The sequence below is a fragment of the Amblyomma americanum genome, chromosome 5, assembly GCF_052857255.1.
Source record: "Amblyomma americanum isolate KBUSLIRL-KWMA chromosome 5, ASM5285725v1, whole genome shotgun sequence".
In the NCBI taxonomy this organism is placed as follows: Eukaryota; Metazoa; Arthropoda; class Arachnida; order Ixodida; family Ixodidae; genus Amblyomma; species Amblyomma americanum.
The window spans coordinates 138351491-138468680 of record NC_135501.1 but is presented as its reverse complement, the minus strand read 5'-3'; the positions used below and the strand labels follow the sequence as shown (position 1 = coordinate 138468680).

General features: G+C 46.2%; 6 protein-coding genes and 1 pseudogene across 6 annotated transcripts; 4 read left to right on the top strand and 3 right to left on the bottom strand.

The window, feature by feature from the left end:
* Positions 1–6048: 6048 nt before the first annotated feature.
* Positions 6049–14106, bottom strand: LOC144132776 (glutathione reductase, mitochondrial-like). Its single transcript, XM_077665425.1, has 4 exons — positions 13467–14106; positions 10976–11382; positions 8752–9000; positions 6049–8159 (listed from the first exon to the last, which is right to left on the bottom strand). The coding sequence occupies exons 1-4, from the start codon at positions 13933–13935 to the stop codon at positions 7914–7916; spliced, it is 1371 nt and encodes a 456-aa protein (XP_077521551.1). The 5' UTR covers positions 13936–14106; the 3' UTR covers positions 6049–7913.
* Positions 14107–14169: 63 nt separating this feature from the next.
* On the top strand, positions 14170–30741 carry Trmt6 (tRNA methyltransferase 6 non-catalytic subunit). The gene is made up of 9 exons (XM_077665426.1): positions 14170–14337; positions 14627–14778; positions 14948–15057; positions 15570–15745; positions 18506–18676; positions 19797–20064; positions 22135–22220; positions 23097–23286; positions 28123–30741. The coding sequence occupies exons 1-9, from the start codon at positions 14258–14260 to the stop codon at positions 28210–28212; spliced, it is 1323 nt and encodes a 440-aa protein (XP_077521552.1). The 5' UTR covers positions 14170–14257; the 3' UTR covers positions 28213–30741.
* Positions 30742–31701: 960 nt separating this feature from the next.
* Positions 31702–35961, bottom strand: LOC144132778 (diablo IAP-binding mitochondrial protein-like). Its single transcript, XM_077665427.1, has 6 exons — positions 35764–35961; positions 35539–35653; positions 34664–34798; positions 33864–33995; positions 32414–32679; positions 31702–31802 (listed from the first exon to the last, which is right to left on the bottom strand). Exons 1-5 carry the CDS (start codon positions 35808–35810, stop codon positions 32428–32430), a joined length of 681 nt encoding a protein of 226 aa, XP_077521553.1. The 5' UTR covers positions 35811–35961; the 3' UTR covers positions 31702–31802; positions 32414–32427.
* A 475-nt stretch (positions 35962–36436) lies between these two features.
* Positions 36437–65388, top strand: Glyp (glycogen phosphorylase). The gene is made up of 13 exons (XM_077665424.1): positions 36437–36577; positions 37345–37616; positions 43518–43619; positions 50498–50680; positions 52604–52735; positions 53566–53677; positions 54979–55061; positions 56450–56686; positions 58047–58781; positions 59178–59399; positions 60158–60285; positions 61162–61296; positions 62848–65388. The coding sequence occupies exons 1-13, from the start codon at positions 36538–36540 to the stop codon at positions 63086–63088; spliced, it is 2622 nt and encodes an 873-aa protein (XP_077521550.1). The 5' UTR covers positions 36437–36537; the 3' UTR covers positions 63089–65388.
* A 7880-nt stretch (positions 65389–73268) lies between these two features.
* mRpS5 (mitochondrial ribosomal protein S5) lies at positions 73269–85793 on the bottom strand. Its single transcript, XM_077665421.1, has 12 exons — positions 85714–85793; positions 85394–85492; positions 83379–83504; positions 82072–82299; positions 80893–80927; positions 80186–80276; positions 76834–76880; positions 76370–76427; positions 76188–76250; positions 75964–76106; positions 74850–75029; positions 73269–73509 (listed from the first exon to the last, which is right to left on the bottom strand). Exons 1-12 carry the CDS (start codon positions 85763–85765, stop codon positions 73318–73320), a joined length of 1314 nt encoding a protein of 437 aa, XP_077521547.1. The 5' UTR covers positions 85766–85793; the 3' UTR covers positions 73269–73317.
* A 217-nt stretch (positions 85794–86010) lies between these two features.
* l(3)neo43 (cytochrome c oxidase assembly protein COX16 homolog l(3)neo43) lies at positions 86011–95533 on the top strand. Its single transcript, XM_077665420.1, has 4 exons — positions 86011–86216; positions 93784–93855; positions 94301–94378; positions 95344–95533. Exons 1-4 carry the CDS (start codon positions 86139–86141, stop codon positions 95473–95475), a joined length of 360 nt encoding a protein of 119 aa, XP_077521546.1. The 5' UTR covers positions 86011–86138; the 3' UTR covers positions 95476–95533.
* Positions 88712–93176, top strand: LOC144133660 (uncharacterized; annotated as a pseudogene).
* Positions 95534–117190: the final 21657 nt, after the last annotated feature.

The following is a 117190-nucleotide window of genomic DNA, read 5'->3' as shown; positions in this document are numbered from 1 at the left end:
TCTACTAGTTGGATATCAGTGCTATGAAACCTGACTTTATCATTTCTATCACTATAACAGTTAGCGATTTTCTTTCAAGTCACCTTGCGGTCAAGTGCTTCTTTGCATAGAAACAAAGATTTTTCATTTGGTAATATCCTAGTTCCCTTCAATTCTTTTAGATATGCACATGAGTAGGTTTGTAACTAAGCCATTATCACGCAGTGTAAAAGACAAGTTTTCTTTTTCAGATAACTATAAAACAGGCCTCCGGAGAGGCATTGTGTAAAGGGGGTCAAATCAAGAAGTTTGTGCAAAATAGGTTAGAAATAAAAACAATGTGCAATTTCGCGGTGCTTATGCGCCTGTGCAGCAGGCCGTTCTGGAGGACAAAAAATTCGCTACACTAGCAAAAAACTATGCATCATGGAACAAAAACGGGAAATGCACAAAGAGTTATACAAAAGCAAAAGAAAACATATCGGGCATACATGAGGAAAGCTGCGCATCAACAGAACCAAAGAGGCAATAGTCTCAAGCAGCTGAAAATGAAGTTATATGAATTGTGAGTACATATAAATGACGTGCTAAGCGTTATCAACGAAGTGCTTGAGTAGATGTGCGCGAAAGATGTCATGATTACCCTGCAGGGCGATGCAGTCCGGAAGATCGTTCCAGAGACGGATGGCACGCGGAAGTGACGAGAAGTTGAAAGCATGTGCGTTGCCATAAATGCAGGCATAGCTGTAGTTATTATGTAATCTGTGATAAGTAGGAGGGACGTTGTAGATGCAGAGTACAGGGTTATGGGATCGAATCGTGGCCGCAGAGGCCACATTTGAGCGATGGTGAAATGCAGCAGGTCTGCGAATTGTCAGTTTGCTTGTGCGAATGCGAGAAAATTACCTGTTTTCTCAATAAATTTTAATCTATTGAGAAAGCTGTGATAATTAACAGGAGTTGTGCCTTCCTTTGGCATCCTTTTTTTTTCATTTTATATTGAAGCACAGTAACATATTGAGCTGTAGCTTCAAGAAGTGAAGGTATAGGCGACTTTTTTTGTTTTTTTTTCTTTCAGCTTGCTCATGTGCCAAAGCTCCAAGTGTTCTGAGCATTGCTCCTAAAATGAAAATGATGTTATAGTGGCTTCATGTGCAATCTGAAACTTACTCTAGATCTTTGGTGTGGATAGTTTTCCTGGTTTTTTGTTCCTGACTGTGCTTATTGCATGTTGCAAATTTTTACTTCCATGCATCTTTCTGGGACAGGGTTTGCAAACTGTAGCGCAATCTTCGTGGCATATTTACACGAGAGTTTTCCTTACTAGTGCCTGTAGTTCTTGCCGCGTTTTTTTTTTTTTATTGCAGAAAGAGCCTATGGTCAGATACAGCTCGAGAACAAAGTAGCAAATGACTCTTGAAGGAAGCACTCCAGCCTGCGGCGTCGACCTATCATCATGACATCTTGGTCGTTTGCCTTGCACCATCAGCCATGGCAGTCGCAAGGTGGTTGACCGCGATGTCATGACAAAAAGGCTGATGCGTTTGTTGGAGGCTCTCCTTCGATGGCAATTGGCTCCTTCCTTCTCGACTCTTCAGTTGTATCAAGCTGCACATTAAAACTTAATTCGGATTTCTTGGGGCCGGTGAAAATGTCTAAATTAACCAAATGCCAAATTGTTGGGGTGACTGAAAAAAAACATAGCAAAGTGTCCCACATCAACATATATTTATTTGTTGAAAAAACATCTGCAATTGTTGATTGCATTGTGCAAGATATTTGCATAGCAATAGCTATATTTTGTGGTTTCACAAAGTAGCGCTCTGTGTGCGCATTTTCTGATGAACCAATACGTATGTCCGTGAGACACTCAGGACGTCAACCCCCTGCATATATATGTACGGCCTGTAAAAAACAGGCACATAACGTGAAACGATTACAGGCTTGGTGATAACACTGAAGAATGCTGAAAGCATATTCCGCAGTGTGCACTCAACAGGAGCGCAGAAGTAAATTACTGAGCACAGCACTCAATCCCGCTGTGCCTTCTCAAGTGGTGACCATAAAGACGACCAAGGTACCTTTACAATTTGGTCGGGCACCAATGTTACTCGTGCCTGAGCGGTGAGGCTTTTGAATAGCGCTTTCACTGTAACCCCATCTCCAGCACCCAGCCCACATACGAATTTTGCCGCCTGTTCGAAGTAACTGAAGATCCATCACAGTGTTTCACACCATGGAATAGTAGGTACATACGTTTGACGGGATAAGACTAGGTTTCCAAATTTAGGAGGACTTAACTGTAGTGCATGGAATTATTGTACTTCATTCACTTTTACAGCAAAACTGTGTCCCATTTTGCAATCCAGTTTACAGACCCTGTGAGCTTTAGTGTTGGAAGTGAGTGCTGATCAGCTATGTTGTGTCGTTCTTGATCATTAAGCAGACTGGTAATTCTTGTTTCCCAATTACACCCCACTTTCTCGAGGGGCACTGAAGCTGTTGCTTGTAAGAATGCCTTGAAAATAAATACCTTATTCAATTGAATGTAACTCATTTCTTTATGATGAAATTCAAAGATCATTCCTCTCAGAACTGAACTAATCTTATTGGGTACTTGAATCATCTATTCCTGTTGCATGCCGGCAAAGGTGACTTTTGCATTACATTAATAGTTGTGCAACATTCTGGTAAATCAGACAGAGAAATATTGGAAAGAAAGCCGGCATGTAAATCGTAAAACGTAGCCCCAGAAGGCGTTTCACTCATTGTTTGCACAGTACGTGCTGAAAGCTTTTGCTGTGTTAGAGCCCCACGCACCTGCGCAAAAATGATGATCTATGCCATGCCTGTTTGAGTTTGCCATGCTAATCCATAATGCAGCAACTCTGAAGAAAGTTGCAGCTGAATGCCTCCTGTGTGAACGGGCACCTTGGCTGTAAGAGCTGGAATTATCCAGGACAAAAATTCCAGTTGTGACACGAAGGCTGATGCCATATGCAAGGGTAGGTTAGGTGATAGTTCACAGCACTGACCCAGTGATTCTTGGCCAGCAGCCTGCTTTGTCACGGTGTATGACTGAGGAAGTCTACAAAGTGCTATTTTTTTTTTTTTTTGCACATAACTTGCATTTCATTGCTTTTGGCAAGAACATGCAGAGCACCCCCTCCCCTAAGAGCAAAGAATTAGACTCCAGAAAGATCTTTTCTTGTATTCAGAGCTCGTCTCGTCTTATGAGCTGAAAATCTAAAACAAAAACTTATTTACTGTGTATGTTTGCAGCTCATTGTATTCAGCGACAATGAGCAAGTATGGCATTTTGTCCAAACTTTTATTGGGCCCTCAATTCAGTAAAGAAACCGAGTTTTGGTTCCATTGTACAGAGGCAGATCATCAGGCTTTTTCATGTTTTTTTTTATTCAAACAAACACTGTGGCCTGTATTCACTACAGCACTCCTCTAGTCCACTGGGCAAATACAAAAGGACACATTGGTTTGTTTCAAATCTCATATTTACTGCACCTGTATGTTGGCTGATCATGGTCATGGTGACGACTGTTTGTCAACTAAAACATTTCTAATTAAAGAGAGTGGTTCAAGTGTAGGTGATTTTTTTTTAGAAAGCAGATAAATACCTGAACAGGACAAACGAAGTACACTTCAGACTATCTTTGTAAAGAATGGTGTAATGGTTTATGTTCAAACATGGTACGTCTTTGTTTGGACAAAACCGGAGCTGCGCTCCTGTATGTTTTGCTGTGACATTGGTTGACCACAGCTCCACTGTAATGAAAACAGGATGTGCTTATGTATGCATGTTTGTTCAAATGTGGTTTCACATTTCTAGGATTGAAATATTACCTATGCTCTTGGATGTCACATTTTTCTTTTTAAAATATGCTTTAGTGATGCAGAATTGCCAGTGGCCTCTGCACAACATTCAGCTGCTTCAAGTCATTAATTAAAACTGTGTGCTGAAATCAGTGTGTTAAAGGGACAGTGTGGAAGAATTTTTCTGGCAAAATTCAGTTCTGTGGCTCGCTTTGGCTGTGTTTAAGTTTGTTCAGCAATGAAAGATGCACTTATTGCCAGTAAATTAGGAGTTAAAAATGGAATTCTTTTTTTTTTTTTTTGGCACTCAACTCTGACTTGCAGCATTGACACGAGCATTACAGACTCTTTGACTGCTGACAGAAGTGGATGGCAGTGCGGTGTACCTTGGAGGTCTGCACACAAAAAAAGCACTTGATGCCACATCAGAGTTTAATAGTGAGAACAGTCTGCAGTAGCTATATCCATTTCATTTCTTAATCTTTTCTAGCTTTAATAAATGCCATCTTCTGTTAAAGTGATCGGGCAATATCAGTACGCAGTAATCAATCTATATAGGCCAACTTAAATTTGTCCTCGGTGTCCAACACTGAGCCTGGTGTGCCTAACAGTTAACAACTGAGCAGTTGTTCCCACCAAATATCTGCAGTTCTATGAGCGTCCAAGGTGTACACCATTTTGTAGCCACAATCAATAGATCATACTTTGTATGCAGGCAAAGTCCCGAGCAGATGTGCCTTCAGTGTGTATTAATGCAACAGGAGTGTTGAGATGGTACAGTAGCGTTCAATTGTAGTAGAATATTTTCACGGGCTAGTTAGTTCATTTCAATAAAAGGTAGGACTGCACGAATATAGAACAAGGACAGGAAATGTCTAAACGAGAATAACACCATGGACGCAGACTTCCAACTGTTCGACTGCCGTGGGTGCCTTACGGGAATGTTCCCAACAGTTTTAATCGCTTGAGTTCTCTTGCCACGTTTCTTGTCAAGCCTATGTTTTATGTCCAGATTTGTATTAAGTGTCAAAAATCTTGCTTCTGACACCCAAAGAATATCTGCTTTTGGGCATATTTTGTGACGATGTCATAAAGATTATTACAAAGCATTCAAGTAGGCATCCAGTGCTGCCTCAATGCCTTTGATTCCTCATTTGATCACACAGGATGCTGCAATGTCTACTTTGTGCTTCATATTCCCAATACTTGTGTAAAAATTGACCACAGAGAAGACTACATTGCATTCGCGTGTAGTGCTCAACATTTGTTTGCCTGAACATTTTGAACTTGCATTATATTCTTTTTTTCCCTTTTTATGAAAGCTGAAAAATCCCTTCACCTATTTGTAGTCGCGTTGTATTGGTGCAAATGTAATGTTCATACTCTCAGACAAGCACAAATACTAACGTTTGCATGCTTTGGCACAGTATATTTAATAGCTTGGTTTCGTTGCTTTACAAAACAATCAAATTGCTTGTATGCAGATTGCCCGTCCACTGATTTCTTTCATAATATTTGTATGGTTTGATTGCGGTTGACAGGCACAGACAGGTGGCAAAGTGCAAGGCAGGTGAGACTGTTTTCCATCGAAAGCTGGTGCACCCCGAGATGGTCACTGATACAAAAGTCCGTATGGGCAACACGCATCTTCTGTAGTAGGATAAAAACTTTAAAAAAAAAAAACCAGCAGTTAACACTGGGCCATGATCTGCGGCATACTGTATTACTCCGCAAGCCATGTCACAAAAGTAAACGAAATCAGCTGTTTAATGTCAGACTTTATTAAACAAGCCAGGTGTCAAAATTCTGGACCTTATAGCTTTTTTTTCGTCATTAGCTTCTTGTTTAGGTGTCAAGAGAACTTTTAACAACGAACTACGTTTTTGCCATCGAGGAATTCTGTGTGTCAATCCTAAATGTGGGCGGACCTTCACTGCTGACTTAAGTTGTATCCGACTATGGCAAGTCTGCACATGCCAGTGATATGGTGCGCATGTTTCATGCCAAATTTGCTTCAAACAAGCAATATACAATATGTTCAATGTAAGTAAGCCACTCATCTGGAGAATCAGCATTCGGAAAGATTAAAGTTCTCTGCAGGAAATTGCAGTAATTTTTTAATACAAGCAGATGTGGCAATAATTTTAGAGCTTTCCAGAGATCATAGGATAGATATGAATTGTGAATATGAATCTCGCCCAAAATTGTGTACCTACCATAATGACTGGAATGTAAATGTTTATCAAAAATAAAAGTCGCCCCTCGTGCTGTGATCGAACATCACATGAACACAAAAGGCACACTATGTATAATGTTTGACGTGTTGTGCAGGTCTGCCCCCAACTCTGACAAACGAAAAAGAAAAAGTACGCAAAGGATGCTGCATTGAATGATCTGGTCACATTTCATTCGGGTAAATACCGTAATATATTTAAAGCCCTTCGTTTTCGGATAAAACCCGACTTTGCCCGATTTTTTCACCCGGAACACATTTCTTCGAGATAGGTGAAACCCAATTTCTCCCCGAAAATGCCCCCTCCCCACCCCCGCCCCCTTCCGAGTACCCAGAAGGGCAAGGGGATGAGGGGCTTATCAAGATATGTGTATATATGAAAGGGCGTAGAGAATGTATGTTGTCCTGAACAAAAAGCTGAAGACGGCGCACGAAAATTGGAAGATGTTGTGTGCTTATTCCGGGGGAATGATCATGCAACTGGTGATCTTAAACCTCTCAACGTGTTATTCATGACGTGGCCTAATTTAAGGATATGTTCGAAAACTAACTTTTAGAAGCAAGACGCCAAAACATCGGTATCGACTAGGCATTTATTCTGCATCATGTGTCAAGCGCTGTCCACGTTAACAGCGCTCTTGTCTGCTTAAAATAGCCCCTGCGATGTTTAATGACTGTTTTCGCAGTGTACAAGGCAGCCAGGTCATGCATGTATGCAAAGTGTTGCTCAAGATGTTGACAGCTTATGCAAAGAAATAATTGTAATTGATAAAAAAAAATCTGATTTGGTGAAGTATTTTTTCTGTGCAAACTCTCATTTCTATGTTGTTTGTGAAGTACTGAACAAAAAATGCTGTCTTTCGTGTCCAGCACAAAAACGAGCACTTATAGTCAGTTATCTTTAGCTGCAAAAAAAAAGTACCCGAAAAAAACTCAAATTATATAGTAATTTTTGCTGAATAACCTAATTTGTAGCCAAACTCTCTAACTAAAAAAATTTAGAATATTGCCAGATTTTTATCCCCCTGAATTCTTGCAAAAAATAAAACCTAAAAATGAAGGGCGCTTTACATATTATATATTCAGACCAATGGCATATTCCAATCATTGATCTGAAGCTAGTTTTCCTGTTCCACGAAACCGAACAGTGTGTTTCAACAGGCGATTAGAATTCAGCTCCCGAGTTCCGATTGCACTGTGGCGGACATCTTGCTCCTTTGCGGATTCAGAGACCTACTTCAGATCAACTGGAATACGCTATAACAAACATGTAACATTACTTGAATCATTTTGGTCAATTACCCATATTCAGCTGGTTTTTGATATAAATTAGGCATTTGCTATAATATGCTTACATTCAGTTATACATATGTTCAGACTTGAGTGAACTTGTGTGTCAGTGAATGAAAGCAAAAAATGTCTCTCAAAAAAAGTTAAAACTTTTTAGGGTTCACTTTTCAGCAGATCCAGTGAGCCTGGTATTATTGTGACAAGCAGTGACATGTAATGTATGTCAGGTAAAAACCTATTGCCTTTCACCTAACTTTGTTCGGTTACCTAGTTGCAAAGCTTTCATTCATGACATGTATTGCATTCATTTTCTACAATTCACACAGAGCATCTTTGCTCTAACCAAATTTCTGCTTATAGAGTTTGGCAATCTTTTATCTGCCTGCATCAGTGGTGCCTGAAGGATATCAACAACATGAAATGGGGAAAGTAAGTACATACATGCACTCTCAGCAGCGGCCAGAGAATTTTTTTTTCTTTTCTTTTACAGAAGCAACAAGTGTCGCGGTCGAGGGACAAGTGTCGAGGGATTTCCCTCGTGCTGCAATTACTCGGACAACTATGAAAACAGACTCCAATATCACCGCATGGTCACTAGCTCTTCGGCTGACGTCGGATGAATGGCTACGCAGTCATCAAACTGTGCCTTGGTCGCTCCCATCTTGATGGCAACACCAAATCCCTGCAGGATCTCGTCACACCCGTCACCGATCATGTGCAGCCCGACCACTTTTTCCTCAGGCCCGGCACACACCAACATCATGACGCACTTTGACTTCCGTGTAGTCATACTGTAGTACATTGGCGTGAACGTGCTTCTATAGGTCTGCAAAGGCCAGCAGAAAAACAAAGGGAAATTACTGCTGTGACACGTTCATGCAATCATCATTACAAAAATTCTACCTACTGACATAAAACAGCAACACTTTTGCAAGCAGTGCTGGTTAAGACAGAGCCTCACAAAATTACTTGGAGGGAACAGGGGTTCCACTCTTTGTGTACATTTTCTGATGAGGGCTTCATCTATCGTGAAAATCCTCATAAGGGTTTACTTTGTATTTTTTTTACTAGTGTTTGGCCAAAAACATGGATTCAGTTGCGGAACCACAGCTGCCCTGTAACATCCTAAACAATATTACCTAAAGCACAAAATATAATGTTCCCACAGGCACACAGGTTCCAAGATATTTGTAGAGGTCTTTGTGTTTCTGAACGACACTTTATTAAGTCTGAAGGTTCACCTCAAGAAAAAGTTTTATTTCAGCAGCTGAATGCATGTCTTCAGCCAATTATCAGCCATGTCAAGTATGAAGTTTACACTTCCCAGCATTTCTACGGTAAATGAACAATCACAGCACTAGTTTTCTCCCTAGGTAACTTATGGAATTGCTTGGTTGACGGTGCACGCAGTATGTTACCTTGACATTTGGCGCGCCGTACTTGGCTTCAGCTTCTGCTAGGGTCATCCCGATGGTTCCAATGGGTGGGTGGCTGAAGATGACAGTTGGGATGTTTTCATACACGAGTTTGCAATTTGCCTTCTTGTTGAAGAGCCGTTCGGCGAGGCAACGTCCAGCCGCAATGGCAACTGGCGTTAGCAGCCACTTTCCGCAGACATCGCCCAGTGCGTAGACGCCCGGGCAGGTCGTGTTCTGATACTCGTCCACCTGAACATTGAAAAATCCATAGGTTGCTGTCCCACATTTGTGATGAAAGATGCATCCACTACAACGGAACCTGTGAGCAGAACTTCTTGGCAGAGAAGGCAGCCTTGTTACAGGTTTTTAGAGAGCTTCCCGTAGCTGCGCTGAAAGGGACCGTTAGATAAAGGAAGCGATTCCTTTTCACATATTCGCATGCTTGTTTTCGAGTGTGCTAAATCTGGTACAAGGCATACTAAATATCACATTCTCTGCTCTTTCACAGTCACATGTCGTGAAGCAAAAAAAAAATGGTGTGGGCACACGGACTGAAAACAATAAAACGCAACGATGTTGATGCTCACCACAACCTGAAAACAAAAAAACTCTTGATATACATGTAAATTTGTTTTTGTTAAGACTTTTAACGGTGCTCTCTTTCCATTACTCATTAAGTCCTGCATTTAAAGTATACTCTGGATCAACAGATGAGTGATGACACATGCTCATAGTTACAGCGATGGAACTGGAATAAAAAATGAACAACGTGAAAAAAGGCAGCCCTAAAAAAATAAACCTTGCGCTCATTTTCCTTTCTACCTTGTTAGCACAATGTAGGCACAGGACCAAGTAATCCTACCTATCTCAGCCAGTCACTGCATTGTCAAGCTGTACTTTAACATTTTCTTCGACAATGCACCTAGGATGGTCGACAACATCAAAAAATAGTAGGCCACTCGAGCCTGAAGGCCTTTCATTAATACAATTTTATTTCCCTATCTGGCATATATAACTCACCATTTTGCAAAACTGACAATGTGAGTATAATAACCCACCAGTCGAACAGGTAGCTGTGTTCTGCAGTGCCCTTCACGTCTCACTCTGGCCACAATCTAGAGCTCATTCAGTACACAGCATCCATTAATGACAAAGGAATTGGTATTGGGATTCGCAACATGAACAGTGCAATAAAAAACATTTCAATATTTAACAGTAGGAGCTGGTTCATCCCACTTTAAATAAAAAAAGTCCTACCAGCAGCAGTGCATTGCGTTCAGTTTTAATTTCGTTGGCATTAAAAGGGGTACGTGACGTCGTGAGACCATGCGACATGGCCGCGTGCTGTCTGACCAATGGAGTGCGTGATGTCATGAGGCCACGCAACATGGCCCAGTTGGCAGGTGCGCTGGTCACATGACAAGGCTGAGCACGGTGGCGGGCTCAGCATCAGTTGGCAGGTGCACTTGGTTGTGAGGAGACATGTCTAGACAGCTTCGTGTATCAGGTTGGAATGGTGCCAGAATTAATGCCGTGTTTCTCTATCGCAGTGGAAAATCCCCACAAGCGGAGAGGGTGACCACGGAAGTATGTCGCAGAGGATAGAGTATCAGCGGCTACACAGGCTGTGTATGCGGAGAGCAGCAATGATGGCAGAGAAGCAGGCCAAGTGGACATTTAGAATTTAATGCTATTGCATTCTCTATGCGTAATGTAATTAAATGTCTTTTAAATCGTTGGTTTCACATTGCACTGCATTCAACTGTCCATGTTGCGTCCCTGTATTCTTGGCATTGTCTCGGACTACTCCGTATGTGATCCCTCCTTATAAACAGAGGCACTGCCATTGAATGTTTGTGTACGCATTACAGTGAGTCTAGGCTCCTTTATTTGACACACTGGTACACAAATTGGGCACCAACAGTAGTAAGATACAACTTGAAGAGGAGCAGTTGGCAACAACAGCTCTGCAAACCAACACTTTAATGTTTCACTCTATTAAATAAGTCAGAGGCATCAGAATTCGTGTTTATAATAGCTTGTTTTGGCCGAAAGCTATAACAACCGACAATTTTCGCATAGCGGAGGAAGCAGTCATAAATGTAGGTGGAACATAATTGGATGCTTGAGTAAAGAAATTCCCGTGGCACAAGAAACTTTACAAGACATAAAATGAAGGCTTAGCCAGCTCCATTAGGAGATTGATGGGTCACAGTGGGCTTACCTGAATGTGACCAGTCTTGTCGAGCTCAACGTTTGTTGCGCCCAGGCCGATGTCGACGTGTGGCTTCCGTCCCACGGCCCACAGGATGCAGTCGACGTCCTTGATCTTGACACCCGTTGTTGTCACAACCTCGTACCAGTGGGCCACCTTGGTGATGGTGGCCACCGTGCAGTTCTTCTCAAAGTTGACTCCTTCGGAAGCCATGTGCTCCATCAGCGTGGAGCCCAGCAGTGGCTCAAAAACACGCAGGATACGGTCTGTGCGCGTAAGTAGGGTCACCTCTGTGCCTAGAGCATGGAACACACCGGCCAGCTCGACGGCTATGTAGCCCGAGCCAACAACAACACACTTCTTGGGCAGTGCTTCCAGCTGGAAGAAGCCATCGCTTGTGATGCCAAATTCTGCACCTGTGAAGGAACATACAGATGCAGAACAATCTGTATGCAGCATTTTGATGCCTTCAATCAGAACGTGCTGCAGCTCATACATGACAAGGAAGTTTATGGTAAAACATTAATGATCATTACACCATGATTTTACATCAGTGCAATATAAAATCACATTACTGCAGAAGGTGATCACAGTGTTGTTTTCTCCATGGAAATTTTTTAACAGAGGTTAGGCGGCCAATGAGAGAGAGAGCAGAGCGACACACTTAATTGAAATCTCTGCTATTATATTACCCACCATGGTGCCTGAGCAGCTACGGTATTCAGGTGCTAAGCACGAGTTCATGGCTTCACTGCCAGCCATATATTTCAGCAAAGACAATGTGAAAGAAAGCTCTTGTGTATCGAGATTTAAGATTATAGAACTGCACGAGGTATATTGAGACATGCACAGAAAGCCCAAGAAGTATGCAACAAAGTCACAGCTGTTTGCTAAAGCTTTAGAAATGCAATAAGGGTGGCAAACTGCATTTGAGTTTCAATATGTCTTTCCACAATGAAGTCCAGGTACAAACCTGTCATTAAGAGAAATATCAGCCACAAAAATATCAAATATTTTTGCTAATCTTGTTTACAGCTGCAAGTTTTGCCTTTGACAACATAGCTGCGCCACAGTGCTAGAAGAAAAATTCTAGCACCATGCTCTGCGCTTTCACAAGCTTTCTTTTGCCGCATAAAGCAAATTTTATGGATTGTGGTTTATGGGGGTTTAACACCCCAATGCGACTCAGGCTATGAGGGTCACAGGCTGTAGTGAAGGCCTCCAGAAATTTTGACCACCTGGGGTTCTTTAATGTGCACTGACATCGCACAGCACATCGGCCTCTAGCATCTCGCCTTCATTGAAATTGGACTGCCGTGGCCGGTATCGAATCCGTGTCTTTCAGGTCAGCAGCCGAGCGCCATAACCACTGAGCCACCGTGGTAGCGCACATGCAGCAAAGTGCGATGGCAAGAAGCAAACGAAGCTGATGTCAAGTGACTACATAAAGGTGACAGCTAAATGAATGTTGCTTGACCAGCTGCACTTCTTTCTTGCACATTCTTATGTCAGATCTCCCTCCCTACCACATTCTCTCTCCCAATACAGTAAATTGCGGTTGTTGTTTGCAAATAATGAAGTCATGACGTTGCAAATTACCACAATGCATTGATTTATGGCCCGATTTCAAATGGTTTATTGGCCCATTCCCCGTAGCTGTTGGATTCATGGCTGCTGGACCAGCAGCTGCCCTGGTAGCGCAAACGTTTAATAAGATAAACCATCCGTGTAATGTCCTTCGTTTTCTAATCTTTCTGAAAAATTACAAAAAAGTTTTAAAAAGTTGCTTAATGATAAGCACACTCCAAAAATTAAGGAAAACAGAAGCAACCTGCACTCAAATGTGTCGCCCTGCACGACCATGGCTTTAAACGTAGCAAGCGACAACAAAAGTAACAATTCACAGCGCTGCAATACACTCAACCTTTATAAACATATATATATACTCACGTTCAAACTGTTACTATGAGCTCATGCTTATATACTCCCTCATTAAAGGCATCACACAGGTGTTAAAAAAGACTATTTTTGCAATATATAGCTGAAAAAAATCCAAGAAATTTAGCTAAAAATTTATTTAATTGAAAAACACCATTATAATATAAACAACAGAAAAAGCTTTCAATTCGACAACAGAAAGTCCTTAGTAGAAGCCAGTAGATCCCACTTCAGAACCAGAAGCTGCCAGTAGGGACCAGAAGAGACAAACACAAAACCAGTGGATGCCCTTCTGGGACCACATACACCAAAGAAAACCACAAGGCTTCCTTCTGGGACCAGTATACCCCAGCAAAAAACCGGCTGGTGCCCTACAGGGACCACTTCAACCAGCAGCAAACCAGAAGGCTTCCCTCTGGGACCAGATGAAACCATTAGAAACCAGATTCCTATTAACAAATTTTCACTTGGGTACCCCTACAAAACTCGCTTAGCAGCTGACGTTAAAACCCATGTCAGACCACGAGACCCCCCACTTAAGTTTCTCTTTTTCCCCATTCACCTGGAACTTTGGGGATGGTAGGGTAGCCACCGGTGGCGATCAACACATGCTGGCCGCTGTAGGCGTCTTCGCCTACGTGCACTGTCTTGGGACCGACAAACTTGGCGTGCCCAGTTACGATCTCAACGTTGCTCTTGGTCAGGTTTGCCCGGTAGATATCGTTCAGGCGCTTGATATAGGCATCCCGCTTGGCCTTGAACGTGGCCCAGTTGACGCGGGGAATGGGGCCAGGCAGGGTGAAACCGTAGTCCTGCAGGTCCCTCATCATTTCGGAGTGGCTGGCGCAGTAAAAGCACAGCTTCTTCGGAACACAACCGACGTTCACGCAGGTTCCGCCGAGCGGACCATGCTCGATCAACGCTACCTTGGCGCCGTACTCGGCGGCCCGGCGAGCGCTGGCGATGCCGCCCGATCCGCCGCCGATGACCAGGTAGTCGAACTGGCGCACCTTTCTCAGCATAGAAGACATTATTCGTTCCTCGCGTTACAAGCGGCGTCTTTCGGAAGGCGGCTTAGGAAGTGTCGAAGCTACTGGCCGTTGCTGGTACAGGTTTTAGTAGCTGCCGAGTTGAAACATGCGGTGGCAGTGAAGTTGACGCCGCAGCCGCTGCAGCTGCCGCAGCCAACCGCCGCCAGACCGAAACTGAACTTGTCTTGACTCGCCTTGGAATCGGCCATCGGGAAATCCAATACGATCCAGTCGTAGGCCGCTGCCGCGTTGTGTTTGTAACCTCGTGGAGGCGCGCTGTTGCTACGTTTGAGAAGTCGTGGAGTGCTACCGTACAGCCAGAATGAATACCATAAAAGGAGGTAGCTACGTTGTAGTCAGAGGATCAAGCAACGTTCGGCTGGTCCAAGTGGATAGCAAGAAGTGAGTTTCTAATGTTTGGCCATTCTTTGCACGTGAGAAGTTCTGTGCGACAGCTGCAGTGCCGGCAAGGAGGCAACGCAGTGATTGCTCGGGCTTGAATAACTTATTCAGCACTTTTTTATTATTTTAATACACATTACGCTTCGTCTGACGATGAGGATTCTTGCTAGTAACCCCGTGATATCTTGAATATTTAGAAACCACAATTACTCGCATGAAGTTTGCTGGTTTTACTTTGTATCGTGCCTAGTTTCGGTTTTGTGTAACCGTTTCATTCGTGTTATTTCAGGCCTGTGTTCTTCGGCAAAAGGAAATTTGGCATTCAGACTGCGATTGGCGAGGCCTTCGGGTCGGTTTTTGAGATTGACAACCGTGATCTTCGCAAGATATCTGCTGAGGAGTACAGGAAGAGGTGCTCGGAGTGCGAGCTTCCTGGTGATGGTAATGACACATATGGCATTCTGAAGTATTGCTTGATTTGCCCGTCCGTCATGAAAATTGATGAATCTAACATTGATTCAACGTTGGAGCAGCCTACCTTCTATAGATTGGCAGCCGCACTGTGTGCTGAACGGATATTTAATGCAAAAATACATATGCTCTCTTGCAGAGGCACAAACCAGTGGTCAAGACAACAGAAACCTTGTTGATGACGGCAAGTCTCAGAAATTGACCAGAGAAGAGATCGAAACGTTTAAAGCTGATGGGACGTCCGGTGAAGTTAGTTTTATATTGTTTTATGAATACCCTGAAAGTGCTGTAGGAGCCGCATAAATGGCCGTGCACATCATGAAAAAAACGTATAACATTCACAAATGTCTTTCATAAACAGGCATAAGTCTTGCCTCGTACATGGACCCTCTTGTGTCACCTCAGTAGCTGTTTGTTTTCCATTGCTGCCATCTGCTCTATGCTGCAGCAAGCATATATAGTTTGAGTCCCTGTGAAGAAAGACTTTATCTAGACACACGTTGAATAATCAGTGTTTGTTAATGTAGAGAGGCTAGAAATATTTATTAGGGGGTGTTACGCATAGAACTGCCCAATAGCAGCTTGGCAACAGCTTGTGAAAATAACGCATCTTCCACATGTGGCCAATGCACCCTCTGACTAGTTCACTAAAAGTGAGTGCATGTGTAATACTTTTTGTGAACCAAACAAGTGGATTACTAATACTGTGCATTACTGTGTGGACCTGCAAATTTTTTGCTGCGATTTCCGCCCCCTGCCAGAGCATCATCAAGACACTGGTGGAGAACAGCACAACATTCAAGGAGAAGACAGAGTACGCCCAGCGCAAGTACCTCAAGAAGAAACAGCAGAAGTACCTGCAGCATGTCACCCTCGAGCGGCCCACAACACGACTCCTGGTTGAGATGTACTATTTGCAGAACCCACTTAAGATTGGGTGAGCTCAGTGGTATTTCTGCCCACAGCACTTTGGTCATACCAGTCGAGAAGCTTTTCACAGGGCCCATATATGAATATCTGGTGGCCTGATTGGGCCAAAACTTGGAGGTTAGCAGATGCTTGTGACGCCCATGGGTAGTTGCACAAACTGTGTTCTAGCTGCCATGTTGGCTCAGTCGTTATGGCGCTCGGCTGCTGACCCGAATGACGCGGGTTCGATGCCGGCTGCGGCGGTCGCATTTCGATGGAGGCGAAATGCTAGAGGCCTGTGTACTGTGCGATGTCAATGATGTCAAGAACCTCGAGTGGTCGAAATTATCCGGAGCTCACCATTACGGCGTCCTTCATAGCCCGAGTCGCTTTGGAACGTTAAACCTCATAAACAAACGAACTATGTTCAAGTTGGAAGCTCTGAGGTGGTTGATAACCACGTTGGTGCCTGGCATCAAAATAAGTGCAACTGGTGCAGTAACAAAATGCATAGAGATAACAGTCCGAGAAATAATTTAAAAATACATTTCAACGTTTCTGAAGCTAATAATGACAGATGGTGCCTGTTTTTATGTTCTGTTCCTGGCTGGCATTGCCACCTGCAAACCTCCGCAAAGTGTCCATGTGGACCAGCCATGTTTTAAAATGGGGTCATGCAGTTGGTATGATCAAGGAGCTCCGATTTCTACCCACAGAGTTTAATGCATGGCTTTCTTGTTGGTTACTGTGAATAAGGGTGCTTTGCTTTGATGGTTCAGGGCAGCAATCTCAAACACTGGACTCATAAGTTGTTGTTGTTCAGCTTGTTGGTTCCAAAGATTTCAGCCTTTATAATGGGTGTGCAATGCCTGTGATCTCTTTCACTTCTCTGCCATCTGCGTGGCATCTCTTTATTGCTGTTTGGTGTTTGACGTCGTCCTTACTGTGGTTGCTTGCCATGTCTTTTTTGCGCCAATATCTATATGTAATTTCTGTACAAGTCGAGCAGTAATAATCTGGATTCTTTTGCGCTATGCCAAATTATGTTTCACTGCATGTAAGGTGACAGAAGAATTGAAGTGGTTACAAGAGGCATGAAGAGTTGATTGCCAAATTATGTTTCACTGCATGTAAGGTGACAGAAAAATTGAAATGGTTACATGGGGCATGAAGAGTTGATTGCCCGTTCCCTCCTTTTTTTTTTCTCCTGTCCTTTTTTTTGGATGCTGTCCTGCGGAATACAAAAGCTTGCCAGTGCAACCTGCAGCATGAATTGAGTTTGGGACCCTTGGTTTAGGTAAATGATGCTGACCATTCTTTCTACATTATAGACGTTGTCGCTAGTAAAGACTAACCAGGCAGGGCTCCTCCTCTGCTTTTCAGTGCTCTTTGCACACTATTCTGTCTGCTGGTACTATTTATTCCTTTACACATTATTTAAAGTGAACATGCAAGTCTTTTTCTTCTGTGCATTTTCCTTTTGCCATGTGCTGACGAGGTGAACAGTATCGCGTGGTGGTGATGACTAGCAGACCAAAAGGTAGATTAAGACTTGAGCAGCAGACTTTTATGCGAGTGCGTTAGTACCCCCGTGTCGGAAAAAATTGCCCGGCATTGCCATCGGCGGCATTGACCATTTGAAGCCTCGCAGCCAGAGTTGCCAGTCTTCCGCAACCTAGGTGGGCCACCTAGGTCACGTTACATTGTAGCGTGATCACAACCTGCCCATCGGATTGTGAGCAAACTGACCACTGTGCCAGGTGGCTGTTAAATTAATGATTGGTTGTGAGAGGTTGTTCGGGAAGTACAACTTGGGCTGCACAAACCTCACTGGTGGCATCATCGCAGTGCAGTGGCGCATCGCTTACCCGCTGCAGCACTGCGCCAGGAGTGGTACGAGGACTGCTTGGGGTCTATGAATGTAAAGTACAGAATGACCAATTCTGCATATATGGGCATTGACGCTATCGCGTCGCACCCTTACGGCGGAACTTAAGTGTACCCACTAGTGAAGGTGGCATGTTGCATTGCACTGTCAGTGGGACCTTGTCTCACATGGGGTACAGAACATAGTGCCAAAGAGGAGGGGTGGATGAACACCCGCCTACTTTAACCTGCTGTGAGCAACATTCATGGGGAGGGTTTAGGTGGTCATACGTTGAACCAGCTTTCATAGCCTGGAAGATGAAAGTGGCGAAAAAGAAAAAAACTAAAGCATTGATGAAGGTTTGGTTGCGAAGGCTGGCTGCATAGTGTTGTGCTTTCTACTTGTTCTATTTTTTTTATCACTTTGTATTTGCAGAGCTGAGGAGCGTGAGAGTGCATAACAGTGTGGTACAGTGCATTTCTCATACAAGGATATTACAGCTGTTGGGCACATGCTGGCAGCTGTACACAGAATATTTGAGCATGTCATGTTTCCTGATTGTCACATCTAAAACTTTGTGGAAAAGCCAGTTTCCCAGTGGTGCCTTGTCGTGTTAAATTAGGCAGTCACATACCCTGTGTAATTTTTTACTACTCTTTTATACCCGGATGCACAGGCTGCATTGCAATAAACTGGTTTGGATCAGCACAAGAGTCCAACCCGGTTGATCTGATCACACACCATAATTCGTCCTACTTTCACATGACCAAGGCTGCCAAAAGGGACCCTTGCTTAAGATACTCATGCAACTGAATGTTTGTATGCTGTGATGACTGCATTTGTATCTGAGGTATACGTTGTGTTGCTGTGTGCCAACTTAGCAGGCATGATGTCCTATTGGTACTTCGTATCTGCATGCAGGAACATGCGTGTAGACTCTCTCGCTCAAATGCTGACCTACTGCAACGTGCGGTCAGGTGGCCGCTACATAGTGTTCGACTCGTGGGTGGGCCTCCTGACTGCTGCCGTACTGGAGAGGCTAGGCCAGCACGGTAACGTGGTGCAGGTCTACGCTGGACAGGGGCCAGACAGGTATGTGTCCTCCATGACTGTGGCTTTTCACCGGATGCTTTAGTGACATTTCTTTGTTGCCATTGCAAAGGATGGAGCCATTTAGTTCCACGATCTCCTTTCATGGCCGTTACTTACGTGCTGTGTTACAACAGGCGACTAGCTGGCTATAACACGTCTCTTCCTGGGCTTTATTTTTGGCTGACGGGACTCTTGTGCTTAGTAAATATGTTACCTTCCTTACCTGCTAACTGTAGAGCCATTGCCTGTTAGTTCACACAGCTATACAGACACTCGCAAGCATTGTGCTACGCCTCTAGGACCTGTTTATTTGTATGTGTGTGTACTCACAAAACCATTTAACAAGGGCAGTTCTTGAAGCATACTACTACAGTGAAATCTCGATACAACGAACTTCGCGGGACCACCAAAAATCGTTATATTGAAATATTGTAATAATGAAATACTCTGAAATCAAAGCTAGCACAGTAAAAGCTCATTAATTAAACTCCGAGAGACCGGAAAAAGTGTTCAAATTATCTGAAAGAACTGTCCAGAACTGCTTGCATCACGGTAAATTTATTCGTTGAAATACTAGGCAATGGTTACCTGATTTTGAGATCGAACAGAGCATTCATGTTTCCATCAATGCTTTATTGAATGAGGCATACTGTCGGGAGCATTGAAACAGAACTGCTCCGAATTCGTGAGAGCCTCCCACATCCATCATGGTGCAACGTGGTGGAGCTCTACCATTACTGCGTCACACCCATCATAAAGTGGCACCATCGCGTGTGTGAGGGCTTCACCGCGCAGGCAGCAAACGGCATCAAAACCGTGCTAAGGAAATTGAAGTTCACGGCCACTGAGCCGGCATTGTGTAAAGCACACAGACATTTATGTGCTGTATTTACTCGCATAATGAGTGCAGTTCCTCTTCAATAAAATTTAGGGGCCGCATTCATGCCACGGTGTTTATAAAATTCATGCATTAACGACAAAAAAACTGTGTGGGTTCATGATGGCAGTAAATTATTAGTAGCCCCGAATTGGTGAGTGATATCATGCGTTGATTTGTACTGAGCTGCACTTCATAGATTTTGCTCATGTCTGAAAATTTGCCTTGGTTCCTGCTCTCCAGCTCGTACAGGCAGGCTGTACACGCGCTCAACCTGGAGGAGGACTTCATCCGGTCGACTTTGCTGGAGCTGCCTTACACCAGAGCCACCTCACTGCTCAGCGACCCTGGGAGCCTGACCTCGGAACAGGAACCACAGTGTGAAAATCGAGCCTCTGAGGTTGAGATGGCAGATGCATCAGAGGGGCATTCAGTTTCAGACAATGGCGACGCAGTCACAGTAGAGCACTCGGGTTCAGGCGATGCTCCAACTGTGGCAAAGGATTCGAAGGTTAGTGAAGGTCTGCTTTTGTGCAGCCACTGGGTTGTCTGTATACATATATTATAACATACACGAGTGTGTGCGTGAATGAATGAAAGAAATATAGGCCCTTCTCAAAGACACGTTTATTGTCACTGTTTCGACCGCACCCAGTCCTGAAGAATGCACCGCTGTCAAAACATCGGCAGTAAATGTATCCTTGAGAAGTGCTTACTTCATTCAACCTTTTCTCTGTGGAAGCCAATGGAACCTAGTTTCGTACCCACCCCCCCCCCCCCACCCCCCCCCCCCCCCCCTTCCTGATTGATTATATATATATATATATATATATAGCAGACAAGGGAAGGAAAATGAGGGGCTCGTTTGACAAACATATGAAGGAAGCCAGCAGTCCAGTACTGCAAATTTAAAAAAATATAGAAACATTCCCCCCTGTGCACCTTGGTTTAGGTGACTGTTGGCTTCCATATATATATATATATGAAATTATGGTAGTTTTCAGTGTTGGCATTGCGATGTTATCTGTGTAATACAGCTTGGTGACTGTAGGGACAGAGAATGCAGTGCGTTAATGCATGAGCATAGGGCTGTCGTCCTGTATACTGTGGTGGCTGGTGCTCGCCTGGCTAGACTGTAATGATTTCCTGCTTGAAGCAGGAGCAATGTGTTACCTTGTAGTATTTTGAAATTGACATTGTTGCTGGTTTGAGTTTTGAATCAGTTCAGCATCATCTGGCCAGCTTCTTGTTGCCATGGTTTGCTTCATTTGTAGTGTGACTGCCTTGACCTGGTTGTGACCACTTGCTTGACCCCTAAGCCATGTTAGCAACAACTTTTCCTTACTTTTATTTTCCCCCAGTTGCAAAACATTTGACAGAGCTGGGCTTTGGAGGATGTCATTTGCAACTGCTGCCTCGTTGCATACTACAGACGAACCTTGTTATAACGAAACAGTTTTTATCAAAATAATGGATATAGTAAAACCTCGTTGATACATTTTTTTAACCGCAGAAAAAACGTATTATCCGGGAAAATGTACGATCCAAACCGCCTGATTTTGAGAAATGTAACTGTTGAATCAGGTAAAAAGACATTTAGTGACAATTTCACTTTATAAAAATGTCGATTGGCACTTCTTGGCATAAGAGCTGAACAGATCGTATTCCAGTGCTCGCTGAATTCAGTCCGTGTTCACGCTGTCTTTATCGCAGAAGGAAATTCGTGACACATCCGGCCTGTCGACGGCAGTGACGAAAGTAACCAAAATCTCTTCCTTGTCATTTTCAGATGCTTCGCCCCTTTGCACCCAAGTGCTGTGGGAAAGCCACCGCGGCGGCTGATTGTCGAAGTGTTTCTGCTTTTTAAGCTGCATTTCCCAGAACCAGCCTGTTCGTATACAAGTGCATCGCTGTAGTTCGTAGAAGCTTCGCCTTCTTTCCCTTGTGCACCGTGATGAAACCTCAGCGTTTCTCGTCTTCATACCGCGTCCCCGCAGAAACAGCCATCACGAATGCTAGCGTGCCATTTTTATTTTTTGTTCTTGGTGGTTGCGGTGGTAGTGGTCCACCATGACGGCTGACTGCCGCAAAAAATACGTGTTGCGTGCCCTCTCGTTCGGCCCACTTGTATGTTTGCACATGTGCAGTTTGTCAATAAACGCATTATACGACCGCAATTTGTCGAAATTTTAAGCATAGTAGCCGAGAATTCTTGTTTTCCGGGAACGTATTAACCGGGAAAAATGTAGTGCAACTCTATGGGACATTTTTAATGTCCGCGATTTTGAGCGTATGAACCGGGAATGGTATCAATGAGGTTTTACTGTAATGAAGGAGTGACGATTCTCCTTGGAAGCTCGATCAACGCAGGCTATAATGAAGTAATCGCTGGGCCCCTTCAACTTCATTATTAATAACGAGGTTCAACAGTAACATCTTGCACTGAGTGTGCTTTTTCCACTTAACACACATCAGTATGCCATTTGTGCTGCAGCTTGAGTAGTAGTTTGCAAACTCTCCCGCAGGAGCTCTATCTGAAGAAGCCTGATATTAAACTGTTCGTCTGCCACATTCGTTCTAGGATGCGGAACGCGCTGCGAGGAAACAGAGGAGGCTGCAGGAGCAGCAGAGAGCATTAGATCTGCTCAAGACCAAGTCGTTGGATGGGTGAGAGTCTGTTTTTGTGCCCACGCTTGTCACTGCTAGCAGCAAGGTCTTCATTTGCTCACGGGCAGCAGTTTTCAACTCGACTTTACGGAATTAAGCAACATAGAGGAGGTGAAGTTACTGCTTAAGTATTGTGTCGGTCTCATCAGTACATAATTCATTGTAGCCTTCCTTTTCGTTTTGTCACCAGTTAAGCCTGCCTTTTGGGCGTTGCATGTGATATCTATCACATGCGAAATGTGACACCACAAAAATCATGTGCCGTGACGTCAGAGTGCCATATATTAATACAGTAATACGTCATTAATTTGATGCTCATTATCTTGGAAATACATGATGATGATGATGCATTTTTATGACAAAGGTATTTTTCTTTACACAAGGTACTTTCAACATAGTACCTATTTCCCGAGTATTTCATTCACTAAACACCAGTGCGTCGTTACTCAACTTTCTTCGAAGTGTTGCTTCCCGTAGCTTTGCTGTAGCAACTTCTCGAAATTCTTGCTGCATTTCTGTAACCGTTTCTGGTCGAACTTGGAAGTCCCAAGACGTTTGGTGCACGTTCCTTCCGCTTTCCCGCTGCCATTGTATGACCTCAAGTTTCTTTGCCACTATGTAACGATTGCATTGCCGACTTGACAACGCCAAAACAAGACAAATGGTGCGTAATGAACGGGCCTGCGAATGGCTTAAAAAGCAGGATTGGGTTCGACTGGATTCTTCAACTGGATGGGGCAGGCCAGCGGGGCTTTTCTGGAGCAGCGCGGAAATGTGAAATTAACAGTGAAGTTTGGAGGGGAGGCCTTGCATGGGTGAGGGCGCTTATTCAGAATTTTCTTGATACGGAATACTGTGCCACTTGCACATTTGCAGGCTCCTGGTTGCGAGCAAGCACCACCCAACAGCCATAGTCCTCTCGCTGCTCGAGTTCTTAGCGCCCTCCAGGCCGTTTGCCGTCTTCTGCACCTACCAGGAGCCACTGGTTGACTGCTACACTCAGCTGAAGAACGCCAACAGTGCTGTCTTCCTCAGGCTGTCTGAGAGCTGGCTCCGCTGTCACCAGGTGAGCGTGCTGGAGTGTTCCATTGTAATATTTTCTTTGTGACAACCTCACTGTGAACATTGCAAGCCTTCTTGAGCTTTTCCTAGAGCTTTTTTGCCATCCTGCAGTATGGCATGGCAAAACTGTGTCGAGTGTTCTTTGACTATGGCAGTTGATTTCTAGCATAATTAATCCTTGCACCCTTCTTGTATGCAGTGAAACCTCGTTGATATGTTTTCGGATAACGCAATTTCCAGGCTAAAACGTTCCAGGTTTCGAAAAATTGTGGCCATATAATCACTCCTGACCTTGATTTGCCCGTCATAAAGAATGCTGCCTTTGCACACACAGTTGTCACAGTATCAGCAAACAGCGCATGTCTACCTGTTCTCAACTTCAGTACGCACGTCCAGACGCTTCCTCAAGGCATGTGCCTCGCCACACTGTCCCCGACCGACGAGTACGTGATCTCCGCAGTCACAAACTGTGTATCGCTTTTTTCGGACGGTCATTTCACAGCTATTTCGAGACCTGACCATGATGCCAGTATGATCGCTTCCGATCTCTCCACAGACCAAGCACAGGCACTTTCCCATTTACTGGCATCCTTTCAGGACATATTTGATTTCAATGACCGCCCTTTGGCACGTACGACTATTGTGCAGCATCGTATCAACACCGGTGACGCTGCTCCTCTGCACCACCGGCCTTACAGGGTGTCCAGTTCCGAATGCCAAGTGATACAAAAGGAAGTCGAAAAGATGCTCGCTAAAGACATCAACGAACCGTCCTCCAGTCCTTGGGCCTCTCCCGTCATCCTTGTTAAAAAGAAAGACGGCAGTTGGCGTTTCTGCGTTGGTTACCGCCACCTGAACAGCATGACAAGAAGAGACGTGTATCCACTCCCAAGGATCGATGACGCTCTCGACTGCCTCCACGGATCTCAATACTTTTCTTCCATTGATTTTCATTCCGGTTATTGGCAAATCGCTGTTGATGAGCAGGACCGTGAGAAAAAAACTTTTGTCACACCTGACGGTTTATACCACTTCAAAGTCATGCCGTTAGGACTTTGTAATGCACCAGCTACCCTCGAAAGGATGATGGACTCGCTCCTTCGCCGTTTTAAGTGGACTACGTGTGTGTGCTACCCCGACGATGCTGTTGTCTTCTCGCCCACTTTTGCCTCGCACCTTGAACGTCTCAGCAATATCCTGACTGTATTTCGTACGGCTGGGCTACAGCTCAACTCGTCCAAATGCCAATTCGGCCGCCGGCAACTCACCATTCTTGAACATCTCGTCGACGCCTCCGATGTACGTCCTGATCCCGCTAAAATTAAAGCGGTGCAACACTTTACTCATCCACAGTCCCAGAAGGACGTGCGCAGTTTTCCTGGGTTGTGTTCCTACTTTCACCGTTTTATTCATGATTTTTCCCTTATCGCTCGTCCCCTCACTGACCTACTGAAGACAGACACCGAGTTTACCTGGGGCCCTGATCAACACAATGCGTTTTCTATGCTTGTCCGCCTGCTGAGTCATCACCGATTCTGGCACATTTTGATTCCGCGGCCCCTACTGCACTCCGCTCAGGCGCCTGCGGCTACGGGATCAGAGCAGTGCTCGCACAACGCTCCCGCGGTCCAGACCGCGTCATTGCGTATGCTAGCCACCTGCTTTCACCTGCCGAGTGAATTTACTCGATTACCGAACGGGAGTGCCTCGCCCTGCTTTGGTCTGTAGCTAAATTCCGGCCATACTTGTTCAGGCGTGCTTTTTCTGTTGTCACGGACCACCATGCCTTTTGCTGGCTGTCCTCGCTGAAAGACCCTTTCGGCCGTCTTGGCCGCTGGGCGCTACGCCTTCAGGAGTATTCGTACACTGTTGTGTACAAGTCTGGACGTCTTCATCAAGACGCTGACTGCATGTCTCAGTACCCTGTCGAGCCACTTGATCTCAGTGACACTGACGATATCCCTTCCCTGTTTGGCATTTCTGATCTACACAACATCGCCGAGGAGCAGCGCAAGGACCCATATTTGCAAACCATCATCGAGGGCCTCAGCTCTGGAAGCTCGAAGCGCTCCTTGCAGATCTTCGATACCAAAAATGGCATCCTCTATCGCCACAACTTCCGTTCTGACGGGCCCTCCCACCTTTAGTCATTCCCCAGCAGCTCCGCTCTTCTATAATCGCAGAACTCCACGACCTGCCTGCAGCTGGACACCTTGTTGTGGCAAGAACCTACGACCGGATACGGCGCCGCTTCTTTTGGCCTGGCTTATACCGTACAGTCCAGCGTCACCACTTGCGACCTCAGTCAACGCAGGAAGAAGCCTTCGGCACCACCTCCTTGGTCTTCTCCACCCTTTAGACGTGCCCATGGAGCCGTTCCACCGTGTAGGGCTCAACCTCGGAACCCGGAAATAGGTGGGTCGCAGTAGCCACCGACTATGCCACTCAGTACGCTATCACCCGTGCATTGCCTACGAGCTGCACGACCGATGTCGCCGACTTCCTTTTGCACAATCTTATTCTGCAACATGGTGCCCCTTGTCAACTACTCACGGACCGCAGACGCTATTTCATGTCTAGAGTTGTTGACGACATCCTGCGCTCATGTTCAACCAAGCACAAGATTGCCACAGCATACCACCCGCAGGCAAACGGGCTAACCAAGCGTTTGAACCTGACATTAACAGACATGTTGTCTATGTACGTCTCCCCCCGACCACAAAGACTGAGATCTTGCCTTGCCCCATGTGACGTTCGCTTACAACACCTCCCGGCATGACACAACTGGTTACTCTCCGTTCTATCTCTTATATGGGAGACACGCCGTCCTGCCTTTGGACACACTTGTCCCATCTGCTGACCGTCCCGTCACCGCCTACGCCCATGACACCATTGTTCAAGCTGCAGACGCTCGCCAAATCGCCCGTAGTCGACTCCAACCGTCCCAGCAAGCACAGAAGTTTCTGTACGACAATCGCCATCGCCACGTCACCTACGAACTGGGGTCGCTCATTCTTCTGTGGTCTCCTTCCCGCCACGTCGGTCTCTCTGAGAAACTTTTGTCCCCCCACCATGGCCCTTATCGTGTGGTGCGTCAGGTCACCGACGCCACGTATGAAGTTGCTCCTCATACGCCTGCATCCTCATCAAGTAGACCACCCACCGATATTGTTCACGTCATGCGCCTCAAGCCCTACCACGTCGCTTCTCGACCACCGGCCTAGTGCCGAGACGGTGCTCGTGCCGCCGGAAGTCATGTTACAATGAAGTGGCTGTGAAAGACGAAGTGGCCTCTCACGTGAAAGGACGAATGAAGAAGAGGAGGTTAATGTAGCTCCCTGTTTGTGTTGGTGCTCCCTGCTAGGAACTCCTTATTATAACCCCCAACACTTGTAAATAAATGTAAATAGTATTTCCCTGTAACAATACGTTTAGCGACCAACTGCACTTGTGCATCTTTCTTCCTTTCTTCTTTCACTCCCTCCTTTATCCTATCCCTTAAGGCATGGTTGAGGTGTCCAGCTAGATGCGAGACCATTACTATGCCACTTTCTTTCCTCAAAAACCACCAACCACTATATACGAGTGGGCCGAATCTGGAACACTTGGCATAGATCTGGAATGCAGCAGCACTCACTTGCCATGGTGGCTTCTCTGTAATGCCTTGGTGCAAAGGGGCGAAGCATTAAAAAACAAAAAGTGCATTTGCTTATGAGCGGGCCGTTCATGCAAGAACTTGGCATGACGAAGAGAAACGCAGCGGCTTCTTTTGAGTGCATATGGCAAGGGGGCAAAGCATCTAACAACTGCAAGGATGCGGTTATGTACGAGCGGGCCGGGTCTAGTGAACGCAGTACAAGAACTGTGTGACAGACCTCCACTGCGACAGCTGCCGCGCAGTGCATTGTTGTAAGGGGGCAGAGCATTTGTAGAGAGGGAAGAGGCTCCGCTGATTTTGTTATTGTCATAAAGGGACCGCATGTGTTGTGAAATTTATGCCATGCTTTAAGAGGAGCACAAATGCAGACCGAATTCTGCGAGCACTGTTCAGACCTTTTGCCAAGGAATGCTAATTTAGATTTTGTGAAGTGAAAATGTCAATAAACCAATAAATTTTGTCATATTTTTCAAAGCTGGGTAGTTTGTGTCATATGTTTTCCCAGATAAGTTTTTTTTTTCCATTGCTTAGAAACCATGTTAACGAGGTTTTACTGTATTAGACTTGTATTGAGCTACTCTGCTGCATGACCTGTGCTAAATTAAATATTTCAGACAGTCTAGTCTTGTGTGACGAGAAACTTTCAGTTTCTCAGTCTGTTCCTGTCATAGCCAGTGGTACGGATTATGGGACTCATGTTACTCTTCCCGAGCAACCTCTCACGACCAATCATTAATTTCACTGCCACCTGCCTCCCATTGGCTGCAGCTTGCATGATGCTCCTCTGAACTAATCCGAGCTCACCCGAGTTACTCGGGTGAGCTCGGGTTAGTTCAGAGCAAAAGACAAGATTCTTGCTCGGTGTTGGTGTATCTGGTGTAGGGCTTTCACACTAATAAAGTGCTTGCTGCGCTAAAGGCCACATGCGTTGACACGTGGGAGGCTTTACGATGTCTCAATCTCTCCCTGTGATTCAGATATGTAGGACTTCACTTGCCTGCAGAGGCACATGATGATGTCAGGCCGTGCTGTACCTGTCCACTACTTACAGCTATTATGAAGATAAGATAGTTGTCTACAACAGTTATGCACTGTTTCATATTTTTAAAAAACCCCAGCAGTTTTGTCGGCACATCTTCATTACTCCCACAGAAGTAACTGGTCCTTGCAAACTTGCTGCAGGTACTACCAGACCGGACCCGCCCGTCCATCAACATGAGTGGCGGTGGCGGTTACGTGCTCACAGGAATCAAGGTTGCAGATGTGGCGTGACAATGGTGAATGGCCCCTGCATGCCGTGCCAGAACTAACTTTTAATCTCTTAGGCACCAACTCGGTGCTACAAAGACTTCTCCGTGCGGGACAGTGGCCGAGTCTGATGCTGAGTGCAGCTGTGTCAGCAAGTGTCACTTGGACTAAGAGACATCCACTTCAAGAATGTCATCTTTATACATGTACAAGTTAAGCTTAAAATGCTTTACATGTTACCTGGAGCATGTCATGGAGGTAAAGGCTCTGACAAGCCTGAAGAGCCACATGCGATAAGAGTTAATGGTTGTCTCCTGTTGACTTCAAGGAGGCAGGTGTGTTGTCTCTCGTTTCAAATTCTCATTGAGTACAAATGCACCATCATCTGTTGATCTATGCTGTTAAAGTGAAACATAATCCTCATTCACAGTATGTACTGACACATCTTTACATGTCCACTTGTAAGTGGCACCATCTGTGTACTTCTCGAAACAATCATGAACATTGTAAATAGCTAATGGTATGGAATCACAGCTCAGTCGAAGCATGGCAAAAGAAAGCAGGTCCTGCTGCACATGCAGCATCAGTGTCAGATGAAATATGAACAAGGCAACTGAAATGTGAGCACAAAAACATAAAATATTAGCTGGCTAAATAGGAAATGCAGGTGGAATTCGTGAAGAGTTTCTAAAGGAGGTCTTTGCACTTTTCGAAGTGAGAGTCAAACACTTGAAAAGAGTAGGCAGTATTTGGGATGCTTGTGGCATCAAAAATAAAAAATTCTTCGATGTAACAACCTCCATGTTCACTTGGTTACTGCCAGTAATCAACAGAGTAACATATTTACTTGCGTAATTTGCGCACTTTTTTTTCTTAAAAGTAAGGCTTCAAAAAGGGGGTCCACAAATTATGCACAGGTTTTACAAACACATCATAAAAAATTCTACAAAGGCCATAGCACAATGCATATGGTATACTGCCCCGTATAAGTCGACTCCACAACTTACGTCCCTCACTGGCCAAAAAAACGAAGCAGACACATACCCCCCAAACCCACGTTATGTAGTTCCCTGCATGATGGCATGATGGCTTGTGCGCAGCTCGAAGCAATAAATGCAGAGCGATACAATAGCTAAGCCAGCATGTTAGAGGCACATGGAGATAAAAGGCAATAAAATGGCGCCCTCCTCGCATATGCAGCCTGGCTGAGTGGCAGCAAACAGAACAGCCAATGGTTCAGTAGGTTCGGATTCTGGCGCGACGTACACTCCAGAGTTTACCGCAAGTTTGCTTCCACAGCTGTTCGTACAGGAAAGCAACCACCGGCGCGAGTGAGCCACATAAACGGTGCGCAGTTGACTTTTCTTTACTGGAACCAATTTACCACTCACTTGCCCTTCGCAGTCACATGTGGCGACGTGGCTGCGCCAATCTTCCCAAGCTTGCCCTGTGCACACACGTGTGTATGCTGGTGTGCTTGCGCAGAAGGGAGTGCAAAACGTGTGAGTAAAAGATTTTTTTTTAATCTGGGTAAGGCGGCGGCTGCATTTTTATGGAGGCAAAACGCTAAGGCACCCCTGTGCTGTGAGATGTCAGTGCACATTAAAGATCCCCAGGTGGTCAAAATTATTCCGGAGACCTCCACTGCGGCACCTCTTTCTTCCTTCACTCCCTCCTTTATCCCTTCCATTACGGCGCAGCTCAGGTGCCCAACGATATATGAGACAGATACTGCCCCATTTCCTTTTCCCAAAAACCAATTATTATTAATTATTATTATTATTAAATCTGGGTATAAAGCGGGTGGTGCACAAATTGCGCTTAGTAAATATGGCATTGCTGTAATGCTTCTCTGATGATGTCTAGTGTGCCATCTGCCATCACTATTGTGTACAGCTGAGCCAACAACATGCCACATTAGTGCCTTTTAACTTTTGCACCATTTTTTGAAGCGAAAAGCTTCACTACGCCAAAGCAGCTGTCGTCGCGTAGGCCGGAGAACGACCTTCAGCCCGACCATGTTTATGACCATATGTGGTAGTTATGTTGTCGAACCCTTGACCCCTGACCTTTAGCTGATCTTTGACATTGGGTGACCTTTGGGTTGGCCTTTGACATTAAGAACATCCGATGGGGCAATGTGAAGCCACGCGATGACATCCGATAGGGGTGTCGTAACACCATGTGATACCACGTCATAGTTACATGGTCGTGTGAGTATATATAGAACGGCTGTCGCGAGCGTGTAGCGGAGCTGCCATGGACAAGCCTCAGATGCTTAACAAGCGTCCTTGCTTTTCGCTGAATTCCAGGGTTAGCCAAGTTAAGCCACTGCCAATTTTTTGCTTTGCACTTTAATAGTCGTACGTTACAATAAATAAATTCCCAAGCTACAGAGTACCACGTTTTATTATGCTTCAAGTGTTCTTGTTCGTCATAAACAAGATAAAACCCATGGATAAAGAACATTTATCACAAAATTATCACTCATAGTGCAAAAGAGTGTATGGTGAGCCATTTGGGGTACTTCGATTTTTGATGAAAATTTGAGGAGTGGTTTATTTATTTATTCATTTATACACATACCTCACAGGCTCCAACTGGAGTATTGCGTGAGGGGGGTAAGACAAACAACATATAGCGAAAACAGGAGCAAAAAAACATAGCTAACAACAAATCAAAGAATCAAAAGAAACAGAAAATTGAATCGAAAGACGCCGAACAACATCAAGCAAACGAAGAAGAACAACAACACTCTGGACGATCAGAAACGTGCATGGCTCATCGAATTCCTGCAAAGAACTGCAAACGCATGTATATTTATAAACTGCTTGCAAGGATAGAGAATGACAGCCAAGTCGCATGGTGGAAATGAAACGTGTGCGCATCACTACGGAATCAATTTTTTTAATGTTTCTGTAAATGTGTCTAGATTATTAATTTCAACAATGTGGCTTGGAAGATCGTTCCAAGCTGCTATTGCCAGAGGCAATGCAGATTTGTTAAATGCATTTGTGTGGCCAAAAACACGTGTTGAGTAAAGGGTGATGCCCTGAGCCCTTTGACAGTTGCTGTCATGTCCCAAATGTATGTTGGCGATTGCATGTCTGAGTGCTTTGCTGAAAATCGGTGGTTACAGGGAAGTTCATTTTTAATCTTGGCTACGACATGTTTTTCGGAAAAAAGTCCGATTATGAAAGTGTTAAAGGGACACTAAAACTTTTTTTTTTTCTCAGATTTAGTGTGACAAAATTTTTTTTTTGCCTGCCCGTATAATGAAACCTTATTTGTGTGACAGTGGGCGTTGTACACAAGACCCATTTTTCGCAAACTGAAAGTCAGTTTCTGAAAATTGAGTCCTTTACAGTGCACATTTTTCTCATTTCTCTTTTCCCAGGTACCCCGGTAATTCTTTTTGTCTCAACACATGTATGCCTTGTCTAGCTTCAGGAATGGTTTTGGATAAAATGACAGCTTTATCAAATTAGTGCGTGAGAAAATAGTTGATTTAGAAATGCACAGAAATAATTTTATTCAATAAAGTCTCAGGTTTGAGGACATGTACACCTCTTTGAACATGTTCCACTGAGGTCTGTAGACTGTCCTTGTATCCCCTGCAACAGTAGGAAAGCCGTTCAAGTGAGAGTTGAGAAAGTTGTCGCTTTTTCAAAGCTAGCTCATATCCAGAACCGGATTAAAGATGAAACTCGAATTGTCCCCCACTTTCATCCTTTTGTTCCATTTGCGCCAAGTTTAACCCTTTCAGACACTGCTCATGATTAAGTTTTTTTCTGCCTAAATAGTCTAAAAGAAACCCAATTAGTTCCCTTTGTAACAGTAAGCGTTTGAATAAGCGTCGCAGTGCCAAATTATAACGCGCATTGAACAAGTAAAGGAAAGGAGCACTCCACGAAGTGTGAAAGTCACTTACTCTAGTTGTAGCAGCAAATAACGCTAGAAATCAAGAATGATGCGATGAAAAACAATCCCCGTGACTAAGTCAAAGCATGGGATGCCAGGCTGACTGTTTTGAGAAATACTATTTACTGCACTCACTACCTACCATTGAACCAACCCAGTTATGAAAATAAACAAAGCAATCACTGCTAGGCATAGCACACTCGAAAAAGCTGTGAATTTGTTACGTGTACAAACGTGTTCACAGCAGTTGCGTGCATAGCATCTGGGAGGGCCAACAGGCATTCCAGATACATGTTCTGCTCACCTGAAGTAAGACACCTATGCCTCCTTGCGTTCACCTTCTTCTGGAGCCTCCAACTTGTCGGCCGAAGATAGGACTGCATCTCTGTGTGCTCTGTTGACAGCGTCTTCGAGGGTCGCGGTCTTCTGGGCGGCAGACTTTAATTGCCGTTCGGCTGAGAGCAGCCGCTCGTTGGCCGAGATCCCGGCGTACTCGGCACCGTTCACAAAGGCGGCCTGTGCCACGGCGTCAACAAGGCTGGTGATGCTTTGCATGCGGGACTCGAGAGACTGAAACGGGATAAGGAGTCATGCAATAGTAGTTTCTTTTTTTTTTAAACCATCTGGAATGGGATTAGATTGTGCCATAAATGTATTGTAATCACTTGCATTAAAAATGCACTTTTTTTTTTAAATATTCAAACACATGGAAGTGCATTCATTACATGATGCAAGACATCAAAATCAAATAGACCCCGGAATAGACTCAAATAAACTCCGCAGATTCCGAAACAAAATAGAGAGCAGGAATTTGTGACTATGAGAGACATTAAGCAACACACAAACTTCGAGATTAATGCCATTGTAACTTAGGGTTTGGACACAAGTGGCAGAGTTTATATCATGTAAGCAAGAACTCTTTAGTCAGCTTTTACGCTGTCCAAAATGGCAGTAAAAGGCTGAAGACAGCGGTTCTACGGACTTGGATAAAACGGATCAGTGCTCTCCGGTTCTATCAGTTGACCGCAGCACAAGTGCACGGTTTCTGCAGCAATGTGCAGTGTGGGAAAAAAATTAAAATGTTTCCTTTAAGTGAAATCTTATGCTGGGACAATATGGTAACATGTGAATTATTATGCGTGACAGCATGGAACCATGGACTGACACACAGCCCCAACACACATCAAAGCCACGTGACAGTTTTTGTTACTGACAGAATGGGATTCTTGTTAACTGCTAATGCGCCATGCAAAAACTTTGCAGGCGGCAAGTTTGCATACCCAGATGTCAGAACCTGCCTTATAGCGACACATTCATTTCGCTGCAAACACATTCACAAAAGTAGAAGCAAAACTACAAGCGGACACTTATCAGCGTGTAGTTCTTTTGCTTATACTTGAGTGTGCAGGTGTGTTCACTTGAACCTAGTTAGATTGTTAATAGCTTCCCTCTTTCCTTAATGCCCTTTATCTCAGCATTTCTTGCATTTTTTTCCCCTCTTGCTTACCTCCCTACACTGTCCCTTTTTTTATCCCCCGCTAGCTACCGCTTACGTGCCCAATGAACATGCGGCAGTTTCTGTCACTGACACCACTCTATTGTTTTTCCTTTTAGTTATTTGATCTTTTTCATATAACACTATTTTGTCACCATCATCTACTAATTATACAATTATGTATATTACGATCCGTGTAAAGCTCAAATACAGTCCTGCAGAAAAATGCATTCGCAGAGGAATTTATCACGAAACTCACGAGGACATCGGCCTTGAGCCTGTTGGTCTCGTCTCGAATGGCGATCATTTCCATCCAAAAAGCATCATCCCCAGAGCAGAGGCCCACCTCCGTCTCGAACCGATTAATCAGGCTGCTCAATTTGTGCAAGCTCTGAAGGGTGGAAAAGAAACAGTGGGAAATGGTGTTTAAGTGGACACCACGTCCAGTGTGCCTACCACTGAAATGCTTTCTTACTGACACCACCACTGCAGCTCAAGGTGGTACTACGAGGCACATGGTAGAAAGGCACGTGCACACACACACTATTCAGACTGTGCAATAGAGGTGCAGCATTTGCATCACTGCAACTGCATCGGGATCATCACTGGCCTACACATGTCCCCTGCATACCCTAAACTACCATACCAACCTTCGACCATCTTGCAGGGATTGCTGCATATGACTAAGTTTTTCAACATCATTGTAGAAAACATTACTAGTCGGGCAAGAATTCTAACTAGATGTTGGCTTGTCGACTTCTATTCCACCTCAATTTGCATGTGCGTCCACAAACATTGTCACAGCTTGTACCGGCATGCACAACCATCACCCATGGCAACCAAACGGAGAATAGCAGGATACTTCCCTGGCCTAATTTGGTGAGACTTTCTTCACTGAAGCCCTGGCTATACACGAAATTATGCTATGGAAAGTTGAGATGTAACTGGAAAGCATTCACTGAAAGGCTAATAGTTTGTGAAAACACGAAACACTGCTCAAATTTAATTCATAAATTTGACGGGTGAAAAAACTCCCAAATGAAGAAGCGATTCTTGTACCTTGCAGTACTCCTCATGGGCGTCCAAGATGGCCACTGTCAACTGAATCAGTACTCTGCTGGCTGCCTCAACAGCAATAACGCTTGCCTGCTTGATGAGGAACTCGTGCGAGAGTGATTCAGGATCAATTGTTGGCTGTAAGACAAAAAGCGTCTGTTGAAGTTCCTTAACATGTTCATGATTAAACTGCGTGAAAAAACGGGGACAGAGACAACGAGAAGCACCAACTAGCCCATTAGAAAACCCTCCTTAATATGCTCTGCGAAGAAAATCCCAACACTTTGCATATTTAAATATGGTGTTCAGATGTAGTGCCTGGAACCTTTGTGCTCAGGTAAATAGTTCAATGCACATCAGTTTATGTATCAGGTTCATCAGTTAAATGTGTATTTTGCTACATACACTATACGCATACACTGTACCACTGTCACAAACAAGTTTTCACACAGTTAATTTTTAATAAACTATTAATTTCCTTGGATGGCAAACCATGTATCTGCACAGAAATGCTGAAATGTTGATACTATGCTGACTGCGACTAGTTTTGGTTCTGGCAAATGATGTCACGTGTGCTGTGACGAAGTCTGTGTCTGTGCAGAAAGCAAAACCAGAGAACGGTTTGTGTTTGAACAAGAAACCAAACAACAGAATTTATTCAGCGTTGTCGCAAGCTTTAGTAATTTCAATGACAGGCCATCAGGGATAATGCCCCATTGTGTTGTTTCGAGCGTGCATATGCGCGAAAAGCAAGTGCTGTATGCAGAGCAGACGACACGCACGCCACGCGACGTCACTTGGGGGGTGTACAGTACGTGCGCAGCGGCGTAAGAGGTTAGCTCGCGAACTTCGTTGGCATTAGCGTTTGGAAACAGTACCGTGTCACTGTCATCATCCAGGCATCTCGCTCTAACTGGAAGGCCCCACGCTGCCGTAGTTGCGAAGGCGGCTTTTCCACCGATCCTCGCGAACTCGGGATACCGCCTAGTAACCCTGCACATTCACGTGCAACATATGTTGTAAACGCACACGCATCAGCAGCCGACAGCTTCTAAGAAAAAAGTAAAACAGACCGTATGAGGCGCATTTCTTTCGTTGCTTACCTGGCAATGTTCCGAACGTGTCTGAATCGCCACAAGAGCCTCAGCATTTCGGATTGTGCCGCGGTTTGTCTCCCGATTTAGACCAGAAATTCGCCAAACGCGAACGGATTAAATGTTGACTGATGGCTGCATACTTCTTAAGCTGAGCTGTGGCCGAAAGCGCAGCTAATGAAAGGTTGCGCGATATACACACAACGCATAGAGCAGGCGTGGAGCATGTGGCCGGTGTGTTTACACGGACAACCGGAAGTTTGCCTAGAACCGGAAGCTCCCCTCGACAGCTCATGCTGCAGACGACAAAATCACAAAATGACGTCGTATGCAGGCGACGCGCATGCATGGCAAGTACGGGCAGGTGCGGACGAGAATGGTCCTCGCGTCCTCTAAATAGTGTTCCTTACCGATTTGAGTTTCGCGCACGATTATTTCACAGTGCAAATGACGAAACGCTCAGTGACGTGATAAGCTACCCGCACTGTGCGAGTTTTGCGTAAGGCTGCTGTGGTCTTCCCACCGCGCATTAGAAAAGGAAAAAGGTCGCTGATCGTCATGAGCTAGTCGCCTCGCGCAGTTTCGTTTTTTTTTTCGCTCCGAAGCCCGCCGCTGCCCGTCTACCGGCGTTCGAGGCGCAGGGCCAGTCCGTTGGACGTGAGCGCTGTCACTGCGGAACCCGAAGTGAAAAGCGAGCGACATTGACCCTTCTCGGCGCCCGGTGCCTGGACGAGCGGAGGGCAAGGAGCTGCGACATCAGCTCGAACAACTTGGACCGTTTCGATGTCTGCGCCGAGCGCGGCCATGGCTGCGCCGAGACGAGGTGATTTGGACCTTAGTGTACTTAGTGCTCCGCAGTTTCAGCTGCATGCCTTTTAGCAGCTCCGAGGTTACAAGATGTGTGCTGGCGAGGTGGGATTTTCCAGGTCAGCCTAAGTATACCACAGTGTGGCAGATGTGTGTAATTTCCCCTCGTCTCTTCCACGCAATTCTTCGGTGCAGCTGAAATCAATTTAGAAGTGCACGACTCAATTGGACAGTTTCGCTTTCGGAATTGCTGCTTGGTGCTTTCTCATTATTGCTAGCACGGGTGCATGACTATGATGAAAGAGATGGAGACCGACCGGAAAGAATGTGAATGTTTTGTCGTCCCGTGCTTCCGCTTATTCGCCGTGCGTGCACTGTCGCAACTGCTTACTTGTCGGGGAGCGAAGGCAGCGACGAAGTACAAAAAAAAAGCTAGATTCAGTTTCGGTTTCGAAGCCGCTACAGCTCCTAGCCGAGCCGCAGCCGTAGCACGCTTCGAAAGGAAACAAACAAAAAGCGAATGACGACGGGAATGCAATCCAAACATAAGCGACAAGCAGCAGCTCGCCGCCACCGCTAGAAAACGCCGCTCCGTCGTCTGCGGCTGCGCGACCTTCGGGCTCGGCGAGGGGTCGCGAAAAAAGAGCTCTGCCGTCGTACTCGGCTGTCTCCTCCTTTTAGCCGCGCTCAGAAATCAGCTGATCGCCGCGCACGCAGCCTCACAGCACCCCAGCGCTGCGGCCAGTCCCTCCGTCCGCCGAACACCACTTTCTCTCGCCGCAGTGAGCAAGGAAAAGCCGGGAGCTCCAATGTCGGGTGCGCCGACGAGCGACCATGAGCGGCGCAAGCAGATCAGTGTGCGGGGCATCGCTCAGGTCGAGAACGTTGCCAACGTGAAGAAGGCCTTCAATCGGCACGTCCACTACACGCTGGTCAAGGACCGCAATGTGGCCACGCCGAGGGACTACTACTTCGCGCTAGCCCACACCGTCAAGGATCACCTGGTCGGCCGATGGATCCGCACGCAGCAACACTACTACGACAAGGACCCAAAGGTATACATAAACACACGCATTCGACCCGTAATTTCGCCGGCGCTTATTGTTCCTTCCGGATATATGTTGCGTGATCTGCGTTGTTTGCCCGCAACCGTACGACATTTTCCGCTTCGGCCTCGTAATACCTGCTGCTATGTGTGTAGCATGCGCGCAGTTGCGTTGTGCAGGATTCGAGCACGACACGAGTTGCTCTCCGGTCGGGAGTGTGCAGTGGGATGCAGGCGCGCTCACTGGAGAGGAGTGGCCGGCCGAGGAGCGGGTTTCGTTCCGTCGGTATTCGGGTCGTTTGCTTTGCGTGCAGCGCGGCACCCCGTTCTTTTTCTCGAAGTGCACAGTGGTCGATATTGTGTATATATTCACGGACATATCGGTCCGCACGTGCGGTCGTTTGCGCGTGTACGGGTTCTTCCGCTGAACCGCGCGCGCTCCAGCCGCACTGCGCAACAAATTAGCGTCGCAGCGCTGTCCCCGATGCAGAAAAACCGCGTCGTCTGCGTTTGATTGACGTATTGAGCAGACGACTGTATACGTCTGTCAGCAAGTCCCTGATGGGTGTCATTTTTATTTTATTTTCTTTTTTTGCGGTGTGGTCGAAGCGGATAGCGGTGCATTTAGAGACTTGTCGGAGCTGCGCTCGGCCACCGAGCAACAGCTGTAGCGTGCGCAGGATATAGAATTGCACTGCGCCGCGGGAGATCTATAGATATTTGACGCTCGGTTTCCCGTCTGCTCGAAGGAAATCCGCGACCGCTCCGTAGTTGCGGGCCGGCAGTACGGCTAGGCTGTCCAATGGCGTCTCCTGCTGCAGTGCCGTGAGAATGCCATGCGGTCGATGCTGCAGCTTGTATAGCGGCTCCTTGTTTTCCGATGCCCGGCCGGCAGCATTGCGGTGTGGGGAACGCCCCCGTGTTTGAGGAGGCTCTGTTCGTATTAGCGCGCGAGGGGGGGAGGTTTGACGTGTTTGGAAGATAAGCACGCCCGGTTTTACTGATATACGTGCGGTCCGTCGCGTGCGGCCTACTTTCCCTTGGCGTATCTGTGGGCGGCGCGGTTTTCGATTTTGACAGCTGCGAGGTGTGACCGGGGGAAACCCTTTGAGCGCCGGTGCTACGCGACGAAACGGCTTTCTTTTCGAGTCTTGGCGCGAGACATCGCGTCTGATGCAGGCGCGAAGTGTGCAGCGTTTTGACCTCTATCTGACCTACCCGCTTCTGGCGCGGGCGCGACGCGGCGGCATCCGATTGTTTTTGGGGCGCTGGAGGTTGCGTGACGGCCTGGCGTTGTAAACGCCCTGGAGCAAGCACGCTATCCGACGCATTGGACGCGGAAGTTGGCAAAAGCTGTTTTGCTCGTTCGGCTCGATGCGCGCCTGCGGTATTGTATAGTCTGCGCGCGAATTCGTAGTTCGCAATGAACACTGGAACTCCCTTGGACGGCCTGGAGACATTTGGACGTCCCGTGGACGTCCATTAAACTTTTGAAATTTTCATGGTTGTGATTTTTGTTTTTCTTTTCGTCTGCGTTAGAAATTGTTTAATAAAACATCCCCGGCGCTCGGCCGGCGTGGTAACGGTAGATCGATTTGAACGGGATGCTCAAGGTCGGCTTTCCCGTGGTCTACCTGTGCTTTGTAGGGAAGTATAGTACTAGCATTTCTAACCTGATTCTCACTTGCATTTCTCTCTTGAAACTGTAGAATCCAGCGGCTGGCGTAGGTGAATTTGATCGGGAAAGAGATTCTTGTTCGCGGGAGCCGAACGACGTATTTACTTTCGCTAGCAAAGTCGCGTTTTTTTGTTCATTGTTTTTTTGGCCTCAGTCGCATATTAGTGCATCTACATTTTCACGTTTCCTTTTTTTTTTTCGTGCAATATATAGTTGGCACATGCATGACAGTTGCCATGTTTGGCTGGCAGAAGATTCCACAGCGTGTTCTGTACCCCAAATCAAAAATTAAGCCGATTTTACAGTATACTGATACCAAAGAGTAATAACTCAAAACTAAATAACACAGTCCAGTGCACTAGCTGACACGGGAGAGTTAGAATAACATTAATGAATTGAAAACTTCGTTTTGTGCGTTCTGTGAAAATTAGAAGGTTCTCAAACCATTTTGGTGTTTTTTGTTTATTGTTCTGCTATGAACTTATACTGAAGTTTCATGCTTGGGAACACACCATTTTTTGTGGCTTATTCTAAACTTGAAAATGAAACAGATTATGGACATACGACTTACTCATTTGCAACACACTAAGTCAATGTCACCGCGAGACATGTAAACTCCATGAATGATGAGTATGGCGCAATATAGTCAATGGCTTTTGTAATCCTTGTGTGCACAACGCAACCCTTACATTTTCCGACTCCATCCTGCTGTTTGTCGAAGCCTTGGCCAAGCGACAGGCAGAACTAGGTCTCTCCGATACGCTCGTTGTACACCCATGCTCCCTATCTGTTTGCTTTTGCCTTATCGGTCTTGAGGTGCCTGCTGTCACGAAGCCAACTTCCTGCCTCCAAGGCATTCTTCTCGCGGCTCACTTTTTATCTGGCTAGGTTTGTGTTTACCGCGCCTCTGCATCGAGCCACTTTGAGCCGCACGGCGACGATGGAAGCTTCTTCGAGCTTTCTATAGTGCTGGCACCCTGCCCACTTACTGCAATTGCCACTGCCGCAGCTTTTCAGCCCTATACTGGATTGCTTAGACGTGATCTAAATCTCTCCTTGACTGCCGTGCTGTCTGGCACATTCAGGCAAGGCACTGCTGGTGACAGACTCAGCTCCTCGTGGCTAGACCGGGGATTGTGATGTCTATTTGGGTCGGGTTTGGCACGAACGAGGGATTTTTCTCGAGGTTGGCGCTGATGAAGAGGCTGGGCTGAGGGCAGGCCGTGAGACGGGGGTTGAAAAAAGAAACACGCTAGCCTGAATGGGCTTTTGTTGGAAGCGGAGGGTGCGAACAGCCAAGGCCGGCCGTCGCGAGTTGGGCACTCTAGTAAGACTGTGGGTCCTGTTGCTGGAGGGAGGCAAGATTGCTGCGGGGAACGTTGCCTAATCGTTGTGACCAGCTACCTCCCGTCTGGCTCAGGAGTGGCTGTTAAATAACGAGCAAGGTGTTTGAACCTTTAAGCGAACTAACCTTGACTCTCTTGAGGCACTTGGCAGGGCAGAAAGGACGGCCCAGGTGAAGAAGCAGAAATACATGGGTCTGGCACTTTCAAAGGAGTTTAGTTTCTCTGTCAGCCACTTTTTGGACACATTCTGTCAGCCATGTCAATGCAGAGGAGAAGCTAGTGTTCTTTTTTTTTTTTCCACCTGGATTAATTATTTAGCATTGCCACACTTCATAATCATAGACAAGCAAGCCCAAATAAAATTTTAGCTGGATTGTCTCTTTGCAAAAACCACCAGTTACAAAAGTGCTGGACTTCCTGGATGGGCGTGCACCTCTTCCCAAGATAGGATGGTGAGCTAATCTGATGGAGCAAACCACAACAGTTATGATGGTTCCATTGTAAGTATAGTGTGAGAGGCTGTACCCATTGCAGTGATAAAATTTAATGCTCGAAGGTGCAAGGCACTTTCCAAGGGGTACGTTATTCATTTGCAGTGCATGCATTCATAATTTACTTGTAAGGTTACGATCAGCACTTCGTTTTGGTTTTGCCTGATTTTCCAGTCCCCTGAAAATGTCTTGTGCACACATTGAAGCAAAAATTTTTGCAGTTAGAGTATTAGGCAATAAAAATTTCCTAATTGGCACCCTTTCATAATGGGCGTAATTGGAAAGGTGCTGGCTTATTTTGGTTTAATTCTTCTTTCCATGCAGTGAAGGACACAGTGTTGCAAAACTTCCACATATTGAAGTAAACTGTAGTGCAATTAGCAGCAGGGCTTGAATAGCAGCCTTGAGTCAGGTGTAGTTAGAAAGGTGCCTATGTATTATCTTCTTTCGTTTGTCTTGAAACACTAAAGATGGGATAGAGTTTGTTTCTACGTAGCGACACCCTGTCACCGACAGCGAGCCCAAGAGAAACCCCCCGCAAAGGCCGTGAAAGTAATATGACGAATGGCTTCACGCTGTTTCTCTAACTTTAGCATTTTGAAAGTGCCTTCTCGGCAGCAGTTGTAAACAAAAACTCTTAGCCATTTGTGGGTTTGACATAGGTGTCGGTTACACCAAGGGAACGCTGCCAAGAAACAGACAGTTGAGTTACGAGTCCATTGACATAAGTGCCTGACTCCACTTCCTGGTGGGGAAGCGAAGAAGATTCCTGCTGGTGTGTTCTTAAAATCCACTCCGACCCTTTTTTAGTCTCTTCAGGTGCCAGTGAAACATTCTGGACTAAAAGGAAAGTCACTATAGCTAGGATACAGCTTAAAAAGAAACGGGAGTTGGCAGCGACAGCCTCGGGACCTGTGGGGGGCTGTTTTACTCCATGAGCAAAACACTGGAGTAAACGAAACCAGCAGTTTAATGTTTTACTCTGTTAACCAAGTCCGAGGTGCCAAATTCTTGTACATATAATTATATCTTGTGATTGTGATTAAGAAGAAAAACAATAGCAATGGACTGTTTGATGGAATGGCATTCGTGGATATAGGTGGAACTTTCCTGTGGACTTGAGTTATATCTGGCAATTTTTGTTTTTGCATATGCACTTAAAACCGATAATCATGCATGCTTTTTAGGATAAACGAGTAAACACTTCCCACTAGCTATATTTTTGCATTTGACTGTTCTGTCACTGGAACCTGACTGCAGGGAAGTGTACAGTTGAGCCCGTATATACATACCGAACCTGGATATATCGAATTAATGCCCTTGAAAATCTGATACAAAAGTATAATGCTGTTTTTCATGTTTATCAAACTCTTGTTCAGTGGAATATTCGATATATCGAACGGCGCACCGCATCCTTGCAAATGGCGCTTCTTCAAACGGTGCTCTTCGATCCCTTTTTGCTAATGGAGGTGGGTTGGCTGTGCGGCCATTGGGCACCCGTTGGCAGGCTGGCTCTGTGAAAACGCGTGATGTGATGAATGTGGCGTCTACTTGAGGCAGGCCTCCAATCTCTTGTGTGCATAATTTCAGCACCACGTTGCTGTTATGTGATAAAAGGGGGAGACGGTGGCATGCAAAAGTTTTGAAGGATTGACTGCTCTTCCTTTGCACCAGCCTAGTGTTTCTCCCATGTTGGAGAGGGGCACCTTAGTAACACCTGTGCACTGAGGTTGTATTGCAGTTCATAGGATGGATGCCAGAAGGTCAAAATTAGCGCACCCTGACGTGGCTGATGGTGGGTTTTTTTGGCTTTAGGGACTAGCATGACATGTGGACACAATGCAGGACAGGTGGTGAGGCAGCTCCCAGTTCAATGTCTGAGGCAGTACCTGCCAGATCTGTCTTGTGTTGACCATCAGTAATCAGCTGCATACATGATGATTTCACATTTAAAGCTGAGGTGGTCGGTGTGAAAGCATGCTGATGGGTCATACTTGGGCAGAATCCAAGAGTACAGGCAAGGAGCAAAATGGCAGGGCAAGCATTCACTGGCGTTCACTGCACAGGTGGTAAAGCACCAAAGTGGCATTCATTTCTTGTTCTGACTTATTTCTGACTGGCATTTTTTTTTCTGTCCTTTGTGTTCATGTACTCAGAAGGGCACCACACACAAATAAAATTCAGTGTGTGTGTAGTTGTGTAGTTTTTTCTTGTGTGTGCATGCATTTTCTGTATAGTATGTAAGGGTCGATGGCATCTGCGAGGAACAGACAGAAATATAGGCGGAAAGCACACAATTACTTTAAAGATGAGTTTAACAGCAGTGAGAATAGTGAGCACTGTTTTTGCTGCGGACGTTAGGTTAACGAACTTTGACCTTGTTCTACCTTTTTCAGCGGGTGTACTACCTCTCCCTGGAGTACTACATGGGCCGCTCTCTCACCAACACCATGGTGAACTTGGGCATTCAGAATGCCTGTGATGAAGCCCTCTACCAGGTACGTGAAGGCTGTGGTGCCTAAGAAACCTCTTTCTGGACTTTGCGTCCCACTCTGCTTTACTTTGTTTTCGTAATAGTTTATTTTAACGAAAATAGTTTTTTGTTTGTTTCACAGTACAAAATGTACTAGGGCAAGTTCTTACGTAACAAAACGCCAACGTATATGATGCGGCTGGACAGAGTATGGACGCTTCTGTGTAATTGACAGGGTGCTGAACCTAAGTATCTTTACCCACATATTCTGATTTAAAAGAAATGAATATCATGCTCCAGTCCGTAGTTGGTCCCTGCAGGAGGGGCAGGGGTAAGTAAAACGAGAATCAGTGACAGCAAGTGAAATCCATTTATAATGTATAAGAAAGCATCAAAGCAAAAAAAAAATGCTGGTGCATTTCAAAAGCTTGAAAAAGATAAAAGAAAAACAAAAGCTAGAGTTAAGGTACAGAGGTAAAATGGAGATAGAACATATTATTTCAAGAGCCTCACTGAAATTAGAAACCAGGATGACTTCAGCAAGTGAATCAGTCGCCAGTGCCATGTGGAAATTACTCTTAAATGCTTGAGTGAGAGGCTGTAGTACCTGGACGAGACTTGCATGCAATATTTTTCTTTATTTTTGTTTCCCCTCCTGCATGTGCCCGGCTGCTGTTTATGCACTTCACCACCTCCAAGGTTGGCCCTCTGCAGGCCTCAGTGATAAGGGGCATGAGTCCCAGAGGAGAGGCTCTCCAATAATGAACTGATAGCGGAGCCAGCCTGACCTTGACGCGCTGCTGGTAAAAACAGCCTCCTTTGGCATGCCCCAGAGTCGAGCCGCGCTTCCTTTAGGGTCGATAACATTCAGGGACTTGAAGATAAGCTGCTAGGAGGGAAGGAAAGGAGGTGTCCTGTGCAGTAGTCAGTTTACAAAGCAGGACCAAGATTGATGACCCCTCCTCCTTTCTTCCTCATGCGTAGAGCCAGCAGTTAACGTAATCTCGGGGCTGCGGGTTTGGCAGGGCAGTCAGGAGCACACACCTAATTTTGGTGGCATGTTTTCTTCTGTACAGTGATACGAAAGACACTACTATGCATGAATCACCGCGTGGTATATATGCCTATAACAGCTAAATAACTTATAATCGCTCGTTTCTGTCGTGCTGTTTCGGTTTCAACAGCCGAATGATGACTGTGATGTTAACGTGCGCTTATGGTCACATGAGGCATGAAGAAACTGCAATATAATCGCTGCTTGTACATTCGTTGTCGCTCCATCTCTTGAGGCAAACTGGCTTTAGCATTGTAGCGAATTAAAATGACTAAGCAGCAGTTTTTTCACGTCACGATCTATAACCACACTTTGGCGTCGCAGTCATTGTTCGGCTGTTGAAACCGAAATCGAAACAGCACGAGAAAGAAATTCAATTATAAATTATTTAGCAGTCATAGGAGGATACCAGATGCTAATCCATCTATAATAATGCCTTGCGCATCATTACAAAGAAGGAAAAGCGAGCCCAAAAGTTGGATGTCTATACTCTTATAAGGAGGAAAGAGTGTCTTGGTCCGTAAATTTTTTTTAAACAAGTCACAATTATGAAATCTTCATGGAATATGTATTTTTGTGTGCTGATGCCAAATGTGCCATTTAATTTTGTGTAAAAGTCCTTGCGTGCTTATGCAGTGTGTTATGTAATGTTTTTAGTTGTGAGCTGTCTTGGAATTTTTCTGTAGGGAACTTGCTAAAATATATTCCAGTGGTTTTTCCTCATGTCAACGAGTGCAAAAAGGGTAAAATTAACATCATGTCTATCATAGAACTTGAGCTGTAGTTGCCACTTCAGAAACAGGAAAAAAAAGAAACTTCCTTTCCGATTTCCGAAATGTGGAAGTCAAAACTTTATAACTCAACTTCTGTGGCAGGCAGGATAATAACTTCACTCTTATTGCATTTCTTATGAAGAAAATCCAGGGGCATGCATTTTAGCAAGTTCCTTGCAGCAAAATTTTTTTCTGCAGAAATCTCGTGGCAAAAACATTACGTAACATATTGCTCAGTGCTCAAGGACTGGTCTTCTACGACATATTCAGAATCTGCACGCAGAAATACTGCATATTTCGTGAAGATTTTGTGATTGTGCTTTCATCAATAAATTTTTTGGTTAAGTACCCTCATCTCCGGCCCTTAAAACAAGCAGAAAATGCGACGCTGGGGGTGCATTCCAGGTCATTGTTGCTTTTTTTCTCATGGGAGCTTTTGAAGCTTGTTTTATCACCTTTTATGAGAGAAGAGATGTTGACCCCAGTTATCAGCCGCTGAAGGAGCTGTAATTGCGTATTTCTTTTTTTTTTGCCTGCAATGTGCTGACTTTTTCGAGTGTAATCTGGCAGTTGTGGTGTCAATGTCTCTGCAAGGAGTGCAGTTTTGGAGTAGCCAAACCTAAAGCTGCTAATTCTTAATCCCTGCATATAAGTAATTCGGCTGATCTCTTATCAGCTTCAGTTTTACCTGCTCCCATTATGTGCATTCACTTAGCCTTGTGCCAGCAGAGTGTAATTTTTTGCAGTAAACAGTATTCAATGACTCAGATAACTTGCTTGTTTTGATTGCAAGTTGTCCTGTGCTTTTTCTTTTCCCCACGAAGTTAATTTTGGTTTTCGCTCAATGGGTCGTATTTAGCAAACTAAAAGGAAACTCCGGGTTTTTTTTGTTGTTTTGAATTTGTGGTCATTTCTCTTTCTATCTGCAGTCTCTTGTCACAGCAATCGTTTTGCAAAGTACAGAGTGGGACCATTTGAAAACAGCGAAAACAGCTTACTGAAATTGAAACTAAGTTCACGGTCAGGGACGATACCTTACGTGACACAGCAATGACATCGCAAACATTACTTGGAAAACACTCGGTACTCACAATGAACTGAAATAGCAACTGAAAACGATGAGTCTTTTCATAAAATGCTGGAATTTACTACAAGCCTCAAATCTTTGTTAGTGATACGGGGAATGGATATTAACGTCTGGGGGTGTTTGTGACTTTTGAAATGCAGTGTTGCCCATAGAAACCGTCTGAACTGAGGCCACGGAAATGGTGAACTTTAAAATCAATTTGCACCAGAATGAAGTGTCGCATGACATGCAAATTTGCTAAAAGTAATCAGCAATGAGAGCAGAATTTGCGCTATAAGTTTCACGAGAATATGATGACCTCGAAAAACCGCCAGAGCTGTCCTTTAGGGTGCAGTACATAAATTTGCACTGGTATGGCAAGTTATAGTGCGGCTGGCATAGCTGGTTGAGAAGCAGATGCCACAACATTGATGTGACATGTGATCTGGAAATCGTACTACTGCAACATTGCAGCAGCCTTTGGCAGGCACATTTAAAAAACAAAACTGCACCACTTAAGCTCACACTGAGAAAATAACTCGTCAGGACAACAACCAATGGATGGGGTTTTTGTTACTTACCCTACCTTACTGATAGGAGATAACACAATAGTGGGCTTATCACTAGTTGTTAGGTTTCTAAGAGGAGGAAGTGTTATAAACAAACTAACATCTACTAGTCGTCCATCAACACAGCAGCCTGTTTTAGAATCGTGCTTGGTACATGATAGCCTTAGTTGCTTATGTGCCATAAAACCCAGAACACACTCTCTTTTGGTTCATTTTGTTTTTTCACTCACACTTATTCTAGATTTTGCAGTGCCATAAAGAAACTGTGTTTGAGGGAACTTGCTGAGACCAGAGCCATGCAGCATACATTAAGTGAACTTTTTGCAGTGTTGATCAGTGCAACACAGGCGCATAAACAATTGGAGAAAAATCTCCGAAACAAGTTAGTTTCTTGAATCAGCTGGAAAGCGCCATGCTTAGAAAAGTACTGCCAATTCTTTTGCCTTCCCTTGGCAAAGAAGTGAAAGCAGTGTACCTGTGCTAACTTTGTCATGCAAGTGGCCTTCATCTGATAGCAAACAAAAAATAAAAATATGGCCAAAACTGTCGGCATACAGTTCATGGGAAGGGAGATATCATTCCTATAAAATGCTCGTGTTAGTGGTGGGGAGCTGCGCAGGTGTTTTTTTGCATACAGAAGTTATTTGTCCCATTCGAGCAACCCCTGAATAAAGTTGCAATCCTTGACCACCTGTCATGCAGCCTGATGCGTCATCTTTGTTGCATGTGCAGTTCGTCAAGTGCCACGGGTTCTTATTCCAATTGCGCAGTCCGCAGACCTAACTAGAGTCACACCTGGATATTTCGAATTGTTGGCTCTGTTGGACACACTTATTATTCCCTTGAAAATCTTCGTTTAAAGGAAAGTCGTGCAGCATATTGAACCTAATTTTGCCATACATTTCATATACTGAAATGGGCGCCACTCTTTTGTAAGTGGTGCATCTTCTAATGACACTGTTCGATATTTTTGTGCTTGAAGATTGGTTGGCTGGTCAAATGTTGAGGGGAATCCCCCAAGGACCAGGATGAATTTTTCTTGAACTACGAAGTTTCTGAGAAAGCTGTCTAGCTTTCCTTTGTAGCCGTATGGCTGCGCTTAGGTGGATACCAATGAGTAATTCCTCCCTTATTACAGATTGGTTGGCTGTGTGGCCTTGGGCAGCTGCTGACAGTACTAGTGCGGTGACGAGGTGTACGTGAGGAGTGCTTAAGGGTGGCTTTTGATCTGCTGTGGCAATTTTCCACGCCACATCGCTGTCATGCAGTGCAGCCAACCTAACTCTTTGCTGCCAAAAACATTGTGGAAACCAACTGTACCTTAACTTCAGTGACTGGTTATTCTATTCGTAGTGTACTGGCAACAGGATTAGACATCTTATGATAAGCAGTGGCTAGTTTCAAACAACAGTCTGCTGCGACTTTGATGCGAAGCAGGTTAGGTGTAGCAATGCCTAGCGAATGGTGCACTGACAACACACTCGCAGGTGGCACGTCAGGGCAAGAAGGGCATCACCAGCATGGGTGCGATGTATTCTTACTTTCAGGTTACAGGTTAGCTTATCTTATTTTTATATATATAAAATTATAGATATATCAAACGTTCCAGTAATTCGCATTCCCCTTTGGGTTTGATATATCCGGGTTCGACTGTACAGTCTGTTTATGTGTCCGTCATTAACACTGCACCCCAACCCTATGCACGCACACCCTAGACCACGTGCCATATGCACCTGCATTTCATTCTCATTCTCCTCATCTCCTCACCCACAATGCTGTTGAGGCGTCCTGTAAGAGCAAGACTATTCATTTACCTGTCCTGAAAACACACAGTTACAGTATGGGGCCCTCGCACCTAAGACATTAGCCAACCTTGAACGTGTTCAGGGCGGAGCAGGCGGATTAATTTTTCTTTAACAGTGACAGCTAGATTTTCCTTGTTTAATAATGCAGCAAGATCATATTCAAGCACCATAGGCATGCAGGAATTTTAATCGCCTCATGTTTCTTGTCACCTATACCTTTCACGGACGACCAAATAAGCTTTGCATTCATGCTTATAGCCAGCTTACACACGAACATACCACACACATGATTTTTCTCTACCACCAGTACTTGCTAAAACAATATTAGCACAGCTTTTTCCTGAGAATGGTAGGAAAGTGTAACCCTCTTCCCCAGACCATTTTTTTTGTCCCCAGGCTTTGTAATTGAATTGTATTGTTTCATTTTCCATTCTTACTCATTTTTTTTTCCAGAAATGTGAATGCAATGCTGTTTTGGTTGCATATTTTGTATTCTGGCTAAAGCCCTTCCTGCTTGGACCACTAGGGCCTGCAGGATGCCCAAACACTTGACATATATCGACAGAAATAGTCAGCACATGCGTAATTAGTGTTTTTTTTTAAGGCATAAGCCATTTTTGGCTCATGAGTGGCATAGACTGGAGTTGTAGACTGACTGGAGTTGTAGACTGACTGGAGTTGTAGACTGACTGGAGTTGTAGACTGACTGGAGTTGTAGACTGACTGGAGTTGTAGACTGACTGGAGTTGTAGACTGACTGGAGCTGTAGACTGACTGGAGCTGTAGACTGACTGGAGCTGTAGACTGACTGGAGCTGTAGACTGACTGGAGCTGTAGACTGACTGGAGCTGTAGACTGACTGGAGCTGTAGACTGACTGGAGCTGTAGACTGACTGGAGCTGTAGACTGACTGGAGCTGTAGACTGACTGGAGCTGTAGACTGACTGGAGCTGTAGACTGACTGGAGCTGTAGACTGACTGGAGCTGTAGACTGACTGGAGCTGTAGACTGACTGGAGCTGTAGACTGACTGGAGCTGTAGACTGACTGGCGCTGTAGACTGACTGGAGCTGTAGACTGACTGGCGCTGTAGACTGACTGGAGCTGTAGACTGACTGGAGCTGTAGACTGACTGGAGCTGTAGACTGACTGGAGCTGTAGACTGACTGGAGCTGTAGACTGACTGGAGCTGTAGACTGACTGGAGCTGTAGACTGACTGGAGCTGTAGACTGACTGGAGCTGTAGACTGACTGAAGCTGTCTGCGCGAACTGTCAGTCATAAGTTGTATGGCAAATAAAATAAAAATGCAAAAGTTCATTAAGCAACAGTTCTTAAACAGCGTATATGTAATGAAATGAAAAGCAAAAATAAAATTAATAGTAATAAACACAAATAAAAGAAACAAAATAAAAAATGTGTGTGTGTGAGAGAACAAACAACAAAAGGAAACAAAATGGTAGAAAAAAATGAAAAATTGAGTTAGGAAAGGGAAAGGCTTTTGCATTTCTGCTCATAAGCAGACTAGTGCAATCCTGTAATTTTTTTTCTGCTGGTTGCATGGATTGAAAAATGCAAAAGTGAGTGTCAAATCTATTTAAAATGCATAGTGATCGGTATAGTGATTGGCTGTTGCAGATGGGCCTGGACATTGAAGAGCTGGAAGAGATAGAGGAGGATGCTGGTCTGGGCAATGGTGGCCTGGGTCGGCTGGCTGCCTGTTTCCTAGACTCCATGGCCACCCTGGGCCTGGCAGCCTACGGCTACGGCATCCGCTACGAGTATGGCATCTTCACACAAAAGATCACCAATGGCGAGCAGGTGAGGGTCTCTGCATCTGGTTGATGAGAGCTGCCTGAAGCATAATAATGCCTTGCTTATGCTTAAAAGTCTCGCTTCTCCAGTGTTAGGAGCAACACACAGGGTTCGATTAGACCTGGTCCAGCTTTTGCTGGGTAAGTTGATTCCAGGATTTTATCTCTATTCAAACAGCTGAAAACTTTGGCAGTGGTTTTGCAGTGCATAGAGAAACAAATATAGTGTTCGAAAAAAAAAAAATAGCTTTATTTTCAGCTGCAGAATGAGTTTCCCCTGAGGTGTTCTTTGCCACGTAGTCTCTGTAGATGCAATATTAGCTTTTCTTCTGTACTAATTGAAACAAGGTGTTTGTGGGTGTACAATGACCTGGTGCCATGCTAGCAAACACTTGTCACTCACCTTTGTTGCTAACCTGTGACAGGTGTTCAGGTAACCTCATTAAGTGCATCTTTTTTTTAACAAAAGGAAGTGAGAGCAACCTTGTGTTTTTTTTATGTTATGAAGTAGCCTTACATCAGATGGGAACAGAACAACCGAAACTGTTGCAGTATGCAGGAAAAGTCTCTCAGCTGTTGCTTCTCAGCAGTGCTGACCATTAGAAGGTTAAGGGCTGAAAGTTTAGCCGCTTAAAACTGCTATATTAGAGATATAATCGAATCCTTAGTTCTTGCAACTTCACACTGCTCTTGCAATAAAATCTGGAGATTGCATAGAGTCTCGGTGGCTCAATTAGCTCATTTTCTGTACCTAGCTCAATCATTATATTAAAAAAATGTCCAAACAACATAAGGTGAAGCCAGCCACTCAAGCTTGTGGTCAGTTGTGCTATTGCAATTGCTAATGGAAAGAAGCCAGGTCTAAAATCCAATGCTGCCGAGTCCATTTTTGCTTAGTTTTTTAATATTAAATGCAATGTTAGAGACATGCTTTGAATATGTATTTCCTATGTCTTGGTATCCCATAGCACATGTGGCAGCATACATATACATATAGTTTGATGTGAATTCAGCCTCTTGCTGTTGACAGTTTAAACATTTGAAGCTTAGCTTGTACTGTACTGCTTTTAGTGTGAGTGGAAATGTGCATATTGTCTCTCAGATTTCCTGTATTGCACAGTTTAGCCCTTAAGTTTCCGACGCCTGTGTTTATTATCTCTGGAGAAATGACCTTTACAAGGCTTACATTCGCAAAGCATGAAAGAAAAAACTCTCAAAGGTTGTCCTCCTAGTGTCTTTTTGCAAGGAAGTTTTTTGGAGAGAATATAGCAACGATGAATGCACATTGTGTTGATGCAGATCATTAGGATTCACAGTTTGTCTTTCACCATTTTTTGCTTGCCTAGTGAAAGGCTTAGAAATAAAAAAAAAAGATGGTCACATCATATGGAATAGTGTCCTCTTAATAAAACATTAAAATTTTCAATCTACTCTATAGTTAAGGCACTAAAAATTTTGTATAATGAGGCTGTACACTTCTGCCAGTTTATTTATGACACTGTAAAGAAAGTTATTGAAATGAGATGAGAAGGCACAACACATCCAGTTGTGCTGTCTTACAAAAGCATAATGTTGACAGTGCATGCCTGTCCTTTTTGCAGATAAGATGCTTATTAATCTTTGAAGTGGGCTTTGTATTAGCTATTCTGCTTAATTTTTTTTTTTTTGCACAATACACTAAGAGTAGCTGGTGTAGTACGTAAAATGTCTTATTGGCATTATTATATTACTAGGCCTGTGGATCTAGATTAGGATAGACTAGGTTTGTGAACAACAAAGTTGTCTGTTGGGCTAGTTGTGTCATCCTTTGCCTTTACCTGTGCTTTCAGAATTCAATGCCTTGTGAACAAGATCTATGAACTGAATGTAAGTTACATTTTCGCTGGTAGCCTTGTGTGCAAGCTTGTGTGTGGTGTTGTGCACCTCGCAGACTGAAGTGCCGGATGACTGGCTTCGCTTTGGCAACCCATGGGAAAAGGCTCGCCCCGAGTACATGATTCCCATCAACTTCTACGGCCGCGTCGAGAAGACCGACAAGGGCTTCAAGTGGGTCGACACTCAGGTAATGTTCGCTCTTTTTTTTTTTACAGCGAGAGCTGTTAAGTGTGACATCACTCAATTTCGCGGCGTAGCTGCTAGTCTACTTTGACCACAGATAGGAGAAATGTGCGAGGGAAACTCATGTGGGGAGAGGGCTAGATGCATACGAGTGAGTAGATTATGACACTTTCTTATTAGCTGCTTATTAGCTTAACAAGGGCCTCAGTTCTGGCAGTGTTGATGCCATAGGAAGCACAAGAGGGCTCTTGCACAGCTGCCTCCCTCAACCTTTAATCCTGCTCTAAGTGACACATGCGGTAGAACAGAACGTTCCTACGTCTACCACTAAGGTTGATCGTGGCATTGCTGAACACTGTCAAGATTAGATTACGTTCAACATAAATGCCCTCGGAAGTATAAGACTGACAGCTGCCGCTGTAGCTCAGTTGGTAGAGCACCACACGTGACATGCAGAGTCTTGGTTTTGGATTTCGGATCCCATCGGCAGCATGTGGTTGTTCTTTCTTATGTACTTTCTAATCAATTTTCCTTCAGGTAAAAGATGGTTACACTAGAATAATCTTAAAAATCAATACCATAAATTTAAAAAAAATTCTATGCTTTCCTTGGTTTCAGTGACTGTTGGCAAGTTTCATATCTGTTCTGTCATTAGGCAGGCTTAATGATCTGGAAAGAGGGATTCTGAACAACGCTTGGAGTTGTGATATTAAGATCAGTCATTTCTTACTTTTCTTTAGGCAGACGTTTACTAGATGCCAATCAATTTGAGTGCATTTGGCATTTCGCAATTAGGCTATTGGAAGCAGTGTGATCACGCGGATCAATTTTCAGGTGGTGTTTGCCATGCCATACGACAACCCGATTCCAGGGTTCCGCAACAACGTAGTCAACACGATGCGACTATGGTCGTGCAAGTCTCCCATCAACTTCAATCTCCGCTTCTGTGAGTGTCGTCTTCAGCTTGTAGTCGTGACGTTTGATTGTGGTCACATCCACTAAAAATGTTTGCTTTTCAATGCAATCTGAGCAGAACACATTTTATCCTTCCGTAGTTAAGCATGGTCACCAGTTATAGCTACTGTTTTTTTTTTTTTTTGTGGCAGTTGAAGGATGACCACAGTGTAATACCGATGTTTTCTAGGTTTCCCTCATTTATGTCTTCATTGATATTACTTAACCATGCTTGTGACTACTTTTAACCTTCTTCTGTTTCACGATTACTTCTGTGCTCTTTTAGTTTAATAAAGCTTAGTCTTTACCTGCTGTTTTGTTTTACAAGAGGCAGGCTGCTGAAACAGATAGCACATGCTGCATGTTCTGTACACATTTTGTGCAGCACATGCCACATGTTCTGCACACATTTTGTGCAAAGCAAAGCGGCTTGTATTGAACGAGTGACATGCGAGTGTTGTGTTGCTGTTGGGAGCAAGCCTGTGTACTTACGAAATATGCCAACTAGGCTGTGTTTCAAATTGTGATCTGGAGCACGTTTCCTTGCTCTGTGAACTTAAATTCTGGTTACAATGGGTAATTTAGATTCTTTTGCTGAGTTCCAGTTGATCTGGAGCAACTCACTTTGTGGTGGATTGCCTGATCTGGAGCAACTCACTTTGTGGTGGATTGCCTTGCCCCACATAGCATGTCTTTTGTCCCGATTTTTCTATTTGGATTTTCTGACACCATGGCAGATATTTTTGTCCCTTCATAGCTGCAGAGCGTGTGGGGTTTGAAATAAGGGATAAATGCATTTTACCCACTTAACCATGCCTGACCTTCCAAACCACCGACCTCACCCTGTGATTGTGCATGCTAGAGCAGGGGTGAAACTCTAGGACACTCAAGGGTAGGGGCGAAACTCTAGGATGGACGGGACGAGCCCATGGAAAATTTTTCCGCGAGGCCTTGCCCCGCTGGCAGATAGTGAAGTGCCCCACTGAAACATCCACACACGACGAGTTCCAGAGGCCAAAGAGCGAAACATCTGCTTCCTCACACTTGCAGCTATTGCGCCGTTTCTGGCGTTAGTGTCACCATGACACAGGCGCCCTCCCTTGTTAGCTAAGGCAGCTAGCAAGGGCTCATTGTGGGGAAACAAACCAAGGGGACATAGTAAGGCGAGTCCCCACAAGCGATGCCCTGGAATGCCGATTGGTATGCACCGTTAGTGTATCTTAGACTGCCCCCTGGTGTTGCTGCTTGCTCTGCATTGGTGACATGTCTGTGGCTGTGCTATATTCTCTGCAGTCAACAACGGAGACTACATTCAGGCCGTTCTTGACCGAAACTTGGCAGAGAACATCTCCCGGGTGCTCTACCCCAACGACAATGTAAGACTTGCCTGTGATCTTGGACAGTGTTAGTTGTGGCCATTCCTCGGCCCTGGGCTGAGTATATCTTGTTTCAGCAGCACGATATTCATATTCTGGTGCTATTCTTAGGCCGCCTTTGTGGCGGTCGTAAAACAGAGCAAGGATGTGGTGACTGCAAGCACCGATTTATTCTTTAAATTTTCTGCTGTCACTTGGGGTACAGGAGAGGTTCATTGCTAGGGTGTGTGCTTCATGAGGTTGAGTTTGCGCCAGCATTTCTGTGAAGCAGTGAATGCACGAACATGATGGGTGTGCAATGCATCAATCACTTATTCTAACCAGTATCCGTAGTAGCTGCCCACTGGTTGGTATTGACGGCAGCATGCTGGTATTAACACAGAATGCTCTATGCAAAATTGCGTAGAGCATGCTGTGTCCATCAGACTCTCACAATTTATCTTGCAAAAATTCCTTTGCTTCCTTTACTCAGTGCACATGAAGAGAAATAACTTTTAAAGCTTGTTTCGTTTTATTTCAACTTGCCGTCTGTGTTTATTGGCAGGCCCTCTGCTGTGGCTGAACAGTTCGAGACTGCATTACAGTTCTAATATTTCTTTTAATATTCTCCAGAGTTCTAAAAAACTGCCCCATCACATTATATCCATGCAAATAAGGCAAAATAGTCATTTTCCAATCATAACTGTCATTATTACTGTTTTCCGTAGCTGCAATGACAACAAAAAAGAGGATGCGCTTGCTAACACTTGAGTTTCATGAAAAATGCTGAAATCCGTGATTTTTCACGGAATCATGGGTTAACAGGGGGCCTTAGTTATAGTGCATTTACATCGGCTGTCAAGGTGGTGGTACAAACAGCAAACAGCAAAGGTTTTTTTCCCTGTGTATCGATCATTTTCCACACGACACTGCTGTAATGCAGGGAAGCCATCCTAGCTGGCATTCAACTTAACACACCTGCATACTGGCGATTCTTGCCAGCCTAACTGAAGTTTGGTGCTTGTTTTCTCGCGGATTCTGGAATTTCCACTAGTACCTTTTAAATGGTGCTAAAACTTTGGAAAGGGTCTCTCTCTACTTGCTAGTCAGGCTCGGCTTAGTTCTCCAAACTAAACTACAATTCTCTTGCATGCGTTTATGACGAAATGTTACATTACGAATTTCACATCTAGTGCTTGTAGTCCTTCCACCTTTTTCACCTGTGTTGTGATGGGAGCCACAGCACCCATTACAAAATGGCATCGGCATTGCTGGAATGCTTATTGTTCTGGTTTCTTGGTCTCTGCTTGCATATCTGCTGCCACTATGATTGCTGTCATCCATCCAGTGCCTCAGTTCGTCCGGGACTCCTAGTTTTCGCATCATGTGGCCTGTGGTTATCTGTCCAGGTGTTTGAAGGCAAGGAGCTCCGGCTGAAGCAGGAGTACTTCATGGTGGCTGCGACACTCCAGGACATCCTGCGTCGCTACAAGGCATCCAAGTTTGGCAAGACAACGGCTGTCCGCACGCAGATGGACCAGATCCCAGAGAAGGTGGCCATCCAGCTTAACGACACGCACCCTGCGCTCGCCATCCCCGAGCTCATCCGCATCCTCGTCGACATCGAGGGCGTTGATTTCGACAAGGTGCGATCCTCCTCCGTTATTAACGTCAGAGCGTTAAGGAGCTCATGTCGCAAAAAATCCGGCGTCGGCGTTGACCATGAGCGAAAAATCCACGAAAGATCCCTTGAGAAGCAACCTAGGATGCAGGTAGGCCAGCTAGGTGACATGGCTTTGATGTATATCACAACCTGCCCACCAGATTGTGAGCAAACTGCCCACCGTGGTAGATGGCAATTCAGTTGATTGATTGGTCGCTCGGGGAGAGCAACTTGGGTTGCACAAGGCCCACCGGTGGGCCATGGCAGCACCTGCCGTCCCAAGGCAGTGGCATATTGCTTAATCGCTGCACCACTGTGCACCACTCTCATGCAGGAGGTGCGGGGTTCGATCCCCAGTGCCGCCAGGTACCCACCGGTGATACAATGGGTACAAGCTTTCCCCTGGTCTGGTGCTCAGCTTATTTAGGGTGAAATGCTTGGGAAGTGGGTCTTTGACCCCACCTTGTGTAGACGAAAATGCCTTGTGCTATGGCGCTCTTTGGCCATAGATGCTCTTGCGCCATAAAAATCCATAATCATCATCACCACTGTGCACCAGGAGTGGTGTGAGGACTCCCAGGGCTATATGAATGCGGAGAATGACCAATTCTTCATATGTGTGGGAATTAGCCCATTACACTATTGCAACACACTTAAAGTGGAGCTTAAGTGTCGCTTCCAATTATTTGGGTGGGAGTCATAAGCACCAAATGGCATCGGTCAGTCATTCGTGTGTGCTAATGCTCCCCATTCATAGGCTGCTTGTTTGAGCTTGACCTGCACTTTTTGAGCAGCGAGTTTTGTCCAGTGCCGAATTTCGTGATTCTGCTTGCCTGGAACTACCAACAGAAACATACAGCTCCACTTTGTGAGGAACTATGGTGCCCTAGTTCCTATGATGAAGAGATGAACTTTGTAGTGTTTGTAAAATTTCAGATTTGTTTTGCGCACTGCGGTAACTTGGTGGGTGTGGTGCTTTGCTGCCGAGTGCAAGGCCCACGTATTACATATGTGTGTCGAACATGCTTGAAAAGCTGAACTTAAAAGGTATACATTGTTTCAAAGAAAGTACACGTGCTTCATTGCTGTTTCACTCTCCATTTTCTTGTGGCAAGTATCATTGGTGTATTCAATGCACATGTTTGTGTATTTTTGTTTAGTGCTAAGACTGCAATGCTCCGGCCCGCCTTTTGTCGCTGAGTTAAATCAAATGCAACGGTCTATCTAGGACAATTGTTCTCATGCTTCTTTCCACGAAATAAGATCAGCTCAACATTTAGCATTTTGTGATGCTTTCTTTGTCCTGACCATGTCTGAACAGGTATTTTGTCCTTTTCTGTCAGGCTGTGGAGCTGACTACTCGGACGTGCGCCTACACCAACCACACGGTGCTGCCTGAAGCCCTGGAGCGTTGGCCATGTGCCATGCTGCAGAACTTGCTTCCGCGCCACCTGCAGATCATCTACGATGTTAACGCCCGCTTCCTGGGCGAGGTGGCCAAGAAGTTCCCCGGAGACAACGACCGTCTCAGGCGCATGTCCATGGTCGAAGAGGAGGGCGAGAAGCGCATCAACATGGCCCACCTGGCCATTGTGTGCTCACACAAGATCAACGGCGTGGCCCGCATCCACTCGGAAATCCTCAAGAAGGACCTGTTCCGGGACTTCTACGAGATGTACCCCGAGCGCTTCCTCAACAAGACCAACGGCATCACACCTCGTCGTTGGCTGCTGCTTTGCAACCCAAGCCTGGCTGACCTGATCGCCGACAAGATTGGCGAGGACTGGATCGTCCACCTGGACCAGCTGACCAAGCTGAAGCCGCTGGTGAATGACAAGGCGTTCCTGCGCGACCTGCAGAAGGTCAAGCAGGAGAACAAGATGCGCCTGTGCGAGTACCTGAACAAGCTGACGGGCCTCAAGCTGAACCCAGCCTCCATGTTCGACATGCAAGTGAAGCGCATTCACGAGTACAAGCGGCAGCTGCTCAACTGCCTGCACATAATCACCCTCTACAACCGCATCAAGGCAGACCCCAGCGCCCCATTTGTGCCACGAACCATCATGGTTGGTGGCAAGGTGAGCATCAACTGGATTGTGATGGCTCATTGGGGCGTGTCAGTTTTTTTCCAGCAAAATGCTGCATTTACATGCATATGAGTGCATCTGCAAAAGTGGCACTAAAATGCATGTGTTATTCAGTTCAATTTATTTTGCACATAGTACCCAATGCGAGTCCATAAGGTGTGATGCCTACGAATATTTTCATGCATCTCGGCTTTCGATCTCAAATAAATGCAGAAATAATTCTTCAGGGGCTCTAAAGAAATAATCTGGAGTTGAGTTTATTCTCTTTTTAATAGGCACATAACTGATATCCACTTTCTTGTCGGGAATACAGGATGTACATAATCCTCTTTGTGTTCCCTGAAGGAACCTGTACTAATCCTGGCACATCCAACGCTTGAATTGCAGGCAGCACCTGGCTACCACATAGCGAAGCAAATCATCAAGCTGATTATTGCGGTGGGCAACGTAGTGAACCATGACCCTGTCGTGGGCGACAAGCTCAAGGTACTCTACCTGGAGAACTACCGTGTCAGCCTGGCCGAGAAGATCATCCCAGCTGCCGACCTCAGCGAGCAGATCTCCACGGCTGGCACAGAGGCCTCAGGCACTGGAAACATGAAATTCATGGTCTGTGTTATTCGTTCTTTAATTTCAGTCCTATGCAGCATCAGTTGTTCTAGGCAGGTATCCTAACGCCCCCCCCCCCCCCCCCCCCCCCTATCTCAAGATTACATGGTCACCATCCGCATGAATTGTCCTCACATAGCACGGTTATGAATCGTTGTCGCTAGTTGCATAACCCATCATGGGACCCATTGCTCATGGGTAGCTTCAGCTGTCATGTGACCCGTTGGTCACATGTGACTGATGACAGTGGGTCATACGGCCTTTAATCCGTATCCCATTACGATACAGCTGATGCTGAAACTCGTGTCGCATTACGTGAATGCCCCTTCAACTTTTTTTCCAGAAAGTTCTTCGTGTACACTTTCTAGTTAAACTGTGTTGGAGTGTGATGCACTTTGATGTGTGGTAATGTACGATACAACACTTCGAAGCAGATATTTTGGAAACTACTGTTCAAAGCAATGGCTCATGCATTGAGTTTTTCTGCAGCTCCAAGAAGGCCTTGCTAAGGCAGTATGGCTGCTCAATGCCACAATATTTTTGTCGTTTTTTTTTTCTTCCTTCTGTGTGTAGTCAGTTTGATGTTAATCTGGTGCTGCTGATCCATGTGCGAGTGCCAACTAGCGCAGTTAAAGTAGCTGAATGATAGTAGCATTTTGATAGCTTGAGCGCAAGATTATTTTGAGCACTTGTGCTTTTTTAAAGAAGTTCCAGCTGCTGCACCAGTGACGCGAGGTGCTTTTATTTTTGTATCGCAGCTGAACGGTGCACTGACCATTGGCACACTGGACGGTGCCAATGTCGAGATGCGAGAAGAGATGGGGCCTGAGAATATCTTCATCTTTGGCATGAACGAAGAGGAGGTTGAAGATCTCAAGAAGAAAGGGTGAGCTCAGCGTCTCTTGCCATTGGGGAACCTGTGCTGTCTGCAGCGCTTTCACAGGAGTTCTCGGACACACTGTCTGAACAGCTCCTGTTCTAGTCATTGCAGATTTCATTCTGCATTTTCATTGTCCTTAGCGCGAAAGACACTTCACAGCACATCCGGTACCTCGACCACAATGGTACAGGCAACCGGAATATCTTCCTCACGGTTTTGGATGCTTTGCCTTCTGACACCAATGCATTTCGAGGAAGGCGTCGCAGCATTCTTGCTTTTCATGCTGTGTACCCCAGATCTGGCATGCTCATGTGTATGCACATTGTTTTAGTTCCCAGATGCTTCTCCCCTTTGCTCTTAAGCACTGCAAAGAAGCTGCTGTGTTTCTCCTCTTTGTGTCTCGTTTTTGTGGGAACGGTCCACCCGTATGTTTGCACACATTTTCTGGGTGCTTTGCCATTTTACTCCTAGGAATTGCAGGAAAGCCATGATAGTGCTTTGCCATTTTGCTCCTAGGCATTGCAGGAAAGCTATGATTGTGGGTGACTGTCGCTTCGTTTCGGCTGTTCATGTCACGTGCATCCAAATTTGGCTCACTGGCATGTGCGGTTGGTCACTACACGTATTATGCGACCATAATTTGTAGAAATATTCAAAGAAATAGTTGGAAAATTTTTTTACCTGGGAACTTACTAACCGGAGGAGAAAAATAATGCAACCCTACGGGACATTTTTATTGTGCACAGTTTAAGTGTATGAACCAGCAACGTGTGAACGAAGTTTTACAGTGCATAAGGGAATTCATCCCTAAAGGGTCATGTCAGGCACAACCCCTATTGTCTCTCATAATGCTCAGTGTCATTACGAACTCTTTCTCTGCAGCTACAATGCCTGGGACTACTATAACCGGCTGCCTGAGGCAAAGAAGGCCATTGACCAGATCAACAGTGGATTCTTCAGCCCGTCCAACCCCAACCTCTTCCATGACCTCACCAATGTGCTGCTCAACCACGACAGGTAGGCCTTTGACCTGTCTCCACTTGAGTGTCACTTCTGTGAGTCACTTTAAGGGCAGTCAGGGCAGCAGTTACTGGGATCACAGAAGAGATAGGGCAATATTAGCTTCTTTATTTGAAATGCATTAATTCCTGTTAGCCTGTTTTTTTTTTTAAGTTAAATTGCGTACCATGTAAGTGTCTGCACACCACTGCTCATGCCCTTTGGGATGCATGCGTGTGTTTTTCATTCATCTGTGACTGCGCAGGTGCAAGTGGTATGAGAGGGAGACCTTGGTTCGCAATCCTAACGAATTTCTTTTGCGGTGATGGCTATTAACAGAGTGTTTCCTGGTTCTGTGGAGTCATTGGTTTCGGCGCAGTATGAAGGGGAAAAGAGGGAAAAGGGGGAATAGTGCTGTGCCGTTGGTTGTGTCATGGTTTTGTGGTGCCTTTTATGCACAGTGGTGCAGACTAGTGCTTGCACTGATGTATCGCTGCGCGTTGAGGGCACCACTGTGTGGCGTGGAAAACAGCGGCAAACACCTTGAAATGCAGCTCAAGATAACGCCCTGAAATGGCTTTATGGTGTGCTTTCTTGTGCGCCTCTGCAGTGTGTAGCAGCAGTTATGCTAAATCTGCCAGTGGGGATATGGCACACCAGTCGTGTTGCAGGAGAGGGCCATTGATTTAGCAGAGGCACAGCGTGGGGCTGTGATTGCTACAAGTATGCGGCAGGCCAGAGCCACAACATGTGAAGAGTCTAATAGAAGACAAACTCGCTGTGAGGCAAGATGCTCAAGGCTCTCCCAGCACATTTCTCACTCCATCTAGCACTACTCGCTCAGTGGTTATGATGCTCAGCTACTGATATGAAGGACTTTCACATTTGCATGATGAGAGAGTTTTAAATTACTGTTCGTACGCATAGATGTCCATAATAAAGCAAATCACATTTAGTCTTGGATCATGTTAAGATGCACTTGCACTACTTAGGTGGAAAATACTGTTGTGATAGGAAAGCAGTGTGGTGAGTGCTACCACAATTCGAAAATGCAAAGCGTGTGGCACTTTGCATCATGGCCAGTTGGCTGAAGCCATTGTGTAAAGTGATTTCAGAAGCCAAACACAAGCTCTCAGGTCATTTGCACTCCTTTCGAATGAGGTGACGCCACGGTATCCTGGCACTTCAGAGCGCATAGGGTAGTAAACTGGTCTTATAGTGCACACTTGGCGGTCATGCCCTCTGTTGACAGATATTATAACAAAGGGCCTTCTGATCTTTTCTCCGATTTGCTGAATAGCTTGGAGAGTTGCAAGTCGTAAAAATGACGTGACACCTGCCACGTTTCACGGTGTGTTAATGGGGAGGAACTCAGGGGTTCCATTTCCAATGTGCTGAGCAATGCAACCATGTTGCCTTGTGTGCCTTGTGAGGCAGTCACTTTCTCACGCAGTAAAAGCACTGACAGTGTGCCCAAAAGGTGATGTATCAGTCTGGCATAACTTATTTTCGTTAGTGACCCTTTGACATATGTGTACGCACTCAGTGGCTGCCCTCCGTCACATGCAGGTTCTTGCTGCTGGCCGACTTTGAGTCGTACATCAAATGCCAGGAGCGGGTGTCAGCTATGTACACCAATCAGGAAGAGTGGACCAAGATGGCACTGCTCAACATTGCCTCCTCGGGCAAGTTCTCGAGTGACCGCACCATCTGCGAGTATGCACGTGAGATCTGGGGCGTCGAGCCGACCTGGGAGAAGCTGCCAGCACCCCACGAGGTCAAGGGCGATGAGACCGGCGCGGATAAGTAAGGCCAGCGAGCGACCGAAATGGCAAAGCTGTGTGTGTGCATGTCGGCACCCACCACTGCCCGCCAACCGCAAGCGTCGAGCTGCCTGCTGCCGCTTCTACCGCCGATGACTGCTACCGTCGGACTGGTCCGCCTCCCCTTTTTGTGTCTGCAGGTTGCGACTGCGCTGTGTAGAAGTGAGAGGAAAAGAAAAAAAGAATTGAAAGCCAGTCATTTGAAGGAGTCGCTCCTGTCAACTCTTTATTGCAGCATCCCAGATTTAGCCCGGTGTTGCATATTGTGGAGGTACCATTCAGGTAAAAGTACCATTTGTGATGTGAATTTCTGAAGCCCCCTGTGAGAGCTCTCAGTTGAGGCTCATAATTGTAATCAACGGTAAATTTTTGTGGTAAATTCGACATTCAGAAGTGCCATGTGGTCTGCGGGCATTTCTTAAACTCAAATCATGATTGCAATGAGAGACTTGTGGAACTGCCGATAGGAAATTTTTCAAAAATTAATTTTTAAAATTTTATCCGTTTCACTCAGATATTTTTGAGAGATTCAATAGTTGTCATGGCTGATAATGCCTTGAAATTGGTATTGTCTGAAAGCAAAGGTGTAGTGCTGCATATTATGCATTTCTTTTTGATTGGCTTAACTTGGCTAAGTGTACTGTAAAATTGGTTTAAAGCAGGACGGTCCGGGCAACAATGTTAGCAAAACACTCTTGGAAACAATGAGCTTTGCCATACGCTAAACAATGAGAACCGTTTAGCATCCACTGTCAGCGGCAAGGTAATCGATCCATGTGAAAGTGGTGTGCAGAACATTATGCAAAGGTGTTCCCAACGGCCAATAGAAATGCCTATAGAAACGGTCTGCAAAAGGTGTGATAAACATAACTGGTTCTTGAAAAGAGCCTGTGCATTTTACTAGCAAATGCAGTGAGGAAATGTTCTTGTGCATGAGCATTCTGGTATAGTGCAGTGTATGTGTGCACATTGCCATGTGTTAACACCCCTGGTTGTTGCTGTGGAAACAGGTCTACCAGGTGCCGCGTAAGTTTCTTTTTAAACAGAACAAGTCTGTAAAGATATCTTGCACAAATATGTTGCAGAAAAAGAAAGCTTTATTTCAGTGGCAAGTTTGTAATAACTTGCGTTGTTTGAGCCACTATTGTTTATATTTGTATATTCCACTGATCAAATTGTGCACCTGTTGAAAGACTCATGTGAGCACTTGTTGAAAGTGTGCTGTTTATGAGATTCGAATTTTAAAGGAGGGGAAACGGGCCTACAGTGCTCTATAGATTGCCTGGTGACTTTACTGTTCTCTTGGGGGTTTTATGACAGGTAATGGGAGGGGACAAGTCTGAGGTTTAGCCTCAGTGGTACATCGGGACTCTAAGAAGCCCGATGCATTATCAAAGGCTCCACTGTAGTCTTCGTAACAAAAAAGTCTTTAGGAGCCCCAACCTGTGGCAAGTGTTTTCGATTAGCGGGCGGAGGTGTCTGATTGCCGCTCGCACAGCGTTGCTGAAAATGACGCCCCGCATCATTAGCTATGCTCTGCCAGTTAAGCATCCTTGATCTTCGATGAAGGAAGCGTAACCATCCTTGATGTGAGCTAGGAGGGGTCTCATCTGTCGTGCCGCTGCATACTGCAAACTGCCCATGTGATCCCAGTCGTGCTTACCTCAGTCTCTTTAGAAAACCTTTCTTCCATTTTTTTTTCTTTCCTGTCCAATTCCTGGAAGCTTGACACCTCACTCATTTTTTTTTTCTTTAATGTAATTTTTCTATTTTGCTTCTGCTTTCTGCTGGTATTATTTAACTCCTGTTATGTCCAGAGACAAGTTTTTGTTTCAATTTTATTGTGCTGCTTACGTGTGGAATGTTCTTGTATTTTTTTGTTGCACATTTCCTGTATCCATTATGTAGGTAGCAATAAATTTTTCTCGAGGTCTTTCACCGTAGCCTATAATAGCGCCAGGGAAGATGATGAGCAGTAAAAGCCATGTTTTTGAATGTCGAGCGTGCGACCGCAGTCCCCAGACAGTTCCTCCTCATTCCCCCATGGCTCGGAACGGGTGCTTCTCTTTCCACCAGAGCAGCCATGGTCACAGAAAAGTGTTGGTGGAAAAGACTGGAAAAAAAAAAGAGAAAAGTTGTTGGTGTTGTTTGGTGCAAGTGTTGCAAGCCTTCTGTTTTTTTCTGTAAGAGCACGTCTTGTAGCCGCTGCAGCGCATTGCAGTCATGTTGAATGTGGCGGTTGCACGAGTGTATTATAATGATTAAAGATATGTTTAAAAACCTTGAATTGTGGCTTTGGCGAATTCTTTTCACACACTACACACCGTACAATAGCAAAGTGTTTCCAAATCCAGGAAGAAGCTGGTGCATTGAGTGTGGCTTGCAGATAAGTATCTTGTACCTTGAGCTATTGACATCACTTGGTGTGCAGTCTGGATGTAGAACAGATTTTTTCCAATTGATTGGAAGGGCTGTATAGCTACACGCATGCATGACTAGCCAAGCAATAACTTATGTACAGCAACCATTTGCATCAAGCAGTGGTAACCTCTGTGGAATGAAAGTGCAGAACAAACCTGTTTAAAAGAGTGCACAGCATGTCTACCATATTTACACGATTGAAGATCGACCTACTTTGGTAAATTTGAAAATCAGAAGGGGGGGTCCACTTACAATCATAAGCATGGCACCATAAAGCCGAAAAAAACGAGGTATCTGGGATGCTACAGCATGGTTGCATTTTTGCTGCTCAGGTCCTTCATATTGCTCTTGATGCTGGTCTTCAGCAGCTGCTCTGTCGGTGCGCCCAGAACCTGCACCCCTTCCCCGCGCAGGGCAGCCAACAGCTGCTGCCGATAAGCCTCGAACCTACACCCCCATCGCCATCGCCGATTGCAGCTGATGATAAGCGGCAGCGATAAGCTTTCATTTTTTTTTTTACTCTCAGCTGCACACTCGGTGCTCAAGGGAGTGCCGATACTTGGATAATCGCTGCTCCAATCGCGGCGGCACCGCCACTCGGAACGGCAGTGGTGCCGGGGAGTGTCGTTAGCTGACGGAAGAGCCGACGTTGCTCGTGTCTAGTTTCATCTTTGGCTCTGACGACTGCACGCAGGCTACGTTTTATTAGTCGTGAAGTGATCGCTTCACTACGCCATGTAAAGCCGATTTCGCAGTGTCTGGCACAGCCCTCTACTGCGCATGCTTAGCTGTGACGTCACGCACGGTGTATGCTCGGCCGCATACAAACAGGATGTGCGAAGCGCTCCCTAGTCAGATGTGCGATGAGTCGAGGCGGAATGTCAAACGCACGTACTCAGTACAGTACAGGCTACGCAAAGCCACGTTGACGGACCCCGAAGTTGTAGCGCGGGTCAGCAGCGAGGCTCTACTCAAACGAGGGGTTGAACAAACTAAAGTGAACCCGTTTAACCACCCGTGGATCGCTATCGCGTGTACTAGGTTTAACCGAATGTAAACCACCTGCGATTTTTTAATGTACGTAGTGCTTCGTCAATTTCAATCATCACTTGTGCTCCGGGCCCGGTAATTAAGCTTCCGGCGCTCGCTACATTCAAGATGACTGTCATTCTTTGCGCCGAAGAAACGAACTGCGCGCGGGGACGCAAGTTTATATGCATTGGAATGGGTGATACAAATGTAGCGGCTGCATGCAGCGAGTCAAAATTTTCGAAAAGCTGTTCCACGAGATGTCATGGTGCGCGGCTGTTTGCGAAGTGCAGGATTTCGCTGTACGACGACGACAGTGCTGTGGGACAGCGGCATGCAAGGATCACGATGGCAGCGCTAGTGAGTACGATGGCGCCACTTAAAGACGCGCCAGAATCGCACGTGAACGCGAGTCTTGCAGCACGCGCACACCAAGACGCCACGGCCGACTGGTTCCAGCTCCAGGGAGGGAGAGCACAAGCAGTACTGATCTGAAATGTACACCGGCGTCGACGGCAAAGCGACAATTAACTTTCCTCTGCGATACGTACGATCGAGTACAGTGGCTAAATTTTCGTTTTGAAACGTGCCCACGGGCATATGACCACGCGCAGCTGCCGATCAGCTGACAGTAAGCGGCTTGATAATGGTATCGCGTTCTTCTATCTATTAAAGGGGAAGCTTATGCGACCTCCAAGTTTTTTTTTTTTCCTGACGCGGTATGGGGGTCGACTTACAATCGCGTTCATAGGGTATGTTGCTCTTGTCCACGCTTTGAAAGCTACAGTGTGTAGCAGGGCAGATCTGTGAGCATTTCTCCAGCTTTAGGCTGGGGCAAAATGTTAAATGTCATATGGTCCTTAGACACATAGAAAATAAGCTTCAGCCATTCTCAAGTCAGCTTGGTAGAGTGGCATGTTTCTCAATGTTGCCAGTTTATCTCAAAAGTGCATTTTTGGAAAACCGATTGTGATGAAGAGTCAAGCTGAAGCCATGAGCTGGTTGCTGAAATATGAAGGTATGTCACATCAGACTTTTCAACCGATTAATTGTCAAGCACTTTTGCCCAGTGCTTGAGTGGGGCCAAGGCGACTGTCACAAAATTCGGTGCATTTTAGAAAAAAAAAACGGCGCTGCGCCTAATTAAGCAATCGCGTCCGCGCGCGGTAAATTAAAACAAAAAGAGCGGGGAAGGACCCCCGGAGAGTGCGTAGCTGCGCACTGCTGCAACTCGCCTCGCCTGCGCGGCGCCGAGGGAGGCATGGCGACGCGCGGCGTCGATTTTTCAAGAATGTGGGAGAAGTTTCTGCTCGTTGTCGACGCGGAAAGGGGGTAACCTTGTCCGCACCACGGTGTAAGAATACCATACTGAGGTGTTGACACTCTTCCCCCGCCGCGCGCGAGAGCGCCGCCCGCTCGCGGCCACAATATGTTCGGGTGGGGGGCCTTGGAAACCGGTCCGACCGGTCACCAACTTAGAGGGCGCTGCGAAATGGGGTCCCACGCTAGGCGGCTCGGTCCGGCGTGGCCCGGCAGTGCGCACGTGTTTTTGCCTCGTTTTGGAGTATGCGGCTGCTTGCTGTGCTGTTTTAAACAAGTTCCTTTATTTTAGACCAAGACCTTGTGTTTGGCTATCGTCGGCAGAGTAGCCCACAGCTGGTGAGTGCTGCGCTGAGTGCTGCGCAATGGGACGAAAGTGCTTCGTGCCGAACTGCAATTCGGGCTACCGGACTTGTGCGGAGCGTGTGACATTGTTCAAAGCTCCGTCCGACAATGTTCGTTTGGATAAGTGGAGACTGTCTACTGGGACACAATTGATGGTGTTCTTGACACCTACACCATTACTTTTCCATGTGATGAGCACAAGGAAGAAACAGTGGCTCAGTTGCTGCACTGCTATGTTAGCATGCGGATGAGGCAGCACTGCAGGCACGTTAACATGAGCATGAAAAAGGAGACTCAAGAAAAAAAGAAACTGGCAAAGCTTTGTTCCTCTTAGCCGCAATTTTCATCATATGTTCCTCTATGCCAAAGTTTTTGCGACTTTTTCTGCTTACGTTAGAAGGAAAACTGCTGTTACCGCGCAGTGACACTGTGTATATCTTGAATATTTCACCCAGTTACTGCATTTTTTGTTTGCACTGTGCATATGGTGTGCAATAAAGTTCTGAAATTTTTCAATTCGTTTTTTTATTGGGGGAGTACATGACAGTGTGACCTTCTGAGATGGTGATTTCCTTATATTTTTTCATCTCGTGAGTTTCGAAAGCGTACCTGGCTGAACGTTGACCCCTGCATACTTGAGTCCTTCAAGAGCCATTTAGCCTCCAGTGGAAAGGAGCTTATTGAAAATTACGTCTGTTCTATGATAATATGCATCGGAATAAAAATGCCGTTTTCTCAAGCTTTCGTGTTGGGTTATGGTCCATGATCCGACGCGCCCTTGCATCCCGTCTGGTACATTTCCGGCGTGAGAAAGTTTTTACCTAATACGCAGCCTCTTCACTACTTCAGTCGTAAATAGCCGCGCTATACTAGTGCGCTGCATCTTGAAAATTAGCGCACTCAGCGAAACAACGTTTGAACGATCTTCATACAGAGTGAAAAAGCAACGATAAGCGTGAAGCAAAAACTTTCTGGTGCCATAATAATCTGCCCTTGTGAACGGAAAAGGGCACGATCACCCCCACTTATATTTATTATGCTTAGATCTATGATTAGATCGAATGATTTATGAATTGAACGAGAAAGCGAAACGTGAATGAGCCATCGCGCAAGATAATCGAGTGCTGCTCGACCGAGTTCATATCATTAACTGCTTTGCACGAAATAATTTCACGCAAACAAAATTTTAAGACTGGCACACTACTAATTTTAATTCCAAGCTACGAACTTCTTTAGCGTTCTCAATTCAATTCACGCCCACAAAGCGAAAGTCGAGCTTTGGCAGCGGAATCTCAAGGCGCCAGCACCGCTCAACTGGGCCCACTGACATCGGCGCCATCTGTCGGCTTGCAGCCGAACTGCAAGGCGCGCTCCGCCGCGGCCGAGCATAATCGGGACGCTCCAGCGGGCGCAGTGTCAACACCTGAGTATTCTTGCACCGTGGTCCGCACTAAAGTGATATATCCTCTCCCCTTCGCTCCTGCGCCAATGACTCAGCGTGGCGAGAATTACTTAGATTTTTCTGGACGGTGATTTCCGCGCTCGACCAATGGGGTCGCGCGCCCGGCGCGAGAAGGAGCTTGTGCAGTTAATACTGCGTGTATGTGCGCGCCTGCCTTGGCGCGAAGAACAAACAGACGCGGGCTGCGCCTATAAATGAGAGGCTTCAACCGCTGTCGGTTAGCCCGAGCCGCCATTTAAGCTTTCGAGAAGCGCGCCCGCTCGACTCCCGGGAGAACACCACTCGCCCAGCTCGGACCAGCGAGGCAACGTGCGCCAACCTGCGGGATCGACGGCCCCGTCGAGCTGCTGGTCGTCGGACTGCCGCAGTGCCCGGTGACCAAATCGTGTTTTGGTTCTGTTAAATCGTAATCTCTCTCGATTGTTACTTTGCATGAGTTGCATATTTGTAAATCACTTCGTATCTGCCCGTACGATGTGATAGTGAAATCCTTTGTATCGTCTCTTCGCTGTATAAACTTTGTTTTGTTTTGTGAACCTTTGGCTCCGACCCATTCTCTGGCTTGCGACCGGCGAAAGCTGGGCACCAAACGACCAACCCCCTTGTCACTTGGTAGCTGGTCTCCGGCTGAGCTTGCCACGCTGAGTCAAGGGTGACCGACACCGCTGCCCCCACACGCCCTAAGGGTGTCTGGGAGCGCACGCAAAAAAGTGCGCGAAGTGGTGACAGCGGCTCAGTTTTTTTTTTTTTTTACCACAGATGTAATCTTTTAGATCTCTTTACCTTCTGGAGATCAGATCTCTCTGTAGTGCATGGAGCATGCACAGCGCACCACAAAATACAAAGCAAATGTGCTGAATTGCATCAATGCGCCACCTGTTGGCGCAGCCTTCTGTCAAAGCACTCACCGAGAGGTAAGCACACCTTTGGAAGCTTGCTGACTTTCATTTCTCCAAGTTGAATTCTGATCTTTGAGGATCGAGTTACTGGTATGGGGCCACAACCAGGCATTGCTTCATGACCAGACTTTATGCCATGCTTTACACTCTCTTTATGTATACCTGGTTCATGTTCTGCAGCGGTTTGTAAAAACTATATTAAGCTTAATTCTCAAGAGACCTATGCAACATTTTTACCAGCTGCTTCAATAGCAATATTTAGCAAAGAAAACAAAAACGTTTCTATAAGCGAATTATTTTCCTTGCTGAAAGAAGGGCAGACTGAAAATGAATGAATGAGCTGTTTATTAAGGAAGGGAGGCTCGAGGCCGTTTGTTGGGGAATTGGGTTGTTAAGGAAGAGAAAAGTAGAGGTGTATTGATACATGAAGGGACGGTATCAGTGGTCTAGCCACGCTTTACACTGCTTTGTAGAGGCTACTTATCTTAGCATATTTGCCAATATTTTCCGAGATGCCGTTCGCTTCAGTTCTGGTCAATACACGAAATTCCTCGCCATCGGTGGGAAAACCACGCTACAAGGTCGTCGTGTCCCTTGCGGAACTCTGAACAATGCCAAATTAGGTGGTACAGGTCAGCACGACACCTACAGCCACAGTACGGGCACTCCATAACGTTAATATTGCCCCCATGATACCAGCGAGGGCCAGTAAGCCATTTACGGATCATGTTTGGCGTGCAATCGGCATCGGCGATGATCTTATTAATGAAAATCTGCTCATGCCGTGTGAGAGCAGCGGAGGTATCAAGGTAACCCAGTGTTGTAGTGGGCATAAGACGTGCACGGCTCCTCTGTTTGGCACACTCTAGTCTGCACGTTAGGACAGCCAAGTTATTGGACATATCAGCAGGGTCGTCGGTAATGGCGGGGTATTCCAGCCGAGGAAGGAACGAGACACTCTCCCGAGCCATGTTGTGAGCGGACTGGTTCCTGTCGTCATCGCCCGTGTGTCCCGAGATCCAGCCGAGGCAGATCCGCACGTTGTGTGTTGAGAGGATTCTGATTGTGGAAGTAATCTGCTGTGCAATTGGGTAGGTCAAGAATGGTTTGTGCAGCTCACGTACAGCTTCATGTGAATTGGAGAGTATTTGGATTCTGCGCGACGACATGTCAGTTTGTAGCTATTGATTGCCTACCAGAACGTTTTCCACTTGCAGTAGAGCGCCGTATATAGCGAGTAGCTCCCTTTCCTTTATGGTGCACGAGTAGTACGGCAGCCGTTGAAATTGAGATTCTCACGGCTGCACCATGCCATTGATACGGCACCGTCCTTAAGGGATGCATCTACGTATATGTACTCCTCATCTTGTTCTCTATCAGCGGCTGTGTGTCGAGATAGGTGGAGCCGTGCTGCCATTTGTGCTCTAGGTGGAGCCATACGTCTGTAGCATCCGAGGTGTGGACGAAGCCAGAGCGGAGCCGGCCGGCCTTCATAATCAACCGGTGCCGATAGTTGGCGGTCCTAGCGTTCCAAAGCGCGTCCCTGTTTCGTGCCGAGTTACAGCTTGCTCAATGAATTTGTGTATAGGAGGAAGGGCCACTGCTTCCTCTAGAGCCGTGATGCACGTGTCGTGTCGTGGTAGGCCTGTTATAGCTTGAGACTGAAAATGATGACTATTATTGACATGCTCAACAACATTAGCAAGATATGTGCCAACACTGTGTGAAGCCAAATGGACACAGATAACCATTTATCACTTTTTATACACAGCGTGCCAAGAAGTCGTCGACGGGCATCACTATGTCGATGTATATGCACAGTGCTTCCCATTCATCCCAGACTGCACGAGTGCCAGCATACAAACCCTCACCCGCCTGAGAAAAACACATGTGATGAACACTTCTGATTTCTGTGCATCAAATGCTCGAGATGCAAAACAAATTTTAGGCTTTAGTCTGCAGCTTAAGCCATTAGTCAGAATCAATATGAACTTGATCACCAGTTTTTAAAAACCCTGATAAAAGTGCTCTTCTACTAGTCCCTTTATTTCGTGATTTTTCACTATCAAATTTTAAGTCCTTATTCCCTATCCTTAATTCCTATTTTAAGTTTTTATTCTTTTTAGCAGCTTGAAAACGTGTCAACTGGGAAAAAGTGGGACAATCTTGGCTCTTTCCCAGAAACAGTAAAAATCCCCTTTCTGCCAAATTTTACTAAATTTCCCTGAAAAAGTGAAAATTCCTCAACCAGAGCATCACTGCAATTGTTGCAAGAAAAGCTCCGACATCGTCTGCACTGTTGTTATAATGTAGACCTTATGTCCAAATTAAGAATGTTTAAACACTCACAAATCTACAATGTTTAAGCATTGAAGAATAATAATTCTTGCTTAAACATTGTAGAAGAATAATAATAATTAAAGCAATGCAAGCATCTGAGTTCCCGATTCACAGCAAAAGTGAAGAATCGTGCTACGTCCTGCCCACAAACCCCGACCGCACACTACTTGCATCTATAACAGTAGTTGTTTCCTTTCCCGTGCTGTTAATTTTGGTCTATGTGACTTGACTGCCAAAGTCTAAGAGATCTAGCCCAGTAGAACACCTAAAAATTGAGCAAGGAAGATGTCTTTGCCATCTCTGCATGCTGCTTGTGAAATGACATCATACAACTCAAGACAGAAAAAGAACTGATCCTATAGTATTCTTTTATTCAGACTGTACACTCATTGCAATGCTACTAGGAGTCGCTGTCCTTGCGTTTCACCACATCCCAGCCATCTGGGTTGACGAAGCTGCAGAGACTGCCGTACCGGTGTATCAGGTGCAGCCGGGTCGCATAGGCATTTCGAAAGGGGTCGGTCTTCTTGAGGTGAATTTCCCAGCCCTTGGGGTTACCCTTTATATACCAGGGCTCAAACTTTGGCGGGTCCTAGTGTACAAAAAAAAAAAACAAGATTTAGCTTCCACGTAAATGCTAATTAGCTGCTGATGTGATTCAACTTACCCGACATTGTTACCTCATTTTTTACTGTGTGCAAAGAAATTACGAATGCACGGAACAATGAATGAGAGGACATGGCATTAGCTAGAAACCACTACTAACATGTCTAGCAACAAGGCTCTGCATGTTGGGGCCTGCTTTCACCAAGCAAAATCAGGCAGTCTAGCCCCCAGGTGCATTAACTGCTTGGGCACCTCAGGGGGAAGAAAAAAAAAAAAGACTATAAACTCCAGTTGCCAGCTATCATGTTAGCCCTCTTACCTGTTCACGTTTCTGCCACGTAATCCTTCAATCGCTAAAACCCTCTTCGCATCGGCAAGTCCTGGCCGCCTGTTTACATGTGGCGTCCTTCGCCCAAACTTCTGTGGGACATTTGTTACTCCATGTGACTGACGCAAGGTTAACCTGCACATGCCAACCTTGGGACCGTGCGCGAAACATGAGCACCTGCTTGGCACTCTGCTCACACAAAACATCAGGGAAGTCCTCCTTTTCACCATGAGAGCGATTCCTGGGCGAGTGGCAGCTGGTATAAGGGTGCATCTCCTCATGCCATGAGAAAGTAGCCATAGATACAATGCTTTGGGGAAGTACAGTCCCTTGCAAAATCTTTTCTCGATTTGAAAAAAAAAAACCTCTTCAGATGATTCCCCACAGAAACAGAGGCACGCTAAGGATGCTTGCTTTCCGTATTCTTTTATAAGAGTGAACAAAATGCATGTTTTTTTTACATAAGATGGTTTAACAATTCAAGGATTACAAGGAAACAGTGCAGAAACATGAACGATTGAAAAGACAAACACTGGCTCGCAACTGAAGTTTCTAGTCAGCATTCCTTTTTTTTTTCTTTTTACAGTGCAGTTGAAGGTGGACAGTTACTGTGTCTTTCCTTTATTAAAAGATAACGGAGAGTCTACACTGTGAATCCTGCAGGCCCTGGTTGATTGCTTCAGCTCTGGCAAAAATTCAAGATTTTCCTTTTAACTGCATAATGAATAGAAAACAAATGACCCCGGAGCACGGTTTGGTCGAAGTCCATAGTTCAATGCTTGTACGTGTCTTCCCTTTCCCTGGTCCTTCGTTTCAGTAGGGCTGTTTCATTCTGTCAAGATGCAATACCAACTGGTCCGCTATGCTATGTTGCTACAATTCATTCCTTAATGTTACCTTTGCCGTCTTGCTTTCCAAGTAGGTTACGCTGTCACCAATTCAAGGTTTCTTATCAGCCTCCTCCATGCCTTCAGCCAGCCCCGCTTTGGCACACTCACCCTCAGCAGACGGCCCTCTCCAACAACCCGGTCAAAGTCGAGCTCCTCATCGGCGTTGATCTCGGCAGCCGTGCGACAGCCGTCCCGTGGAGATGCCACCACACGGGGGTAGTTGTCAGTCTCGTTCTTAAACTCCACAAGGTGCAGACGTTTCTCGTCTGCCAGTTGCTGGTGTGTCTTCTGCATTAGAGAGGAAAAATGGGCACACATGTGATCGCTGCAGAGCTGGTCACAGGGCCTGAGCCCACATCCTAGGTCCACCTTTGATCTCCCAACGAATGACCCCTCAAAGCGGTAACTTATCGGCTGAAGTAGTGGAAGCAGACGCTGTGCTCAGGTGAAACTGAAAGTATTGCCAGACCAATCGCCAAGATAGTGAAGTAACTTTTGCAACTGAAGCTTGCTCAATTCAGAGATTCTTCCCGCTGCATGGCCTCCAACACTGCAGATGGGAAATTACAGTACTGAGAGTCTTGGAGACCTCACAGTTCTGAAACAATTGCCCGTGTTGTTCAGCAGTGGCCAAAAATTTGATGTATTTTATTGAAGCAATAATGATCTTATGAGCACATATAACTATATTTTAAGGCTTATAGTTTTAGTGCTTTTAGTTTGATAAAGTCGTTCACAACTGACACGAGGTTCAGTTTTCTTTCCCTATGGTGCAGTTAATGTGACTGCACATTTTGTTTGAACTGAAGGACTGAAATGAGTGCTGTAACTGGTGTTGCTTCAGCCAAGGGGCAAGTGCTTTGATCCAACAAGGGATTGAAGTTAGCTTATGGGCCCTGGTTTGTGCATGATTACTGCTGTTGAACAGTCTTGTGTAGCTAGCAGAGTTAGTGCAAGCAATACTACAAAGTTGAAAGAAAACGAAAGGAGAATTTTTGCAAATCCTACAGCGCAACTTGGAGCACCCATGTGTATTTTAGAGGAACACCAGAAGGGATGTTACTTGGACAACATGCACTGGAACACTGATGACAAAGTTATGCTGGCAACATTAAGCAACGGCAGCCATTACACCTTTACGGCCTGCAGTCTGCGGAATGGAATCGTCGTGCCTTGAAAACTGCTCAGGTGACTCCAAGGTGACGGATAAGGAAAGTGTCACCTGATTGTGAAGGCCGAGGATGAAGGCACGAACAAGGTTGGAGACTGAGCGAGCCCGACAGCCGATGAGTTTGGCATGCAAATCTGTAATGCCGACCAGCTTGCAGATCTCCTTAAACACCCGGTGGCACACCAGGCCGTACCCTGCAACAACGCAAGTCACGGTCCTTACTGGCATTCTTTTGTCCTGTTTTCACAAGGAAAAAAAAAGCGGTGGTGACTAACCTTTGGGCTTCTTCCGCACCATGACCTTCATTGGTCCATACTGTGTAAAGTAGTCATGGAACACTGTTGGAGGCATGGGAAAGGAAAGACACTGTGAAGGTCGCGCACAGGTGGAAACAGGAAAGCCACAAAGGCACAGGGCTGAGAAGCTGTGAACACACAGGGACAGACTGAGAGCTCACCTGTGTGCCCTTCGAACCTGTCGATGTACCTCAGCCGCTGAACTGCCTTGTTCTTGGCCTGGAATGCAGGAAAAAAGATTCGCATTCCTCAGCAGCAGTACTAGTGGTCAGCAGAGAGTTGCCCAGTTCCTTTACACCTCCCACACTAGTCCCACTAGTCCAAGAAAGTGTACAGCAAGAGTTTGCATGGTGTGACAGAAGCACATGCAGTGCGAGAGCCTGGGTAAGCAAAGCAGTGCTGACAAAATACTAGTGCTGAGAATGAGGGAGGGACACTGGTAAACTGTAATAAAGAGCAAAGAGGGGCTTTACGTGCCGTTCAAGTAAAACTATGTGAATGCCATTAAACCTTAGGCATTAATAGCGACTGTTTCTACTTTTTTTGAATAGATGTTTGATGTACACCAAAGAGTAAGCTACAACCACGGTATCCCATTTCCCTGTGGATGAGAATGATCACATACCACACGCAATGCTGCTCTTGCATCGTTTGCTTTGCCACTTGCAAAACCTGGAATGAATGGAATGCAAGTAGTGAGGGCAGATGACCTCAACTTCGATGCCTGCACACACTTAAGGACAAGCATGCCTAGCTAGTCTGCTTTCAACAGGAATGAAGGTTACACCAGCCACCAACCTCTTCAATTTGGACACTGATTCAGCTTTTGCCTCAGGGGTAAGACAACGGCCGTAACTTTTATGAGAGGCAGTCTTTTTTGCAGCTATTCATGTGGCATTCTTTACAGGCAAGTACAATCTTGTACAACCTGTTACTGGTTTTTAGGCCAGTCTGAATGTGCCATGACTCAACTGAACATGCCACACTGAAACAGCACCTGAAGCCATCAACAGGCTGCCGGTGCCACCGCCTCACATAAAACTTCTTGCTCCATCCTGTCTCAAGCCACGGTGGTGGCTCAGTGGTTGCAGTGCTCGGCTGCTGACAAAAAAGATGCAGGTTCGATCCCAGCTGCAGCGCTTGCCTTTCAAAGGAGGTGAAATGCTAGAAGTCCACGTGCTGTGCACTGTTAGTGCACGTTAATGAATACCAGGTGATCGAAATTATCTGGAGACTTCCACTATGGCATCCGTCATAGCTGAACTTGCTTTGAGAACTTAAACCCCATAAACTGGACCAGCCTCGACAAATATCAGGACTCTCTTTGAGAGGTTTCCTAGAATTGCTTTTGCTTCTGTTAAGGGCACAGGGTAAGGTATAATTAGAAAAAAAATCGTTTTTTTTTCTTTTGGAATTTTAGAAGTTCAATTCTTTCTACACATGTTCCATGATCGCACTTTCCTCAGAAAGCCATATTTACGGCTGAAAAACGCTTTTTCCGAAACCAAGTAGTGAGCGGCCACGCCCCCTTTCAGGATTAACGTCAATTTTTTCAACCAAAAAGTCCACCACCTGATTTCAAAACTTGTCTAAAATCAGCTACATATAAAAAATTGTCTGGAAACTATTGTACAGCTCCTCTTTTTTAGCCAAGACAATCCTGAGACGCTTTGCACGTTTTTTCCACGTTTCTGCAACCTTCATGCAGCTGCGTCCGAGTGTTATCCCTTTCGATCAGTATTGTAAATTGTGCCGGTGTTGGTTGCTGCTGATAAGTTGAGATGCCCAGGGCAAAGAAGGCCTTCGTCAGGCGTGAATTTCACGGCAACCGCTACGCTCATCGTGAAAAAGCAAAAGGATGTCCACGACCGAATGAGATCCCGAACGCCGAACGCGCCAGCTCCTCGACATCGAAGCTTTCAAGATTTTCTCTGTGCTTCCAGGAAGAGGATGTGCTACAGAGCAGCAGCCAATATGCCTTAATGGACATGGACGGCATTTGTGCCGCAATTACACAGATTTGTGTGTGCAGAGTGCGGTGGAAGTGTTGAGCTCATCGAAATTGTGACAAAATGGGTAGGTGTTGCAACCGTTTACAGTTTGAACTGTGAAGTGTGTAGTGCCGCACAACGATTTGAGACGTCGAAGAAAACTACTTCTGGCCTCTATGAAGCCAACCTCAGGTTAGTGTATGCCTTGAGGTCCATTGGTAAGGGAATGGCTGCAGGAAATATACTCTGTGCTATGCTAAACCTTCCTAAGCCGCCGACAAAGTTTGCGAAATACAATCAAGAGCTTCTAGGTCACATCGAAGCTGCTGCTCAGGAGTCGATGAAAAGGGCAGCTGACGAAGCTGTGCAGCTGAATGAGGGGGATTAAGACATCGCAGTTGCTCTTGATGGAAGCTGGCAGAAGCGAGGCCATACTTCCAATAACGGCATAGTCTGTGCGACCAGTGTAGACTCTGGGAAAGTGCTGGATGTGGAGGTTTTGTCTAAACGTTGTCCAAAGTGCAGCATCAAGGGTACAAACAGTGACCCCCTTCATAGAGAGGTGTGCCAAAGCAACTACCAAGGCACCAGCGGTGGAATGGAAGTCGCAGGAGCACTGAAAATTTTCGGCAGGTGTGAGGAGCTTCACGGCGTTCGATACGTCAAATACCTTGGAGATGGTGACAGCAAGGCTTTTATGGCTGTGAAGGCACAAATGCCATATGGTGATTCCGTTGAAATATCCAAGGTTGAGTGCATAGGGCACGTGCAAAAAAGGATGGGCACAAGGTTACGAAGGCTAAAAAAAGGAAACAAAGCAGGAAAACTCTCTGATGGAAAGAGCCTCTCGGGCCGAGGCCGACTAACTGATGCAGTAATAGACAAGCTGCAGACGTACTATGGTTTGGCCATCAAAAGAAATGTAGGAAACCTGGATGAAATGCGAAAGGCCGTTTGGGCAACCTTCTTCCACTTATCGTCCACAGACGATGACCCATGCCATGGACTTTGCCCAAAGGGACCTGATACGTGGTGTGCCTTCAACAGAAGTCAGTCAGAGGGCAAGCCATTTTTCCACAAGGAGAGTTTGCCTGCATCTGTCTTGGAGGCTATCAAACCCATTTATAGGGAGCTATCGAAGGCTGAGCTCCTAGAGAAGTGCCTGCATGGGCGAACTCAAAATGCAAATGAGTCGTTCAACCATGTTGTTTGGGAACGCGCGCCAAAGAATGTGTTTGTTAGGCTTCGGACCCTACGGATGACAACACTGGATGCTGTTCTTTCATTTAATGATAGTAGCATCGCACGGGCCAACGTTTTGAAGGCGTGTGGATTGAACCCAGGGAGCAACACCATCAAGTGGCTGAGGGAAGCTGACCATAAGCGCATGTACTTTGCGGACCGAGAAACACGACAGCTTACAAAAGAGGCCCGACAGTCAAAACGACAAGCCGAAAAGCGAAAAAATGACGGCGGCAGTGACTACGAAGCAGGGGGCTATTAAACCAATTACTATGGAGGCGTTTCTGCGAATAAAAAATGGTTTTTCACATCTTTTTTCTCTTTACGCTCTATTATCTCAAAACAGTGTTTTTTCTTACAAAGGTACCATTATTTCCAATGCCTTTCAAGACAGACGGCTGATTTTTTTTTGCAATCATCTACATAAGTGTTGCCAACTACTGAACTAGAACTAAGCAATTTCACTGAGCATTTATTCTGTTATGAATTTTGAAATGCGGAAAGAAAGGCCAGATTTGTGTACTACCGGAAAAATTTTTATTAAAAATCAAATTTTCAACACATTTCAAATATTCTAGTTCAGTGAAAAGAGCACAAAATTTGGCAAACAATGATATATGTATTATTAGGCTACTGTTATTAGTTAGTGAGAAACATGTACCTCAACATGGCCTAAAATGCATGGGAAGTATAGGGCTTACCCTGTGCCCTTAAGGTCATAAGAAACAAAACAAGAAGACATACCAATAAGACCATTTTTGTTCCCGACCACCACCATGGCACGGTGCCGTCGCAATCTGCCAAGATTGCCAGTCATTCGAGTGACTAACCGAAGCTGCCAGAGAGAAAGAAAGGTGTTGAAAAACAATGCCACAGAGTTGCAGCATGGTTTAAAAAGCACCCTCTGAGCACAAGTTAACTTACTGTTCTAGCTGGCTGTATGAGGGATTTTCCTTCTCAACTTAACTTTGCTGCTGTCATACATTGCAACCAAAATTCTAATACTGTCCTGCTGGGCTTAAGTTTGGGCACCCTCGTAAGGGGGGCGGGAAGGGGGGGGGGGTGCTTGCCTTCCTGAGAAGTCAAGCCGTCACGTTGCGTGGTTTTAGTTCTTATTTTCTGTTTCACACCAGCAAAAGCAACCCTCATGTTATAATTTTGATCGCATTACATGGCGGGCAAACATCACAGGACAGTGCTGCCCTTTTTGGTGCAAAAATGAACAAATGAAAAGAGACTGCACAGATGCTTTTCTTTTTATGACACTCTGCGTGACCGGACATGGAGCCAATGGGAAGAACATGCAGTTTTATTACATTACAGCAAAACAAGACTGTGCTTCAAATCGAGAAGTCAAGTCGAATGGCTGGCTCCAAGTCCACCAGTGCCTACTATACACTGATTCTATCAAGAATATACTGTGACACGAATAAAAAGAAAGAGTGACTTACCTCGAGAACGATGGTGTCAAATGAGTCAAATGTGACTGCAAGAGAAAACAAAGGCTGCTGTCACACAGAGATACACGCATGCACCAGGTGTTTCAGGGAAGGTGACGTTAATTCGTAAAGTGATGAACTGAATTAAAATAGTTATGTTTTAACTATTACCGATAGGCACCTGATTGCAATTAGAGATTTTTATCCGACCATTAGTAATGGCATATCTATTTATAATTCAAAAACGCGGCTACCCTCGGTGCTGTGGCTCAACAAAATTTGGCTACATCGTATCAAAATACATGCGCTTTCAAAAAGCATGCAGCAGGCAAAGGAATCGCTCCAGTGCATGCAACTAGTCGAAATAGCCAAATTTTGTCAAACCACAGTGCCAAGGGTAACCGCGTTTTGAAATTATAGATATGCTATTACTAACAGTCGGCTACAAATCTAATTGCAATCAGGTGTCTATCAGTAACAGTTAACAAAGTTAACTATAAGAATTTAGTTAATCACCGTAGTAGTTAACATGATTTGCCTGTTTTATGATGTCCACCAACACTGGTATTACCATGCCGCAAAAATCTCCCATTTACCTCAAAAACCCAGTTTAAAAAATTAGTGATCACCTTCCCTGAAACACCTGGTATACACCTATATACACAAACATACATATGCCATATATACATAAATCAGTTGCCCTGAACAATTTGATATCCCTTGTGTATGTCTGTGTGTGCATGCGTGTGTGTGTCGCCTGTCGAGCATGTCATATCTCGACACGGTGCCTTTTTGGGGAACTGTCCGGAATAAACTAGCTTTGATGACAAAGATTTGCATGGCCGTTTTGGCAGGACTCCGGTGGCAGACCTAATTATGTGAATTAACGGGGGCTGAATTAAGCAGGCTTTGCTACACCGACAGGCAGAGCAAAATGTGAATGAATTTGAAGTATTGCCATTCAAGCCAGAGGTGCGAAATCAAAAGGTACAAGCTGCTCACCTGTCACTCATTAAGTGGGGCTTTTCGTTTCAGATTATCGATCAAGTTGCTGACTTTGATGAACGTCAAAGATGCAAAAATGTGCAAGTGTAATGGGTGTGCGTGTGTGTGAAATGCTACGCACACAAGCATGCATGCACGCACAAGGCCTGGCTGTTAAGTGAAACAGAAGTGGAATGAAGGGTTCACCGTCTCCAATGGGGTCCGGAGGCCCGATGCTGCGTCCCGGCATTCTGTGGCCACTCCAGCCACGCTCGAGCGGGGTCAGCTTTGGTGGTTTGAAGCTGTGCATGGCGTTGCGCAGCTGAATGAGCCGCTCCTCGCGGTCTTTGTCTGGAGGCAGCTCCACCCGCTCCACCACTTCGCGACCGCGCACGATGGGCGCATTGAGGCCAGGCCACACCATGTTGACCTTGCCTGCACAGCAAGCAACAGCATGGAGTAAATTAAGAGAGTAACCACTCACTTTCCCGGAATAGCTAGTGAGGGAGTAATAAGAAATTTCTAAGGAGTAATCAGGGAGTGTTTAAGTAAGTAATAACTCACCGCTACTCGCAAAGGAAACCTACAAAGCCTTCTTGGAAATTTTGCAGTCCAAAACAGATTCGTCCCAGTTCAGCACTCAAGTTTGGGACCACTGTCTGTCTGGAACAGCCGCAGTGACAACTAAGCTTTGCTCACATTATTGCTTCGTTGAAACCACGAGAGACTTGAATGACCTTCCAATCGAAACTATTGGCTTGAGAAGCCTTGACAGGCTCAAAGGGCTAATAAATACTGAAACTTCAAACATCTTTTTGTCTTTCTGAAGTGCAGCTGCTAATATCTTTGCTCTTCTGCAATCCAAATACTGCTAGCTCATATGTTTCCTTTGCCACTGCTTCTAGATGCCAGCAATAATTGCATTAGCACCTCAGGATACCCAAGTTTTCACTTAAGCTTTGAATTTTCCTTGATTACATCACTAGTGTGGAAATTTCTCACCTTTTCTTTGCTTCTTTTTGCAAGCTCAAAAATGTGTTCATGAACTACATTTGTTATGCCCACACGTCAATGTAATGCCCTTCCCACACGCCGCTGTTGACATATTAAAGGTGATTAAACAAACGTATGAATGAATAAATAAATAAGCAAGTAAACTAGCCAGGATGGCTAGCAGAATAGCAGGTGGCAAGGTGACATGGAATGATGCTCTCCTCGGGCCCAATGTGGCAATATAGCAGCGCAAGTTAGCAGTTGACTGGAATTCAGAAAATCATTATGAGATCAATACCAAGCCTCATTCCCAGTAAGAGTTTCCTGCACCAGCTGTAAGGTGCATATCCAATGGTGGACTGCCCTGGTAATGAGACATACCTGCACAAGAGGCACAACCCCATGCGATTGCGTGCGACACAAGCTCTCGTGCATTCCTTGCCATGTCCACCGTTACGCTGGACCCCCATTAAGAGTTGGTGAGGGATCACAGTGCTCTGCATGGCAACCTCTGCACTCACCAACTCCCAAGACTTGGCCCTTGTTTAGATCCTTGGCCAACTTCCGAGAGGAGCCTGATGCTCGGCCCCTCTTGCGACCGGCATTACTCACACTTGTCACTCCCTTCCACAGCTGCTCAGCAGTGACTGAAACATAGAAGCCATACGTCAGTAATGCGAGAACGATAGCAAACAAAAATGTTAATGAATTATCCCAGTTTCACCCTTACCCCCTGATAACAATAAATAATAAAAAAAAACACAAGACAACCCCAGACAGAAACGTCAGCAGTCTATTCTAATTTCACCCAAGAAAAGTTTAGTAAAACATTTATTTATTTATATGCAATCAGTAACTCTGCTCATGAGAGCAATACGTACTGAATTTGTTAATGGATATCTTGATTTCTTCCTCGTCGCTTGCGTAGTAAATAAATTTATTTATCTGAGGTCATACAATGTCCATGGAAACGCGGGTTAATGACATTCTAGACAAAATCAAGGGAAGAAATGGGCTTGGGCAGGGCATGTAATGCAAAGGCAAGATAGCCGCTGATCCTAAACGGTAACGGAGTGGATCCCAAGAGAAGGCAAGCGTAGCAAGGGGCGGCAGAAGGTTAGGTGGGCGGAGGAGATTAAGAAGTTTGCAGGAATAGGGTGGGCACAGCTGGCAAAGGTCAAGGTTAATTGGAGAGACATGGGAGAGGCCTTTGCCCAGCAGTGGGTGCAGTCAGGCTGACGATGATGAATTTCCATGGGACAAGTCAAGAAGAGGCTTAGTTTATTAAAATGACAGCAGACTATCCTAAATTCCCACTCTGCTGGCTGAAAACTGATAAAAATCAATGCTAACTAAAAGCATGAACCAGGAGTACTTGTCAGCGCACTACTTTGGTCCATGCTAAGCTTAAATACTTTCAGCACAAAACAAAGACACAGGGAGGGAACATGCAAGATGTACACTAAAATACATAACCAAATTCCTTAATAGAAGACCATCGCACCAAGCACTTACATATATTCGTCGAAACTAGCAGAAAAACAAACAAACAAAATGAGTGCCCTTTACTGCTTTATTTTTTCTTGCTGCAGATGTGTAGCGCTGATCTTCCATTAAAGTAGTCGGTGCTTGTGTGTGCTGCCTTCCTGCATCTTTGTTATGTATTGCAAGCGTTTAAATACGTGAAAGGCATGTCATTTTCTTTTAGTGCGGACATTCGAAAAAAGTTCTCAGGCACTTTGCCTGAGTGAAATTTACCGGGTGTATGCACAACCGCAAGCAAAAATAAACATTGTGCCAGTGACTTTTTACTCTACAGTACCACTGAATCCCTGCTGGCTTTTATTACACTTTGTCAGAATTACACAGTTCGACATTGCCAATGCATTTAAGCAGTGAGCAACATTTCAACAGCAGCAAGAGAGTGAAACAAAGAAGAAACTTTTTCTTTTTTACGGTTGGCGTTATGAGAAATTGACTAGACTATAATCGGCATTTGTCTTGCATTGTTTGTCTTGGTATAGTAGTAATGCTTGTTTCAGGCATTTGACTAAAATTACGTGGCTTGCTGATGTTTTAGCTAGAGTTAGCCACACAAGTTTGGAGACAGAGAGAGATTTCCTGTCATTGACCTTGGCCTTTAACTTTTTGATTCCGGGCAATCCCATAAACTATGTGAGGAGGAGGTTACAAGCGCAAAGAAAGCGAGAGAAACTGTCCTTCCCACAACAGCAAGTCCGGTTTTAAGAATCCAGGGTGACATGCTTAATCAGAAATTCATGGTATGCGCGGAGAAGCATGGGTGGTGTGGAGCGAGCTAGTTTGCTTAGGAAACAGGACGGTTTTGAGCTGTGTTTCGAGCACTAAGTTGGAACACGATCAAGCTTTTAAGCAGGCGTTCACATGTGGCACGTGAACTAAAATACTGGAGAAAAAAAAATAGATTTCGACAGTATCAACCACGCGCACTGTGCTCGCTCTAAAATAGTGCACCATAGCCTCCTCTGAGGATATGAGTGAACTAAACGCAACTCACGTTTCACGAAGAAGCTTGTGTTTCTGACGTCTACAGGAACAGCTACTGCGACCGGGGGCTTCAGTAGGCATTCTGCAGTCCTCGCTTGGGCAAGGCAGCCTAATAAATAATAAAAATACGCTTTTAAAACAGTATAACAAACACACAACGAAACACGCTGCCCTCGAGAGAGCTGGCGGCTGCTACCATGTGAGGCCGTAGCCGCCGGTTTCTGTACATCGAGTAGCGACTGCATTTAGAGATCGCCAGGTATACTCTTTGAAAATGCTCAGTACGAGTTGTTAAGACATTAAATATATAAAAAAGAGAGACGTTGCTACCTGTATTAGAATGCAGAGTAAGTTTGCCGAGCAGGCGTGCTAGGCCCGCCATTTTGCAAGCTGCGAGGGCACCTTTTGATGAATGCCGAGTACAAAAAATTTACTTTCGGTTTCGCTTTAAAAACTTTTTGTCATTTATTTAAAGGCATGCTAAAATAATTTTCACATGTGTTTTTAATAAATTTTGATCTTTAGTTTTGTTCATTATAATTTGACTAACAAAGTGCAATTATTATTGCAGTTTTGTTTTTGAGCAGCTGCCGTCGAAATAAGAGCGATGTTTGTTTAGTAGGTGCGATGGCGGTACGTGCGGTGCTTGGCGCAGCAGCCGACTGAAAGCGAAATGTGCTTGTGTAAACGATTGCATAGAGTTTCATCGCTGTCATAACACTGATGAAGTTGCTGACGAGCTGATATTTTCTGCTATGGCTGCAGTCTACTTGAGATCCCTTTTCCAGTACATCTACAAACGCAAGTTCCTCCGGCTTGGCATTCCCTTCATGGTATGCTTCTCTCGAACCATGGGAGATCGCCAGTAAACGCGTCACACACTAAAAGCATGATACTGCAGCATTCCCACGAGTCTCCTGAAGATGTGGCTGAACCCGCTGCTATGATCGTAGCTACTCGCAGGCATGTGCAGTATCGAAGATATATATGAATCTTTGATACTATTTTTCAGTACTTCCGATACATGTTGTGTGTCGGTATTAGGTGTCGCTTACAAAACGGGCATCGAAAATACAGTTTTTGGTGCGTCGTGTATTTTAACTGTGCTCGATACTCGAAAAAAAGAAGTGCGCCGCAGATTGTGAGCCTGCTGCGAGTCATGCTGTGGGCAGGCGGCGCTCGCTCAGCTGGTAGCGTACTGAAAAAAACGGAAGAATTAGGCAAGGCCCAGTCGTGTTTCTTTCTACGTTCGTTGTTTGGCGAAAAGATAACAGACATGTTGCGCTTTTGCACATTCGGTGACAGAAGGGACAAGAAGACAGGCTCGCCGTTATGGTAGAAACATCACCGCTTCAGGGCTATTCCAAGTTGCGGTACTTGCCAACTGAAATGAGCTTTTGCCGTCATTCTCAGGAGCCTACAGAACATTTGTTGTTTACTTTGTAAGCGGGATAAAGGTCACGCACTCTTACACACGCGGGTCAATGGGGTCACCAGCGCCGGTAGCGTCAAATGCATCAACTGACGCCTTCCTTTCATTTTGAGGAGCAACGCTACAAGAAACCGCAGTTCTCAAGACGCACTAGGGAAACTTGAGTTTCTTAACTACACCTCGAGGATCCTCGAGTTGACGTGGCTACGCTTCACTCTTATTCATTGATAAAAACTCGGCCTACACTTTAGCTCCGCCCTAAGACACACACACAGCGCCCGTGTGTGTGTCTTCCTTTCTTGGTCCCGTCTGCTGCGCTGTTTCCATGAAAAGAATGACACAATGTTTCCAATGGGTCCCCTGAACGGCCTGGGGGTCTTCTCTTTGCATATCACTTAGCAGACACGGACAGCTTTCTTTATTTTATTTATTTGTTTATTTTATTCTTTGCAAATTTTCATTTTTTATTTCTCACAAAGCCTTCCTTTAACCAAGTTGAACGATGTGATGAAGGACAGAGACTGCGATGATGCAATTGTGTGGTGTTTCGAAATTGATTGATTGATTGATTGATTGATTCAATTTTATTTCTCAACATTCATACAAGGCATGCTTGTGAAAACATCTGGATCCCTAGCTAAAAGCTAGTTGGGATCCATGCAATTCAGTTTCAAGGAAAATTGCAGGCATAACTAAAATTAATTACATACATATAAAAGCTCATGAAATTGGAAATACATAAATGGGTACATAGAGCAACAATATTCAGAGCACCAAGCCTCTTTTACAAACCCATACAAACACACAAAAATACATGAAAAGAAAAAACGCTGGCTTCACTCATTGTTTATAATATTTCTTCAGTGACTCAGGAAGAGTTTTACTATGTTTAAGTTCACTTGGAAGCTTGTTCCACAGCTTAATACCAACATGGGCCATCCTTCTTTCTCCATAGACATTTTTCGTTTTCGGAAGAAGGAAATTTCTATGAGTGGCGTTGCGAGTGCATAATGGTGGTATACAGAATAGCGATGAGTGTAACGGGTAATTGTCTTTAAGGCATGTGTGTATTATCAAGACAGTCCTGTATTCAAGTAATGATTGTAGTGGCAGTATATTCATCTGTTTGAAAAGAGGAGCAGTGTGGGCGTTGTATCCTGAATGTGAAATGAATCGAATTGCCCTTTTTTGCAAGACCTTAAGTGGTTCCAAATAAGATCGGTAGGTGTGGCCCCATGATTCAATGCAATATGATAACTGGCTTTGAAAAATTGAGAAATAAATAATTCTGAGTATGTCATTACCAAAATAATCTCGGCATTTGTACAGTGCAAAGCATGCTGCAGCTAACTTTTTACAAAGCGCCTGAATGTATGGCTTCCAGTGTAAGTTCTCATCTAGAATTATTTCAAGATAAGTGATGTTATTGACAAGTGCAATAGGTGTTCCCAGCCATTGCACAGAAGGCAGGTTTCCATGTATCATTTTTCTGGAGCTCCTAAATATTATGCATTTTGTCTTATGAACATTTACAACAAGTTTATTTGAAATAAACCAGCTGCACAAAGTTTCCAATTCTCGGTTTGCGGTGCTAATAAGTTCCGTTGTAGATTCATGAGCACATAGAAGAGCAGTGTCGTCAGCATACATAAAAACAGAGAAGTTTTGTGTGAAATGCGGCAGGCCATTAATATGCAAGGAAAAAAAAATGGGACCAAGGACTGAACCCATAGGTACACCAGCCGTAACTGTTTCAAAGTCAGATTTTACACCACTAAGTTGGATCATTTGCCGCCGATTATTGAGATAACTTCTGAAGAATTCTAAACTGATACCTCTAAACCCGTAATGCACCAGCTTTTTCAGTAAAATTTCGTGATCAACAAGAGGAGGAAGATGAAGATCAAGGAGGCGACCAAGGTCATAGAAACGGATGAAAAGGTTGACAAGGTTGACAGCCGCCTGGCGCATTTAATCGCGGCAAAGCACTCTATCCTAAATAGATGGAAGAAGCAACGACTCCACCGGCGCCTCAGGAAGAAGGTGGCGGAGCTGAATCGCGCCATCGAAGCTCATTGTCGGGTGCTCTGCACGCAACAGTGGAACGAAATCTGTAGCGCCGCAGACGGCCAAATGCATTGCGGTAGGACCTGGAACTTATTGCGGCATCTGCTCGACGAGACTAATACAAAATCCCACCAACGCGACCGCCTCGCAAAGATCATTTACAGATCAGTCAAAGAATACGGGGAACCCGAAGTAATCAGACGTATAGACAGCAAGTACCTCCCAATTACACCCACGGATAGCCATCCCGAGTACAGCGGTCAAGCTAACGAGAAGCTGGACCGCGACATCAGCGTCGAGGAGGTTCGAGTGGCCCTGCACCAACTAAACAGCAGGTCAGCGGTCGGCCCAGATAACATCTCGAACAGAGCACTCAAGAACCTCAGTGATGTGGCGATCGAGAACCTCACCGGTTATTACAATAAGTGCTGGAGGGCGGGGTCACTGCCCCAGCAGTGGAAGACTGCCAAAACAATCCTTATTCCCAAACCAGGCAGGCCACCGAACACGGACAACCTCCGGCCCATCTCGCTCACGTCCTGCGTGGGCAAGGTGTTGGAGCACGTCCTCATGTGTAGGTGGCAGAATTACCTGGAGGAGTCGGGACTTTATCCCACCACGATCATCGGGTTTCGCCGTTCCCTCAGCACCCAAGATGCGATGATTCTCTTGAAAAACGATATCATTGACGCTGATACCCGAACGAAAGATAACAAGGCTATCCTAGGGCTGGACCTGCAGAGCGCCTTCGACAAAGTGAAACACTCTGCGATCCTAGCCCAGGTGTCCACACTCAACATGGGAACAAGAACGTACAATTACATCAGGAACTTTCTGACGGGGCGGACTACCGAGCTCTACGCCGGAGATCTACGGCTCCAACCGAAAAGGCTCGGCAGTGTCGGGACCCCCCAGGGCTCGGTCATCTCCCCGTTGTTATTCAACCTCGTTATGATCGGGTGGCCAAGCGACTCTCTCGAGTTGAGGGGGTCCGGCACACTATCTATGCCGATGACATCACGCTGTGGGTTCCGGGAGGCAGCGATGGTCACATTGAGACCACTCTGCAAGAGGCCGTCGACGCGATCGAAGACCAGCTAAACGGATCCGGATTGATCTGCTCACCGGCCAAGTCAGAACTCCTGGTGTTACCACCAAAGTACGTCAGACGTAGCAAAAGCGAACCGAGGGATTACGAGGCCATCAAGATCGTCACGAGGAACGGTCAAGGGATCCCTGAGGTCGACAAAATCCGGGTGCTTGGCATGATTATAGACAAGCGACGGGGCAACGGTGAGACCATTTCCCGTCTTACAGCCAAGATTACCAACGCAATACGCCTCATCCGACGAGTCGCCAACTGCAAGTCCGGTATGAAAGAAGAAAGTTTGATTCGGCTTGTGCACTCCTTCGTAGTTAGCCACGTCACCTACGTTGCAGCCTTTCACAACTGGATGCAGTGTGAAAAGAATAAGATCAACGGCCTCATACGCCGAGCTTACGAGGCGGCACTCGGCCTTTTCGAGTGTACGGACACCAACAAGCTCCTGAAACTCGGGGTCCACAATACCCTTGAGGAACTTGCGGAAGCGCAACAGACTGCCCAGCTGGAGCGGCTCTCTATGACCGAGGCTGGTAGGCGTATACTTCATTACTTGGGCTTCACGCTCAGGTTGAAAAAGGCCACTAGTGACGTTCCTGTTCCTGACGGGACCCGATGCTGGATTCGGGTAGACCTCATCCCGAGAAACATGAACCCTGAGTTTAATAAGGAGCGAAGAGCGGCGAGGGCCAAATCCCTCATCGACTTTCATGCCAAGGATGCGCACGCCAGGTTCGTGGATGCGGCTGAATACCAGGGAGACCACACGGCGTTCGTAGCTACTGTCATCGATGCGTCATCAGGCGCCACGAGGGCAGCGGCAAGCTTACGGGTACCAGAGGCATGTCAGGCGGAGGAGGTAGCCATTGCCTTGGCCATTGCCGACCCCGGATGCCAAACGGTGCTGTGTGATTCCCGAAGTGCAGTGCGGAATTATGCCAAGGGCAAAGTGTGCGGTGAGGCTGTGCGCGTTCTGTGCTCGACTGACCTACAACGGGAAGAAAGGTATGTCAGACTCAGGTGGTTCCCGGCGCATGCGGGCAACGATGCGTCGGAGAAGCACGCTAACCACAACGAGACGGCACATGCAGTGGCGCGAGCGCTAACCAACCGCGCCGCTGTAACCGACCGTCCAACGTGGTGTAGTGCCAAAGACCACATGACAACATTCAATGAACTTACGCAGTTTTACCGCCTCGCTCGAAGGACTTTCCCACCCCCTCACCCGGGACTGAGCCGAGCGGAGGCGGTGCTGTTTAGACAACTACAAACTGGTTCTTTACCAACCCCGGTGTTAATGACTCATCTATACCCAAACTTATATGAAAGTGATGTGTGTCGCGTGTGCCAGCGGGAGAGGGCAACTCTGATGCACATCCTATGGGACTGCACAAAATTCCCCGACGAGGCTTCTAAAAGCATAACGATTCCGCCGCGACTCGCGGCTGCGGCGGAATGCTCTGACTGTGACGTGCAAACCTGTGCCGTCCAGCAGGTCTCGGCGGCTCTTGAGCGACAAAGGCCTCAGATCCTCCGCTGAGTTGCCGCCTGGGCCCTTGTCCCGGCGCCATTAGGTCATGATGCCATTAGGCCATGACGTAAATAAAGTTGTTCCTCCTCCTCCTCCTCGTGATCAACAGTGTCAAATGCTTTCTTAATGTCCAAGAAAATTCCTAAGACTATTTTATTATCATTTAGGAAAGTGTTGATCGTGTCTGTTAGCGATATGACCAGTTGATCTGCTTGGTCTAAAGCCGTGTTGTTGAGGAGATAGCAAGGCTCCTTTCTCGAGAAATATTTTCACTCTTTTTGCAACGAGTTTTTCAAAAAGTGTGTTTATGCAGCTTAATATGGAAATTGGGCGCTAATTCTCAACGTGGTTACGGTCACCATTTTTGTGAATCGGTACTATTCTAGCTAGCTTAAGCAGGCAGATCGGGATAGGTGGAGGAATAGAAGGCAATGTTGAAGATTTTTTCAAGTGGCTCGCATAAGATATCAATGCATTCCTTCAGCGCAATAGAGGCAACGCCATCACATCCAGTAGATAATTTCGATGGAAAATGAGTAGCTGTATATACAATCTCATCCACTGTAATATCATGGTATGCAAAGGTCACTACAATGTTTTGCGGAGGAGGGAGGTACTCAGTGCAGGGGCAAGTATTTCCTATACTAGCACCAATAGTGGAAAAATATACATTGAACGTTGTAACTAGATTTTCAATGGAGATCCCCAAGATTTCTATGTCAGGCATAATAAAACGATTTGCTATGGGTTTAATAACAGAGTTAATGATCTGCCACATAACTTTCGTACTGTGGGCATTTTTCAAAATTAATTGGGGGTAATACTCTTTCTTGCGGGACCTTATGGCAGCAGTAACTAAGTTTCTTGCTCTCCGAAACTTTACTAAGTAATATGGATTACCTCGCTTTTGTTTACATTTGGTATGCCAGTGATCTTTTTCCTTAATAAGTTTCAAAATAGCTTGTGTCATCCAGGGACAGATAGGCGTGCTATGGTATCTTTTGATTTGAGGTGTGGAAGATTGCAAAACTGCCGTGGTTAGCCTGTCATTAAATTCTTGGTATAGGTCATTTACATCAGCTGAGTTGATCAAGCTAAAATCTGCCACTTGAAGACATTCCCTCAACTGAATAACATCGATGCTGCAGTGGGGGTCAGATGTTTTACCCGGGGCAGCTTGTTCCAGAGGAAAAAATATCGCAACAGGATAATGATCTGTAAGGGATGCTTTATATATGGAGCTCAAACTAGATGATGTGTCGAAATTGCAGAGTATATGATCCAATGACGTCGAAGAAATGGGAGTCACACGTGTAGGGCCTATAACTACATTACTGAAGCCATATGACTGTAATAAGTTAGTATATACCACACTGTTATCACTTAAACAGTCAATATTTAAATCACCACAGATTAATACTTTGACTCTTAGATTAGATCTCCTCGCCTTCACCACCAGCTCGCAGCCTTTTGCTGTGTGGCTCTAGTGGTCTCCACATCTTTGCGAACTTTGCACCGTCCTGTTGAAGTGGGGCACTCATTGCTTAACAGCCTTGTTCACTAAATTTGACGGGGTGTGCACCGTCCTGTTGAAGTGGGGTGCTCATTGCTTAATGGCCTTGTTCACTGAATTTGACGGGGTGACAGCTCTGCAGGAGTGAGACATAAAGTGAGGCTGTATTGCACACTTCTGATATCTACTTGTCGTTTCTATACCTTTTGGACACTTGGTGTCCATAATGCATTTGTACTGTTCAATATCAGCCTAGCTGTCCTGAGTTTGATAGCAAGCATTTCTCTAATTCATAGAATTGCCTTCTAGGACACCATAATAGCAGTACATATATATTTCGCCCTTTGGTACCAGACTGTTTTCTAGAACTGGTCGGGCTGCCGCGGTGGCTGAGTGGTTATGGTGCTCGGTTGCTGGCCGAAAGATGCGGGTTTGATCCCGGCCATGGCGCTCGAATTTCGATGGAGGCGAAATTCTAGAGGCCCGTGTACTGTGCGATGTCAGTGTACGTTAAAGAACCCCAGGTGGTCGAAATTTCCGGAGCCCTTCACTACGGCGTCTCTCATAGCCTGAGTCGCTTTGTGCCGTTAAACCCCCATAAACCATCTAGAACTGGTCAATACTCTATTCCACCATGCAGCACATGTTCTGTGACATGATTTGCTTATCTTGGTTCATGGGGGTTTAACGTCCCAAAACGACTCAGGCTTCGGGGTTTGATTTTGACGTGAAGCATAAATAAATGCCTTTTGCAGGTGTTCATGGTTGGTGGATCTATAGGTCTCAGAGAGTTCGCGTCGCTGCGATACGAGTTCAGGAAGCAAGAGGTGTGTGCATTTTTCTTTCATTTCTAGTGTGTGTTTCCTTCTAAATACTACCTTTTTCTTCCATTTGCACTCACAGTGTATGCATACAAATACACAGAATTTCTTTGGAGCATGTTGCAGGTGGAAACTTGACCAACTGTATTGGTTTACTTTTGGAAAAAAAATTAGTAGGGACTGGTCTAATTACGTCCATTACAATCAACATCAGAAGAAGTGGTTTAAAAATAGAGAGAGCTAAGGAATCTGTAGAAGGGGGTATGAGATGAAAATTTCATGATGACACCTTGTCTACACTTGCAACAGGAAGTGTGCTTGGGCACTGAAGTGTAAGCACACGAAGGCTTTTCAACTATTTGTTTGTTTTAGTGTCATTGCCACTGCTGGTGAGCTGGCTTCACAAATATATGAGCTTTCTTCTTCACACCATGTCCTGTACTGTGTTCAGTTCACAAGAAAGGATGCTGAAGAAGCTGGCATCAAGATGAAAGATCCTGAGAAGGTCACCTTGGAGGCTGTTTATAAGGCGAGTGTTCATGCTGTCATTTCTGAACCTGTAAAACTTAGATCAGTAATGTCACTAGGTTGTGCTGATAAGTACTAACGACTGTTGCAGCGCTGAACAGTCGTCGTAAAATTCTTCTCTTGGTTAAACCACTCACTTATTCGCGCTAAAAATCGACAGAGAGATGGCATACGACAGTCATTCTGTTTCAGTACGGGTTGGGACAATGTGCTTGCCTGATTCAATCAGAAATTATTAGAAATCCATGTCGTCTGCAGCATCGATAATTAAAAGCTAGCAGCTTTCGCTTATGTGATACTGGCGCGCCATCTGGTGCATATACGAGGAGCGATTTTTAATATTCAAGCTGCAGTGTGTGGCAGGGGTGGGAGGGTGAGTGGCTCATTTGAAGATGTGTTCTTGACTGCACCTATACAAAAGCGGCTTGTTTTGGGTCGCTGATGTTGCAGAAAATGCAGATGTCTAATTAATTCTGATCAAACCAGGCAAGTACATCATCCAAATATGGTATTGAAACAGACTCATATGCCATCTCTGTGTCAAATTTCAGTGCAAACAAATGAGTGGTTTAACTGAGAGAAGCGTTTTATGGTATTGAAACAGACTCATATGCCATCTCTGTGTCAAATTTCAGTGCGAACAAGTGAGTGGTTTAACTGAGAGAAGCATTTTATGGTGCACATTTACTGTTGCAACAGTCGGTAGACTAGGAAGCTATTTTCCATGTACATGTACGACAACATCCTGTCATGGTGTGTTTTGCTTGTACTGTTAGTAAGTAGGTGTACAGTGTCACCATTGCCAAAATGTTGCAAATAATTTCTCCTGTGCGCAGAGCACACTAAGGTGGTGCTTGTCACAGGTATTTTGACAAGGGGCAGTATACACAAGGTCATTGTAGATACAAGCAAGAAATGAAGCTCGAATGTGAACTTTAATCATGGCTGCAAACTTTCTCCTTTCAGGAATTGCAGGCTTTAGACATTGATAACTGGAAGAATGTGAGAGGACCCCGACCATGGGAGGAAGGAAACGAATATAACAAGCTCCTTGAAGAACGCCAAAAGGCGAAACTACAGCAGACCGAAAAATCTTAGCACCTAGTTTTCTGTATATAAATGTAGAAATGAATAAATGTTATGTTATGCAGGATAAGACATTATGTTATTGCTCAAAGATAAGCTAGCTAGGGCTAGCGAGTGTGTGGATTTTCCCCGCTCGTCCCCTATGGTTTGTTTCTCGCCCCGCGATGCATATTTTCTAGCTGGTTACCTTAACAAGAGAGGGCGCCTGCATCGCAGTGGCACGAGTGCCTCGGACGGCGTGATTGCTGCGTACGTGCTGGAGACGATTCGCTCTTCGGCTTGAAAACTCGACGTGCGCGGATGTTTCAGCACGACGCTCCGCTCCCCGCCAGTGGGGCAAGGCCTCATGGCGGGAACATTCTCCCGCCGCCAGCTCGTCCTGTCCGGCCTCAGAGTATCTTCCCTGCCCAAGCATAGGCTAACATTCACTCGTAATCGTGCTGGTGAGTTGTACAACCTCGATTCCTCAGCGTATTTTGTTGCTAGCTGGCGTTACAGTTATAGCAATAAATGCCTTGTTTGTGTCAGCCAGAGTGTCGTTTCTTTGTTCCCCTCAGAGCAAAGCCCGCAGTGGTCGACGTGTGCTCGGTAATGTACGCGATAGTTGAGGTTCTTTCGTTTCTTCCTCGCTGCTGTTGCCTAGTGCGGTCAGGCCGTCTCATTGCCGTTGCGGCCCGTTCTTGTGATTGGCATTTGTGCGAAGGATGATCTTGACGACTTTCGTTGTGAAACGAAAAACTTTATGTATATTAGAGTAGCATGGATGACACAGTAAGTGCAGGTAGAACAAAGGGAGAGCAACAACAGAGTGGAGCTGCCAGCGCTCTCCCTGTCAAAAGCTCCTGGCGAAAACTCCTAGATTCTTGCCAACAACTCCCCTTAACCCTTCATCTCATCGCTGATTGGGCCGGCCCTCTCGTGACGCAGCAGTCGCCTGTGGCCGGGTATTTAGGCAGGCCCACAGTGCTTCCAGCGAGACCCACGTGGCTGAGATAAGGCACAAACAAGAAAAGCGCAACGCAATCGTAATACAGCATCTTCCCCTCAGGAAGTCGGACTGCGCTGACGAATCGAGGCAGCTGCAGCTGCCTCAAGCAGCAGAATTTTATTGGCCCAAGCAAGGCAAATCATCAGTGGCCAATGCTTCCATGATTGGCAAAATGCTGGACACCTATCAAAGTTTGTGCTTGGATGTGGTGACAAGCCAACCATTGGCCATTCTAAGGAAGTCCAAGCATGGAAAATCATTGGAAATGTCTTGGACCATGATAAGGCCTGCACTCTAACACCCTGCTAAATCCAAGCAGTTGCTTTGACTGTAGGCCAATCATGCTGGACAATTAATATTTTAGCTTTTTCCTAGCACCTTTTTTTTCAGCAACTGCTGCTGCTTTTATCTCCCTGGACCATTATGAGATTTGTTAACTGTACAGAAGCAGTTTGCGGCCACCACTTGCCAAATATCTCAAATATATACAATCCCTTTTAGGAGACGACCGTCTCAAAAAACACCGATATCACCACTTGACAGCATGGTGCGAAAATCAGTATAGCAGCTGACAGCTTTGCTGTAGAAAGACTTTTCCAAAGAAAGTTGCAAAGCACTATTTGGAACAGGCATCTAAAGAATGGCACATTTTTGTAAATCTATCAAGCACTACATGCATCTCTTTTTTTGCTTTGCATTTACAGTGCTATTAAAACGTGAGGCAGCATGAATTCAAGAGCGGTTAGAACACTGTTTGCAAATATATTTTTTTTAATGCTGGATTATTACGCCGCAGTTGCATTTTGTATTCTTACTGCTGCACTGAATGCCAGCAATCTGCAGCGACAGACAGTGCATGAGACGTCTTGTATCCCATTGAGGGATGTTATTCAGATAAACTAGAAAATAACATTACTGCAAATGCTGTAATCAAACTTTGTGCCATATAAAATTAACAAACCTTGGGTACAAAAAGGCAAAAGGGACTAAAAGCAGCCATCAAAAGAAAAAAAGCCCTTGTGCATTCAACAGCCCTGCATACAGGCAGTCACAGACATTGAGGTTCCAGAAGCAAGCAGACTTGCTGCAATTCTGCACGAACGAATGAGGCATAACCACCTAGTTCTAGATTTGCAATTCATTAGCTTGTATACTTGCAATAGTAGTGTTCTCATACTTTATGTTCTTGCACATATGAATATCTGCACATCCTTCAGGAATATTGTTTTGCACTCTAGACACAGCAGATGAGCACAACAAAACACACAGCCACATTCAGGTAAAACATTCCCTTCATGCATTTATTTTTCTATAAATAACAGTCATTTTTTTGCACGCTGGATGCAGCCAGTCTGGCTGCGCGACGCCTTGCAGTCCAGCCCCCTTCCTGATCTACTGCGAACATAAGCCACCTTTTGGTGGCATCTGCGACGCAGGCTTCTGTCGTGTCAAAGAGACTGCGTGTAGCACCTGCAAAACAGAGTACATGCGCACCAATGCTATAACATGAAAAAATACAGACATCAAAGCCAATCGGCAATAAATAACCCTTCAGAGGAAACAGATGCACTGCAAACTGTACAAAGTGCTTCACTAAAGATAAAGGCTAAGAACACAAACTGTGGCTGCAGGACACAAACTGAACTGTTGTTCATGTAAAGCACTGAATGAAAAATCAAGTGTGTCAGTGTTAAACCTTTACGTAAAACTTATTTGTGATACTGTATAAATTCATGTAAGGGCGGCACTTCTCTTAAAAATTTGGGTGTGAGTTTTGACGGTGCAGCCCATACATGAATTACAAAAAAAGTATAACCATGTTTTTTTCAATTATCTAGTTCAAAACGAGGTGCACTCCATTTATGGCTGTGGCCCTTGCACGAGATCATACGGTAATTAGAATGCCATGGGGCTGGTTTTGCTGGTGCCATATATACACACCGTGCCTATACCACTATGCTAAGCATTGCAGCCACTATCACAAGTGCAGAGGATTTTGTGCTGTACTTTTCTGAAAATTTTTTTCGATGCACGCTCTAAATATCTGAAAAACCATGCACATGGATATTTTAGGTAAAGCTAGGAGGCTCTGCATACATGATGCTTGATCCTTTACTAATTAATGGCACTAAACCAGTAAGCAAGTACTTCAACATGGAGATACACTTGATGCAACAACACTGAAACTGACATCTGAGGTAGCTAGCCAGCACATTGCAGAAATGGAAATTAAGGAAGAGGCCAAAAAGCCCGAAGACATAAGCGCCACATCTTTGGAGGTTTTTTCCACTTCCTTGTTCTGTTTTTTCACATCACATCGAGGTACAACACATTTATGCACCTGCCATGAAAATTAGCAATGGAAGAAATATTCATTGCTCCCCATTTGCAATTTTTTTGCGAGAAATTTTATCAGAGTATGCATGGAGTTTATATCTTCAGACCTAGCTGTTGGGTCAAAAATAATAAGGCTTCTTCCTAAAAAAACTAAAGACAGTAATTACCTTCAATGCAAACTTTAGCAACAGCTTCAGCAGCATGCAGTGCTGAATAAGGCTGTGTCGTTTTGTCTTTACATTAGCAACACAAACAGTTCTATAAAGAAATATGGCGATCTTGTTCAAAGCGCATTCATTCCCCACCACACAGTAGTGGGCTCTGGCCTCACGTGTATGTGCGCTATGAGCAGCGTCCCAAGCACTACACTTCCTCTCTGCTGCATTCATTGCTGCCTGAAAGTGTTATTTCCACTCGCTTCCAGTCTTCCGAGTTCGGAGTTTAAATGCAAGGTCCAGAAACTAAACCAACGTGCAGGCCTAGCTTTCAGTTTGTCCACTGGCACACACGCTAATATTAATATCATGGCCTAACAGAGCTAGGCCATCAGCACTTTTTTACGCTTGTAATAAAAGGCGTGATAAAGCGTCACACGCCTGCTCGTTGTCACTACGTGCCAGAGGCGTGTACGTACCAAAACCAGCAACTATTCTCCACTAGAGTGACGCACTAGCTGTGTGCAGAGCTGTTGACAGATCATTGGAAAGAAATGATAGAGCTGGCGGCCTCGGTGTTCGCGCTTTCTGTGATAATAATAATGATTGGTTTTTGAGGAAAGGAAATGGCGTAGTATCTGTCTCATACATAGCTGGACACCTGAACCGCGCCGTAAGGATAGGGAGCAAGGAGGGACTTTAGAGAAGTAAGGAAGAAAGAGGTGCCGTAGTGGAGGGGTCCGGAATAATTTCGACCACCTGGGGATCTTTAACGTGCACTGACATCCCACAGCACTCGGGTGCCTTAGCGTTTTCTTTCCGTGCAAAGCATATAATTTCCTCTAAACGCATTTAAGCGTGTCGGGCTACACAAAGAAGGCACTGCGATGGCTGTGAATTAAGGGCCTCAAAGCAAACCATCCCATCAGTGGCGTCGACCTACTTTCATGACTCTGCAGTCCATACAATTTCACGGAGGCACCTGCCAGTCGCAGCCGATTTCATGCAAGGGAACAACAGCGACGTAATGAGAACCAGTCAACGCCATTAGCTGGAAGGCCTCCTCTCAGAGACATTCACCGCGGCGTTCTTGACTTGTGTCTGGCAATAATTTTTTACTGGATTTTTACAGCGAGAGCTGTTATACTTACACTTTTGACGCTCACCTGAGAGACGGGGTGTGAGACAAATACTGCGCCATTTTTTCCCCTCAGAAACTATAATTTTCTTCAAGGTTCACTCGATCGTATCGCTACATTCAGTGCCGGTGGCCAGAGCGCGCAGCTGGTTACTCGCAAGACTTGTGCACTTTCTGGCGTCGTTTTAATGACATCGGGGTAAAGTTGCGCCTCTGCTGTTGTCCGCATCGCCGGTCGGGTTGGCGGTGCTGCCTCACCGGCCCGTTTTCGGCGCCTCACCCCCCCCCCCCCTCCTCCCCGACTGCCCGCTTGGCGTCTTCTGTTGCTGTTGTTGCGACTGCAGGAAGAGTGAACTGGGAAGTGCACGGGCCTGCCCACTGGCTCAGGCTGAGCCGCAATCGCTGCCACGTGCAGACATTAGAAGAGTTAAAAGATATGAGAGGAAAGAATGAAAGACAGGACGCGCGTCGCAATACCCGGGACGTCTGAAGAGAGAACGATGGTTAAGCAACATACCCCCAGTGACTATGAATCCTCACCACATGTGTGAGAGCCGCTAGATCCCAGCCCCGAAAGGCCAGGAAGCCACCTCCCCTTCAAGCTTAGCCTTAGATAAGTTTAGGTGTAGCCGCTCTCTCTAACGCGAAATGTTTTGTGCGGTTCAAGTGTCAGCCGATATTTGAGACAGATACTGCGCTATTTCTTTTCCCCCAAAACCAATTTTCATTTGTTTTTACATCTCCCTTCGCTCCCCTCGCAGAACTTTACAGGGCGCCCGGCTACTGATCCGGAGTTCCCGGGTTCGAAACCGACCGCGGCGGCTGCGTTTTTATGGAGGAAAGACGCTATGGCGCCCGTGTGCTGTGCGATGTCAATGCACGTTAAAGATCCCCAGGTGGTCGAAATTATTCCGGAGCCCTCCACTACGGCAAGTCTTTCTTCTTTCACTCCTTCCTTTATCCCTTCCCTTACGGCGCGGTTCAGGTGTCCAGCGATATATGAGACAGATACTGCGCCATTTCCTTTCCCTAAAAACCAATCATCATCATCCCGAAAATCCTGCGCACAACCATTGGTGTGAGGGCGCAAAAACAACGCAGGAATCACTGGGTTGTACCACCCTCGAACAACGGCTAAAAGGTATATGTAGCCTGCAAAGGTTAATGAAACAATGGAGGGATTACCTAAGTTGCCTGAAATTCCAGGCTTATTTCAGCACAGGTTGCGCGGCATACCAGTGTGCTTTTGAGTGTTCCCTTGCATAACAAAAGGAGCCATTGTGGCGAGAGTGAAGCGGTTACCTATTTGTAATGCTTGCATTTGAGGCCATAAGTTTGTGTTGAGAGTAGTGTCTCGTCGGTTCGGCTTTGAAGTCCGTTACCTACAACTGCGGTCTGCCCTGAACGCTATTGCAACGAATCGTAACGCTCGGGCATTTCGGCCAAAGAGGAGGCAAAGTAGCCCGCAAATGTTTCCAGCAGCGAAACTTCAGGAACGTGTTACGTACTTAAACCGGCGCATTCTTAACGGCAGAAATAAACGCTCGCGAAGAAAGGGACCAGCTCTAGCTTGTCATCTCATCATTAGGCACTTCATTGTATTGCCTGGCATCTACCATCTTTGCCTCCGCATAGGCTTCCTCGCTACACGGAATCCATCAATCGTCAACTCCAACAGAACGCCGCGTTCGAAGCAGCTACCAGTCCCGTTTTGGCCAAAGAAACAGGCCAGAGTGTGACAGCTGTGGCTCAGTTAAGACAATGAAGCATGTTAGAACGAAAGCTTTACTGGACGCGAACTTGCGATTTCGCCGTGGTGGTGCTCTGAGGAGGCACATGACGTCACAACTCGTGCCTCGCCGCTCTCGCTCACTAGTCACTACTGCGCATGCGCCGCTAGTAGCACCGAGCCGCCGGTGTTCCGCCGCTGCGCAGCACCGCTTCTTTCCTCAAAATCCAACTTTCAATTTTCAGTTTTCTTCGTTCCCTTCCTCCTTTATCCCTTCCTTTACAGCGCGGTTTGGGTGTCCACCGAGATATGTGAGACGGTTACTGTGCCATTTACTTTCCTCGAAAACCAAACAAAACAAGTGAGCCGACGGCGTTCATAGAGTTCATTGGCGTTGAGAACTTAGCAAAGGCCGTTCATTTTCACGAAAGGAAAGGCGCACAACCGGTGCTGCGGGTCAGTGGAGACCTAATAATAATAATTGGTTTTTGGGGAAAGGAAATGGCGCAGTATCTGTCTCATATATCTTTGGACACCTGAACCGCGCCGTAAGGGAAGGGATAAAGGAGGGAGTGAAAGAAAGGAAGAATAGGTGCCGTAGTGGAGGGCTCCGGAATAATTTCGACCACCTGGGGATCTTTAACGTGCACTGACATCGCACAGCACACGGGCGCCTTAGCGTTTTTCCTCCATAAAAACGCAGCCGCCGCGGTCGGGTTCGAACCCGGGAACTCCGGATCAGTAGTCGAGCGCCCTAACCACTGAGCCACCGCGGCGGGGCTCAGTGGAGACCTCAATCTCGCTTTCATGTACGTGGCGCGGCGTTGGTGTCCAACTGCAAAAGCCTGCTTTGATTGTGTTCCGCACACTTGATAGGCAGCGCGCCCTCCCTGCCACCCTGTGAGGTGGCATGCAGATAATGGTTGATCGCGAGAGATATATCACCAAATGAACGCTGCGGCCTAGCTATTACTGCAGTGCCGCATGTCAACCACAACGCTGTCAGCGCTAATGAATTCAGGCCACATCTCTCTCACCACCGTCACATGTATCAAAGCACGAATGAGGCGTCCGCATATCCAGGGAGCCAGTTATGCCACCACCTCCTATATACTGCGCCCTTCTTTTGCTCAAAGCCATCACCTAGGACATTGCCAACGCCAACGCCAATGAACACAGTGAACGCCGACATCTTTCGCTTTGTATAATCTGGATTAGCTGAGCTAATCCACATTATTTTTATGCGAAGCATACTAGCCGCACAACCGAGCTCTTCCTTGCTGCGCCGCGCGCGGCCGCGTAGCTACCATTTGACCTACATCGGCGCACCACGTGATATGACGTCACAACAGCTGTGAAAGCTGGGGCTCAACCAAAGCCACCTAGATGTCTAGGTGGCTTTGGCTCAACTCGTGCGCTCGCTTGCGGACGCGCAGCCTCCACCGGCGGCCTAACTCCCGCTCCTACCGCTAGGAGATACTGACGTCACGCAATTGTATAAAAGGCGACGCACTCGTTGAGTCAGTTGAGCAGCGAGATGTCGGCCAGGGAGAGGGCGGCTCGCCAGACCGCAAAGCGCAAGTTACAAAGAGCCACGGAAACTGGAGAAGAACGAGAAGTACGGCTTGCCAAGCGACGTATGCTTCTCATCCTAGGCTTAACCATAAGCTAAGCCAGGCCATTTTTTTCTTAGAAGACGAGCTAGGAGCGAGCGTACTACGAGCAGGAAATGAAGACACAAAGCACTAATCCTGCACATATTTATTACTGTGTGAATAGTTATTGTGCATATCACCTCTCGTCTTTGGGATCCCCGGCACCGGTGTATAGTATCGCGGGTAAGCTGGTGAGCCAGCTCTATGCCGGAATGCCCATGTGACCAGGGATCCACCAAAGGGTCACCGGTCATGGGCTCAATGCTGTGAGCGCGGCATATAAGGCCGACCGGGTAGGGAATGGGCGGGCTCTTTCGTGAAAGGCACGCTGAACTGCCTGCGAGCCTGAAAAATTGGTTTTGTTTTCTTTTTGAAGCCGAAAGCTTCACTGCGCCAGCTTTTCGAGCCGTCAGCGGGGCCGCAAGTTTGAGCTTGAATGTAGCTAGCGGTCACGGTGGCCTCAAGTTTCACTTAAATGTAGGTAGGGGTAAAACCTTGAGCATAACTGGTGGCCGTCAGGTTCGGCAGATGACGTCAGCTACAGCAGTGACACCAGCGGCTGCTATACAAACTATCTCGAATTTGATTTTGACCTTTGACCTTGACCTCCGGTCAAACGGGGAAGCGTGTGCCAGCATCGCATGCGCTGGTCATGAAGGTGAGTTCTGCATTAAACGCCGGTGCACTTTGATGCGTTCAGCGGAACCCTACGTGTGATCGATGCGACGCCTGCCGTGGAGACTGACACGGGAACCCTGCCCGTAAGCGAAAAAAAATGAACCAGTGAGCTGGTTACTTAGAGAGGAAGGCTCAAAGCCGTTTGTTGGGGAATTCGGTTGTTGAGGAAGCGAAGGAAGAAAAATGAAATGAAAATTGGTTGTAAGGAAAGTAAATTACATATAATAATAAATTGGTTTTGAGGAAAGGAAATGATGCAGTAGCTGTATCGCATATCTCGGTGGATACCCAAACCGTGCTGTATGGGAAGGGATAAAGGAGCAGTGAAAGAAGAAAGAGGTACCGGAGTGGAGGGCTCCGGAATAATTTCAATAATTTCGACCACCTCGGGATCTTTCACGTGCACTGACATCGCACAGCACACGGGTAAAAAAACCACTACCACCAAGTTTCCGACAGCCGGCGGCTGCGTTTCGATGCAGGCGAAACGCTAAGGCACCCGTGTGCTGTGCGATGTCAGTGCACGTTAAAGGTCCGGAGGTGGTCGAAATTATTGAAATTGAAACTTGGTTTTTGAGGAAAGAAAATGGCGCAGTATCTGTCACATATCGCCTGACTCCTGAACCGTGCCATAAGGGAAGGGATAAAGGAGGGAGTGAAGGATGAAAGAGGTGCCGTAGTGGAGGGCTCTGGAATAATTTCGACCACCTGGAGATCTTTAATGTCCACTGACATCGCACAGCACACGGGCGCCTTACCGTTTCGCCTCCATCGAAACGCGGCCGCCGCAGTCGAGTTCGAACCCGGGAACTCCGGATCAGTAGCCGAGCGCCCTAACCACTGAGCCACCGCGGCAGGTCGCCGCGGTCGGGTTGGAACCGGGGAACTGCGGATCAGTAGCCGAGGAAATTACGCCTGTCTCACATATCCCGGTGGACACCCGAACCGCGGAGTAAGCGAAGGGAAATGAAAGCTGGGTTTAATTGGTTTTTTGGGGAAAGGAAATGGCGCAGTATCTGTCTCATATATCGTTGGACACCTGAACGACGCCGTAAGGGAAGGGATAAAGGAGGGAGTGAAAGAAGAAAGGAAGGAAGAGGTGCCGTAGTGGAGGGCTCCGGAATAATTTCGACCACCTGGGGATCTTTAACGTGCACTGACATCGCACAGCACACGGCCGCCTTAGCGTTTTTCCTCCATAAAAACGCAGCCGCCGCGGTCGGGTTCGAACCCGGGAACTCCGGATCAGTAGCCGAGCGCTCTAACCACTGCGCCACCGCGGCGGGTAAAGTTGGGTTTAAGAAAAGGAAATGACGCCTGCCTCATATTGCACCATTCCATTCCCCCCCACCCCCCCAAAAAAGACAAAATTCTTGTTCAGTTTGGCTTTTTGAAATTATCCGCAGGGTTTGCGCGTCTCTTGGAAACGGATATGGTTGCGTATCTCGGCGTACGACGAGCAATAATACAGTTGTAAATATCACCGCAGCTATATTAAATATATACTGTCTTGTGTGAGCGCACCTTTAACGTCGTCGTTTCGAAGACAGCAAGGTGTTCAACAAATAAAAAGAATGCCTATACTATTGCGCATGTGTGTGTCAGTATGGCTATTTGTGGAAACCGCCAGTCGCTCGACCAGAAACGTAGCCAGGGAGACGCAGCTTTTCGCTTTAGACCAGGGTTAACCAGAGCTAAACCAACAGCAATTTTTTTTTGAGGAAAGGTAATGGCGCAGTAACTGTCTCACATATTTCGGTGGACATCCGAACCTAGCTGTAAGAAAAGAGACGAAGGTGGGAGTAAAAGAAGAAAGGAAGAAAGAGGTGCCGCAGTGGAGAGCTCCGGGATAACTTCGACGAGCAATGCGTTTCCCCATAAGTGACGAAAGAGGAAGAAATACTTAGGAGCCACGCAAAAGGGGAGAACAGCTTGTGAGGATCAGGTAACAGCAGATCTGTTGAAGCACGGAGGCGAAATTGTGCTAGAAAAACTAGCCACCTTGTATACGCAATGCCTTATAATATCTACCGTACGAGAAGCTTGGAAGAACGCAAACATAATCTAAATAAGAAAGGAGACGCCAAGGATTTGAAAAATTAAAGGCCGATCAGCTTACTATCCGTTGCCTACAAGGTATTTATTAAGGTAATCTAAGGTAATCGGTAATAGAGTCAGGACAACGTTAGACTTCAATCAGCCAAACGATCAGGCATGCTTTCGTAATGGATATTCCACAGTAGATCATATTCACACTGTAATTCAGATGATAGAGAAATGCGCAGAATATGACCAACGCTTATATGTAGCTTTTATTGATAACGAAAAAGCATTTGCCTCAATGGAAACCTCGGCAGTGATGCGGGCATTGCGGAACCAGGGTGTCGAATAGCCTTATGTGAAAATACTGGAATATGTGCATGGCAACTGCATAGCTTCCATAGTCCTCCATAAAGTCAGCAATAAAATTCTAATTAGAAGGGGCGTCAGGCAGGGACACACGATCTTTCCAATACTATTGACCGCTTTTTTGCAGGCGGTATTCTGAGGCCTGTATTGGGAACAGTTAGGGACAAGAGTTAATGGAGAACACCTAAATAATTTGCGATTCGCTGATGACATTGCCTTGCTGAGTCACTCAAGGGGTGAACTGCAAGTCGTGATGACTGAGTTAGGAGAAGCACAACGGTCGGTCTAAAAATTAACATGCAGAAAATGTTCAACGGTCTAGCAAGGGAACGGCAGTTCACAATTGGTAGCTATAGGTGCTGGAAGTGGTAAAGGAATACGTCTAATTAGGGCAGGTAGTGACAGCCTATCCCTATCATGAGAGGGAATTAACTAGAAGAATAAGAATTGGGTGGAGTGTATATGGCAGGTTCTCTCAGATCATGAATGGCAGTTTACCGATATCCCTCAAAAGAAAAGTATACAACCGCTGTATCTTACCAGTACTCACCTACGGTGCAGAAACGTGGAGGCTAACGAAAAGGGATCAGCTCAAGTTAAGGACAACGCAGCGAGGTATGAAAAAAAGGATAGGTGTAACGTAAATTGACCGGAAACGGGCAGAGTGGGTGAGGGAACAAACGTTGGTTAATGACATCCTTGTCGAAATCAAGAGGAAGAAATGGGCTTGGGCAGGGCATATAATGCGAAGGCAAGATAAGCTCCGGTCTTAGTGGGTTCCAAGAGAAAGTAAGCGTAGCATTGGGCGGCAGTAAGTTAGGTGGGCGGATGCGATTAAGAAGTTTGCGGGCATACGGTGGACGCAGCTGGCAAAGGTCGGGGTTAATGGGAGAGACATGGGAGAGGCCTTTGCCCTACAAAGAGTATGGTGGAGCTGCCATAAAAAAAACGTAAACCAATAAGCTCCTGCCTGTACCACTAAAGTATCACAGGCTTAACCCAATCGTAATATAAATGAAAAGGCCCGAAGGCAATGTTGTGCTTTTGCCACCCGAAGGTGGGAAAATAAAAAAATGGGGTAATGCTACTAAGCGACCCACAGCCGGGGGAGCGGGCCCGGGGAGACTCCCCTGATCTCCCCTGGGACGTAGCGGAGGGGGTGAGACATAGGTTGTGGGAATGGGACTGAGGGAAGGGTTATGGGTAATGTGATGGGAATGGGGACAGCGAGATATTGACCCTCATTTTATCATCGCTCGACTCCTGTCTGGCCAGGACAGGGAGGGCGTCGATGTTCTCCAATGGTGCGGCTCCACTCACGGGATGCCCGACCACCCAACGACGCAATAGCTCCGACTCGGAGACAGGGAATCCTAACCCGGGGCAGCTGCCTCGGGCTCCTCCACGACTTTCAGGGTTCCGGTTCGGACTTGCATTACGCTCCCAGCTACTAACCGTCGAGTGTTTTTCGCGGCTTTTCAGACTCCGGAAGTATGTGTGGTGGATCCCAGGGACCCACCTGTGCTTCCAACCAACCAACCATGCACTTATTTCCTCCCCTGGCTTGCTCCACACCTACTGAGGAGGGAGTGTTCAGGGCCGGGCTGACCGGGCCACAAACCAAGAACCTGGCCGAGGGTGAGATAACCCGGGCCTACTCCACCGCTACTCCGCAACATCGACGGTTTTTGCATCGGTCCTACTAAGGTCCCCCTTACCTCGGCGTCCCGCGCTCTGGCCTCACGGCCCCGCGGTCAGCCAGTGGGTGTAGTCAGGCTGATGATGATGATGGGAATCTTTAACGTGCACTGACACCGCACAGCGCACGGGCGCATTTTTCATGTCGCCTCCATCGAAACATGCCCACCCCGGCCAGGTTCCAACTCAGGTACTTGGCTCAATAGCGCAGCGCAGAAACGCAAAAAAGTGCGAGAGAGATAAGGAGAGAGAAGAGAAAAACTTGAATTCTTCTTATCCACATTCTTAAAGAGGAAAATGCAATAGCATTTGTTAGTTTGGCCACCCAAAATATTCAAAAGGACCTCCTGAATTTTAGAAGCAGCCAGGCCAACCCCAGAAAATAGTTTATAGTGTATTAGTATGGATAATTAGGTGACTTAGGGTGAATTGTTTGAGATTAGAGGGTGGATTTTTGCTAATTAGTGGGTATATTAAGGTGGCAGAGCGGGTCTGGTTGGTATAACCCATATAGCAACGTAATGGGCGGGAAATCATTGAATTAAGTGAAAGAATTGACAGAAAAGAAAAATGCGTTCAAAGGTGTCAAACTGCTCAGAATGGAAAGGTTTGCTGATGCTAAGTATATCGATGTATATCGTCGTCCTAATAAAAGAAACTTGTAAACAAAATTGTAAAGACTCGCGTCAAGATCAGAGGACACACCAAACGGCGTACGCTGTCGCGTCAACTGTTAAGTGCAGCATGGGAGTCCTCCAACGTCTTTTCACACAGAATGTGTTGTATGGCTGTTTCTCGAATGCCTTTCTGCCCGCCACCGGACTGCTGGCCGCATGAAACACGGCTGGGGAAAGAAGCTGTAGTACTGTCGGCCATTCGTGTACCCTTCGGGTGTATGTTCCCCTCATCATCGTTAGATAGCAGCACCCTGCCTTTAGTTGTTCCACGGACTCTAGGTGTCCACAGTTGATCCGCTGGTCAGAGCCAATAGACATTTTTAGCATACACTGTGCTGTGTTACCGTTGGCGTTACCAGCACCGGAGCAGCGGGAGCCCGTCCACTACGAAATCGCATCGGCAAATCTTCTTGACGGCGCCAGATGGCGCCAGATCCCTGGCTGCTGCGCCGGGTGTCTAATATGGTGCGCTTTCTAATGTGTTCCATTTCTTCGGCTCGTATGACTGAACAGTGAATCATCACGTGACCTACGCGTTGCCGGACGATAATACGAGCTAGTGTACGGGGTTTTGCAGTGGAGAGCATCACAGTTCTGAGATTTCCGCAGCCCCGGAACATCGGGAAGCTGCTGAGAGCTAGACGCTCCAAAGGGTCGAACTCAAGGTATTGGTGTAGTGCTTGCTTTATTTTTCGGGTTTCCATAGCCGGCAATTACCGGGAAGGAAAATGTACCTTGCCAGTGCACAAAGCTCACTTGAACACATGAAGATTGGCGATGGCTTGCAAGAATTCTGGAGCGCTGTTTCCAGGTAATATTTTTAAATATTAACCCGTTTTTAAATATTTTTATCTATAGGACATGCATCGGTCTGATGGAGAGATCGCAAAGTGCGTTATAGAAATTAGAGGTCGGAATAGGCAGTGTCTGGACGTCTTATTGGCACATTTGTATCAAGTGCCTTCAGTTCAACGACAGCCTGCTCCGAAGTTTCTGCACGTTCTGTGAGATGGCTGATGTAATGCTTAATCAATGTTATCTCAGTGCAGAAAACTGGTTAGGAATAGCAATCGTCGATGTGCTGCACAAAAAGATGGTAATGTAAGCTGATGGTAATATATGCAGAATTATTGTAATAGACGAGAAGTAAAAGAAACATCTGAGATGAAAAACAGTCCCTTGGAATGCATTCTCTTGGAATCCACTCCGTTACCCTTAAGGACCAGCGGTTATCTTGCCTTCGCAGTCCATGCCCTGCCCAATCCAATTTCTACCTCTTGATGTCGACTAGGATGTCATTAACACGCGTTTGTTCCCTCACCAACTCTCCTCGCTTCCGGTCTCTTAACGTTATACCTATCATTTTCGTTTCCATGGCTCGCTGCGTTGTCCTTAACTTAATTAGGCTGAACCCTTTTCGCTAGCCTCCACGTTTCTGCCCCGTTGGTGAGTTCCGGTAATATGCAGCTGTTGCACTCTTTTCTCTTCAGGGATATTGGTAACCTGCTATTCATGATCTGAGAGAACCTGCCATATGCGCTTCACCCCATTCTTATCCTTCTAGTTATTTGCCTCTCATGATCCATGTCAGCTGTCACTACCTGCCCTAAGTAGACGTATTCCGTCACAACTTCTAGGCTCTCACTGCCAATTGTGAACTCCCGTCCTCTTGCTTGACTGTTTAACATTACTTTAATTTTCTCCATGTTAATTTTTATACCCAGTGTTTTGCTCTGCCTGTCTGACTCATTGATCACGATTTGCAGTCCACCTCCTGAGTGACTCAGCAAGGCAATGTCATCAGCGAATCGCAGATTATTTAGCTACTCTCTGTTAACTCTTATTCCCAACTGTTCACAATTGCGGCCTCGGAATACCTCCTGCAAGCAGACTGTGAACAGCATTGGCGAGATCGTGTCTCCTAGCCTGACGCCCTTCCTTAGTGGAATTTTATTGCTGTCTTTATGGAGGACTATGGTAGCTGTGCAGTTGTTATATATATCTTTCAGTATTTTGACATAAGGCTCATATACACCCTGATTCCGCAATGCCTGTATGACTGCTGAAGTTTCCACTAAGCCAAATGCTTTCTCATAATCAATGAAGGCTATATATAGGGGTTGGTTATATTCTGCGAATTTCTCTAACATCTGATTGATAGTGTGAATATGATCCACTGTGAAATATCCTTTAATAAAGCCTGCCTGATCATTTGGTTGGTTAAAGTTTAAGGTTGCTCTGACTCTATTAGTGATTACCTTAGTAAATACCTTGTAGGGAACGGACAGTAAGCTGATCGGTCTGAAAATTTTCAAGTCTTTGGCGTCTCTTTTCTCATGAATTAAGATTTTATTTGCGTTCTTCAAGCTTCTAGTACGGTCGAGGCCATAAGGCATTGCGTATACAGGGTAGATAATTTTTCTAGCAGAATCTCCCCTCCGTCTTTAAAGACATCTGCTGCTACCTGATTCTCACCAGCTGGTTTTGCCCTGTGCATTGCTCCTAAGGCTTATTTTATTTCCTCTTTCGTTACTGGCGGGATGACGAATTGCTGTGTGCTGCTGTCTCCATCATTAACGTTCTTACTGCATTGGCTACTGTATAGATTTGTGTAGAACTCATCGGCTCCTTTAACTATCTTATCCATATTGTTGATGACACTGCCCTCCTTGTCTCGTAACGCATACACCTGGTTTTTACCTATGCCTAGTTCCCTCTTCACCGCTTTTAGGCTACCTCCGTTCTTTAGAGCATGCTTGATTCTCTCCATATTAAACTTCCTTTGAAGAGAAGATGTTGGCTACCTTGCGCTTGTTCATTAACATTGATAGCTCTGCTAGCTCTGTCTGCAGGGCTAGACGCCCTCATGCTTTGACGTTTCTTTATCAGATCTTTCGTCTCCTGAAATAGCTTACCGGTATCCTGTCGAATCGTCCTACCGCCTACTTGTACTGCGAACTCCGTAATGATAGCTGTCAGATTATTGTTCATTGCATCAACATTAAGATCGTCTTCCTCAGTTAAATCTGAATATCGGTTCTGCACCGATATTCTTAATTCCTCTATTTTCCCTCTCACCGCTAGCCCGTTAATGGACTGCCTCTTTGCTAGCTTCATTCGTTCCCTATTCAAGTCTAAGCTATTTCGAGACCTTACCATTCTGTGGTCGCTACAACGCACCTTTCCAAGGACCTTCACATCTTGCACGATACAAGGCTGGGCGCGTAGTATGAAGTCAGTTTCATTTTTAGCCTCACCATTAGGGCTCTTCCAGGTCCACTTCCTGTTCTCTCGTTTGCGGAAGAAGGTATTCATGATGCGTAAATTATTTCTATCTGCGAACTCTACTAACGACTCTCCCTTGCTATTTCTAGAACCTTTCCCATAGTCGCCTACCGCCTGGTCGCCAGCCTGCTTCTTGCCAACTTTCGCATGGAAGTCGCCCATCAGTACAATGCGAAAGTGGCAATGCGAAGCCGCTCCTACTCCTCAGCAAATCGCCTGCGCCACGCCAGCCCGCTACACCTAGCAGACTCCGCGGGTTCCCAAGACGTTCCGTGGGGACCTTTAAGGAAGTGGAGGAGTGGCTACTTCACTTTGAACGCGTAGCTGCGTTTAACCAGCGGGACGACGCAGCCAATCACCGCAACGTTTACTTCAGCCTCGAGGATGGTGCTCGCACCTGGTGTGAAAACAGAGAGGACGCCGCTTTAACCTCGTGGCGAGAGTTGCGTAGTCGGCTGCTGGGGGCCTACACGACCGTGGGTCGTCGCCAACGAACTTAGCATGCAATACAATCCCGCATCCAGCTGCCGAACGAAAGCGTTCAGATGTACATCGAGGACATGACGCGCCGCTTCAGGAGAGCTGATCCGCCCATGTCCGAAGAAAAGAAACTCCGGCACTTGATGCGTGTCGTCAAAAGACAGCTGTTCGCAGGCCTCGTGCGCAGCCTACCATCGACTGTCACTGCATTCTATCTGAGGCCACAACAATAGAAAAGGTCCTTCGAGAGCGTTCTCGACTTACAATCAGCCCGCGCATGCTGCTGCAGTCACCGAATCGTTTGCCTCGTCGGGAGCCACCCCGACGACTTGCGCGAACTGATTCACACCGTCGTGCGTGAAGAGCTAAATTTTTGCAGCCCTTCACAACCTGCGCTGGTTTCGATTTCCACTCTTGTTCGCAAGGAGGTAAAACAGGAGTTCCGAGGTCCTATTGTCGAAACGCCACCTCTCCCAAGAGGCTGCCACCGCCACACCTATGCCGAAGTTGCGATGGCGCCCGGCTGTTGCTTCACGACCATCGTTTCAAGCAACGCCTTCTGTACCGCTGGCCTCAGTGCCCCCAGTGCAGTATTTCGACGATCCCCGAGCGCCCTTTTGGATGGCCGACGTCTGGCGCACACCTGACAGCCGGCGACTCTGCTTGCACTGCGGAGAACCGGGCCATCTATAACGCCATTGCTCTTATCGACGCCTCGGCCTGCAAGGCTTCCGAGCTGATTCGCCCACACCCCGGGGACGGAGGACGGAGGAGGGTGCGAGCATGAAAAAGTCACCGGGAAGGGCTCGCCAACTTTGACGCGTGATTGTAGGTCGTCTGCTGCTTGTAGAAGAGTATTATTTGGCTCTGGTTTTCATGGCAACACATGCAGTGATTGAGTTAATATGCTCTCATCGGAAGGCGTTTCAGAGCCCCTTTAACGTTACGCGTACAATTTTTCTTTCCGCAGCTCGCTGCGTTGTCCTTAACACTTTGAGCACTTTTCTGTAGCCGAACCGAATAAAGACATAATAATTAGAACATGCCGGGAAAGGGAAAGCTGCAGTAACTGCCTCACCAAATATAGGTGACTCGGCACGTCGTTATTATGCGTGACCCTTGCGTCTGCCAGTGGCTGGCCCTTGTGGCAAGAATCGCGCTCCAAATAACCGCTTTCAATTTGACGCAGCTGTGAAATACACATTATAGAAAATCTGAGAAGTGCTACTGCTCTCAGTAATGAGCTACAAACCTGATTACAATAGGTCACCAAACCGCACTGCGTGAAAGGTTCACCATTATATTCTAGGCAACCGTCATGTTAGTTAACGGGCCTTAGCTCCTTTCTGATGTCCCGGAGTGACAAAGCTGCAGATAAAAATTTGGCGGTGGTTTAGCTCTGGTTAAACCTGGAGTGACGCGACAGCTACAGCTGCCCGGGCGGAACTTGGTCACGTGACCAACCACCTGACGAACCACGTGATCAGAGACCAGGCACGTGACAGCGTGGCGGCGCAGCCACAGGGTGACAGCGTAGCCACAGGGTGGCGGCGCCGCCCCGCTGAAAGCTCGTAATGCTACCGTAACGCAGCTATCGCTAAAAAAAAAACGCTGCATAAAGAAAAAAAATGTTCTTAGGCATTACTAGCGGTGTTCGGTGTGAGAATTACTAGATGTGTTCGGCCGTGTGAGTTGTCGGCTCTTGCAGAAAGAGAGATAATTCTATTTTGCGCCCTTGGTCAAAGTCGCTAGGCTCAAGGGTGGTTTGAACCTATGACTGTCTCCGTGAAATCCATGCATTTTGTACGTATGTGCTTGCCTGTGTGCATGAGCGTGTAGCATCATCATCAGCCTGACTACGCCCATTGCAGGGCAAAGGACTCTCCCATGTGTCTCAATTTATTCCTGTCCTTCGCCAGCTGCGGTCATCTATGGACATCATTTATCCCCTCTCTTTAATCACCTGCCCTGCAGTCTTCCCCACGCTACTCTTTTGGTCCTTTTGCCTGTGGAGAGATCTCCGATATCGTTCACATGGGGTGGGTATGTGCTCAGAATACTCACCTACCTCTACCCCTACCCGAGAGGCATGGGAGGCTGCCCTCCTCAACTGCATCACACTGGAGTCCCAAATGGCTCTGGTAAAGCGGGCGCGAGGCGGGGCCTCGTCGTGCGGTGTCCTGGACTAAGGATACCGACCATGCAGCGGAGCCTTTTGACTCCTAAACTCTCTTTTTAAGCATTACAGAAGTTTTTAACCACCACCACCGCCTACATTTTCGAGCGCCAAGAGAGGCATGTCGTGCCTGCAACCATTTCATTCATCTTTTTTTTCGACTAGAGTAACACTGCTACCACACCAGCGCCGTCTTCACTGCCGACGACGGACATTTGTGACCCGCGGCATTGCTGCGTTCACGCAACCGACAGGTAGAGGGTCCCACCTTCTCACACTCGGCTCCACCAGCGGCAGAGAGAGACAGAACCTTTATTACGCAAATAGAGATGATGAGCCGCAAATGCCGGCATCTTCATGGTCCGCGTGACGGCTGCTGGCAAGACTGCGAGCGAGAGCTTGGCTGAAGTCGCCTATAACTGCCGTTTTTACGCTTGTAATGAAAGGCGTGATAAAGAGTCACACGCCTGCTCGATGTCACTACGTGCCAGAGGCGTGCACGTACCAAAACCAGCAACTATTCTCCACTACAGTGACGCACTAGCTGTGTGTAGAGTTGTTGACAGGTCATTGGAAATGAAGGAGCTGGCGGCTTCGGTGTTCGCGCTTTCTGTGATAATAATAACAATAATTGGTTTTTTGGGAAAGGAAATGGCGCAGTATCTGTTATATATCGTTGGACACCTGAACAACGCCGTAAGGGAAGGGAGGAAGGAGGGGCTGAGAGAAGTATGGTAGCAAGAGGTGCCGAAGTGGAGGGCTCCGGAATCATTTCGACCACCTGGGGATCTTAAACGTGCACGAGAGTACTACGAGCAAAAAATGAAGACACAAATCACTAATCCTGGACGTATTTATTACTGATAATAATAATAATTGGTTTTTAGGGAAAGGAAATGGCGCAGTATCTGTCTCATATATCGGCGGACACCTGAACCGCGCCGTAAGGGAAGGGATAAAGGAGGGAGTGAAAGAAGAAATGAAGAAAGAGGTGCCGTAGTGGAGGCCTCCGGAATAATTTCGACCACCTGGGGATCTTTCACGTGCACTGACATCGTACAGCACACGGGCGCCTTGGCGTTTTTCCTCCATAAAAACGCAGCGACCGCGGCCGGCCGGGTTCGAACCAGGGAACTCCGGATCAGTAGTCGAGTGCCTTAGCCACTGAGCCACCGCGGCGGGTTATTTATTACTGTGTGAATAGTGATTGTGCATATCACCTCTCGTCTGTGGATTCCCGGCGCCGTGTGTATAGTATCAGGGGCAAGCTGGTGAGCCAGCTCTATGCCGGAATGCCCATGTGACCAGGGATCCACAAAAGGGTCACCGGTCGTGGGCTCAATGCTGTGAGCGCGGCATATACGGCCGACCGGGTAGGGAAGGGGAGGGCTCTTTCGTGAAAGGCACGCTGAACTGCCTGCGAGCCTGAAAAATTGGTGGTGGCGCTGTGAGCGCGCGAAGCGAGTGGACATACAGCACATCGTCTCCACCAACTTTTGGCTGGAGCCACGGTTCCTCGGCCGGAACCCCGTCAACACAGCCGCGTCTGTGTTCGCGAAGTCGACAGCTACCTGTGGACACCACTCACACACAGGTGGGGCAACATTTACGCATTTTAGGGCCGATCCTCACTTGCGTTTCGTGGCGACGGCGCTAGGCCTAACGCCTACGCCGACGCTCGGCCGTGAGTGAGTCGCCCACCCGTGTCAAGATGGCTGCCCAAAAAGTACAACGCGGCTACGACCCGGACGCCATGGCCTGGTCCGAGGTTCTTTCAGCTCCAACGCCTGAGAGTCCGGATTCTGCGCCCATCGAGTACCCCAGGCTCTTCAAACTAGTGGAACGCCGCTCCCGCAAGCGGGACGCCGCCTCCAAGAAAGCGGACGCCACGTCGGCAGGCCGCTCAACACGGCACAGCGCTGCTGCGCGCGCTGCAGCGCTTCACGGAGGGGCCCAGTCTAAGACCGGACCCTCTTGGAAACCAAAGCCACTGCCGCGTCTTCATCCAGAAGACATCGTCATCATCCTGAAGCCCCGGGTGACCGTCGCTCTCAGGGATGTCTACCAACATGGCGAGCTGGGAGCAGCGTTCGCGGACTACCTGGGCGCCAAGGCCGCAGCATCCCTCAGCCTGCTCCCCACATGGGAGCAAAACCTGATCGTCGCAGGCACCAGAGAGCCGCACGTCGCGGACAAGCTTCTGCGGGATTTTCAACTAACATCACCGAAGGGCCAGCTCTCCATGTACGGCCAGTTGAAACTCACTGGAGACGTGTGCCGCGGCGTCATCACCGTGGCCAAGCACGAGACCAGTGAGTCCCT

Bases quoted from the DNA above. Each gene is read 5' to 3' on its own strand.
- LOC144132778 (XM_077665427.1), bottom strand. From the start codon at position 35,810: ATGCTGAGGCTCTTGTGGCGATTCAGACACGTTCGGAACATTGCCAG. The intron at 33,996-34,663 runs GTACAAGAATCG...TCCACCCTTCAG, and splicing joins CCCATGAGGAGTACTGCAAG to AGCTTGCACAAATTGAGCAG. The intron at 32,680-33,863 runs GTGAGTTTCGTG...ATCCCGTTTCAG, and splicing joins GGCTCAAGGCCGATGTCCTC to TCTCTCGAGTCCCGCATGCA.
- LOC144132776 (XM_077665425.1), bottom strand. From the start codon at position 13,935: ATGTCTTCTATGCTGAGAAAGGTGCGCCAGTTCGACTACCTGGTCATC. The intron at 11,383-13,466 runs GTGAATGGGGAA...GTTCCTTCACAG, and splicing joins TACCATCCCCAAAGTTCCAG to GTGCAGAATTTGGCATCACA. The intron at 9,001-10,975 runs GTAAGCCCACTG...TTCAATGTTCAG, and splicing joins ACAAGACTGGTCACATTCAG to GTGGACGAGTATCAGAACAC.
- mRpS5 (XM_077665421.1), bottom strand. From the start codon at position 85,765: ATGGCGGGCCTAGCACGCCTGCTCGGCAAACTTACTCTGCATTCTAAT. The intron at 76,107-76,187 runs GTTAGTCACCAC...GCGTTGTTGCAG, and splicing joins GGTGCGGAAGAAGCCCAAAG to GGTACGGCCTGGTGTGCCAC. The intron at 73,510-74,849 runs GTGAGTGTGCCA...TTTGTACACTAG, and splicing joins GAGAGGGCCGTCTGCTGAGG to GACCCGCCAAAGTTTGAGCC.
- Trmt6 (XM_077665426.1), top strand. From the start codon at position 14,258: ATGAATACCATAAAAGGAGGTAGCTACGTTGTAGTCAGAGGATCAAGC. The intron at 15,058-15,569 runs GTTAGTTTTATA...GCCCCCTGCCAG, and splicing joins CTGATGGGACGTCCGGTGAA to AGCATCATCAAGACACTGGT. The intron at 22,221-23,096 runs GTGAGAGTCTGT...GCACATTTGCAG, and splicing joins AAGACCAAGTCGTTGGATGG to GCTCCTGGTTGCGAGCAAGC.
- Glyp (XM_077665424.1), top strand. From the start codon at position 36,538: ATGTCTGCGCCGAGCGCGGCCATGGCTGCGCCGAGACGAG. The intron at 50,681-52,603 runs GTGAGGGTCTCT...TGCACCTCGCAG, and splicing joins AGATCACCAATGGCGAGCAG to ACTGAAGTGCCGGATGACTG. The intron at 52,736-53,565 runs GTAATGTTCGCT...ATCAATTTTCAG, and splicing joins TCAAGTGGGTCGACACTCAG to GTGGTGTTTGCCATGCCATA.